At 48.7% G+C, this 141,157-nt stretch overlaps 7 protein-coding genes, 1 non-coding gene and 8 pseudogenes across 10 annotated transcripts; 6 read left to right on the top strand and 10 right to left on the bottom strand.

Moving 5' to 3' along the window:
- The first annotated feature begins 7,642 nt into the window (after positions 1 to 7,642).
- Positions 7,643 to 8,527, top strand: LOC115640427 (chemokine-like receptor 1). Its single transcript, XM_030543165.1, has one exon. The coding sequence runs from the start codon at positions 7,643 to 7,645 to the stop codon at positions 8,525 to 8,527; it is 885 nt and encodes a 294-aa protein (XP_030399025.1).
- A 6,900-nt stretch (positions 8,528 to 15,427) lies between these two features.
- On the top strand, positions 15,428 to 16,281 carry LOC115640426 (annotated as a pseudogene).
- Positions 16,282 to 21,480: 5,199 nt separating this feature from the next.
- Positions 21,481 to 22,344, top strand: LOC115640425 (chemokine-like receptor 1). Its single transcript, XM_030543164.1, has one exon. The coding sequence runs from the start codon at positions 21,481 to 21,483 to the stop codon at positions 22,342 to 22,344; it is 864 nt and encodes a 287-aa protein (XP_030399024.1).
- Positions 22,345 to 31,790: 9,446 nt separating this feature from the next.
- On the bottom strand, positions 31,791 to 34,550 carry LOC115640498 (C3a anaphylatoxin chemotactic receptor-like). 2 transcript variants are annotated; one of them, XM_030543316.1, is made up of 3 exons: positions 34,482 to 34,550; positions 34,087 to 34,243; positions 31,791 to 33,322 (listed from the first exon to the last, which is right to left on the bottom strand). In XM_030543316.1, exon 3 carries the CDS (start codon positions 33,298 to 33,300, stop codon positions 32,332 to 32,334), a length of 969 nt encoding a protein of 322 aa, XP_030399176.1. In that variant the 5' UTR covers positions 33,301 to 33,322; positions 34,087 to 34,243; positions 34,482 to 34,550; the 3' UTR covers positions 31,791 to 32,331. The 2 variants fall into 2 exon arrangements, with proteins under 2 accessions (XP_030399176.1, XP_030399178.1); XM_030543318.1 differs by lacking the exon at positions 34,482 to 34,550 and having other exon boundaries at positions 31,791 to 33,319; positions 34,087 to 34,369.
- A 1,280-nt stretch (positions 34,551 to 35,830) lies between these two features.
- On the bottom strand, positions 35,831 to 37,717 carry LOC115640493 (annotated as a pseudogene).
- Positions 37,718 to 44,033: 6,316 nt separating this feature from the next.
- On the bottom strand, positions 44,034 to 44,217 carry LOC115640643. The gene has a single exon (XR_003997915.1). It is a non-coding gene; the product is annotated as a U2 spliceosomal RNA (small nuclear RNA).
- Positions 44,218 to 50,156: 5,939 nt separating this feature from the next.
- On the bottom strand, positions 50,157 to 52,667 carry LOC115640487 (probable G-protein coupled receptor 33). Its single transcript, XM_030543282.1, has 2 exons — positions 52,597 to 52,667; positions 50,157 to 51,331 (listed from the first exon to the last, which is right to left on the bottom strand). The coding sequence occupies exon 2, from the start codon at positions 51,323 to 51,325 to the stop codon at positions 50,276 to 50,278; it is 1,050 nt and encodes a 349-aa protein (XP_030399142.1). The 5' UTR covers positions 51,326 to 51,331; positions 52,597 to 52,667; the 3' UTR covers positions 50,157 to 50,275.
- Positions 52,668 to 53,980: 1,313 nt separating this feature from the next.
- Positions 53,981 to 54,862, top strand: LOC115640424 (annotated as a pseudogene).
- A 9,940-nt stretch (positions 54,863 to 64,802) lies between these two features.
- On the bottom strand, positions 64,803 to 67,047 carry LOC115640490 (probable G-protein coupled receptor 33). The gene is made up of 2 exons (XM_030543307.1): positions 66,997 to 67,047; positions 64,803 to 65,857 (listed from the first exon to the last, which is right to left on the bottom strand). The coding sequence occupies exon 2, from the start codon at positions 65,849 to 65,851 to the stop codon at positions 64,811 to 64,813; it is 1,041 nt and encodes a 346-aa protein (XP_030399167.1). The 5' UTR covers positions 65,852 to 65,857; positions 66,997 to 67,047; the 3' UTR covers positions 64,803 to 64,810.
- A 9,311-nt stretch (positions 67,048 to 76,358) lies between these two features.
- LOC115640486 (probable G-protein coupled receptor 33) lies at positions 76,359 to 105,154 on the bottom strand. Of its 2 annotated transcripts, XM_030543278.1 has the most exons (3): positions 105,070 to 105,154; positions 84,936 to 85,092; positions 76,359 to 79,402 (listed from the first exon to the last, which is right to left on the bottom strand). In XM_030543278.1, exon 3 carries the CDS (start codon positions 79,394 to 79,396, stop codon positions 78,347 to 78,349), a length of 1,050 nt encoding a protein of 349 aa, XP_030399138.1. In that variant the 5' UTR covers positions 79,397 to 79,402; positions 84,936 to 85,092; positions 105,070 to 105,154; the 3' UTR covers positions 76,359 to 78,346. The 2 variants fall into 2 exon arrangements, with proteins under 2 accessions (XP_030399138.1, XP_030399141.1); XM_030543281.1 differs by lacking the exons at positions 84,936 to 85,092; positions 105,070 to 105,154 and adding an exon at positions 90,606 to 90,670.
- LOC115640423 lies at positions 88,276 to 91,430 on the bottom strand (annotated as a pseudogene).
- On the top strand, positions 91,593 to 94,461 carry LOC115640422 (annotated as a pseudogene).
- On the bottom strand, positions 102,740 to 106,490 carry LOC115640484 (annotated as a pseudogene).
- Positions 106,491 to 109,930: 3,440 nt separating this feature from the next.
- LOC115640421 lies at positions 109,931 to 112,334 on the top strand (annotated as a pseudogene).
- A 4,501-nt stretch (positions 112,335 to 116,835) lies between these two features.
- LOC115640481 lies at positions 116,836 to 119,442 on the bottom strand (annotated as a pseudogene).
- A 3,284-nt stretch (positions 119,443 to 122,726) lies between these two features.
- LOC115640496 (probable G-protein coupled receptor 33) lies at positions 122,727 to 128,410 on the bottom strand. Its single transcript, XM_030543314.1, has 2 exons — positions 128,337 to 128,410; positions 122,727 to 126,742 (listed from the first exon to the last, which is right to left on the bottom strand). Exon 2 carries the CDS (start codon positions 126,719 to 126,721, stop codon positions 125,711 to 125,713), a length of 1,011 nt encoding a protein of 336 aa, XP_030399174.1. The 5' UTR covers positions 126,722 to 126,742; positions 128,337 to 128,410; the 3' UTR covers positions 122,727 to 125,710.
- Between the last annotated feature and the right edge of the window lie 12,747 nt (positions 128,411 to 141,157).

Below are 141,157 nucleotides of genomic sequence, written 5' to 3'. Positions count from 1 at the left end.
ATAATCATTTTTGTAGCCCTTTTCTGCACCTTTTCCAGTTCCAATAGATCTTTTTTGAGATGGGGCACCACAGCTGCACACAGTATTAAAGATGTGGGCATACCATGGATTTATACAGAGGCAATATGATATTTTCAGTCTAATTATCTATCCATTTCTTAATGTTGCCCAGCATGCTGTTCATTTTTTCACTGCTTCTGCACATTGAGTGGATGTTTTCAGAGAGCTATCCACAATGACTCCAAGATCTCTCTCTTGAGTGGTAACAAATTTGGACCCCATCCTTTTACGTGTGTACTTGGGATTATGGTTTCCATTGTGCATTACTTTGCATTTAATAACACTGAATTTCATCGGCCATTTTGTTGCCCAGTCACCCAGTTTTGTGAGACCCCTTTGTAGCTCCTCACAGTCTGCTTTGCACTGAACTATCTTGAATAGTTTTGTAACAGCTGCACATTTTGCCACTGCACTCTTCATCCCTTTTTCCAGATCGTTTATGAATACGTTGAACAGTACTGGTCCTAGTACAGTCTCCGCTATGTCTCTGTCTCCTTTCTGAAAACTGACCATTTATTCCTACCCTTTGTTAGTTAGTATTCCTGCAGTTTCACATTTGAGTTCCTTCAGAACACTTGGGTGAATGCCATCAGGTCCCGGTGACTTATTACTGTTCAGTTTATCAATTTGTTCCAAAATCTCCTCTAATGACACCTCAATCTGGGACAGTTCCTCAGATTTTTCACCTAAAAAGAATGGCTCAGGTTTGGGAATCTCCCTCACAGCCTCAGCGGTGAAGATCGATGCAAAGAATTCATTTTGTTTCTCTGCAATGGCCTTATCGTCCTTGAGTGCCCCCTTAACATCTCAGTCGTGCAGTGGCCGCTCTGGTTGTTTAGCAGCTTCTTGCTTCTGATGTTCCTCAAAATACTTTTGCTATTACTTTTTGAGTCTTTGGCCTTCCTAATTACATTTTTACACTTTATTTGCTGGAGTTTATGCTAATTTCTGTTTTCCTCAACAGGATTTAACTTCCACTTTTTAAAGGTGCCTTTCTGCCTCTCAGTCTTCTTTACTCAGTTGTTTACCCACATTTAAATAGAGCCTCTATTATGGTGTCTTTAAAAAAGTTTCCATGCAGCTTGCAGGGATTTCACATTTGGCGCTGTACTTTTTAATTTCTTTTTTACTAACTTCCTCATTTTTGTGTAGTTCGCTTTTCTGAAATTAAATGCTACAGTGTTGCACTGCTGTGTTGTTTCCCTCTCCAAAGGGATGTTAAATTTAACTATATTATGATCACCATTACCAAGCGGTTCCATTATATTCACCCCTTGGACCAGATCCTGTGCTGTACTTAGGACTAAATGAAGAATTGCCTCTTCCCTTGTAGGGTTCCAGGCCTAGCTGCTTCAAGAAGCTATTGGAATATAGATATCCAGGCCTGCCTGTGCAGGTCTATACTTTAAGAACATAGGTGTATTTTTATCAGTTAGCTAGTTACGGGGGTATAAAAACAAAGAATAAAATCACAGTCTGCCTGTATCTGGGCCTTCTTTCACTACGATAGTCTGAGGCCTTGTTCTTAGGCTAAGCAGCAGGGGCAGCCATAAGTGGGAAGCGAACAGTCACATCCTCACATCCCAAACCAGCCACACTGAAATAAGGTGCTATTGGGCTGTTAGGAAGATGATCCAGTCCAGATAGTGCCCATGACCACCAGATACAGATGGTTAAAGAAAACTTAAGTTTGACAGCATCCTATCTGGCAAGAAATCACTTCTCAATGGTTGTGGTTGTGAAACCCTCATTTCTGTATTGTTTTATCATAATGGCCCCCACTTTTGTATTGTTAATCTGTCTGGTTCTGTAATTGTTTCTGTCCTGCTGTATAATTAATTTTGCTTGCTGTAAATTAATTAGGTTAGTGGGATATAATTGGTTAGAAAATTATGTTGCAATATATTAGGATTGGTTAGTTAAATTTTAGTTCAGTGAACGGTTAAGGTATAGTTGAGAATATTGCTCTATAAACTGGGGTCAAACAGGAAGTGGGGGGAAGGGAAATTGGAATCATGTTTGCTAAGGGAGGAAACGAAAATAGGGAACAGAGAACAGGGACACAGGCTAGGCTCTGCGGCGTCAGAGCTGGGAAAGAGGACACTGGGGAACAGACTCTATCGGTGTATAGAGATAAGCCCGACTGGTGTGAAGGGCTTTGGAATATGCTGGCTTGGAAATTAACCCCAATAAACATCACATTGTCTGCGCTTCAGACCTCTGGTCTTTTGCTGCTTACTGTCTGCGTGCCAAGAACCGGGGGAGAGGGTGAAGGGAAAACCCTCTAACAGAGACAGTCATTTAAATGCGTCAAGGAACTTTATCTTTGAGTCCCGTCCTGAGGTAATATGTATGCAGTCAATACGGCGGACCGTTGAAATCCCCCATTATTATTGAGTTTTTTATTTTAATAGCCTCTCTAATCTCCCTGAGCATTTCTACTTGAGCATTTCACTATCACCCCATGCTGGTGCAGGTGGTGGGTAATATATCCCTATCGCTACAGACTCATAGACTCATAGACTTTAAGGTCAGAAGGGACCATAATGATAATCTAGTCTGACCTCCTGCACAATGCAGATCACAGAATCTCACCCACCCACTCTTGTAACAAACCCCTAACCTATGTCTGAGTTATTGAAGTCTTCAAATCGTGGTTTGAAGACCTCAAGCTGCAGAGAATATATTCTTATTATTCAGGCATGGAATTACTATCCATCGAGATTCTATGGTACAGTTTGGTTCGTTTAAGATTTTTGACTCTACACTCTCTTTCACATATAGCGCCACTCCCCCACCAGCACGACCTGCTCTGTGGTATATTTTGTAATCTTGTATTACTGTCTCCCGTTGATTATCCTCAATCCCCAAGTTTCTGTGATGCCTGTTGTAACGATATCCTCCTTTCATATGAGGCACTGGAGTTCACCCATCTTATCATTTTGACTTCTAGCATTTCTATATCAGAACTTAAATGTCACTTCTGAGCTGTCTGCCATTACGTGATGTAATTGAATTGACTGAGGCTTCTACGGGTGAGATTTTAAAAAGCACCTATGTGAGTTAGGTGCTTAATCATAACATCAGTGGGAATTTGGCATCTAACTCCCTTAGGCACTTTTAAAAATCTAGTCCTGTCTTTTCATTGCCAATTCTGAGCTTTCAAACCTCAACATCAGGGATGAATCCCCACCCTGGATTGAAGTGGTTCCCATCATATAAAGGAAATTTATTTTATTTTGATTCAATGGATCTATACAAAGTGTTCCAGGAACCCTGACCCGACCCCAATCCCAACAGCACCCCCCCCCCGCACAAATTCCTCCCTGTCTCGTGCATAAACAGCCCCCATGCCCCACCCCAGAGGTGGCCACACTTCAGAGGGAAAAGACTCTATAGACCAGTGGCTCTCAATCTTTCCAGACAACTGTACTCCTTTCAGGGGTCTCATTTCTCTTGTGTACCCCCAAGTTTCACCTCACTTAAAACCTACTTGTTTAGAAAATCAGACATAAGAATACTACTGTCACAACACACTAGTACTGACAGATGGTTAATTTCTCATTTGACCATATAATTATACAACGTATCAATTGGAATATAAATATTGCACTTGCCTTTCAGTGGACAGTAGATAGAGCAGTAGAAAGAAGTCGTATGAAATTTTAGTTTGTACTGACTATGTCAGTGCTTTTTATGTACCTTTGTAAAACTAGACAAATATCTAGATGAGCTGATGTGCCCCTTGGATTGGAAGATTTCTGCGTTCCCCCAGTGGTACATGTACCCCTGGTTGAGAACAACCTCTATAAACCCTTATCCAAGGCTCAGGGCTGACAATTGCAATTAAACCAACTGGCCAGTAGACAGCAGCAGTACGTGAAATTCAATTGCTTGTCAGAAATTGTTATCAAGTCACCCTATCACCTTCCCTTCCGCTTGGTCTACACTCGCAAGGGATGTTGGTAGAACTACGTCGCTCGCAGGTGTGGAAAAACCAACCCTGTTGGGTGATGCTGTTATACTGACCTAACACCCAGTGTAGACATCCGCTTTTTCTGTCAACTCAGCTACCATCTCTTGGAGGGGTGGGGGTGGATTAACTACGTCGATGGGAGAAGCTCTCACATCAGCATAGACAGCATTGTCAGGGAAAATCTACTGTCAGGGAGAGTTTTGGGGCTTAGGTCAAGTATATAGGCCCAAAACTGTTAGCTGAGTATTGTTCTTTGTATAAAGGGAATAGACAGACAGAGTGATATGGAAAAATCCCAAGATAGAGGAACAATGATTATGTGTGCAAAAGGGGCATAAGCAGGTGAAGTGGAAAGTCCCCAGAGATGCTGCTTTGCAATAACTAAGCTTGTGAAACAAAACCACAGTGAAGGCATTAGAAAAGTGAAACAAAAAACGAGACTAGGAATAATCACAACAGGAAAGGTCGAATATGGAAAACTGATTGTTCAGCTTGATTTTGATCTGCATCATATTTTCCAGTATATTCCAAATAAAGTAATTAATGTACAATGTGTGTGTAATTTGTCTGGGGTTTTAATCTTTGTAAGCTGGCTAGAAATTTGCAGAAGGCAGAGCAGCTGGCCACCTTGCATGAGGCCATGCTGACTCTCCTTGCCTATATGTTTGTGTGAAATAAAGAAGCCTCAGGCTGTCTGATCCAAAACCAACCGTGTGGTCAATTTTTGACAACAATTTGGGGGCTCGCCCGGGATCCACAAATGACTTCCCCAGACCGGAGGACCGCGGGCGGTCTCCCACCAAACCCTGGGCCCATCTGAAAGGTAAGAGACCTTTTGAAATCTCTGTCATGGGTTGTTGACGGAGGATTTGCTCATAGGCTTGAGGTTGGGTGAGTTATAAGCTGGATCTGAACCTTTTACTACCAGACAGCCTGATGCCCTTCTCTTCAATCTGTTCCCCGGAAAGAGCCACTGGATATCAATATCCGTATTTCTTCCCACGATACACAGATAACCTGTGGAACTCTTTGCCAAAGGATGTTGTGAAGGCCAAGACTATAACAGCGATATGTTATGTTATATTTGTTTGATTTGTGTGCCAGTATGAAAGTGAAGGTCAGCTGACAGGTGTGAGTGAGGTTCGTAGGAAGCCAACCCTACAACCACGCCTTAGAAAAGTCAGTAAAAGACCTTGACTAGGACTAGGTTTCCTCTGCATGGCTAGGGACCTGCCTGGGTCTAGGTTTGTGTGATCCTGTCCTTTTCCCCTCGTCCTTGGACGGTCCCTGAGCTCTGTTCAATCCTCTGGACTGGAGTAAGGCGCATTATCCACTCCAGAACCAAGATTAATGGAGACTCCCTTCACTCTAACCTCTTCTCTTTTCCCTCCCCCACCTTAGGGAGGTCTGATGAATCCTAACGCCCTACAGAGTAAGCAGCGTTGTGCTCCCTGAGACTAGCCGATGCTCTTTGCTGGACGGGGGTGTAGACAGTCGTGGATTCCCTGTACGAAAGACCTGAGTGAAAGTGATCTGATCTGTCAAACTGAAAACTTGGGGGCCGGTGAGTTGAAAGGAATTCCCATCCAACCAAAAGGCACATCCGCAGCTTATATGTATTTGAACTACGGTTCTCTCACTTGTAAATTTTTGAAAAAATAGAATTGGCATACGAGGGATGACCCTAAACTACAGTTCCCGTTAGACGGTAGTTTCGACCTTGACAAGCTTGTGCACCTCAGTGGCGCACTTATTGCCAACGTCGTATCGCAAGATCAGTTTGATGCATATTTTGACTGGTATGAGGAAACAGAGAAACGGCACCATGAATCTCATATGAGGAGTTTTAGGGACTCCCAGGAGAAACTTAAAATTAAATTTAAAGAAACACAGGAAAAATTAACCCTTGCCCAGAATTCTGCTGGCCAGCACACCTCCCTCTACCCTTCAAGGCCTCAACAAGAGGTTCAGCCTCTTAGATCTACCCCTTCAGCTCCGCCTGACGAACTTATTGATTTATTTGTGGAATGCAGACAGTGGCCTGCCCCCTTCTGGCCCGGTCAGGCAGTGGTGCATCCCCACAAGGTGGGGATGGAGGAGGTTGGAAGTGGGGCCATTGCTCAAAGATCTCCCACTCTGCCTCTATATAAATATGAGTCCACCTCCCAGGGATCTCATACACTGTTAACGTCCCCCACGTCAGGGCCCTCGACTTCTTCACCATCATCTTCGGCTTCTCAGGAGGTTCAAGATACCGACCTATCTAGACAAGCCAATCACATAATAGCTGATTTAAGAGGGCACCCCGCCCCGGAAGAAGAAGAAGAAGATGAGCCTATCAGAAGCTTTGTCTTCTCAATTTGAAATTTTGAAAGAACTTGTAAAATCTCCCAAAGTTGCAAATTCACCCCCTGCACACCGTACTAGACATAAAACAATCCTTAGGAATATACAGAAGACCCATGGCTTATCCCCTGAGGAGGTCCCGATATTTCCCCTGCGACAACTCCTGGGAGGGGGTTGAATAAACAGGGACAAGGAGTCATGGTAACTGTGCATGCTCCATGTCTCCCGGAGATTTATATAATCTAATCAATACATTTCCAAAAATAAGAGAAGATCCAATTAAATTTCAAGAACAATTGAGGATGGTCATTGGTTGCTATGACCCTTGCTGGGCAGACGTGGATCAGATTTTAAGAGCAATGCTACCCAGGGAAATGCTGGATTGCCTTTATAAAAAGGCCAGCTGGCCTTAGGCTGACCAAGATCTTAGTCATGACAATTTAGTTACGTATAAAACAATTTGGTAACTACAGTCCTTACCGTATGCCCAAAAAGAAGATACTGGACTAAAATTAATGCTTGCAAACAAAGCCAAGGAGAGAACCCTGCTGATTATATGGAACATCTTAAACAAGTGTTTGAGAGACATTCCAGCATAAATAATGCAGAAAACACTACCAGACAAGCTGTGGTGGCCGCTTTTGTACAAGGTCTTATCCCAAAATTGCATGTCAAAAATTCCATTATTTCAAAAGAAAGGGGGTAAGCAATCATTCCTTAACTTTTTTTTTTAACCAAGACAGGAATAACCAGCTCCTTTGGGAAACTAACAGCAAGAAGATTATTTTGGAATTTTAGGGAGGCTGCGGAGCAGGGTGGGTCTCTCCAGGCTCCGTCTCTGCATCCTAGAAATCCAAGCTTTTCAGCGAGAAGCATATATATAGTTGAAAAAAGATATTATGTGAAAATAAACACTTTCAGGCAGAGAATAGACACAACAAGTTGTGTATCTTGGCAGGGGGGTAAACTAGATGACCCTTGCGGTCCCCTTCTAATCCTCTGGCTCTATGCTTCTAAGGTCTTTGAACCATTGGTGCCATGGGCCTACGAGGATTTGATCCTATCTGAGTTCAGCTCAGGATTTGGGAAGTCTGTAAACTCTGAGGGGATTATAAACTCGGTGGCTGTCTCCCTCTGTCTGTGTCCTCTCCTGGAGTCCTTTTCATTGTTCTTCCTTCCTTCGCTAGGTACAACGTCTCCGCTATCTCCAACGAGCCCTGAGGAGAAGAAGGGGATATTGTGACTGCAACTCTTCCAAGAATGCTCTTCATAATTGTCTGTCTGGTACTTGCTGGCGTGGCCTTCCTTGCCGGGGTGCTGTTGAACTGCTACATCATCTTTGTCGCCGGCTGCCGTATGGGGAGGACGGCCAGCACCATGTGGTTCCTGAACCGGGCTGTGGGTGATTTCATTTTTCTCATCTTCCTGCCCCTCAGATTCATCTTCATCCTGGACTTACACTGGGCCACGATGCTGAGCAACACCATCACCTTCTTCCACATGTTCTCCAGCTCCTTCCTCCTCATGGCCCTCACTGTTGATCGCTGCATCCTCATGGCACGCCCTGAGTGGGCCTGGAACCACCACACGCCCCACCTGTTTTTCATGATTGTTTTGGTCATATGGGCCCTGTCTGCTGGGTTCAGCTTGCGGTACGGTGATCTCTGGGTATCCTTCCACCCACATGTCGGCATGCGCACTTATTTCCGACTGCATAAAGGCAGCTTGAGTGCTGGTGTTCCGATCCAGTTCCTGGTCGGGTTTCTGATCCCATTAGCCTTGATCTTAATCCCAACCTTCTACATCGTTCTATCTGCCAAGCTGAGAAGGAACAGGCTGATCCAGTCCACCAAGCCACTCAAAATCCTTCTTGGCTTGATCCCAACGTTTTTCCTCTCCTGGCTGCCATATCATGTTTTCTCCTTCCTGCTGATTTCAGCTATGTACCATCCAGCTTTTCTGGACATGGCAAATTTTTTTATTTCAGTCCTAACTTATTTCAGCACTTTCCTCAACACCATCTTCTACCTCACCATGGAGGAAGAGTATCTAAGGTATCGGAAACGTGCACGCACCTCCCAAACCACTGACAACTTGGGTCCAGGTCAGCTGAATATGAGAACGGATCAAATTGTCAATATTTGAGTCAAGGATTGAACTCATAACACCGGGTCTAGCAGGCCAATGCTCAAACCACTGAGCTATCCCTCCATTAAGATAGGTGAAAAATTCTTTTTCCTGGGACCCATAGCTTCCTCTTGACCTCAAAATTTTCTTTTTTAGAAAGTTAATTTTTTGGCCTTATTCAAAGAAGAGCCACAAGTAGTCCTTCAATTTCACATTTGAATTCCTTCCGAACACTTGGGTGAATGCCATCTGGTCGCGGTAACTTATTACTGTTTACTTTATCAATTTATTCCAAAATGTTCTCTAATGACATCTCAATCTGGGACACTTCCTCTGATCTGTCACCTAAATAGAATGGCTCAGGTCTGGGAATCTCCCTCACAGCCTCAGCCATGAAGACCGATACAAAGAATTAATTTTGTTTCTCTGCAACGGCCTTTTCGTCCTTGATTGCTCCTTTACTATCTTGATAATTCAGTGGCCCCACTGGTTGTTCAGGAGGCTTCCTCCTTCTGATGTACTTAAAAATATTTTTTCTATTACTTTTTGAGTCTTTGGCCTTCTGAATTACATTTTTACACTTCATTTGCAGAGTTTGTGCTCCTTTCTATTTTCCTCAATAGGATTTATCTTCCACTTTTTAAAGGTGTCTTTTTGCTTCTCAGAGCTTCTCTACTCAGTTGTTTACCCACAGTGGTTCTCTTACTATGTCTTTTAATTTTGTGTATACATTGAAGCTGAGCCTCAATTATGGTGTCTTTAAGAAGTTTCCGTGCAGCTTGCAGGGATTTCACTTTTGATGCTGTGCCTTTTAAGTTCTGTTTAAGTAACCGCCTCATTTTTGTGTAGAATATAGATTCAAGGCCTATCTGTAAAGCCTATACTTTAAGAACTTAGATGTATTTTCATAATTTAGCTAGTTACAGTCCCATCCTGAGGTAATATCTACCCAGTCAATATGGGGACCATTGAAATCCTCCATTATTACTGAGTTTTTTATTTTAATAGCATCTCTAATCTCCCTGAGCATTTCACAGTCGCTATCAGCATCCTGCTCAGGTGGTCGGTTATATATCCCTACCGCTATATTCTTATTATTCAGGCATGGAATTACTATCCATGGAGATCCTGTGGGACTGTCTGGTTCATTTAAGACTTTTACTTCATTTGACTCTATACTTTCTTTCACATATAGCGCCACTCCCCCTCCAGCACGACCTGTTCTGTGGTATATTTTGTAACCTTGTATTACTGTCTCCTGTTGATTATCCTCAATCTCCAAGTTTCCGTGATGCCTGTTGTAACGATATCCTCATTTCATATGAGGCACTGAAGTTCACCCATCTTATCATTTTGACTTCTAGCATTTCTATATCAGAACTTAAATGTCACTTTTGAGCTGTCTGCCATTACGTGATGTAATTGAATTGACTGAGGCTTCTACGGGTGAGATTTTTCAAAAGCATCAATGGGAATTTGGCACCAAGCTCCCTTAGCCACTTTTAACAGTCTAGTCCTGTCTCTTCATTGCCAATTCTGAGCCTTCAAACCTCATGAGCTGCCCTCTAAAACATCATAAGGTTGGTTTGAAATTACAGACATTTGGGTTCTTTTTTTTTTGCCTCCTTGGCAGGGGGCTGGGGGGAGACCATTTCAAGCTTTTCTTGCAATAATAAAGGGTGGAAATTTACCTAAAATGAAAAACAATGCAAAAAAAAAAAAGGCTGAAAGTTCCACCTAATCATCTGATTCCAAGATCTGGGGTTTGGAGGAAAAGAACAAGCATGGCGAATGACACAACCAAATTGTTAGAATCGATGACGCTACAAAACTCCACTGAAAATTTCAGAAAACCAGAAATATCCAGCTCTGTTTTGGAAGGCAATGAAGTGAGGAGGTGTTTAAAATATTGGAGACTTTAAATAAAATGTGGGTGGCTGTGGTACGCTGTACCTCAAAACAGCACCCTGGAACCCCCATATTCACCACTGTCATAGCAATATGAACAAAGTCTGCCTTGTGAGGTATCATTAAAAAAGTCTTGATCTATTGATTATCAATATCCTGTTGAATTGTATGTATGACAATGCAGGAGCTAGACAGTGTTACTGGCTCATCAGCACCCATCCAAGAATCTACTATGTCAGGAACTGTACAAAATGGAGATTTCTCAGAGAGAGCACGTAGACAATGGAGACTGTTTGACCCACATCATAGCAAAATATATTTCCATCAAGATGGAAGAAACTACAAAAGGAGGGAAGTAATATCACCACTTGGCCTCACTCCCCCCACAACTCAACACATGGAAAAACATCTGGAGGACAAAGACACTGAACTGCAGAAGTTCAGTATTGGGTTGAAAGAAAAGTCCAGCCTGTATATTGAAGGATTGTCACTTGCTTGTACCATCTGCCAGGTTGAGACATGGCTTGATTCAAATCCTGTCTTGTTTATTTAACTCGGATTGGGAATTTACTTTACTTTCTTTTGTAACCAACTGTGATCTCTACTCTGGCTGCTGCTAATCTCAGCTCAGTTTACAAAAACTGGCATTTGGGCTCTCCACATCAGGGGGAGGCTCAAACTGCGTAAAGAACTTACACTTGCCAGGCTTCTGACGAAGGCAGGACGGTACATTTCTGGGCTGTAAGGCCAGTAAGCTGGGGGGGAATTGACTGGATCCTCCCTACTGATGATCCATGAGTGGCCGGTAGAAGCATTCATGGTGTGTCACTGCCTGGGGATGGCTTTGGAAGTACAGGACCTGCCGGAGGTTTGCAGCTTGACACAGTATCACAGTGTGAGAGGGGCACCCAGGTTGGTGGGACAGAGGGCTCAGCAGTCCCACAGTCCAGGTTGCAGGCCGGGAACCCCATCACAGTGGCTTTTTAAACCAGTTTCTCAATAAATCCTGATGTTCCCAGCCAAATTCATGAAGCTTTCACCTTTTGGTACGTCGCTGGCCGTTCTCCAGCATCCAACCAATCCACCAGCCAGTCATGGAACAGACACAACATCGTGTGGCTCACAGCCAATGACGAGATTCACCATCCACTTGCCACCTGTCAGGATGTTTGAGCGGTGGCCGGGAGTGAAGGGCGGCAGGGCCCACCCATGAATCACTCCTGACCCAGGGGCACTTCAGGGGCCCAAGCTGTGTCTGGTTTTTCTCCAGGCGTTAACAGGCTGAATTTTTGCAGTGACGCGTCCGCAGCTTAGCTCCTGCTCTCGGGCTGTGGCTGCTGCAGATGTGGGCAACCGTCTCTACAGACAGGATCCGACAGCCTTCATCATGTGGGGTCCCAGAGGTGAGCTGAGCTGTTTGAGCCGTGCTTGGAGCTGGCTGTCTCGGAGGCTTTGCAGACCCAGCTTTGTGAGCATCTCCCACCCCTGCTGAGCCACCCCACCATGTTCACCCCTGAGACGACAGCTTCCTGCCCCCAGACAGCATCCGTGGGGTGGGGGGGTGAGCTGCAGGTGGTGTATGTGTATTGGGAGAATCAATTCTCAGATCCCGTGTCTGATTCCACCAGGACATAGGTAAGAATGTGAGATTAAACCTTCCACCTTCAATGCTAGCCTGAAATCCACAGTGCCTCCCCTCACCCAGATCTGTCTTTCTTCCCCCACCCATTACCGCAGGTTCTTCTCTGCCCCCCCAGCAGCCCCCCCCCAGATCTTTAACTGCTCCCCATATCAGCCTCCTCTAATCCCTCCTGCCCCTCACATAGGTGCCGGACCCCCTGGATTGAAATGCTTTCCATCATACACAGGGTTTACAGTTCGATTCAGTGGCTCTCAGCACCCCGCACTGTATACATTTTTCCAAAAACACTGACCCCATCCCACTCCCCACAGCAGCTCCCTGCCTATTCTTCCCTGTTACCTGTATAAACAGCCCCCATGCCCCACCCCAGAGGTGGCCACATCTCAGTGGGAAAAGGCCCTATAGACCATTAGCTCTCAACCTTCCCAGACTGCTGTAACTCTTCCAGGAATCTCATTTGTCATGTACCCCCAAGTTCCACCTCACTTAAAACCTACTTGTTTACAAAATCAGACATAAAAAGAAAAGTATCACAGTACACTAGTACTGACAAATTGCTATCTAATTTTACCATATAATGATAAAATAAATTGTTTGGACTATATATATATTATCCTTACATTTCAGTGGACAGGATATAGAGCAGTATTAGCAAGCCATTGTATGAAATTTTAGTTTGTACTGACTTGGGCAGAGTCCCAGCTGGGGTCTCTGATCCTGGGACCTCACCCAGTGGAGTTGGCTGGATGTGGCTCCCTCAGCCCCTGCTCTCCACTGGGGACCCCGCCCGCCTGTCCCCAGATGTGGGCAGCTGAATGCAGACACCTGGCTAGACACCTGCAAGGTGGTGGGGGCAGCTTGTGGTTTGTGTCACATCTGCAGGTAGCAGTGGGAGCCGGAGTCATTCCAGTCTTTGCAGATGTGATTGGACCCAGCCACATCCTGTGATCACCCTGCATTGTTTTCCCCCCTCCCCCGCCTGAGATATACCCCCACATGAACAGCTTCCTGCTCCGGGGCTGAGCCAGTCTGGGTGAGCTGCAAGCGTCGCATTGGGGACCTGGGCCAGGGTCGACTCTGAGACCCTGCATCCCCAAGACTGAGGTAAGGAAATGATCCAAACCCTCTAGCTGCCCCCTGGATCTCCCCCATCAGCTCCCCTCACCTGCTCTGAATAGAGCTGGTTGAAATTATATGTGGGTTCTGTTGTCAGAGATCAGGGCCCTGTCACACTGGGTGCTGAACAGACCGTGACCGAGCTCCGGGGTACCATCACACCAGGCAGTGCACAGCCCCACAGGGAGAAACAGGCCTGGCCACAGCGAGCTCACACTCTAAAGTTAAACAGAGAAATGTTTGGAGGGGAAACTGAGTCACGGGGCCATGACGTGACTTGTCTAATCTACCCAAGCAGATCAGTGGCAGAGTCTGGAATGCAACTCAGGAGTCCTGACTCCATGTCTGTCCACTACAATAGACTCTTGCAATATCCTTCTGTCATGGTATAAACCCCCACTCTGAAAAGATGGGGTACCAGCATGAATTCCTCGAAGCTTAATTACCAGCTTAGAACCTGTAGCGCTGCCACCAACCAGGAATTCCAGTGCCTGGTACACTCTGGTCCCCTCAAAACCTTGCCCGGGGACCCCGCAAGACCCAGACCCTCTGGATCTTAACACAAGGAAAGCAAACCCTTTCCCCCACCGTTACCTCTCCCAGACTTCCCCTCCCTGGGTTACCCTGGAAGATCACTGTGATTCAAACTCCTTGAATCACAAAACAGAAAGGAAAATGTACCTTTCCCCCTCCTTCTCTCTTCCCCTCCCAGATTCTCCCTGAGAGAGACAGTAATCCTAACACAGAGAGAATTTAGCCTCTCTCTCCCCCTTCCCTCCTTTCTCCCCACCAGTTCCCTGGTGGATCCAGACCCAGTCCCCTGGGGTCTCACCAGAATAAAAAACAGTCAGGTTTTTAAACAAGAAAAGCTTTTAATTAAAGAAAGAAAAAACAGTAAAAATTATCTTTGTAAATTTAAGATGGAATAGGTACAGTGTCTTTCAGCTATAGACACTGGGAATACCCTCCCAGCCTAAGTATACAAGTACAAATTAAAATCCTTTCAGCAAAATACACATTTGAACTCCTTCCAGCCAAATATACATTTGCAAATAAAGAAAACAAAACATAAGCCTAACTCACCTTATCTACCTAGTACTCACTATTTTGAATCTATAAGAACCTGTATCAGGGAGATTGGAGAGAAACCTGGTTGCACGTCTGGTCCCTCTGAGCCCCCAGAGAGAACAACCACCAAACACTAACAGCACAGCACAAACTTACAGCACACACATAAACTTCCCTCCCTCAAGATTTGAAAGTATCTTGTCCTCTGATTGGCCCTCTGGTCAGGTGACAGCCAGGCTCACTGATCTTGTTAACCCTTTACAGGCAAAAGAGACATGAAGTACTCCTGTTCTATTAACTCTTACTTATCTGTTTATGACACCTTCCTTTAAAGAAAAAATCTTTTGACTTGTTACAGGTCTCTTCTTCCTCTGTTTTTTTTACGGGGTGGCTTTTTTGTTGTTATCCATGTTTCTACAGGGGGGGTCTTTCGGTGGGGATTTTCTCTGCTCCACTAACTCATCTCCCCAAAATGGCCTAAACTGCACAAAAACTGCACTTCAAAATGAAGCGTGCGAGTGGGGAAGAATCACTTTTAAAAATTCTATTATTGGAAAAAAAAGGTGGGGAACGATCATTTATTAACTTCTAATTTTAACGAAGACGGGAATAACCTGCTCCTTCAGGAAACTAACAGCAAGATGATTAGTTGGGAATTTTAGTGATTCTTCAGGGGGCAGGGGTGTGTGTCATATCTCTGTCTCTACATCTGGGACACCTCACTCCCCGCTGTCCACCTCCCCCTTGTTTAGAAATCTAACTTTTCAGCAAGAAGCAAATGTGAGTTTCTTTAAATATTTGGTTAAGTAAAACAAACAATATTATGTAAAAACAAAAAATGTTCAGGCAGGGAATAGACACAACAAGTCCTGCATATTGGCAGGGGGCTAGACTAGATGACCCTTGTGGTCCCTTTTAACCCGCTGGCTCTATGCTTCTAAGGTTTTTTAACCATTGGTACCATGGGCCTACAAAGATTTGATCCTATTTGTGTTTAGTTCAGGATCTGGGGAGTTTATAAACTCTGAGGAGACTATAAACTCTGTGGCTGTCTCTCTCTGTCCTTGTCCTCCCCTGGAGCCCTTTTAATTGTTCTTCCTTCCCCTTCTCAGCACAACATCTGCACCGTCCACACTGAGACCTGAGGAGGAGGAGGGGAAATTGTGACTGTACCTCTTCCAAGAATGGAGTTCCTCCCAGTTCTCTTCCTGGTGCTGAGTGGCTTGGTCTTCCTCACCAGGATGTTGTTGAATGACTACATAACCTTGGTCACCTGCTGCCATAAAGAGGACGGCCAGCATCATGTGGTTCCTAAACAATGCCATGGCTGATACCATCTTCATCATCTTCCTGCCCCTCAAATTCACCTCCATCTTCATAGTGGACTTAGATTGGGCCAAGAGGCTGAGCAACACCGCCACCTCTTTCCATATGTTCTCCAGCGCCTTCCTTCTCATGGCCATCAATGTTGATCCCTGCATCCTCGTTGCATGCCCTGAGTGGGCCCGAAACCATTGCACGCCCCCACTGGCTTTCAGGATGGATTTGGGCATGTGGACCCTGTCTGCTGGGTTCAGGTTGCAGTACAGTGGTTTCTGGGAATCCCTGCTCTCACCTGCCAGCATCAGGATGAATTTACAACTGGATGAAGAGAGGGTGAAAGTCGCCGTTGCCTTCCAGTTCCTGGTAGGTTCTGATACCATTAACCTTGATCTTGATCCCAACCTTCTACATCGTTCTAGCTGACAAGCTGAGAAGGAATAGGCTGGTCCAGCCACTCCAGATCCTTCTTGGCTTGATCCCGACCTTTTTCCTATGCTGGCTGACATACCACCTCTTCTTCTTCCTGCTGATCTCAGCTAAGTACCCTCTGCCTATTCTGGACCAGGGAAGTGCTTATGTTTGGGTCCTGACATATTTCAGCAGCTGCCTCAACCCCATCTTCTACCTCACCAGGGAGGAAGAGTTTTTGAGGTACCAGCAACATGCACGAAACATCCAAACCACCGACAACTCGGGACCAGAGCTGGCTGTATAGCGGAATGGAAGGATTTGTTGATATTTACATGGAGAAAGAATTTTGTTAGCTGGGATCCAAAGCGTCCTCTTGACTTGAATTGTCTTTTTTAGAAAGCTAATTTTTTTGCCTTACTCAAAGAAGAGCCTTGAGAATGATTGTGGGACAGAAGGAGCTAAGTCTATTTAGCTTAACAAAGAGAAGGTGAAGGGGTGACTTGATCACAGTCTGTAAGTACCTATGTGGGAAACAAATATTTAATAACGGGCTCAGCAGTCTAGCAAAGGAAGGTTTAACATTATGCAGTGAACAGAAGTTGAACCTAGACAAATGCAGATTGGAAATGAGGTGTAAATTTGTAACAGTCTGAGTAACTGACCATTGGAGTAATTTCCCAAGGGTCATGGTGGATCCTCCATCACTGGAATTTTAAATCAAGCTGGGATGTTTTTCTAAAAGCTCTGCTCTAGGAATTTCTTGGAGGAAGTTTTCTGGCCTGTGTGATCGAGACGAGATGATCACAATGGTCCCTTGTGAATCTATCATTTTAATGAAATATCTAACATTTTGATTTTGTTCATTCTTAGATCATTTTGGAGTGGTTGGTTCTTTATGGTCTGTCCTTTGCTGGATCTTCATGTCATTATTCTTCTCATCATGTCATCTTCGCTCCCAGTGGAGATTTCTTTCCTGTGTTTGTTGAAGATCAATGGGTCTATGAAACAAAGGCTAACATTTTCAAAATTATAAATCCTATTATTAAAATTGCTTAGGCCCGTAGGAACCTCTCTGAGAGTCAATCATAACATAACATATCATAACCCTGTTTTAGTCTTGGGCTTTACAATATGCTTTGGCAAAAAGTTCCACATGTTGACTGTGTTGTGTGAAGAAACACTTCCTCTTGTTTGTTTTAAACCTGCTAACTATGAACTTCATTTGGTGACCCCTAGTTCTTGTGTTACGGGAAGGAGTAAATAACACTTCCATATTCACTTTCTCCACAACAGTCACGATGTTATAGACTTCTATCGTATCCCTCTTAGTCGTGTCTTTTCCAAGCTGAAAAGTCCCAGTCTTATTAATCTCTCCAGAGTTTATGCTGCTTTCTATTTTCCTCAACAGGATTTAACTTCCAATTTTTAAAGGATTCCATTTTGCATCTCAAAGCTTCTTTACTTAGTTGTTTACCTACAGTTGCACTTTTTTATGGTTCTCTTACTATCTTTTTTTATTTGGGGTATAAATTTAAGTTAAGCCTCTGTTATGGTGTCTTTAAAAAGCTTTTATGCAGCTTGCAGGGATTTCACTGTTGGCGCTGTACATTTTAATTTCTGTTTCACTACCTTCCTCATTTTTGTGTAATTCTCTTTTCTGAAGTTAAAGGCTACCTACCGTGTTGGGATAGAGTGCTGTTTCCCCCACCGCAGGGATGTTAAATTTAATCATATTATGGTCAGTATTACCAAGCTGTTCAGTAATATTCACCCTTTGGACCAGATCCTGTGCAATACTTTGGACTAATTTCCTCTTCCCTTGTAGGTTCCAGGACTAGCTGTTCCAAGAAGTAGTCACCTAAGGTGTCAAGAAACTTTATCTCTGCATCCCGTCCTGAGGTGACATGTTGCCAGACAATATGGGGATAGTTGATATCCCCCATTATTACTGAGTTGTTTTTATTTTAACAGCCTCTCTAATTTCTCTCGGCATTTCACAGTCACTATCACGATTTCTGCTCAGGTGGTCAGGTAGTATATCACCACTGCTATATTCTTATTATTCAAGCCTGGAATTCCTATCCATAGAGATTCTATGGTAAAGTTTAGTTTATTTAAGAGTTTTACTTCATTTTGACTCTATGCTTTCTTTCACGTATAGCACCACTTCCCCTCCAGCACGTTGTGTTCTGTTCTTCCGATATATTTTGTACTCCAGTATTACTGTGTCCCACTGATTATTCTCATTCCACCAAGTTTCTGTGATGCCTGTTATATCGATATCCTCATTTAATACGAGGCACTCGAGTTCACAAATCTTATTATTTAGACTACTAGCATTTGTATATAAGGACTTAAAAAAATTCACTTTTTTGCTTTCTGCCATTATATGATGTAATTGAAGGCTTCTGTGAGTGAGTTTTCCAAAAGCACCTATGTGAATTAGGTGCTTAACTGCTATCGACTTTCAATAGGAATTTGGCACCTATCTCCCTTAGCCACTTTAAAAATCTAGTCCTGTCTCTTCATTGCCAATTCCGAGCCTTCAGACCTCCATGAGCCACCTCCTAAAACATCATGAGATTACTTTGAAAAGAAAGACATCTGGGTTCCTCTTTTTTTGTCATATGATTGTTTTGGGGGGGGGGGGGATTTCAAACTTTTTTCTGAAACAAGGAAAGCTGGAAACTTACCTAAAAAATAAAATAAATCTGAAATTCCCATCTAAACATATGATTCCACAATTTGGGCCACGGCAAATGCTGCAAGTAAATTGTAAGAGTCTACGATGCTACAAAATTCCACCGAAAGTTTCAGAAAACCAGAAATATCCAGCTCTATTTTGGAAGCCAATGAAGTGAGCAGGTATTTAAAATATTGGAGACTTTTAATAAAATGTGTGGCTGTGGCACGCTGTACCTCAAAACAGCACCCCGGAACCCCCATATTCTCCACTGTCATATAAATATGAACAAAGTCTGCCTTGTGAGGTATAAATGAAAAAGTCTTGATCTGTTGATTATTAATATCCGGTTGAATTGTACGTGCTGTCATTGTATGGGGAGTTACGAAGTTTTGCTATATGTGTGTTACTGAAATAAGTTGTGATGTTGGGAACACCCACAACCAGCCTTTCAGGCATGATAATGGAGGAGCCAGACAGCGTTACTGGCTCATCAGCACCCATCCAATAACCCACTGTCTCAGGAACTGTATAAAATGGAGATTTCTCAGAGAGAGCACGTAGACAATGGAGACTGCAAGCTAGAAAAACCTGTAAAAGAGGGGAAGTGACATCACCACTTGGTCTCACTCCCCCTACAACTCAATACCCGGCAACATGTCTGGAGGACAAAGACTTTGACCTGGAGAAGTTTGGTATCAGGCTGGAAGACAAGCCCAGCCTGTGTCACCTGCTTGTACTATCTGCCAGGGTGAGACTCGGCTTGATTCAAATCCTGTTTAATTTGTAGAACTCAGATTGCAAATTTCCTTTTATTTCTTGGGTGACCAACTGTGATCTCTACGCTCGCTGCTTATAATCACTTTAAATCTGTCTGTAGTTACTGAACCTGTTTTATATTCTACCTATTTTGATTGAAGTGCTTGTGAAATCTCAGCTCAGTTTCCAAAGCTGGTTTTTGTGCTCTCCACATCAGGGGAGGCACCGACTGGGTAATGAACTTACACTTGCTGGGCTTCTGAGCAGTGCAGGATGGTACATTTCTGGGCTGCAAGGCCAGGCACCCAGGGGAAATTGACTGCAGCCTCCATATTGTTGGTTCATGAGTGGGTGGGAGACTATTCATAGAACTCAGCTGGGTGTGTCCGTACCAGGGGATGGCTGTGTAAGTGCAGGACCTGCCAGAGGTTTGTAGCTTGACACAGCATCACAGTGTGAGCGGGATTCTCCAGGTTGGTGGGTCAGAGGGCTCAGCGGCCCTACAGCCCATCCTGCACTCCAGGAACCCTGACACTGTGGCTTTTTAAACCAGTGTCTCAATAAATCCTGATATTCCCGGCCAAAATTCACTCAGCTTTTGTTGTAGTATGTCACTGGCCATTCTCCAGCATCCAACCAATCCACCAGCCCGTCGTGGAGCAGACACAATGTTGTGTGGCTCATAGCCAACAAAGAGAGGGATTCACCATCCACCTGCCACCTGGCAAGGTCTCTCCAGGATGTTCGAGGGATGACCACGGCCCAGCCACAAATCACTCCGGACCCAGGAGCACTTCTGGGGCTCAAGCTGGGTCTGGTGCATTTCAGGTGTGAATGGGTTGAATTTTTGCAATGATGCAGCTGCAGCTCAGCTCCTGCTCTGGGGCTTTGGCTGCCCTGGATGTGGCTGATCGTCTCTGCAGACAGGATCTCAGACCCTTCATCACGAGAGGCCCCAGAGCTGAGCTGAGCTATTTGAGGCTTGCACGGAACTGGCCGCCTCAGAGGCTTTGCAGACTCAGCTTTGTGAGCATCTCCCACCCCTGCTGAGCCACCCTCCCATGTTCACCTGCACGAGGACAGCTTCCTGCCCACAGACAGCATCCATAGGGTGGAGTGTGGGGGGAGATCCAGGTGGTGTTTGTGTGTTGGGGGAATCAGTTCTGAGATCCCGTGTCTGACTCACCCAGAACATAGGTAATAAAGTGAGATTAAACCTTCCAGTTTCAATGCTAGGGTGAAATCCACAATGCCCCCCCCCCCATCTGTCTCTGCCTCCACACCCCCTAGCCCAGGTTCCTCATTGTCCCCACCCCATCTCTCCCAGCAGTTCCTCCCCTGATTCGGTCTGCATGTAGCTGTGGGTGCCGGAGGCCTTCCTGACTTTGCAGAAGTATTCGGACCCAGCCATATCCTGTGATCTCCAGTCATTGTTCTCCCCGCCCCACATAAACAGCTTTCTCCTTCGGGTTGAGGGAAAGCTGCAGATGTCGCACTGGGGACCTTGGATGGGGGTCGACTCTGAGACGCTGCATTCCCCAAGACACGGGTAAGGAAATGAGGCAATGCCCCAAACTTCCTCACTGGACCTCCTTCTGTTCTGCCCCCACACCACTGCCCCCAGATATCCCCCCTTCCAGCAGTCCCCATCCCCTCCTCTCATCCGTTCTGGTTAGAACTGGTTGAAATTATTTGTGGGGCCTGTTGTCAGAGGTCAGGGGCAAAACAAAAACCATTAGGGCAGAGAATAGACACAACAAATCCTGCAACTTGGCAGGAGGTTAGACGATATGACCATTGTGGTTCCTTCTAACCCTCTGACTCTATGCTCCAAAGATCTTCAAACCATTGGTACCATTGGCCTACAAGGATTTGATCCTATCTGAGTTCAGCTCAGGATCTGAGGAGTTTATAAACCCTGAGAAGAGTCTCTCTCTGTCAGGGACCTCTCCTAGAGTCCTTTTCATTGCTCATCCTTCCTTTGCTCAGTACAACGTCTGTGCTGCCCCAGCCGAGACCTGAGGAGGAGGAGGGGATATTGTGACTGTACCTCTTTCAAGAATGGAGTACCTCCAAGTTCCCTTCCTGGTGGTGTGTGCCGTGGTCTTCCTCGCCGGGGTGGCATTGAATGGCTACATCCTCTTTGTCGCTGGCTGCCGTGTGCAGAGGACGGCCAGCGCTGTGTGGTTCTGGAGCCGGGCCATGACCGATTTAATCTTCATCATCTTCCTACCCCTCAGATTCACCTCCTTCTTCATCCTGGACTTAAATTGGGCCAATATGCTGAGCAGCACTGTCACCTCCTTCCACATGTTCTCCAGTGCTTTCCTTCTCAGCACCCTCAGTGTCGAGCGCTGCATCCTCGTGGCGCGCCCTGAATGGACCCGGAACCACCGCACACCCCGCTTGGCTTTCATTATGGTTTTGGGCTTGGGGGCCATGTCTATTGGGTTCAGCTTGCGGTACGGTGATCTCTGGGAATCCCTCCTCCGACCTGCCAGCACCAGCATGAATTTCCAAGTGTATGAAGGGAAGGTGAAGGCCGCCGTTGTGATCCAGTTCCTGGTCTGGTTTCTGATCCCATTAGCCTTGATCTTGACCCCAACCTTCAACATCGTTCTAGCTTCCAGGCTGAGAAGGAACAGACTGATCCAATCCACCAAGACACTCAAGATCCTTCTTGGCTTGACCCCAACCTTTTTCCTCTGCTGGCTGCCGTATCACGTCTTCTTCTTCTTCTTGATGTCAAAGTACCCTCTGTTTCTTTTGAACACAGGAAGGGCTTCTGCTTATGTCCTGACATATTTAAGCACCTGCCTCAACCCCATATTCTATCTCACCATGCAGGAAGAGTTTCTGATGTACCGGCAACGAATACGCAACTCCCAAACCACCGACAACTCAGGGCCAGAGCCGGCTGAATAGGGAAATGGATGGAATTGTCGATATTTGCATGGAGAAAGAATTCTGTTCTTTGAGACCTGTAACTTCGTCTTGATCCCAAATTTGTCCTTTTTAGCAAGTGAATTTTTTGGCCTTATTCATAGAAGAGCCACAAGAATGATTACTGGATTAGAAAACTGCCTTACAGGGAAAGAATCATGAAGCCCCATCTATTTAGCTTAACAAAAAGAAGGTGTACAGGTGACTTGATCATAGTCTGTAAGTATCTATGTGGGGAACAAGTATTTAATAAATGGCTCTTCACTCTAGCAGAGGAAGGTCTAACATTATCTAGTGAACAGAAGTTGAACCTAGATAAATTCAGACTGGGAATGAGGTGTAAATTTGTAACAATCAGAGTAACTGACCATTGGCGCAATTTCCCAATGGTCCTGGTGGATCCTCCATTACAGGCAATTTTAAATCAAGCTGGGATTTTTTTAAAAAAACTGTTCTAGGAATGGTTTGGGGCCAGTTCGCTGGATGGTGTGACCCAGAATGTCAGAGGAGATGATACACTGGTCCCTTCCAGCCTTGGAATGTATGAATCTGTCATTTTAATGAAATATTTAGATTTTTGTTTTTGATCATTTTTAGATTATTTTGAGGCATTTGTTCTTTATGGTCTGTACTTTTCTACATCTTTGTTTCATTGTTTTTGTCATCCTGTCATCCTTGCACCTGGTGGAGCTCCAGCTCTTCTTCTGTCCAGTGGTTCCTGAAGATCAATGAATCTATGAAACAAAAGACAACATTTTCAAAAGGGTCAAAGTCTTATTTTTAAAAGTGTTTTGGCCCGTAGGATCCTTGCTGAGAATCAATGAGAACTTAAGGTAAGAACATAAGAACATCCATACGAGTCAGAGCAAAGGTCCATCTATCCCCGTGTCCTATCTTCCGACAGTGGCCAATGTCAGGTTCTCCAGAGGGAATTATCAAGTGATCCACCCCCTGTCATCCGTTCTCAGCTTTTGGAGAACAGAGACCAGGACACCATCTCTGCTCCTAGTTCTTATGTTATGAGAAGGAATAAATAACACTTCCCTATTTACTTGCTCCACACCAGTCAGGATTTTATAGACTTCTATCATATCCCCCCTTAGTCATCTCTTTTCCAAGCTGAACAGTCCCAGTTCTCCTGATACAGAACCTGTCCCATACCCCTAATCATTTTTGTAGCCCTTTTCCAATTCCAATATATCTTTTTTGAGATAGGATAACCACATGTGCACGCAGTATTCAAGGTGTGGGCATACCATGGATATATATATAGAGGCAATATGGCATTTTCAGTCTTATTGTCTGTCCCTTTCTTAAAGATTCCCAGCATTCTGTTCCCTTTTTTGACGGCTGCTGCACATTGAGTGGATGTTTTCAGTGACTGCAAGATCTCTTTCTTGAGTGGAAACTGCTAATTTATATATGTGTAGTTGGGATTATGTTTTCCAATGTGCATTACTTTGCATTTAATAACACTGAATTTCATCTGCCATTTTGTTGCCCAGTCACCCAGTTTTGTGAAATACCTTTATAGCTCCTCACAATCTGCTTTGAACTTAATTATAGTGAGTAGTTTGGGATCATCTGAAAATTTTGCCACCTCACTGTTCATCCCTTTTTCCAGATGATTTATGAATATATTAAATACCACTGGTCCCATTACAGACCCCTGGGGGACACCTCTATGTACGTGCCTCCATTCTGAAAACTGAGTATTTATTCCTACCCTTTGTTTCCTATCTTTTAACCAGTTATTGAAGCATGTGAGGACCTTCCCTCATCTCATGACAGCTTACTTTGCTTAAGAGTCTTTGGTAAGGGATCTTGCCACAGGCTTTCTGAAACTCCAAGTACACTATATCCACTGGGTCACCCTTGTCCATATACTTTTTGACCCCCCAAAAGAATTCTGTTAGATTGCTGAGACATGATTTCCCTTTACAAGCATGTTGACTCTTCCCTAACAAATGATGTTCATATATGTGTGTGATAATTCAGTTCTTTACTATAGTTTCAACCAGATTAGCCTCTTTGTTGCTTTTCCCAAAATTATTGCGTGTTTTATTTTTATAGCCTCTCTAATCTTCCAGAACATTTCACAGTCCTATCACCATCCTGGCGAGGTGGTTGGTAGTATATCTCTACTGCTGTATTCTTATTATTCAAACATGGAATTACTATCCAATGAGATTCTCTGGTACAGTTTAGTTCATTTAAGATTTTTACTTCATTTGCCTCTACACTTTCTTTCACACATTGTGCCACTCTCCCACCAGCACGACCTGTTCTGTTCTTCCGATATATTTTGTAACCGGGTGTTACTGTGATTATCTTCATTCCACCAAGTTTCTGTGATGCCTGTTGTATCGATATCCTCATTTCACAGAAGGCACTCGAGTTCACCCATCTTATTATTCAGATTTCTAGTATTTGTGTATAAGAACTTAAATGTCACTTTTTAGCTGTCTGCATTATGTGTCGGGAGGACAAAGACTTTGAATTGGGGATGGGGTCCCAGGCTGGAGGAGAGTCCCAGGTTGTTCACTGAGGCTGTGTCACCTGCATGTACTATCTATCAGGGTGAAACATGGCTTGATTCAAACTCTGTTTAGTTTGTAGAACTCAGATTGTGAATTTACTTTTATTTGTTGGGTAACCAACTCTGATCTCTACTCTCGCTGCTTATAATCATTTTACGTCAGTCTGTAGTTAATAAACCTGTTTTATATTCCAGCTAAAACTGTGTGTTTGGTTGAAGTGCTGGGAAATCTCAGCTCAATTTACAAAAGCCAGTAAGTGTCATCTCCACATCATGGAAGAGGTGGACTGGGCAATGAACTGGCCAGGCTTCTAACCAAGGTAGGATTAGTTAGATTCTGGTGTGCAAAGCTGAGGAGCTGGAAGAAATTGGCTGGAGCCTCCCTATTGATGTTCATGAGTGGCTGGGAGAAGCATTCATGGAACTCAGCTGGGTGTGTCCCTGCCTGGGGATGGCTGTGTCAGTGCAGAGCCTGCCAGAGGTTTGTCACTTGATACACCTTTGCAGTGTGAGAGGGACATCCCAGGTTGGTGGGACAGAAGGCTCAGAGGTCCCACAGCCCAGCTTGCGCGCTGGGTACCCCCTCACAGTGGCTTTTTAAACTAATGACTTAATGAATCCTGATATTCCTGGCCAAAATTCACACAGTTTTCGCCCTTTGCAACGTCGCTGGCCGTTCTCCAGTGTCCAACAAATCCACCAGCCAGTCGTGGAGCAGACACTATGTTGTGTGGCTTACATCCAATGAAGTGAGAGATTCACAATCCACTCGCCACCTGGCAGGGTCTCTCCTGGATGTAGGAGGGTTGACCAGGGCCAAAGGCACACCCACGAATCATTCCTGACCCAGTGGCACTTCAGGGGCCCAAACTGGGTCTGGTGTGTCTCCAGGTGTTATCAGGCTGAATTTTTGCAATGATGCGGTCGCTCCTGCTCTGGGGCTGTGGCTACCCCGGATGTGGGCGATCGTCTATCTGCACAGCGTGTCTCAGACCCTTCGTCAAGAGAGGCCCCAGCGCTGAGCCGAGCTGTTTGAGGCTTGCCCCAAGCTGGCCACCTAGGAGGTTTTGCAGACTCAGCTTTGTGAGCATCTCTCACCCCCGCTGAGCCACCCCCCTGGACACTCTCACCCAAGGAGACAGTTTCCTGTCACCAGACAGAGTTCATGAGCAGGACAAGGGGAGCTGCACATGGTGTGTGTGTGTTGGAGCAATCAATTCTGAGATTCCGTGTCTGATTCCCCCAGGACATGGGTAAGAAAGTGAGATTAAACCTTCCAGCTTCAATGCTAGGCTCAAATCCACAATGGCCTCCCCAGATCTGTCTCTGCCCCGAACCCCACCTCTCAAAGCAGCCTCCTCAGATCTCTCCCTGTCCCCCCCACAGGTGCTGTACCCCCTGGCTTGAAGTGATTTCCATCATATACAGGGTTTATAGTTTGGTTCAGTGGCTCTCAGGCCCCACACTGTACAAATTGTTCCAGCAATCCTGACCCCACCCTACTTCCCACAGCAGCCCTCCCCTGTTCCTCCCTGTCACCTATATAAAGAGCCCCATGGCTCACCCCAGAGGTGGCCACATCTCAGTGGGAAAAGACTCTTTAGACCAGTGTCTCTTAACCTTTCCAGACATCTGTACCCCTTTCTGGATTCTCATTGGTCTTGTGTACCTCCAAGTTTCTCCTCACTTAAAAATGACTTGTTTACAAAAGCAGATATAAAAAGACAAGTGTCACAGCACACTATCACTGACAGATGGTTACTTCCTCATTTTGCCATGTAATTATAAAATAAATTGATTGGAATGTAAATGTACTTTCATTTCAGTGTATAGTAAATAGCCGTGCTTTTCAAACTTTTTTTCTGGGGACCTAGTTGAAGAAAACTGTTGATGCCCGCAACCCAATGGAGCTGGGAATGAGGGGGTTGGGGTGCGGGAGGGGCTCAGGGCTGGGGCAGAGGGTTGGGGTGCAGGGGGGTGTAGGCTGCTGGGTAAGGCCAGGAATGAGGGGTTTTGGAGGGGCTCAGGGCTGGGGCAGAGGGTTGGGGTGCAGGGGTGAGGGTTGCAGGGTGGGGCTGGGAATGAGGGGTTCAGGGGGTTGGGGTGTGAGGGGGGAGTCAGGGTTCTGGGCTGGGGTGCAGGGTCTGGGGTGGGCCTAGGGATGAGGGGTTTGGGGTGCAGGATGGGGATCCAGGTTGGGGAGGGGGATCAGGGCTGGAACAGGGAATTGGATTGTGGGGTTGGGTCGTGAGCTTACCTCGGGCAGCTCCCGGTCAGCAATGCAGCAGGGGTGCTAAGGCAGGCTTCCTGCCTCTCCTGGCACTGTGGACCACGCTCCGCCCTGGAAGCAGCCAGGAGCAGGCCTGGCTCCCAGGCAGAGGTGAGCAAGTGACTCTGCGTGGCTCTTACCTGCAAGCACCGCCTCACAGATCCCATTGGTCCTTTTCCAGCCAATGGGAGCGCGGAGCTGGTACTTGGGGCGAGGACAGAATGCAGAGCCTGTGGGTCCCTCACCTAGAAGCCGGACCTGCTGCTGGCCGCTTCGGGGGAGCAGCGCGGTGTCAGAACAGCTAGGGACCAGCCTGCCTTAGCCGGGACTTTTACCGGCCTGGTCGGTGCTGCTTTCCAGAGCAGCCACGACCCAGCGCCTGACATTCTGCGACCCAGAAATGGGTCGCAACCCACAGTTTGAAACCCACAGGCATATAGAGCAGATTAAAGAAGTCACGGCCTGTGTGAAATTAGAGTTTCTACTGACTTTGCTCGTGCTTTTTATGTAGCCTGTTGTAATTCTAGGCAAATATCTAGATGGCTTGAGGTACCCCCAGGAAGACCTCTGGGTACCCCCAGTTGTACACGGACTTCTGGTTGAGAATCACTTCTATAGACTGCTGCCCAAAGGCCCAGGGCTGACGACGGCAGTAAAACCATCTGGCCCGTAGATGGCAGCGTACGTGCAATTCAGGTGCTCGTGTAACAGCTGGGAGGGCTGGTCCCAGACTATAGATTATTACACTGACATTTACAGTGTAAGGGGCTATGGACGCAGGGCTGGGCTAGCAGGGGGCTGTGGGTCAGGAGTGAAAGGCACCGACAGAGCTAGGGGTGGAGGGAGCCCAGGGCTGGTTTAGCACCTGGACGGTGGAAATCAGGTTGAACAAAGGGGGCAGCTGAAGGTCATGCGGCGAGGAAGTGTCTGGAGCGTTTTCTGGTCGTGTGCACTGAAAGCCGGCCACGGAGCTGCTAAGACAACGACCTTTACCTGTTCAGCACCTGTAACCCAACACCCGGCCAGCACAGACGGTGCGGAGAGACTGAAACCCAGCCGGCCTCTGGCACCTGCAGATAGCAACAACCTGTTAATTTCTCACCGTCTGGCCTCAGCGCCCCAGGCTGGCTCAGGGGGGCAGGGAATGGGGCATGGTGGCCTTTCCCCTCTAGGGAGCTTTAGCTCTCATCCAGCCCCAGGGCAGGGACTGGCTGGCTCGGGGGGGACGGGAAGGGGGCAGGGAATGGGGCATGTGGCCTTTCCCCTCTAGGGAGCTTTAGCTGTCATCCAGCCCCAGGGCAGGGACTGGCTGGCTCGGGGGGGACGGGAAGGGGGCAGGGAATGGGGCATGTGGCCTTTCCCCTCTAGGGAGCTTTAGCTGTCATCCAGCCCCAGGGCAGGGACTGGCTGGCTCGGGGGGGACGGGAAGGGGGCAGGGAATGGGGCATGGGTCTGTTCCCCTCTAGGGGGTGCCGGCTCCCACCAGGCTCCAGGCCAGGGACCGGCTGGCTCACAGGGGGGTCATGGGACATGGGGCCTGTCCCCTCTAGCGGGCACTGGCTCTGATCCAGCCCCAGGGCAGGGACTGGCTGGCTTGGGGGGTGGTCAATGGGGCACAGGCCCTTTCCCCTCTAGGGGGCGCAAGCTCTGATCTAACCCCGGGGCAAGGGACTGGCTGATATCAACATTGGTCCATTGAACATAATGGGGCCAAATCCCCACCTGGGGTCAATTGGCTGTATCTCCACTGGTGTCAATGGGCCAGATTCAAGTCAATGGAACTGTCCTGATTTGGTCTACCTGGGTCATGTAGCTTTGCATGCCCCATGCCACCAGCCATACCCCTTCAGATGTTTACCCCCTGCCCTGTAGCCCAATAAAACATTGGCAAAAGTTGAGTCTGAGATTTCACGTGCAGACAAAACCAAGTCTGTCACAAGTGGCTACTTATAATTCTTTACCTGGGAGACTGTGTAAACTCAGTGACTCTTTACAACATCCAGCTACGTGAACAAACCAGATCGCACATTTCATCTGAAATCCCCAGCTGCTGGAGGCATGTGACTGGGGAAAATCTCAGCCCTCACTACCACAAACAAACAGTTTCGAGCCCTCATAGTTTGAGGTGAGGAGCTGGAAAACATGAATCCAAAAGAACCAGAAATTCAATAAAAGGACCTCAAACTGATCATTATTATTCAAATCTCATGATTTTTAAGGCAATTTTGTGATTTTTTTCAGGGGCGCTGAGCTCATGATTTTTTATCCTTTTGGGTTGGCAACAGGAGCCGGTTGGAATTTGTGTCCCATGGGAAATTCTGACAGGTCCAAATTTTCTTTCACCCAAAGCTGAAATTTCAAAATTCCCCAGAAACCAAGCATTGGTTCAGAAATAGCAGAACGCCTTTACAAAACATTTTGCTTTGATCACATAGAAGTGCTTCATTGCAGTGTTTTTTTTAAATCTATTATATTAGAATCATAGGAAGGGGCTCCCATAGTCCATCCCCAGTGCTCAAGCAGGACCACGTCAACTTAGACCGGCCCTGACCGGTGACTGTCCAACCTAGTCTTAAAATCCTCCAGTGACAGGGATTCCACAACCTCCCTTGGGAGCTGATTCCCAAGCTGAACTGCCCTGAGAGACAGTTTTTCCTAATATCTAACCTCCACCAACCTTGCTGCAGATTAAGCCCATTTGCTTCGTGTTCTACCTTCAGTGGACATGGAGAACAATTGATCCCAGTCCTCTTTACAACAGCCCTTCCCACCACTGAGAACTATTATCAGATCCCTCCTTGGTCTGGGAAACTGAGGCACAGACTGGTGACTACTTTCCCCAAGGACACCCAGCCAGCCAGAGGCTGACGTTGGAATAAAACCCAGGTCTCCTGAATCCCTATCCAATATATAATGGTGTATATTTTTCACAGCGAGGGCAATTCACCATTGGAACAGTTTACAAAGGGTCATGGTGGAGCCTCCATCACTGGCCATTTTTAAATCAAGATGGGATTTTTTTTTCCCTAAAAGCTCCGCTCTAGATTAACTACAGATCAATTCAGGACAGTTCTCTGGCCTACGTTACAAAGGAGGTGAGACGAAATGACCACAACAGGCCCTTCTGGCCTTGAAATCTGGGAGTCTATAAAGATGTATTTTATTTAGGCTGGGAAGGATTCGGTTGTTATCGGCCATTGTCGGTAAATGTCAGTTTCACTGTACACACACCAAAAAATATTTTCAGCCGTAATCATTGAAATGTACAGATGGGCAAAGTCAGAAAAACACTGCTTGTGATCTTCTTTGAGGTTGGTTGAAGGCGATTTACTTTGCATAGTCTGTCATGTGATGTTGATTTGTATTTGAACGGCTGTAAAGCTTTGAACTTCGTGAATCCCATTATCTACTGCCATTAAATAGTCATTGTCTCCCCGCCCTCCCCATACTTCCCTGCCACGGTGAGATGCAAAGTCGATCAGAAAAAGTCTCACATGGGTATTTAAAAACAAACCGTGTCATAAAACAATAAAACTGGAATCCTGCCAACTCTCCTTGGATATTAATTATATAAAAATCAACACAATAAAGACACAGTGAAACGCCTCAGCTTTAACTGTTTGATAATTTTGCTTCAAAAATTCCAACAAAAATTGATTCCTGCCCCAAAATGTCTCCATATTGTCAAATCAGTGATTTCTGATGGGAAACTGCTCCGCTGGAAAATTTTGAACCATCTCCCTTGGCAACACTTCAGCTGTCACCTGCCTTCTACCAGTCGGGGTCCATCTATACTGCAGCTGGAGGTGAGATTCTCAACTCGGGGAGACACCTCCCCTGCTAGCCATGTAGCCCAGTGATGTGATCCTGTCCCAGACCCTAGGTACATCCTCAGGGCAACCAGCCCCACTAGCTGTGGCTAAATCGTCTATTTTAAGCATGCTACCTCCATCGAAGCTAGCGCAGGTATGTCTACTCACATTGGGTATTACACTAAGGGGTACAGGGCAGCCCAGCACCCTGATTTTTCTGGGAACTCTTTGTTCTTTTGAACCCAGCGGTTTGCTAATATTCTGGGCCTGGTGGGGTTGCAAGTTCCATTAGGAGGAGAAATTGATGCTCTGAATCAGGTCCATTCTTTGGTACAATCTTGTTTATTTACTGAGAACACACACACACTCTCCTTATTCCCCAACTGTTGTAGAAACAAGGGGCAGCAGGCAGCTTCCTTGCACCACAATGCCCATGCCTGCCTCTCCAGCAGGCTTTGTGCCCAAGAAACTGCCCCTCTGTTCCCTTTCTGGGTCTCACACAGATCTCCTGTTCAAGACTCCCTGCCTCCCATGCAATTTGTGACTGTCTCTCACACACAGTTCCAACTCCACAGGAAGCCGTTCTGAAATAATCTGTAGATCTGAGCAGCTATTTCCTGGCCTGCAACATTTTAAGGGGAGATTTTGAAAAATTTGCCAGTGCAAAATGGGGAGGAAACATAATAAATCTCAAAAATATTCACAAACATGAAAATCAGGGGGTGGGGGATTTCAATTTGGGTCGATCAAAATATTTTGGTTTGATCATTTCAACATTTTTCATTTTAAAGTTTGACCATCTGAAAACTTTTTAAAAACACAAGTGAGCCTAAATTTAAAAAGAAAAAAAAATTTGGGGCCAGAAATGTGGAATTTTCATTTTGGACATTTCAAAACGTGAGCTGGCGACAACTTTGAAAGTTTTCTTCCAAAACTTTTTTGAGTCAAGAAACTCCACAAAACTGAGCCATTCACACAAAGGCCAACAGTTTTGATGAAGCTGTCTCATAATCTCTAACATAGATAGACCCCGAACGAGATCAAAGCCCTCCATTGTCCTGAGCACTGCACAGACACCCAGTGAGTGACTGTCCATGCCCCAGTGTGTTTACAGTCTAAATAGACAACAGAAGGATTATTACCCTTATTTTATAGATGAAGAAATTGAAGCAGAAGGTGAGAGACTGATTCGGAGATTGGTCTTAGCTCACACACATAACGAAATAACGAGAGACCTGAAAAATAGAATCCAGGAGTTCTGACTCCACACTCACCCTGCCCTAACCCATTAGACTCTGTTCCCTTCCCAGATCTGGGGATAGAACCCAGGAGTCCCAAGTCCTCCACTCTCAGCTAGTCCGTCTAGTGCTCTGTGATGCCTCCATCTCACTTGATCCCTCCTCTTCCTCAGCCAGGGCCCTGCGGAAGATGCCCAGGAAGGAGCCCCTCCGGCGCCCCTTGCTCCGGGTGAACCCCACCAGCCCATACAGCACAGGATTGAGACAGCTATGGAGGTAGGCCAAGGCGTTGGCCAGCTTGAGCGCCACGCCCCAGATCTCTTTCTTGTTCTGGTACGTACTGAGCAGCACCAGGACGTGATGGGGCAACCAGCAAACAAAGAAGAGAGCCACCACAGCCAGCACCAAGGCGAAGGTCCGCTGGGAACCCACCCAGCTTCTTCTCCTCAGCTTCCAGATCAAGACCACATAGGACGTGGCAATGATGGCAAAAGGGACCAGAAACCCCCCCAGGAACCGGCTCAACCTCAGGGGCATCTCGACGAAATGCCGCAGGTCTGTCCGGTAGACGCAGAAGGACTCCCCCCGTTTGGTCTCCACGTCCCTGACCACCAGGTAGGGGATGCTGAAGCAGATGGCCAGGATCCAGGCCCCAGTGATCAGCCAACACCCAAGCCTGGGCCTGTGGTGGTTCCGGACCCAGACGGGCTGAGCCACCAGCAGGCAACGATGGAGGCTGATGAGGGTGAGCACGAAGACGCCGGCGAAGACGACCAAGTAGCGAGTGAAGGAGTGAAGCTTGCAGAGGGCTTGGCCGAAGGGCCAGCGGGACCTCAAGACCTCCTGGACGATGGCGGGGATGCGCCCAGCGGAGAAGAGCAGGTCGGCCACAGCCAGGTGGAGGTAGCAGGCTGAAGGGAAGGTGGGTGGCCCGGCCCGGCCGGCCGTGGTGATCCAGATCACCAGTCCATTGCCGGCCAGGCCCAGGCCCAAAACCAGGGCATTGGTGCTGATGGCGATGAGCCGCATGGCGTCCTCCACAGCCCCTGTGGCGTTGTGGGGGGCACGGGAGCCGTTCATGGCTAGGAGGTGAGGGAGGCTGCTGGGGGTGTGTGAAAGAGTCCCAGTGAGACACTGGCCACAGGACCCCCTCGTTCCCTCAAACTGCCACATCTCCTATGGCCCCAGCCTCCTCACACTTCCACGCGTCCCCCACCTTCCCAAAATCCCCCCTCTCCCTGGACTCCCAGTCCCTCCTCCCAACCCCCCCACTGCTCCATGCCCCCAACCCCTCATTCCCCAGCTTCCCAAACTCCTGGCCCCCTCATTCCCCCATCATGCTGCTCCTCCCCCACAAACTCTATCCCCATCCCCCACCCACACTCCCAGCCTCCCCGTCCCGGAAAAAGTGTTGGGAAACCACACGGCTCTGTGGTCTCAAAGTCACCACCACAACGTCCCTTCTTTTGGGCCTAGATTACCAGATTCCGACCCCAAGGGCACTGAGCCAACCCCTGCCCCCACCCCTCACAAGCAGGGGAAGGGACCACCACCCAGGTGTGCAAAGTGCACCAGCGCTCTTACGAAACCTGGGAACTGCCAGTTATGCAGGTGCTCTAACCACTAGGATCTCCTCCCTCCTCTTCCCTCCCAGAGCTTGGGAAAGAACCCAGGGGTCCTAGCTCCAGTCAGCCCCCGCTCTAACCATTAGACCCCACTCCCCTTCCAGAGCCAGGGATAGAACCCAGGAGTTCAGACTCCCAGCTGCCTCCTCATGCTCTAACCACTAGATACCACTTCCCTCCCTTCCCAGAGCCAGGGGTCCTGACTCGTAGCCCTCTTTGCGCAAAGGGAATCCAAGCTTACCTCGCTATGTATTGAGTGGGCAGCAGGGGAAAGGCGCAACCTCTTCCCCTACCACCGCCGGAGCTGTTGAGGGCCTAGGGCAGCTCAGCTCCCTCGTGGGGTTGGGTCCCACATCTGAAGGGTTCCTCTGAGCAAGGGGCACTTCCCCTTCCAGAGCCTGGCGGAAGGACCCAGGTCACACATCTTGGTTCCCAACACAGCAGTTTCCCAACCTGCGCTGCACCGGGCAGACAGCCTCTGCAGATCCCTGACCTGGCCTTGCCCTGTGCAGATCCCAGCTCCCCCTCGGCAGATCCCTCAACTAGTTTTACCCTTCACAGCTCCCAGCTTGTCCCCGAGCTGGATCCCAGCTCCTCTTCCCCTCGCCCCATGCAGATCCCAGCGCCCCCCCCCACCTCGGCAGACCCCAGTGGCAGATGTGGAACCAGCCCATTCCTGGAGCCCAGTGAGCAGATGGCCAGCAGCTCCCCTTGCACATGGCTCTGCCTGCAGCGGGGAGGGGGTGGGGGGAAAGTGTTCAGACACCTGCTTGCAAAAGAGACTTCCGGGCTCATCGCACTGCTGCAGGGTGTTGCACAAAGACAGTGTTACAGGGAAGTGGGGTGGGGGTATTGTAGCAGAGGCTGGCCCTCAGTGTGTTGCTGGGATCAATAAGCTGGAGAGGTTAAAGCATGGAATACATCACTCTCCTCTTAGAGCCAAAGACAGAACCCAGGAGTCCTGGCTCCCAGCCCCCCTTGCTCTAATCACTAGACCCTACAACCCTGCCAAAGCTGGGCAGGAACCCAGGAGTCCTGGCTCCCAGGCCTCCCTGCTCTGACCCACTAGACTCTATGACCCTCCCAAAGCTGGGGATGAAACCCAGGAGTCCTGCACCCCATCTCTGCCCCCAACCACTAAACCCCTCTCCCCTCACAGAGCTCGGAAAAGAATCCATGAGTTCTGAACTGAGGATAATTGAGCTATACTGATTTATATCAACACAAGATCTGGCTTGTTCACTCCAATCTTCCACTGGATTTTGGGATCAATTTCCCAAACTAGTGATTTTCAGTGTCTCCATGGTTGGGGGTGTGATGTCCATCCTGACACCACTTACAGGGGACAGGTTTTCAGAGAATCACGACTCAGCTCTTTCTGAAAAGCAGGGTTCTTTAAAGGAGTTGCATGTCAGGAACCTCCAGAATTTACAGGCAACCAATATGATGGACCACTTTAGAAAGCGGAGGTCTGTAGCCCTTGGTGTTTTTGTAAGAATCTCCTGCAATGAAGCCACAGAACTTGGACTTCTGAAAAAACACAGCTATAGAGAGATCATTGGTCCATGCACTTCGTCAGCAGAATGGAGAGTCTTCTCTATTTTAGATACAGCAGCAGGAGGGGTTTTCTTTTAATTAGATCATTGTTCTGGATATTTAAAAACATTGATAGACCTAGAACCATGAGGTTATACAACCAGACAGGAGCCTAGAACCCCACCATTAAATCATTGACTGGCTTTAGAACTGATGACATTCTAGAACAAACGGTATCTGATCAGGTTTTAATATTTTGAGAGCACAGAAGTTTCTAGAAACAGACAGGATTCTGGAACCCACAAGACACCACAAAGGTTTAAATCATTCAGAAATCATGATTTTAGTACTAGTCAGAAACCTAGAGCCCACAGGACCGTACCTGGCTTTGGCACATTGAGAAATCTGGAACTCATAGGATATTATGCTATGCAAAACTATTTGGATATATAAAAACTACAAAGATTGTAGCCCCAGCCTGGAATCTAGAACCCATGGGAGCCTATTGAGTTTAAAACCATTTATAGACATGGCACCTCCTGGGTTCTAGAACCAAACAGGGACCTGGAACCTTCTGGACCCTACTGGGTTTTTTAAACAAACACACATGATTATGATGCCAGCTAGGAATCTAGAACCCAAGGGACTCTATTCAGTTTTAAAACATCGAGACACATGGAACTCATGTTCAGAATAGCCAAGTCTCTAGAACCCACAAGATTCCAAGTTTTTCTCCATTTCCATGGTGTCAATTTCTGGCCCATGTCTCCTACTAGATTCTGGTCCAGATCCTCATCAAAAGCTGCTTTGACCAGAACAAACAGAGACCTCCTTGCTACCTGCTGGAATGTCCCCTCTACAAAAAGGTAGAGGACTGGAGTGAAATACGTTGAAGCAGAACATGATGATGATGATGACCTGTCATTGACTATGGCACATTTCTGTAGAACATCAAGCCATAGTAGAGATGGTAGGGCACCCAGCAGAGGAAGAAGGACACCCCCCCAGCCACCATTACTTTGAAGGGCTTCCCACTCTGTGCCAGGTCTTTCACCTTCAGCTCCAGCCCCATGCAGACGTAGCAGCCCACGATGGTGCAGAAGGGCAGCAGGAAGCCCAGCAGGAACCGGACTGTGGAGACGGCCAGGTGGCCCTGTCTGCCCAGGTCCTGCCTCTTGGCTCCATTCCAGTCTCTGGAGAGGGTGTAATTATTGATGCAGGTGATCCTGCCCGCAACCACATGGGTGTCCCGGAAAGCTAGATAGGGAGTGCTGAGAGTGAAGGAGACCAGCCACACACCTGCGGCCAGTTTCCGTGCCTGGGCCAGATGGGGTGGCAGGTGAGTGTGTCACAATGAGACTGATAAGAGCGAGAAGGAAGACAGAGGAGAACATGTCCATAGAGATGCAGGAGCTTGCACATAGCCATGCCGAACACCTAGTGGAAATCCAGGAGGAAGTAGACAGCGAAGAAAGGGATCAGCAGGGTGAAGAGGAGGTAGCAGGAAACCAGGTGAAGGAAGAAGAGCTTCGTCACCATCCTCCTCATCTTCAGCCCGAGCACCCACAGGTACAGCCCGTTCCCCACCACACCCACTGGCAAAGTGGTGAAAAGCAGCATGGCCGCAGCCAGGTGAGTGGCCCCTCATGGCTGCTGGGGTCTGTCTGGAATTCACCCCCGTGATTGGTTGGAGAGTTGTGTTGCCCTGGTCCATGGTGCCCTGGGGAGAGATAGAAGAGGGATTGGAAGAGATGACAGAAGAGGGAAAAAGGGGGAGGGGAAGAGGAGGAAGGGAGAAATAAGAGGGGGTTAGGAAGGCACCATTGGAGTGGGCCTCTCTGGGTACCCTCTGGTCCTCCAGAATATCCAGACTTGGTATTCTCAGCAACTGGGCCATGGCTGGTGGAACTCACTGCCACAAGATAGAGCTATGGGAGGGAGCTGGGGGAACAGAGTGATAGTGAAAACGGGAGGAGAAGAAGGAGTGGGGGAAGGGAAATTGTCTATGGGCTGAAACCCACAGCTACACAGAGAATGCTTCGTGTCTTTAATCTGGGGGGACTGGCTGGCTCAAGAGCGTGGGGCACATGTTCTCACTTACCATGTAGTCCGGAGGTTATTTTCCCCAGAAAGTTGGGTTCCCCTCAGGGGGTTCACAGTTCCAGGGCTGAGTTATGAAACTCTGAGGAGGGCTGCGCATTGCACCGAGAACAGGAAGTGGAAGCATTTCACCTAGGGATGCACCCACAACATGTTGATAACACACAGGAGCCCTCGATTCTCTTTTTCTGGCTCCCAGTCGCCCACTGCTCTCATCCCGTAGACCCCACTTTCCCTCTCAGAGCTAGGGAGAGCACCCAGGAGTCCTGGCTCTCAGCCTCCCCCCTCTTCCCCCCCCAACCACTAGACTCCCCTCTCTTCCTTGGGCAGGAGTTTTGTCCTGGTGATTCAGCCTTTGGTGAGAGTTTCTCTCAGTGCTCTTCTTCTGTTCCCTTGGGAAAGGATTTTCTGGAATCATGGGCCCTTTCTCTTCATACAGGCATGTCCCAGTAGATGAGCTCCTGGCCAAGAATCTAGTGGTTAGAGCAGGGAGGGCTGGGAGGCAGGACTCCTGGGTCCTATCCTCAGCTCTGGGAAGGCAGTGGGATTTAGTGGTTAGAGCAGGAGGGGCCGGGGGTCTGGAATCCTGGATTCTATTCCCAGCTGCACAATCTCCCCCATAATCCCGGTGGCACTCTCCCATCGTACAAGAGGTTGCCAGCCTCCCTGTGGTTTTCGGAGCAGTCTGAAAAAATTCAGAGAAGCACTTTGGGGTGGGGGCAAGGGAAGCTGTATTAAAGGGCTTCTTGACCAAATGGTCCCAGAAGGTCCTAGCGCACTGTCCCCCCAGTGCTGATGAGGCAACACATGTTTCAAGACAATCCGACTGCACCTGTGGATTCGAGAGGCCTTTGAAACATCAGATCTTCAAGCAAACCTTTGTCCTCAGGAGAGGAGTTTGCAGAGCAAAACCTGCCCAGGGCAGGACTCAAAAACTCACAGGTCTGTGGCATTTCCAGGGTTTGAAGATGGTTGCACTTGCTGAGGGGATACAGCACCCCTCCCCTCCAGTTCAAGGGCCCAAGGCTCTGCTAAGCTGCAACCTCAGCCTGGTTTTTAAGCAGCTAAACTTTCTGCTGTGGGTTTTGCTGCTAAGTCAGAGTCTGAGCTGTGGCTTCCATTTGTGGTTGGCCTTGTCCAGATCCAATATAGCAACTGGGGGCAGGTGTGTGTGTGTGTGTGTGTGTGTGTGCAAACAAGATCCAACCATAACAAAGTGTGACCTCACCACACAGACGTGGGCTGGAGGGGACGGCGGCTTCTCTTATGACAGCTGGTTGGCAGCACTTGTTGCTGTGGTGTCAGAACGAAACGAAAAGTAAGAAAAGAGGAGAACGAGCAAGAACCGGCCAACGAACGTCTCCTGCAACGTCAGCGTTCGAGAAAACGGTGTTCCCGACTCTAATGGGTCAGTCGTGGGTCACATGATCTGTATTGTTTTCCTTAAAGCCCCAGCTCCTGGCATCAGTGGATCTGTGACGATTTCAGCCTTCCCTCTTTAAAAAAAAAACCAGAGGAAGTTCCTAACCCTCATGGTGGTGGAGAAAGCTTCCAAGTGTGTCCCCAGTGTCCCCTAAAGGCTCAAAGAGCAGAAGGCAAATAAATAACCCCCCCAATCTAGTATGGTTACGTGATCTCGTGATTTTTTGGGGCGCCCGACTCAGGATTTTTGGACATTTGGGGATGGCACTACGGAGAGAACCGGAGAAGAAGAAGCCGTGATTTGAGCGGGGCAGTGTGCAGACAAAGAGACGAATGGCTACAAACAGCTTGGTTTCCCCAGGTGGCAGGCGGGAGAGGAAATTGAACAGGTTTCAATTTGATAATGCGACAGAGAAAAATACACAACTCTTAAGGAGTGAGTGGTGGTGCTGTGCAGGGTGGAGAAGCATTCACAGCTGAAAGGCAGGAATTTTGCACTGGAAGTCAGCCAGATGGGGAAAGTATCAATCAGTCCGACATCTGTCTAGAACTGGCAGCGTGATCTTGTGAATGTGGAGGCGTGTGGGACTCCTGCATTAAGGACTGGGTGTGGCATGGCGTGAGACTCGGCGTGAGCTAGGGCAGTGACAGAGACTAACCGAACCCCTTGAACGTGCTGGGGGCTGCTGAAACCACGGCAAGGCACTCGAAAAGGCCCGGTGAGCCAGAAAACCACGTGCGTAGGTTGCAGTGTAAATCTGCCTTTTGTAAGCACCCACTCCTGCGGTCACGGGCTGCGGGGCATCCTGCTGCTCATAAAAGCCTGCCATTAAGAGCTGTGAAAACAAGAGAAGCCAGAGGCAAGGAAGGGTTGTTATAAATAACGTTGTAGCCAAATGGAACCATCCTACGTGTGGGCCTGAATGCCCAGGGTGTGGCAAACACAATCATTTTGCCAGTGGGCAACTCCAGAAAGGAAAAGTCCCAGGACAAATAGATGTTTTTCCTCATGAAAGCAGATGCCCAATCGCAAGATCTGTTCCTCAGTGTGGCTAATCCATGGGATCCCCCTGCTTCTGGACACAAACGGCATTAACCTAGGGGACCCCCCACCACCACTGGACACGATCAGGGTTAACCCACGGGATCACCCACCACTGGACACGAGTGGCATTTACCCGTGGGTCTCTGGTGCCTGCTACACGAGTGCCCCCTTGTGGCCAGAGGTCGCTCTGCAGCACCCTTCCTCACTGCTACAAGACGGGATGGCAGGTGGAGAGGGGAAAGGAGGATCGTGCGAGTGGGAGGAGCGGAGAAGGGGGAAATACTCTACAGGGTCAAACACAGAACCACAAAGAGAACACGATGTGGCTCTGATCTGGCTGCTTGGCTGACTCAGGGAGGTGGGGAAAGGGACAAGGGGTCTTTCCCCTCTAGGGGGTGCTGGATCCAGCGGAACCGCAGCAAACACCAATATACAATAGGAGGAGAACAGGGGGCTGAGAACCAGGTAGAGGAACCACTGGCTGGTCACTGCTCCTCATCTTCAGCCCCAACACCTGCAGGTCCAGCCCCCCACGGCAGGATGATGGCAAAGAAGAAAACTCGCAGCTGTGAACTGATTTCCCCTCCCACTCACATGGGGGTGGCCAGAGATGACTCCTCTGCTGGCGTGAGGGTCGATAGCAGTGTCAGGGCAGGGGAGATCCTTGGCGTAGGAGGGAGGGACCAAAAGAGGTTGAGGAAAGGAGGGCAGACAGAGATACAGGGACCCTCCTGCCTCAGCAGTGGAAGAACAGTATCTTCTTCACCATCCAGCCAAAGACATCCACCTTATCAACAGAATAGAACCCAGGAGATCGGGCTACTGGCCCCTCCCCCATGTTCTAACCACTAGATCCCACTCCCCTCCCAGAGTTAGGGAAAGAACCCAGGAGTCCTGACCCCCCCTGCTAGGATGTAGACCACTAGTCCCCTGCTAGCATCCTGTGTCCCGTTCCGGTGCCCACAGTCCCAGGGGGATGGTGACCAATCAGGGAGGAGTCAGAGAAGAGCCAAGAGAAGGATTAAAAGCTTGGAAAACCTCCCTGATGCATTTACAGGAGCACATAGAGAGCGGACAGAAGAGGGGTTGGAGGGACAACGGAGGTGGGGAAGAGGGAGACTGGAGGAGGAGGACGGGGAAATTAACAGAGGGGGTTAGGAAGGCACTATGGGATCAGACCTCTCTGGGCACCTTCTGGTCCTCCACAATGTCCAGGCTGGGTATTCTCAGCAACGGGCCATGGCCAGAGGAACTCACTGCTACACAGAGCTATGGGCAGCAGGGCAGGGAAAGCAGGATAGCAGATGTGTGGCAAGTGGGGAAGGGGACAGGGGGGATGTTTGGCTCAACGGGGCAGGGAATGGGACATGGGGCCTTTCCTCACTAGGAGACACTGACTCTGAAGTGGCTTCAGGGCCTAGGACTGGCTGGCTGAGGGAGGTGGGATTGGTGCTGTTGGCTCCTAGCATGCTGCAGCTGATGCCTGTGGAACTCACTGCTACAAGGTAGAAAAAGCCACTCCACCCCCACCCATCTTGTGCTCATCTGCCTGTCACAGGAATTGCCGCTACACCCTGATTCGAGAGAGTTTGCAGGGTCCTTATCACCTCATTGTAACACAGGGAGCCACAATCCACCGAGCTGCTTCTCTACCCCACAGCCTTGCTGCAGCCTTGCACGAGGGACTTCTGGGCTATTGCCTCTGTCACAGAATGTGCCCCTCCCAGATTTGTTAGACTGGCAACCTCTGTACTCTGCTGAATGGCCTAATGGCTAGAGAAGGGGCTGTGGGAGCCACGACCCCTGGGTTTGTGGAGGGGTTGAACAGGGGTGGGAGGTCAGAACTCTTGGGCTGTGGGAGGGACATGGGGTCCTGTGGCTTAGAGATTCGTAAATAGAGAACACCTCATCTGATGAACATGGAACAAGGGAGAAAAATTCACCCAGGCACAGATCCAACCAATTATCTCTGTCTATTGAGTCCCCATGTTAACCCCATTAATACCCACTGGCAGGGAGTCCCACAGGCTAATCCCACCAATATCCAGTGGCAGGGAGTCCCACAGGCTATCCCACTAATACCCAGTGGCAAGGAGTCCCACTGGTTTGCCTTGGTAATAGCAAATGTCTGTGGCTTCTAGGTAGGTTTAGCAAACAAATTCCCCATCAGACCCAAGGAGGGGCCTCTGCTCATTGTCTCGACTCACCTGGGCAGCGCAGGACTCAGCGCAGAGAGAGACTCGGATGGTGTGTGTTTGCCTAGCAGAGTGTCTGTGAGTCTGTGCTGCCCTGTGTGCTGAGGACTCTCCCCTTAACTCTGTGTCTTCTGCACGCTCCACCTCCACCTGCTCTGTGAGCTGGAGAAGCTGCAAACCATAAATGGAAATGATCATTTGGACACTATCTTAGCAAAGAAACCACCTAAGAAACAGCCATTGCTTTAAAACTAGCCCCCTCTCCCCTGCCAGAGTCAGGGATAGAGCCCAGGAGCCCTGGTTCCCAGTCCCCCACTTTCTCTAACCCTCTTGACCCCACTCTCCTTCCACATCTGGGTCTAGAACCCAGATGTCCTGAGTCACCCCTCCCCTACTCTAACCACTAACCCTGAGGTCTTGGTAGAAAGCAAGAGCCCTTCAGTCCCAGGGCTGCAGCAGGGGTCTGGGCACTGGGGCTTTCCCCACCCTGCCAGGCACTTCTGCCAGGGAGTGGTGTTGGGGCACAGGGGTTTCCCCCACCTTGCCCACCCAGTGCTTCTGCCAGGGCTATGGAATTTCTGCTGGGGTGGGACGTCCATTCTTCTGGGGGCCTCCAATTGTCCAGAGCCCCTGGGCACAGACCCCGTCAGTCCAACGGATTATCCACTACTGCCCAGCTGGGCTCCTTAGACCAGTCAAGCATGGAGGGCCAGGGATGCAGAGAAATGTGGGGTCCAGCGGTATCCCCTGTCCAAATATCAACTCCACCCATCGCCCCTCGGAGGCAGTCATGTGTAAAGGGGCTGGAGCTTCGACGGGGCTCTCAAAGAGGCACGAGCCCCAGAGACTCAGTCACAGTGGCTGGCATGAGTGCAGCCGGGCTGATGTCCCGAGGTTGGACGTGAGTGTGCAGAGAGAGGAAAGGGCTCTTGGATTCAAGGGGCCACTTGCAACCAGGTGCTGCAGACGCTGAGCTCAGAACTGGGAGCCTGAGTTTTCAGGTATCTAAAAGGGTGTCATCAGGAGGAGGGAGAAAACTTGTTCACCTTAGCCTCCAATGATAGAACAAGAAGCAATGGGCTTAAACTGCAGCAAGGGAGATTTAGGTTGGACATTAGGAAAAAGTTCCTAACTGTCAGGGTAGTTAAACACTGGAATAGATTGCCTAGGAAAGTTGTGGAATCTCCATCTCTGGAGATATTTAAGAGTAGGTTAGATAAATGTCTTTTAGGGATGGTCTAGACAGTATTTGGTCCTGCCATGAGGGCAGGGGACTGGACTCGATGACCTCTCGAGGTCCCTTCCAGTCCTAGAGTCTATGAGTCTATGAGTCCTGCCCACAGCAGAAGTGCTAACGGCACCCCTGCAGCCAGGCCTGCGGAGAAACCTCTTCCTGTCAGGACCAACGAGCTAAAGTTCTCTGAAATCCACTCACCCACTCGGCTTGGCTTGAAATTGGCCGTCTCAGAGCAAGGCCGAGGGCAGAGTGAGTGGGGCAGGTTCAGAGGCTTGTGATCCAGGGCTCTCAGTTAAAGCCTCATGAAAAAAGAGCTGCTCTTAATTTTTTCACACCGCTCTGAAAAACACTTGCAGACTCTCATGGACTTGGAAAGTGGCACCAGGCTGCAGGGGCTCTGCTGGAGTCTGCGAGAGCAAAGGGTGGTCATTTGATGGGGGATGTGAGGAGATGCAGCCCCCCGAAGATGATCTGCTGTTTATATTCACACATTGCACTGACGCCCCTGTGCAGGGGGCAACTGCCTTGAAAACTAGCACTCAGCAATGGAGGCGGGGGTGGGGTTTGTGATGCAAATTTGGGGTCATTTGGTCCAGGGGTTCCCACGATACTGGCCCCGCCCCACACGTGCTGTTTGAACATTTTTGGATGGTTATCTTTTTATTTTGTTTGGAGACACTGCAGTACCAGTTCAATGCATGGGGTGGACAGAGCAAGCTCCTACTCCATCTCCCTGTTTCAAAAATCAGTTTAATATACAGTCCTTAAATTAAGAACATATCAGATATTAGATTGATAAGAACAGATATAGCTTAGATAATGTTCCAAGAGAGCCAGACAAGGTTTTCATCTTGAGGCCAAAAGACCAAAAACATCAAGACATTTGATCATGGCCTTTGTCAGGCCACGAGACTACTTCCACTTTACCTGAGCAGAGTAAGGGGGAAAAGGAAAGAGGTCGAACTTTGGGAAACGTAGAGTCTGGTTGGCCCCTGAGTTCAGCTACGCCACGGGACAGAGGACCGGTGTAGCCGTATTGCAGAACTGAGTCCGCTCCACGAGCTGTTCACACCTGTGCTAAATAGCAGTTCACACTTCTGCAAGGTACGGCTTCCGCCGGAAATTGAGGGTGAGTAACACCCACGTTGAGCTGACACTTGGGGGCTTAGGGACACAGCCACTGCTCTTTTGATCTAAACATGGAGATGTTTGAGTTCTCGGCCCTATTATCATCTTTGACATGGTGTCTTCAGCCACAAGGGGGCTGAATTGGGACCACAGATGGCATGTAAGTCTTGTGCCAATAACCAATTCTTTGCGTCTCTGGTTGCTCTGAACAATTGGGGGTAGTGGGGGTTGGACTCCTGGACTAACTTGGAACCCAGGAGTTTCTAGAACTAGCCACAAATCTAGAATTCAGAGGACACTATTGTTTTTTCACACATATAGATGCTTGTGTGTGTATTCTAGACATACAGCTGATTCTTGAACAGCTTGGGTGCTAGGTCTGTCAAAGTATAAAAATCCAAACAGATCCTATGCGGTCTAGAACATTCTTGTTTCCAACCTCATATATGATATCGTAGATGACATAGGACTAGTTTGGGTTTACAAAATCTTTGACAGACCTAGAACCGAAGAGGTTCAAGAACCACTCAAATGTCTAGACCTCATGGTGTTCTAATGGGTGCTAGACCATGTCAGAAGTGCTAGACCATGTCAGATCTGATTGGGTTTCAAACATTGTCACACCTAGAACTCAAGAGGTTCAAGAACTAGCCAAATATCTAGAACCAAGGTGTAAGGCTACGATGTTGTCATAGATATTTTTAGTAAAAGTCATGGAGAGGCCACAGGCAATAAACAAAATATCATGGAAGCTGTGACCTGTGCCTGACTTTTACTAAAAACATCCCTGACAAAATGGGGAGGGAGGGTCCAGCACCGTGCCCCACCCTCTGCAGTGGCTGGAACCTGCAGGAGCCCCACTGCCCAGTAGCTGGGAGAGATCCCCCTGCCACCCTGCGGGGCTGGAGCCGTAGGGATCCCTCACACTCACAACCACTGAGCAGTTCCGGGGTCCCTCTGCCACCGATGGTGGCAGCTGGGAGCAGCGAGGGGCTCTGGTTGCTCACGGCAGCTGAGCCACTGCTGGGGGGAACTTTGCAAGCAGTGGTGGCTCAGCAGCTCAGGGGTCACCACTGTCAGTTGCTGGAGGGTCCCCTGCCACCACGGGGAGCTGGGCTGCTGCAAAGTCCCCCGCTTCTGGCAGTGGCAGGTCAGCTGCAAGGCTGCCAATGTCATGAAGGTCGCTGAGTTACGGTTTCTGTGATTTCTGTCACCTCTGTGACATAATCTTAGCACTACACCTGCAGTACTATTGTGTGTGTCTGTGTGCATGTATTTTATGCACACACACACACACACACACACACACACACACACACACACACACACACACATTTAAAAACCCATTAGAACACCATGAGGTCTAGACATTTGAGTGGTTCTTGAACCTCTTGGGTTCTAGGTCTGTCAAAGTTTTTGTAAACCCAAACTAGTCCTATGTCATCTACGATATCATATATGAGGTTGGAAACTAGAATGTCCTAGACTGCATAGGATCTGTTTGGATTTTTATACTTTGACAGACCTAGCACCCAAGCTGTTCAAGAATCAGCCGTATGTCTAGAATACATAGGACTCTATTGGCTTTTCAAACATACAGGGGCTTGGAAAACATGATGCTCTAAATCTAGCCCACATCAGAGCAGTTCAGATTCAAAACACTGATAGACCTGAGACCCCAGGTGTTAAGAACTGGCCCAGGATTCCTAGAATCCATGAGATCCTATTGAATTTTGAATCAGCAAGAAGTATTATCTGTCATGCTTGGCAGTCTTGTTTCATCTGAGCATCTGGAATGGAAAAAAGATTGTTGAACTAGAGGAGTTAAGCACATGTTTAACTTATCTACAGCCTCCAGCCGGGGTTGGTGGCCCACATAGGCCTGGCTTCCTCAGATATCCCAGTGGGTTCAGGTGACAACTGGTTCAGCTCCCCGACAACATCTGCCTGACCTCTGGATAGAATCAGAGATTCCAAGGACTGAAGGAGCATGGTGGTCCCCTAGTCTGACCTGCTGCAGATCGTCACCGAATTAGTCCCTGGTTGAACTAGAGCAGACCTCTTGGAAATCTCTCTTCACCACCCTGAATGTTCATGACAGGTGGTTTCTCTGGAGCTGCTCCTTGCCCTGCTGGCTTGTTTTACTTACCAGTTGCTCTTAAAAGAAGCCAGAGCCTCCCCACACGACATATCCCAGTGAGTGGGTCTTTTGGTATTTGTAAATTATATCAGAGCCACCCCACAAAACATACAGAATCGATGTAGTTCAAGGAATGTCCAAGAAGGTTTATTTATTGCTATTTTTTATTTCGGTAGCACTGGGAGCCCGAGTCCTGACCGAAAAGACAGTCCCTGTCCCAGAAAGCTCACAATCTAAGGGGATCCATGGACAGAGACCTGGACTGGGACACAGCTGACATGGGTTTGTTCCAGGTTCTGTCACTGGATGGACCAAAGGTTCTACTGGGTGACCTTGGCCTAGTCACTTCCCTAGTCTGTGTCCCAGTTTCCCCATTTGTAAAAACTGGAAGACTGCTACTAACCTCCTTGTAAAATTCTTTAAGATCTACTGATGACAAACACTAGAGAACAGCTAGATATTGCTATTATAATGCAGACTCTTCTACATCTAATAGATTTAAAAACATATGGAAATCTAGAATCACAATGAAACTTTCAGCAAACAATCTGGAACCTGTTAGATTCTATGTGGTTTGAAAACACTCTAGAATCCAGTGATGTCCTAGATCCAGATGGGAATCTAGAACCCATAGACTTTGAGTCTGAACACATTGAGAGACTTACAATAAATGAGATTCCGGAGCCACCTAGTGATGCAGAAGCCAAGAGAGTCAATTGAGTTAGAACACACTGAGTGATCTAAAACAAACAAGATTCTGGAGCTTGTTACTAATCTGGTGCCATTGATGACCACTGAGTTTGAAAAAATTGAGTGACCTAGAATGCATTGAATTCTGGAGAGAGCATGGAATCTAGAATCCAGGGATACTATAGGCATTATGAACAGTAAGATCAGGGCCGTCCTTAGCCATAGGCAGAATAGGCAGTAGCCTAGGGCACCACTAGGTCTGGGGGCACCGCTCTGCAGGGAGCCCAGACAGACGGGAAGCAGTGGAGCATGTAAGAGAAGGGCTGGTGGGTCCTAGAGAGAGCAGAATGCAGCACAGTCTGAGGGAGGGGATTGGCTGCTGGGGTCTCTGGGAAGGGAGGGGAGTAGGGTTGGAGAAGGAGCTCACCTGTGAGTGTGACTCTTTCCCCCGGCTGAGGTCAGGTGAGGCAGGCTCTGTGGCTCTGGAACCAGTGTCCTTTGTTGTCTCCCATAACATCCATTCTTCTCCCCCCTGCCCCACGGAGCACCCCCTCCTTTCTCCCTCCTCCCCAGGAGCACCCCTCTCTCCTCCCTCCCCTCCGTCAGGGCTGGGTTGGGTGAGGTGCTGGGGGATAGGTGGGGGGAGGGCTGGCTGGCTGCCTGCTGAGGAATGACAGTGAAAGTAACTCACTTCCTCGGCAGGCAGCCAGAATTGGAATGATCACACAGGGCTGGGCTGGGGTTAGCCAGATGTGTGAAAAATCAGGATAAGAAATTGGAGTAGGGTGAGCAGATATCCCTATTTTATAGGGACAGTCCCAATTTTGGGGTCTTTTTCTTTTATAGGCTCCTTTTACCCCCCCACCCCACCCATCCCTGTCCTGATTTTACACACTTTCTGTCTGGTCACTCTAGGTGGGGGTAATTGGTGCCTATATAAGACAAAACCCCAAATATCGGGACTGGCCCTATAAAATCAGGACATCTGGATCTGGTCACCCTAGCTGGGGAGCGCCTCTCCCCCGGGCTGGCAGCTGCCAGTGATCAATCTCATCCAGGGGGAGCTGCACAGGGCAGGATGAGCTGCTGTGGCTCCATGGGTGCCCTGTCCCTGAGATCAGATGCTGTGCTAACTTCACCATGGTCCGTAAGGCTGGTGGTGGTGCCCATTGGCGTGTGATTGGACCTGAGGGTTTGCTGCAGCTGTTGCCACTCTGCACCCCAAGAGCTGGATTTTGGGGTCTACAGCAGCTGTTGGACCAGCAGGCTGGGGGGTGAGCCAAGCATGAAAGCAGTACTGTGTTGCCATTTAGACTGTCATTTAACAATTTTGTTTGCCAAAAATTCTTGGTAACAATCCTGAATCCAATTTCAATATTTTTTTTTAAAAAAAATCAATATCTTAGCCAAAACCAGAAAATTCAGCTGTTGACAATTATTAGTGACAGGTTTGGTTTGAGGCAGGGAGTGGGCCAGTTTTCATCAGAGAAACAAAAAACGTTGACTGACTTTCCTATAGCCTGTTACTCCTGATAAGAGCCCTCCAACAACTGTAATATGCTCATCTCCTTACTAGTGTATAAAGCAGGGGTCAGCAACCTACGGCACATGTGTCAAAGGTGACAGGTGAGCTGATTTTTGATGGTATGCAGCGGGCAGGCTGAGCGGCTCAGCCCATCACTGCTCTGGGGTTCCGGCTGCTGCCCTATTGCCAGCTGGGATACTGGCTGCTGGCCTGGGGACCCCCAGGGAACCTCAGGCTGGCAGCGGGCTGAGCAGGCCGACTGAACCACTCAACCTGCTGTCAGTCTGGGGTTCCATTCACTCAGCCGGCAGCGGGCTGAGTGGGCTGGTGGCGGGCTGAGCAGGGCCGGTGGGAGGTTGAGTGGCTCAGTCTGCTGCCAGTCTGGGGTGCCAGCAGCACTCAGCCTACTGCTACTCCGGGGTTCTGGCTGCCAGCCCCTTGCCAGTCAGGAGCTCAGCCGCCAGCCCCACTCTGCCTCCTGCCAGCCTGGGTGAGCAGAATCCCAGGCTGGTAGCGGGCTGAGGGCGGTTGGCAGCCGGGATCCTGGCTGGCAGGAGTTGGTGGTCAGAACCCCAGACCAGCAGCAGGCTGAGCAGGGCCTGGGATCCTTGTCTAGGGTTCCAGCCACCAGCCCCACTCAGCCCGCTGCCAGTCTGGGGTTTCATTTACTCAGCTGGCAGTGGCCTGAGCAGGACCAGTGGCCAGGACTTTGCCACTCGTATTCTACTGAGTGTACGTACTAATTCTACTTCTACATTCTACTGAGTGTACATTCTAATGAGTGTACATTGCCACTCGTATTCTACTGACAATTCCTGTAACAGGGGCATCAGGAGAACGGAGTTTCTCAAAACTAAAGCTCATTAAAAACTATCTCTGCTCTACAATGAGTCAGGAATGCTTAACTGGTCTTGCTATTCTTGCAATCGAACAAGACACGACTTTGTCTTTGTCATACGATGACATTATTACTGATTTTGCAGCCAAAAAAGCCAGAAAGATTGCTTTTAATTAAAAACAAATCTTTGTTTCAATACCTCTTCATATAAATTTCCAAAAAATTTTTGACAAATTAAAAAAATTATATTATTTGCATCATTCTGTCAAATCAGAATTTTTTCTATAGTGCTTTTTCTTTAGTGCTGGTGCATCAGCATTACAGTGTGCTTAATTAAGTTAAACTGGTTTTAATAACATGAGTGTGGCAAGTTTTCCAGTACTGTATGCTTATATTTGTGTTGCTAAGAGCAGATCAGGCACAGGGGCACCAGTTTAATAATCTCGCCTAGGGCACCATAAATCCTAAGGACGGCCCTGAGTAAGATACCTGAAAACCATTTGGATTTAGAAGCATCAGGAATCTAGAACAAATGGGATGGTAAATTTTCAACTCTCCCTAAGTCTGGGAACCTTCAGGCCATCAACTGTATTGTGTTATCGACTTCTGACCCGTGTCTTCCACTAGACTCAGAGGCACTGCTTCCGAGATCGTTGATAAAAGCCGCTTTGACCAGAGTGAGAAGAGATGTCCTGAAGACCTGCCAGAACTTCTCCCCCACGAAAAGGTAGAGGATGGGGGTGAAGCAGGCATTGAAGCAGGATGTGAAGGTGTGAATGACCAAGAAAGCATCCATCACTGACTCTGGTACCTCTTTCTTGGAGAGCTTCAAGCCGTGGTAGAGGTGGTAGGGCAGCCAGCTCAGGAAGAAGGAAACCATCGCGGCCAACATGACTTTGAAAGGCTTTCCAGCCCACACCAGCTTCTTCTCCTTCATCTTCAGCCCCACGCGAACATAGCATATCACGATGGTGCAGAAGGGCAGCAGGAAGCCCAGCAGGAACCGGACAATGAAGATAGCCAGGTGGACCCGTCTGCCCAGGTCCTGTGTCTTGGCTCCATTCCAGTCTCCAGAGAGGGCGTAATTATTGATGCAGATGATTCTGCCCCCATCTACCACCCGGGTCTCCCGGAAAGCCAGATAGGGAGCGCTGAGACCGAAGGAGGCCAGCCACATGCCCACGACCAGCTTCCCAGCCCGGGGGAGGGTGCGGTGATGCCGGGACCAGATGGGATGGTGAGTGAGGATGTAGCGGTCCAGGCTGATGAGGGTGAGAAGGAAGACAGAGGTGAACATGGCCACAGAGATGCAGGTGTTGAGGAACTTGCACATGGCTGTGCCGAAGACCCAGTGGAAATCCATGAGGAGGGAGATGGTGAAGAAGGGGATCAGCAAGGTGAAGAGGAGGGAACAGGAGACCAGGTGAAGGAACCAGAGGGTGGTCACTGTCCTCCTCATCTTCAGTCCCAGCACCCACAGGTACAGCCCGTTCCCCAGCACACCCACCAGGAAGGTGGGGCAGAGCAACACTGCAGAGGCCAGGTGAGCGGTGTTCACAGCTAGAGAAGTCTGGCTGGAATTCACGCCAGTGGTTGGTGGGAGGGGCGTGTTGCCTCGCTCCATGGTGCCCTGGGGAGAGACAGAAGAGGGGTTGGAAGGGACAACAGAGGAGGCGAAAAGAGAAAGCGGAAGAGAAGGAATGAAGAAATAACAGAGGGTGTTAGGAACGTACTATTGGACAAGACCTAACTAGGCATCCTCTGGTCCTCCACAATATCCGGGCTGGGTATGCTCAGGAACTGGGCTGAAGGGGTGGATCTCACTGCTACAAGGTAGAACTATGGAGGATATGAGGGACAGAAGACATGGGAGCAGTGGGGAAGGGGACAGTCTGGTAGGTCAAATACAGAGCTATACTGAAAATATCATGTCGCAGTGATCTGGACAATGGGCTGGCTCAGAAAGAGGGGGAATGGGACACAGGGTGTTTTCCCCTAGCAGACGCCAGGTCCAATCTGTCTGCAGGGCAGGGACAGGCCAGTTCAGGGATGTGGGGAATCAGCCTCTTGACTCCCAGTATTCAGGTGCTGATGATGGTGGAGCTCAGTGACAGAAGCTGGAAAAAGCCACCCCAAGCCCTGAGCTCATCTGCCTGCCACAGGAATTGCTGCTACACCCTGACTCTTGAGAAAGGGCGGCGTCCTTCTCACTCTCATTGTAACACAGGAGGTCTCAATCCACTGACCTACTTCTCTGCCCCACAGCCGTGCTGCCAGCCCTGCACAATGTGTTCTGTCCGAATTGACTCTCTTGGGTTCTGCATCACTAGCTGGCTCTGGAATCTCATTTCTTGTAAGCCTCTCAATGTGTTCAGACTCAAAGTCTATGGGTTCTAGATTCCTGTCTGGATCAAGGACCTCTGGGTTCTTACCTCTGCCTGGGACAGTGTCCCCCCCACGGCCTTGTTAGATTGGAGTTCTTTCTGCTCTTTGGAATTGCCTAATGGGACTCCTGGGTTCTATTACTGGCTCTGGGAATGGGGTGCAGGGAGGGGGTCAGAACTCCTGGGTTGTGGGAGAGACATGGGGTCCTGTTTCTTAGAGATTTGTAAAATGTGAAAAAGAGAGAAAAATTCACCCATGTCACAGATCTCACCTCCTACTTCTGTCTGTTGAGTGCTCCAGCTTAACCCAGTGCTACCCAGTTTCACAGGCTAACCCCACTCATAGCCAGTGGCAGGGAGTCTCACAGCCTAACACTACTACTACCCAGTGGCAGGGAGTCCCACTGGTTTGCCTTGAAAATGGCAAATTTCTGTGGCTTCTAGGGGGCCTTAGAAAGGAAATTCCCCTTCAGACCCAATGTGGGGCCCTCTGTCCATCGTCTCAACTCACCTGGGCAGGTCAGAACCCAGCACAGAGAGAGATTTGGATGGCGTGAGTTTTCCCAGTAACGTGTCCATGAGTCTGTACCCAGCACACAAGAGCCCTCCCCTGTCCGTTGAGTTCACTCCCCTTAACTCTGTGTCTTCTACATGCTCCACCCCCACCGGCTCTCTGAGATCCACACGCTGCAAACGGTGAACGGAAATGATCATTGGACACTGTCTTAGCAGAGAAACCACCTAAACAACAACCAATGCTTTGAAACTAGCCCCACTCCCTCCCTGAGCCTGGCACAAAACCCAGGAGTCCTGGCTCCCAGCCCCCCACTCTAATGCACTAGATGCTTGGCCAGCAGCTCATCTATTGAGCTGTGCCCCCGTGAAGAGGAAGGGCCTGTATTTTGCATAAGCTCTTTCCTGATAGGGGCTGCACCCAGAGATAACCCAGCCCCGTTAGCTCACAGCAAAGGCTGAATCACAAATAATGCTACTCCCAGCTGAGGAGTGGGGGGTCTTGTGAGTTGGAGCGGGGGGAGGGGGCACTGAGAGCCAGGGCTCCTGGGTTCTGTCCTCAGCTCTGGGAGGGGGGTGGGATCTAGGCATTAGAGCAGGTCAATAGCCGTGAGGGGTCCTGTGTTATCTACATGTTGTGGGTACATCCCTGCATGAGACAACTCATGTGACATCCTGACCCTTCCTGTTCTAGATAAAATGTCAGTCACACCCAGCCCTCCCCAGAGTGTTCGTTACACAGGCCCCATCCTCAGAACCAGGACCCTGAAACCCCTGATGGGAACCCAGTGCTACTGGGAAAACAGCCCCCAGTGGAATAGTACACTAGACCAAGGTTGAATCTGAGAGGCGTGGGGTCTAGTGGTTAGAGCGGTGTACTGGGAGCCAGGACTCCTGGGTTCTAACCCCAGTTCTGTTTGGAGTGTGGGGTCTACTGAGTTGAAATGGGGAGAGTGGGGAGGAAGCCAGGACTCCGCGGTTATATCCCTGGCTTCAGGAGGGGATAGGGTCCAGTCAGATAGATCAGGGGGCATGAGTGTTGGGAGCCAGGACTCCTGGTTTTCCCTGTATCAGGCTGGGGGACTTGCAGGGTTGTGTAGGGAGGAGAATGAAATGCAGGGATTGTCAGTGCAAGGGCTCCACACTTCTGTCTCTCTCTCCCTCTTCTCCAATCCCTTTTGTGTTCTTCCCACACCTCCTCAGGGTTTCATGGCCCCTTCACCTTCCCAGCCACCTCTGCCCCTCCGCCTTGCCCACCAGCCCAGCAGCCAATGGGAGCAACCCCCAGCTGGACGGGAAGGGAAGTCAAGTGGCAGCCGTGCGTGGCACCTCCTGCTGGGGGTGGCTGGCTGTGGGTCTGCCTGTGGGTTCTGGGGCTGAGGATGAGGATGATGGTGACCTTCCTCTTGTCCTTCTATCTGGTGCTCACCTACCTACTCACATCCTGCTTTATAACTCTGTTCACCTATATCTACATCTGCCTGGGCTTCTGCTGGTTCTTCGGCACGGCCATGTGTGAGCTCCTCAATGCCTGCCTCTCCCTGAGCATGTTCTCTGCCATCTTCTTCCTCACCCTCACCAGCCTGGACCAGTGCACTCTACCCTGCTGCCCCGTCTGATTCTGGCATCACCGCACCGTGGCTCCGGTCAGGAAGCTGGTTGCGGTCGTATAGCTGGTCTCCTTCACCTTCAGCATTCCTAACTGGGATTCCGGGATCTCCTGGAGATGGAGGAGGCAGGGTCACCTGCACCAATAGTTGCACCTCTGAATAGTGGGACAGAGATGAGACCCAGGCCTGGAAGACACATCTCCATCCGGTCCTGTTCAGGGTGAAGTTCCTGCTGGGCTTCCTGCTGCCTGTCTGCACCAGTATGGGATGCCAAGGCTGGACGGGGCTGGCGATGAAGAAGAGGGGATTGGTGAGGAGTGGGAAGCCTTTCAAAGTCATGGTGACTGCGGTGGTGTCATTCTTCATCTGTTGGGTGCCTGATTGCCTCTATCATGTCCTGCTGCTCTACAAGAACGCAGTGCCGGTGTCAGTCACAAGCGCTTTCCTGCTTCTTTACACCCTCTTGACTTGTTTAAACATTTGCTGCACACCCATCCTCTACATCTTTGTGGGGACAGGTTCCAGCAGGTGCTCAGGATGTCCCTCATCACTCTGGTCAAGGCAGCTGTTGTTGATGATCTCGGCAGCGAAGCACCTGAGATCAGTGGAAAACAAGGGGCAGAAGTTGAGGGATCAGAACTGGATATGGTCTGAGATTGCCTAGAGTAAGAGCATTGGAAACTTGTCATCCCACCTGTTCCTTCATCCCTGATAGAACTAAAAACGTGCTTGGCTCCCGATATCTCAATGTTAATAAACCGAGCAGTGTCCTTAGGATTCCAGATTCCTTGTCACCTGCAGAATCCCATGTGTTCTAGGTCTCTCAATCTTTTCAAAGTCAATATGTCTTTAAAGTTTCTAGAGCATTATCCAGCTCTAGAACCTGATTTGTTCTTGGTTTTTCAATGTTATGAAACTCAATGGGTGATCAAGGGTTCAGGATCAACAGTTGACTCCAGAATCTCATTTGTTTTAGGTCTCTCAGTGTGTTCTAACATCACTGATTCTCATGGGTTCTGCATCATTGGCTGGCTCTGGAATCTTCATTTTAAGTTTCTCAATATGTTCAAACTCAATAGGGTCGAGTTCCAGATTCATGACTATTGCCAGTGCTCCCATTGGATCCTAGAGTGTTTTCAAACCATATAGAATAACAGGTTCCAGATTCTGTGCTTGATGCAAAAATCTCATAGGGAATCTAGATTTCCAAATGATTTAAAATCCATTTGTCGTAGAGTATTATAGAAGAATCTATTATAATAGCATTATCTAGCTCTTCTCTGGTGCTTCTCCTCAGAAGATCTCGAAGTATTTTACCAAGGAGGTCAGTAGCAGTTATTACAAATGGGGAAACTGAGGCACTGTGTGGAAGTGACTTGGCCAGGGTCACCCAGAGAGCCAGTGGCAGAGTCAGGAATAGCACCAAGGCCTCCTGGGACTCAGTCCTGGTCTCTATCTATCCTGCCTCCCTAGACAGGGAGCTCTCTTGGGCAGGGACTCATTTTTTTGCTCTTGCAGGCATTGCAGACACTGAGAAGATTCTCCACCCTAACGGTGAAGGGAATGGAAACAGAACAGTGTGTGACATTGCACTCTGTATTCCTTATGGAAATATTCTGATGATATGGGTATGAAATAACTGAGATGTACTTTATGCAAGATGGGTCTTGTAAGATATGATTGGAAAGGTTATAATTTACTGAATGTGATTATCCAATTCGTATGCATGTATCATTTCTGTACCTAAAGTAAGGAATATGGACTATGTAACCATTACAACTAGGTGTGTATTGGGAAGACATCCACCAGATGACAGGCCATCAGTTTTGATGAGCCAGAGGAAGGAACCACAAAACCATGAAGATACTAATCTCTCTCCCTTCTGGGAGGTGTCCAGGGAAGTAACTGTGACACCACTAGCCTGGTGGTCTTGTCATCTGATAGTAAACATTACCTGGGACTTCTTGTAACTTTCCACCAGAAGGGAAGGGGGGGTCAAGTTTGGGAAAGAAAAGACTCCTGCCTTGTGTAAATCTTATTTAAGGGTGGGGAGGAAGCGAAATGCGACTCCTCCTCTCCATGGCCTGTCTGCCCAAGAAGAAAGACTGCTAAAGTCACCTGAAGAGAAGGTGTGCGGGAGGGTGGGGGGAGGCGTCCAGCCTGAGACAGGGGTCCAGCCTGAAAAGAAATATACCTGGAACTGTGACCCACAGAAACTTTGCAACCAGCCTAAAACAACATGTAGGATAAGCAATTACATGTTGTAATGTGTTTCTTAAGTATATTGAGCTTAGCTTGCGTACTCTGCTTTATTTGCTCAGTAATCTGCTTTCTTCTGTCCATTGTCTCTTATGCTCACTTAAAATTCACCTTTTGTAGTTAATAAACTTATATCTTATTTTTAATGTAACCCTGTGTGCAAGTTTCATAACAAAAGGGAAGGGAGACAGGGGGAAGAGGCTGTGCATACCTTGCACCGCATTGAGGGAAAAGGTGGATTTCATAATATACGTTTGGGTTTGCGCTCCAAGGGAGGTGGACACCTGAGTGCTGGGGCAAGTCCCTTAAGTTGAGCCTTCCCTGAACTGATCTCAGTGTCTGTTTTGTTCTGCAGTTTGGTGTGGCCCTGCCTCTGTGTGTGCTGGAGGAAGCTTAATATCTTGGCTCAGCAAGACAGGTATAAAGGGTGTTCAAGTTGGCATAACAGGCAGGCTCAGTGGTATCTCAGCACTTCTGGTGGCATCCTAATGGGGATAGCCCTTCATACTGTGCATCTAGGGCAGGTCCCAGCTCTGGAAGGAGTGTTCCTTGGAGGTTTATGGCACAAGACACTTGTGCAAAGGGCCAAGGGCTGAGGATCTGAGTTTCCCAAAGTGGCTGGTCATGCTTGGAGCTTCAAGGTTTTGGGTGCCTCCAACCTGAGTGGTCTGATGTTCAGAAAGTGTCGAGCACCCTTGTTATGGAAAAATCAGGTCTCTTTAAGAGTGTTCATCTGGGAAATATCCCAAAACCTAGAAGCACAAAAAATTGCCAAAATTTTTGGGAGACTAAGCCTGAAAATCAATAGGCAATGGAGTGAACAGGCGACATTATCAGCTGGTGTAAATCAGTATATCTGTAGACTTCACTTCAGAACTCTTGAGTAATCTACTGCCTCTGGCTGGGATCTGGTGTGTTAGAGCGGTGCGGTCTGGGAGCCTTTACGCCTGGGTTCTATCCCCAGCTCTGGAAGGGGAGTGGGGTCTAGTGGTTGGAGCAGGGGATGCTGGGAATCAGGACTCCTGGGGGTCTATCCCTGGCTCTGGCAGGGAAGTGGGGTCCAGTGGTTAGGGTAGTTGAAGAACAAAAACCAGGGATTCCTACATTCTCTACATTTTGCCGGTGCATTGAATTGTGAACAGATTCCTGAGAAAGGCTCATCCTCCTGTTCTATCTAAAAGGCCCCGGTAATGTCCAGCCAGCTGGGACATCTCACAAACTGCAGGTTGGATGTGCTAAGGTGGAGGCGGAAAACATCAGATTCCTCATCTTTAGGTGCAAAGACTAAGAACGGTCCCCTGGGTCCACCCCGCGCTAGCACAAAGCTCAGCGCCTGTGTTTCTCACTGCAGACTTCCTGCACAAGCTACAGCCTACAGAGCTGTGAAGTGCCCATGAGCCAAAGTAAAAACACTTTAGTGGTGGAACAACTTTTGAAATATTTCTGTACCAGTTCCTCCCCACCTTCAGTAGCTGAGTTCAGGGGCTGTCCATGCTCCGCATTTCATGAAGGTCCAAGCCTTCGATTTTTCCCTGGCTCTGCACCAACAACATCCTCACACTCTGAAAATGAGAAATCAGCTCATATTTTCGGGAGAGGGGCTGAATCCTGGCAGCTCGTTGACCCAACAATCCCAAATTTCCCACACAAACCCCACCCAGCCTCCATTGCAGAGTGCTGGTTTTCAAGGCAGTTGCCTTACACACAGGGGTTTCCGTTCAATTTGGATATTATCAGCACCTTACATTCAGGGGGCTGCATCTCATGAACTTCCCAACCTAACGGCCACCCATTTCCCCAGCAGACTCCAGAACAGCCCCAGTGGCAGCGTGCCAGTTTGCAAGCCAGTTTGAGTCTGCAGCTGGTTTTGAAAGCAGTTTGAAAATAGGATGTGAGGGAGATTCCCACATGGGCCATTCTTTTTAGGTGCTAAATGTGAGGAATTGTACCAGACTGAAGGTGTCATTAGGAATGTGCCATTGAGATGACCTCTCTGGGCCACTCTGGTCCTCCACAATGTCCAAGCTGGGTATTCTCAGCAGGTGGGCAATGGTCAGTGGAACTCACTGCTACAAGCTAGAGCTATGGGCACTTGGGAAGGACAAGAGGGATAGGAGATTGGGAGAAGTCAGGAAGTGGAAAGTTTAGTAAATCAAATACTAATCTATGCAGAGACCACCACATGGCTGTGACCTGGAGGGCCTGTTCACTCAGGGGGTCAGGGAATGGCCCATGAGACTTCCCCACTAGGAGGCTCTGGCCCTGATCTGGCTTCAGGGCCTGGGACTAGCTGGTTCAGGGAGGTGAGGATCGGGGGTGTTGACTCCTAGTATGCAGAAGCTGGGGGCCAGGGGAACTCTGCTACAAGTTGGAAAAAAAACATCCCTCCCCCACCTCATCTCTTGTACTCATCTGCCTGTCATAGGAACTGCTGCTACACCCTGACTTGAGAACGTGCAGGGTCCTTCTCACCTCACTGTAACACAGGAAGCGTCAATCCACCGAGCTGCTTCTCTGACCCTCAGCCATGCTGCAGCTCTGCACCAGGGATCTATGGGCTGTTGTCTCTGTCAGGGACTGCACACCCCCCTGCCCCTGGCTTTGCTAGCATGTTGTCCTCTGTGCTCTGCAGACTGGCCTAATGGTTACAGCGGGGAGACTGGAATCCAGGACTCCTGGGTTCTATTCCTGACTGTGACAGGTGAGACAGGTCTAGTGGGTTAGAGCCGCAGGGGCTGGGAGGCAGGACTCCTGGGCTGTGGGAGGGACATGAGGTCCTGTGGCTTAGAGAGTCGTAAATGGGGAACACCTCATCTGATTAACCTGAAACAAGGGAGGAAAAAAAAATTCTCCCAGATCTAGCCTACTAACTGTCTATTGAGTCCTCCCATTAATACCCAGTGGCAGGTAGTCCCTCTGTTTGGCATGGTAATAGCAAATGTCTGTGGCTCCTAGGTAGGATTAGCAAAGAAATTACCCTTCAGACCAGACGAGGGATCCCTGTCCATCATCTCCACTCACCTGCGGAGTGTGGGACCCAGCACAGAGAGAGACTTGGATGGTGGGTGTTTGCCCAGCAAAGCGTCCGTGAGTCTGTGCTGCCCTGTGTGTTGAGGTGTCTCCCCTTAACTCTGTGTCTTCTACACGCTCCACCTCCACCTGCTCTGTGAGCTGGAGAAGCTGCAAACCATAAATGGAAATGATCATTTGGACACTATCTTAGCAGGGAAACCACCTAAGAAACTACGGTGACCAGATGTCCCAATAAAATCAGGACTGTCCCGATATCAAGCAGTTTGTCCCGCGTCCTGACCGAAGTACAGTCATGATGCCATTTGTCCCAATATTTTGTTTTGGGAGCCTTCCCTCCTCCTCCGCCACACATACACCTTGTTGCTTAGGCGGTGGTGACTGGCAAGGGGGAGCGCCTTTTCAATGGTTACACTCACTCGGCACATTCGGGTCTTCAGTGGCACTTCAGCGGCGGGTACTTCCTTCTTTCATGGCATGGTATATTACCCGCCACTGAAATGCCACCAAAGACCGTCAGTGACTAAAGGACCCTCCGCCGAGGTGCCACCGAAGACTCAGATGGGTGACTGTAACAATTGAAAAGGTGCTCACCCTGGGGTGGTCCAGAAATTTTAGAATTCTCATCTGGTCACCCTATAAGAAACAATCATTGCTTTAAAATTAGCCCCCATTCCCCTGCCAGAGCCAGCGCTAGAACCCAGATGTCCTGAATCACCCCTCCCCTGTTCTATCCACTAACCCTGAGGCCTGGGCAGGGAGCAAGAACCCTCCAGTCCCAGGGCTGCAGTTGGGGGTCCAGGCATTGGGGCTTCCCAGAGCTGGGGACCCATATCCAGCTTCTCATTCACTGTAATCCCCAGGTTCTTTTCTGCAGAACTGCTGCTTAGCCTGTCGGTCCCCAGTTTGTAGCAGTGCTGGGATTCTTCCGTCCTAAGTGCAGGTCTATGCACTTGTCCTTGTTGAACCTCATCAGAGAACCGGAGAAGAAGTAGCTGTGATTTGAGCGGGGCAGTGTGCAGACAAAGAGACGAACGGCTGCAAATAGCTTGGTTTCCCCAGGTGGTAGGCAGGAGAGGAAATTGAACAGGTTTCAATTTGATAATGCGACAGAGAAAAATACACAAGTCTTAAGGAGTGAGTGGTGGTGCTGTGCAGGGGGGAGAAGCGTTCACAGCTGAAAGGCAGGAATTTTGCACTGGAAGTCAGCCAGATGGGGAAAGTATAAATCAGTCCAACATCTGTCTACGACTGACAGCATGATCTTGTGACTGTGGAGACGTGTGGGATTCCTGCATTAAGGACCGTGTGTGGCATGGCGTGAGACTCAGCAGTGACAGAGACTAATTGAACCCTTCAAATATCATGGAGACCATTTGGCAGGCAGCTGAAACCACAGCAAGACAATCGAAAAAGCCAGGTGAGCCAGAAAACCATGTGCGTACGTTGCAGAGTAAATTCACCTTTCATAAGCGCTCAGACCTGCAGTCACGGGCTGGAGGGCATCCTGCTGCTCATAAAAGCCTGCCATCAAGAGCCGTGAAAACAAGAGAAGCCAGAGGCAAGGAAGGGTTGTTATAAATGCCGTCATAGCCAAATGGAACCATCCTGCATGTGGGCACGAATGCCCAGGGTGTGGCAAACACAATCATTTTGCTAGTGTGTAACTCCGGAAAGGAAAAGTCCCAGGACAAATATCTGTTTCAACGAGGAAAAACATCTGAGAAATTGCAAGATCTGTTCCTCAGTGTGGCTAACCCACGGGACCCCCCTGCCACTGGACAAAAGTGGCATTAACTCACATGATCAGGGTTAAGCCACAGGACCTCCCCCTCACTGGAAATGAGTAGCATTTACCTGTGGGTCTCTGTGACACGATGCCTGTTACACAAGTGCCCCCCTGTGGCCAGAGGTCACTCTGCAGCACCCTTCCTCACTGCTGGAACTCACTGCTACAAGAAAGGATGGCAGGTGGAGAGGGGAAAGGAGGACAGTGCGAGTGGGAGAAACGGAGAAGGGGGAAATACTCTACAGGGTCAAACACAGAACCAAGCAGAGAACACGATGTGGCTCTGATCTGGCTGCTTGGCTGACTCAGGGAGGTGGGGAAAGGGACAAGGGGTCTTTCCCCTCTAGGGGGTGCTGGATGCAATAGGAGGAGAACAGGGAGCTGAGAACCAGGTAGAGGAACCACTGGGTGGTCACTGTGCTCCTCATCTTCAGGCCCAGCACCTGCAAGTCCAGCCCCTCATGGCAGGATAATGGCAAAGAAGAAAACTCACAGCTGTGAAGTGAGTCCGGAGGGTTCAGTTGCTGAGGACAAGTCACACACAGTCCGTATGTGAAATACAAACCAAACTTTAGCCAGGGTACAAGTCCAACCAGAGCCTGTCTCGGTGCCCTGTGGCATGTCGATCTGCAGCTCTGTCCCTGGATTCCCGCCTCAATCCATCACAGCCCCCTGGTTCAAACTGGCTCCCAGCCCCTTCCGGGCTCTCTCAAATTGTCCCTGCTCTGGTATGGAGCAGTGCCCCAGGGCTCCCTCCCTGGAGGTGATGTCTTCACCCTTTCTGGGCCTCTCTCGCCCCAGCTCTCCTGCTGCACCACTAAAAGTTCAGTTCCACCTTCTGGGGTGCATCAAAAGTCCAGGCCAGTTGCCCAGTGGGATCCAGGCCCACTCACTACTCAAGATCTCAGCCTAGGGACCTCACAGATATCAGCCACCAGCCTTGTCTCTTTAAATAAACTGTGTCACTGCTACAATTCACTAGGTCACTTCCCCAGAGCCACAGCACATTCTTCACCCACACCTCAGGGTCATGTCCTGGTTGAGTCTCAGCAACCACCCCAGAGCCCTTTCTTGCTCCCCCGGGTCTCTGCGAGCACTGCTCTGTCCCAGAGCCTTTAGCTCAGCCAGAACATCCACACTCCTCCAACTCCAGCAAAGAGCTGCACCCAGTACCTTTTATATGGGCCTGCTGCACCTGGATTGGCTGCTCCCTGCAGCCTCTCTGATTGGCTGTGTCCCAAACAGCCACTCTAGGCAGCTTGGAGGACCTTCTCCACTGCCCTTTTCTGGGTCAGGATGTGGCAGGGTCACGAGGCCTCGAGCAGGGGGCCTCAGGGCCTCCTCCACCCTGCCACAGGCCTAATAAATTGGCTCCCAGAAGGGGAGTGTTTTTAATTCCCTTTGGACTGAGATGTGGAGTTCTATACCCTGCCCCCAGTGTGGACAGTCTTAGATAGACTCTAGGAGTCCACCTCTGTAGCTTAACAAAGAGAAAGTTAAGCAGGGACCTGATACCCATCTGTCAGTACTTCCATGTGGAGCAAATATTTGACCGTGGGCTCATCAACCTAGCTGAGGAAGGTCTAACATGGCCCAGTAACTTGAGGCTGACGTTAGACAAATTCAGGCAGGAAATAAGGTGCTTATCTTTAACAGTGAGGGGAATTTACCACTGGGACCATTGACTGAGGTTTGCGGTGGATTCGCCATCACTGGCTATTTATAATCAAGGTTGGGAGTTTTTCTGAAAGATCTGCCGTAGGAATTAGTTTGGGGACGTTCTCTGGCCTGTGTTATACGGAAGTCAGTCTTCTTATATGGTCACAATGGTCAATTCTGAGCTTAGAATCTCTGAATATAGGAAGCCACCGAAATCTGATATCATTAGGGTTAACCTGTGGAGCTCCCTGCCACTGGATATGAGTGGGGTTAACCTGTGGGACTCCCTGCCACCAAACACAAGCGGCATCAACCTAGGCGACTCTGTGGCACTGAACCCGATTCTATCAGATGAGCCATTCCTAATTTAGGATGCTTTAACCCACCAGACCCCACTCACCTCCCAGAGCTGGGGATAGAACTCAGGAGCCCTGAAATAAGCTTAACTGAGCGATGCTGGTTTACATCAGATCACAGTTTGACCCATTTTCTCCATGCCCCAAAGTAACTAGTGATTTTTGCTTATTCCATTTGGGAAGGGGTGATTACTCCACCATGAAACTGGTTTTAACACCAGGGGCTTCAGGTGAACAAGGTTCTAGAAAAGACTGGTTTGTAAAGTTTGAGAGTGGTCAAACCCAGGAGGTTCTGGAATGCTCAGATTCTAGAACCTGTGAAATACCACTGGGAATAAAATCCATATCCCAAGTGCAAGATTCTGGAACTACCCAGGAATCTAGAGCCCAAGGGACCCTACTAGGCTTTAAGAAACTTGGAATCCATGAGGATCTACCAACAGCAATAGATTTAGAATGCATGGACTTTTATTCAATTGAAAAGCATTTTGACATCTAAAACTACACAGTTCCAGAGTCAGCCTAGTATGAAACTCATGGGATCATATGGAGTTTTACACTATTTATACCCATGACAGGTATAGAGTTCTAAAACCAAACAGGAATTTAGAACCCTCTGGACCCTAGGGGGTTGTAATTAAGACTACATTTTAGTCATGGGTATTTTTAGTAAAAGTCATGGACAGGTCACAGACAGTAAACAAATATTCATGGCCTATGACCTGTCCATGACTTTTACTATATACCCCTAACTAAAGCTTGGGCAGGGGGCCACAGGTGCTTTTCAGGGGGCATTCTGGTGGTGCTGCTGCAGGTGCTGGGTGAGGTGGCCCGCATCCTGCTGGTGGTGGGGTGGGCTGCAGCGCATGGCCCGGGACCCCTGATGGTGCTGAGGGAGAGTCAGGGCTAGCAGGGGCTCCCTATCTGGCTCCACATGTCTCTGCAGCTCCTGGGTGGAGGAGGGATTAGGGGACTCCGCACGCTGCTCCCACCACAATCACAGCTGCACAGCTCCCATTGGCCAGGAACCACAGCCAGTGGGAGCTGCAGGGGTGGAGTCTGCAGGTGCAGGCAGTGCCCAGAGCCCCCTGGCCTCTCCTCTGACTAGGAGCAGCAGGGCCATGCCAGTGGGAGCCAGGAAGGCCCCATCCCAAAGGAAGTACCTGCCCCCACACACCCTACTTCTTCCCCTAGTCCTGAGCCCCCTCCCACACACCCAAACTGCTACTGCCGGCCCTGGGGATGCCCGGCTCAGGCAGCCCCAGAACCAGCCCCAGTAGCTGCAGAAGTCATGGAGGTCACAAAAAGACACAGAATCCATGACCTCTGCGACAGACTTGGAGCCTTAATTATAATATGCCAAGAGACATAGAACACACGAGAATCTAGAGCCAGCTGTGAATCTAGACCCAAAGATACTCTATTCAGTAAGGACACATTGAGATACCTAGAACCAATCTGTTTTAAAGTAACAGGTTTCTAGATTTTGCAGGAGTTCAAGTTTTAACTCTACTTCCATGCAGTTAGTTTCTCGCCTGTTCTCCCTCTAGAATCTGGTCCAGACACATCACTAATGAGATCCTCATGAAAAGCCGCTTTGACCTGAGCAAAGAGAGACGTCCTGAGCACCTGATGGAACGTCTGCCCCACAAAGAGGTAGAGGACTGGAGTGAAGCAGACGTTGAAGCAGAACGTGATGATGCTCACGAGCAGGAAGGCATCAGTCAATGACTGTGGCACATCTCTGATGAGCGTCAAGCTCTGGTAGAGGTGGTAGGGCAGCCAGCCAAAGAAGAATGACACCACCACAGCCACCATGACTTTGAAGGGCTTGCTGCTTCGTGCCAGCCCCTTCTCCTTCATCTCCAGCCCCATCCGGCTGTAGCATACCGCGATGATGCAGAAGGGTAGCAAGAAGCCCAGCAGGAACCGGACCACGAACAGCACAACATATGCGTGTATCCTCCAGGCCTGCACCTCAGCTCTGTCCTGGTCACTGGAGAGGATGTAATATATTGTGCAAATGACCCTGTCTCCCTCCACCTCCCAGGTCTCCTGGAAAAACAGGTAGGGAGCACTAAGGGTGAAGGAGGCCAGCCACACACCCACGACCAGCTTCCTGACCCAGGACATGGTGCGGTGATGCCGGGACCAGATGGGGCAGCAGGTCAGAGTGTAGCGGTCCAGGCTGATGAGGGCAAGGAGGAAGACAGAGGAGAACAATCCCAGGTGGGTGCAGGAACTGAGGACCTTGCACATGGCTGTTCCGAAGACCCAGTGGAAACCAAGGAGAACATGGACAGTGAAGAAAGGGAGTATCAGGGTAAAGAGGAGAGAACAGGACACCAAATGGATGAACCAGAGGGTGGTCACCGTCCTCCTCATCTTCAGCCCCAGCACCCACAGGTACAGCCCATTCCCCACCACACCCACTAGGAAGGTGGCAAAGAGCAACACAGCAATGGCCAGGTTAGTGCTCTTCATAGATGCTGGGGGCTGGGTGGAGTTTGTCCAGGTTACGGGCAAGAAGGTCGTGTTGCCTCGATCCATGGTTCCCTGGGGAGAGACAGAAGAGGGGTTGAAAGTACAATGGAGGAAAGGAAAAGGGAGAGTGGAAGAAGAGGAAGGAAAAACAACAGAGGGGACCTCTCTGGACACTCTCTGGTCCTCCACAATGTCCAGGCTGGGTATTCTCAGCAAAGGGCCATGACCAGAGGAATTCACTGCTACAAGATAATGCTATAGGCAGCAGAGGAGGGAAAGCAGGATAGCAGAGGTGTGGCAAGTGGGGAAGAGGACAATTGTCTAATAGATCAAATTACAGCTATGCAGAGAACATCACATTGGCTGTGACCTGGAGGGCCGGTTGAGTCAACGGGGCAGGGAATGGGACACAGGGCCTTTCCCCACTAGGAGGCACTGACTCTGATCTGGCTTCAGTGCCTAGGATTACCTGGCTAAAAGAGGTGGGGAATCAGTGCTGTGGGCTCCTAGCATGCTGGAGCTGATGCCTGTGGAACTCACTGCTACAAGATAGAAAAAGCCACCCCACCTCCACCCACCTTGTGCTCATCTACAGGAATTACTGCTCGTGCAAGCGTGCAGGGTTCTTCTCATCTCATTTTAACACAGGAAGCCACAATCCATCGAGCTGTTTCTCTACCCCAGTCTTGCTGCAGCTCTGCACAAGGGACCTCTGGGCTATTGCCTGTCACAGAATGCGCCCCTCCCAGACTTGTTAACTGGTGACCTCTATACTCTGCAGAATGGTCTAATGGTTAGAGAAGGGGGTGGGGGAGCCAGGACCCCTGGGTTTTATCCCCAGTTCTGGGATTGAGGAGGGCTTGAGCAGGGGTGGGAGGTCAGAACTCATGAGCTGTGGGAGGGACATGGGGTCTTGTGGCTTAGAGATTCGTAAATGGGGAACACCATGCTCTGATGAGCATGAAACAAAGGAGAAAAATTCACACAGGTCACAGATCCAACCAATTAACTCTGTCTATTGAGTCCTTGTGTTAACCCTATTAATATCCAGTGGCAGGGAGTCCCACAGGCTAATCCCACTAATACCCAGTGGCAGGGAGTCCCACTAGTTTGTCTTGCTAATAGACAATGTTTGTGGCTTCTAGGTAGGATTAGCAAAGAAATTCCCCTTCAGACCCAACGAGGGGCCCCTGCCCATCGTCTCCACTCACCTGCGTAGTGCGGGACCCAGCACAGAGAGAGACTCGGATGGTGGGTGTTTGTCCAGGAAAAGGTCTGAGTCTGTACTGCCCTGTGTGATGAGGTCATTCCCCTTAACTCTGTGTCTTCTACACGCTCCGCCTCCACCTGCTGTGTGAGCTGGAGAAGCTGCAAACCATAAATGGAAATGATCATTCGGACGCTGTCTTACCAAAGAAACCACGTAAGACACAGCCATTGCTTTAAAATTAGTCCCCTCTCCCCTGCCAGAGCCAAGGAGCCCTGGTTCCCAGCCCCGCAGCTTCTCTAACCCACTAGACCCCATTCCCCTCCCACATATGGGGCTAGAACCCAGCTATCCTGAGTCACCCCTCGCCTGCTCTAACCACTAACCCTGAGGCCTTGGCAGGGAGCAAGAGCCCTCAGTCCCAAGCCTGCAGTGAGGGTCTGGGTGTTGGGGCTTTTGCCACCCCATCCAGTGCTTCTGCCAGGTCTCTGGGATTTCCACTGGGGTGGGACATCCATTTGTCTAGGGGCCCCCAGTTGGCCTGTGCCCCTGGGCACGGGCCCCCTTGGTCCATTGGATAATGCACTAATGGCCAGATGGGCTCCTTGGACCAGTTGGGTACACAGGGAAAGGGATGAACTGAAATGTGGAGTCCAGCAGTACCCGCCGGGCTAATATCAACGCCACGCACTGCCCATTGGAGGGGGTCGTGTGGCCAAAGGGACTAGAGCTTCGATGGGGCTCTCAAAGAGGCACGTGCCCCAGAGACACAGTCACAGTGGTTGGCATGAGTGTGGCCGGGCTGATGTCCTGAGGTTGGACGTGAGCGTGCAGAGAGGAAAGGGCTGTTGGATTCAGGGGTCGCTTGCAACCAGGTGCTGCAGACCCTGAGCTCAGAACTGCCCAAGAACGGTTAGAAATACCATGCAGCCCTGTGTTAAAAGTTGCCAGTGATGGAGAAACTGGGTTGGTCTTTTTAGTCGTTATCTTTTGTATCTGCTGGCCCTCCAACCTTGGCCAAGGTGAGGTCTTCACAGTTACTGGACCTGGGACCGGAGCTTAACCCCTGGGAACACCCCCCCACCACCACTGGACACAAGTGGCATTTACCTGTGGGTCTCTAACACGGTGCCTGCTACACGAGTGCTCCCTTGTGGCCAGAGGTCACTCTGCAGCACCCTTCCTCACTGCTGGAACTCACTGCCACAAGACAGTATGGCAGCTGGAGAGGGGAAAGGAGGGCAGTGCGAGTGGGAGAAGCAGAGAAGGGGGAAATGGTTGTGTTTGACCCTGTAGACCAAGCAGAAGACACGATGTGGCTCTGATCTGGATGTTTGGCTGACTCAGGGGGGTGGGGAAAGGGACATGGGGCTGTCGAAGAAAAACAGAGTTCTCACTCTCCGGTTGGGTGCAGCAAGTCAGATACTAGAGAAAATAAAGTGTAACTGCATGCGGGGGGAGAGAGCAAAACAGGTCTCCCCCAGGTAAACAATTACAGCAAGCATTTACACCTTTGTTACATACAATAATAAGCAAGAGTTGTGTTTTGTTTACACATAGGTCATCCTGATATCTTATTTTTCTCACTTCTATTTAGATTCTAGTCTACATTCCATATCTAACACAAGGTCGTGACAACTTTTCACACAGTTCTTTCCCACTCACCTCACACAATCCTCACTTCTACAAATCTTGCGTTATTAGGGTTACAGCTAGCCTGACTCTTGCTCACATAAGGAAACTGGGTGGATTTGAAATCCCCTTCAAATTCCTGTCAGTTCTTTCTCTACTTCCACAGGGCCCTTCCCCTCTAAGGGGTGCTGGATCCAGCAGAACCGCAGCAAACACTGATATACAATAGGAGGAGAACAGGGGGCTGAGAACCAGGTAGAGGAACCACTGGCTGGTCACTGCTCCTCATCTTCAGCCCCAGCACCTGCAGGTCCAGCCCCCCACGGCAGGATGATGGCAAAGAAGAAAACACGCAGCTGTGAACTGATTTCCCCTCCTACCCACATGAGGGTGGCCAGAGATGGCTCCTCTGCTGGCATGAGGGTCGATAGCAGTGTCAGGGCAGGGGAGATCCTTTGCATAGGAGGGAGGGACCGAAAGAGGTTGGAGAAAGGGGGGCAGAGATACAGGGACTCACGTGCCTCAGCAGTGGAAGAACTGTATCTCCTTCACCATCCAGCCAAAGACAGTCCACCTTATGAACAGAATAGAACTCAGGAGATCAGGCTACTGCTCCGTCCCCCTTGCTCTAACCACTAGGCACCACTCCCCTCCCAGAGCCAGGTAAAGAACCCAGGCCTCCTGACTTGCAGATCCCCTGGGGTTGCCAACTAGACCCCACCCCCTCACAGTTCACCCTTGTTGTCTCATACCATCTGTTTTCCCAGTAGTGTTGGGTTCCCATCAGGGGTCTCTGGGTTCCAGCTCCATGGCCAGGTTCTGTGTAACAGACACACTGGGGAGAGCTTCGAGTTTGAGGGTTTTAAGCTAGAAAAGGAAGTGGCTGCATTTCCATGAATTCCTTCACCAAGGGACTTACCAAGAATATGTCGGTGAAACAGGAATCCTCACTTCTCTTTTCTCAATGCCCAGCCACCCCGCCGCTCAAACCGCCCAGAGCTGGGGATACAACCCAGGAGTCCTGACCCACAGACTCCATTCTAAGAGCACTTAGGGTAGGGACACTGCCTGGACAGCTAGTCCAGCTGTAAGCAGCCATGTGGACTGAGAGGCCCAGCATAGGTTAATAAAGACACCCCAGATTTTTCAAGTACATACCCAATGCAGCTCTACACCTGCATGCGATATTCTCCAAACCTCACTTTAGCTGCATAGTGTCCCGCTGCCGGAGTCATTCATTGCTTCCTGGAGGACCAATGCATCAAATGCATCAGGCCTTCTTATGGGGTGGCACTGGCCTATCATCAGCACCTTCCCATGGCAGAGCCTTGTGGTGAGTCCTCAGCAACTGAGCTCTCTGGACGAGTCACACACAGTCTGTATGTGAAATACAAACCAAACTTTGTCCAGGGTACAAGCCCAACAGGAGCCTGTCTCGGTGCCCTCTGGCATGTCTGTATCTGCAGCTCTGTCCTTCACAGCCCCCTGGTTCAAACTGGCTCCCAGCCCCTTCCGGGCTCTCTCAAATTATCCCTGCTCTGGTATGGAGCAGTGCCCCAGGGCTCCCTCCCTGGAGGTGATGTCTTCACCCTTTCTGGGCCTTTCTCACCCCAGCTCTCCTGCTGCACCACTAAAAGTTCAGTTCCACCTTCTGGGGTGCATCAAAAGTCCAGGCCAGTTGCCCAGTGGGATCCAGGCCCACTCACTACTCCAGATCCCAGCCTAGGGACCTCACAGATATCAGCCACCAGCCTTGTCTCTTTAAATAAACTGTGTCACTGCTACAATTCACTGGGCCACTTCCGCAGAGCCGCAGCACATTCTTCACCCACACCTCAGGGTCATGTCCTGGTTGAGTCTCAGCAACCACCCCAGAGCCCTTTCTTGCTCCCCCGGGTCTCTGCGAGCACTGCTCTGTCCCAGAGCCTTTAGCTCAGCCAGAACATCCACACTCCTCCAACTCCAGCAAAGAGCTGCACCCAGTACCTTTTATATGGGCCTGCTGCACCTGGATTGGCTGCTCCCTGCAGCCTCTCTGATTGGCTGTGTCCCAAACAGCCACTCTAGGCAGCTTGGAGGACCTTCTCCACTGCCCTTTTCTGGGTCAGGATGTGGCAGGCCCTCAGGGCCTCCTCCACCCTGCCACAGACCTAATAAATTGGCTCCCAGAAGGGGAGTGTTTTAATTCCCTTTGGACTGAGATGTGGAGTTCTATACCCTGCCCGGAGTGTGGACAATCTTAGACAGACTCTAGGAGTCCACCTCTGTAGCTTAACAAAGAGAAAGTTAAGCAGGGACCTGATACCCATCTGTCAGTACTTCCATGTAGAGCAAATATTTGACCATGGGCTCATCAATCTAGCTGAGGAAGGTCTAACGTGACCCAGTAACTTCAGGCTGATGTTAGAGAAATTCAGGCAGGAAATAAGGTGCTTATCTTTAACAGCGAGGAGAATTTACCATTGGGGCCATTGACTGAGGTTTGCGGTGGATTCGCCATCACTGGCTATTTATAATCAAGGTTGGGTGTTTTTCTGAAAAATCTGCTATAGGAATTGTTTGGGGAAGTTCTCTGACCTGTGCTATATGGAAGTCAGTCTTCCTATATGGTCACAATGGTCCCTTCTTATCTTAGAATCTCTGAATATAAGAAGCCACAGAAATTTGATAGCATTGTGGTTAACCTGTGGGACTTCCTGCCACTGGATATGAGTGGGGTTAACCTGTGGGACTCCCTGCCAGCAAACACAAGTGTAATCAACCCAAGGTTCTCCCTGCTACTGAACAAGAACGGTGTCAATCCAGAGGATGCTCTAACAGGCTGCCTGCTTCCTGAGCACCTCCTTGAGGTCAGATGTTGTGCTGCAGTACCTGGCCTTAGTTCCCCTTGTATTAATATCAAAAGGGGAAAAAAAAACACATTCCCCTTCTGGGGTCCAGTTTATTTCCTTCAGACACACATTGGCCTTCTGGGCCCTGAGCCTCATTCAGTGTTTTTATCTCCATAGGTGGGAAGCCCCCAGCCCTCCCTCCTGGAGATGGCTCACAGTTCAAGGTATCTCTCTCCCCTCGGGTGGACTAAAGTCCATTTCCCCATAAGGAACAGCCACCTGGTTATAGATGGCACTCAGTGCCATTGGGATTAACTTGTGGGACTCCCTGCCACTTGATATTATTAGGCTTAACCCATGGGACTCCACGCCACTGGGGATTAGCCCATGGGACTCTCTGACACTGGGGATTAGTGGAATAACCCAAGTGTCACCGTTTTTGTGGTACCAAGGACTGTGAGTCATCTTCTTATCCTCTATCCCCCCCCAACAGTGCCCACACCTGTTGGTATGGTTCAACTCAACATCACAGCGCTGAGATGTGTTTATAGTGAAAACATACATACGTTTGTTATCCAAGGGGCGTGATGGAAGAGCCAGTAATGGGAAAAAATGGGTCATAGAGAAAGCAAAATCACAACTTTCTTCCTAGAGATTTCCCCGACAAGGCTGCGATCCCGCCTAAGAAAGTTTCTCTCACGCGTCACGTTCGCAGCCTTTCAACTAACCTCGGTTGAGATCCCTGGCTGACATCTTGATGCAGAATAAAATGGTGTCTCCTTGCCTTCTGCCTCTATCCCCTCTGTCTTTGAATACGGCCAGTATTATTTTTTTATGGGGTGCTCCTTTCCATGTAGATGGCCCTCCCGTTGCGTTGGCTCACGATGCCTAGTCTACATGGCCAGCTGAAAGCCCAGCAAATAAATCTCTTTTGTGTGGCAGGAAGCCCATCTCTCTACCTCTGCTGCACTACAGAAGAACCATATGTAACTCCTGCCACTAATACCTACTGCCAGAGAGTCCCACTGGTTTGCCTTGGTAATAGCAAATGTCTGTGGCATCTTGGTAGGATTAGCAAAGAAATCCTACCAAGATGCCACAACGAAGACCCCTGCCCCTCGTCTCCACTCACCTGGGCAACGCAGCACCCAGCATAGAGAGAGACTCGGATGGTGGGTGTTTGCCCAGCAAAGCGTCCGTGAGTCTGTGCTGTCCTGTGCGTTGAGTTGACTCCCCTTAACTCTGTGTCTTCTATACGCTCCACCTCCACCTGCTCTGTGAGCTGGAGAAGCTGCAAACCATAAATGGAAATGATCATTCAGATGCTGTCTTAGCAAAGACAATCTAAGAACAGCCATTGCTTTAAAACTAGCCCCTACACACCTGCCAGAGCTGGGGATAGAATCCAGAACCCCGGCTCCTAAACCTCCAGCTTTTCTAATCCACTAGCCCCCACTTCCCTCCCACATCTGGGACTAGAACCCAATGTCTTCAGTCCCCCTTCCCTGCTCTAACCACTAATGCTGAGGCCTCGGCAGGAAGCAAGAGCCCTCCAGTCCCAGGGCTGCAGTGGGTCCAGGCATTGGGGCTCCTCCAAACCACTTGGTGCTTCTGCCTGGGAGTGGTGTCAGGGCGTGGGGTTTCCCCAACCTAGCCCACCCAGTGCTTCTGCCAAGGCTCCAAGATTTCTGCTGAGGTTGGGTGTCCATTTTTACGGGGCCCCCAAATTGGTCAGAGTCCTTGGGCACAGACCCCATCAGTCCAATGGATAATCCACTACTGCCCAGCCAGACTCCTTACGCCGGTCGGGTGTGTAGAGCAAGGGAGCACAGAACTATGGGGTCCAGTGGTACAACCTGGACAAATATCAACACCCACCTGCCACCCATTGGATGGAGTCATGTGTCCAAGGCATTAGAGCTTCGACGGGGCTCTCAAAGAGGCACATGCCCCAGAGACACAGCCATGGTGGCTGGCATGAATGTGGCTGGGCTTATGCCCAAAGTTGGACGTGATGTGTGCAGAGAATAAGGGCCTTTGGATTCGGGGGCTGCTTGCACCAGTGCTGCAGAAACTGATCTCAGAACTGCCCAAGAACTGGGAGCCCGAATCCTGCCCACAGCAGATCTGCTAAGGGTGCCCAGGCAGCCGGGCCTGCGGAGAAACCTCTTACTGTTGGAACTGATGAGTCAAAGTGCTCTGAAATCCACACACCCGCTCGGCTTGGCTTTAAACTGGTCACCTCTGAGCAAGCCGGAGCAGAGCGAGTGGGGCAGGTTCAGAGACTTGTGATCCAGGGCCCTCAGTTAAAGCTGCATGAAAAGGAGTTGCTCTTAATTTTTTCACAACGCTCTCAGGAACCAGTTGCAGACTTGTATCGACTTGGAAAGTGGCACCAAGCTGCAGGGACTCTCCTGGAGTCGGCGAGAGCAAAGTGCGGTCGTTTGATCAGGGACATTGGGAGATGCAGCCCCCTGAAGATGAGCAGCTGTTAATATTCACACCTTGCACTGATGCCCCATGTGGTGGACAACTACCTTGAAAATGGGCACTCAGAACAGAGGTGGAGGTGGGGTTTGTGATGCAAATTTGGGGTCATTTGGTCCAGGGTGCCCACAGTACTGGCCCTCCCACACATGCTGTTTGAACATGTTCAGATGGTTTAACGTTCGTGGTGCAGAGCGAGGGAAAAAGGAAGAGGTTGAACTTTGGGAAACGTTGAGCCTAGTTGGACCCTCAGTTCGGCTACACCACTGGACAGAGGACAGGTGTGGCCGTATTGCAGAAGTGAGTCCGCTCCTCGAGCTGTTCACACCTGTATTTAAAAGGAGTTCACACCTCTGCGAGGTACGGCTTCTACCGGAAATTGAGGGTGAGCAACACCCATGCTGGAAACCAAGAGTTTCTAGAACCTAGCCACAAATCTAGAATTCACAGGACACTATTTTTTTTTCAAACACATAGATGCTTGGATCCTTTGAAGTGCTAGTGTCAGATCTGATTGGGTTTCAAGACATTGTCACATCTAGAACTCAAGAGGTTCTAGAGCTAGCCAGATATCTAGAACCAAGGCGTAAGGCTTCAATGTTGTCATAGATATTTTTAGTAAAAGTCATGGACAGGCCACAGGCAATAAACAAAATATCATGGAAGCCGTGACCTGTCCCTGACTTTTGATAAAAACATCCCTGACATAATAGGGAGGCAGGAGGATCCAGCACCATGCATCCACCCCTCACAGTGGCTAAGAGCTGCAGGAACCCCATTTCCCAGGAGTTGGGAGGGATCCCCCTGCCACCCTGCAGGGCTGGAGCTGTGGGGGTTGCCCATGCCCACAGCCACTGAGCAGCTCTGGGATTCCTCTGATGCAAGTGGTGGCAGCTGGGAGCTGGGGGGGGGGGCTGGTTGCCCACAGGAGACAAGCCACTGCAGGGTGGAACTTTGCCAGGGGTGGTGGCTGGGCAGCTCAGGGGTCACTGCTGATTGTGGCAGCTGGTCATTGTTGGATGTGCTGCTTCTGGCTGTGGCAGGTCAACTGTGAGGCCCACAATGTCATGGAGGTCACTGAGTTATGGTTTCCGTGACTTCTGCTACCTCTGTGACATAACCTTAGCATTACTCATGAGGTACTATGGTGTGTGTGTGTGTGTGTGTGTGTCTGTGTGTCTATGTGTCTATGTGTCTATTTTATACACAGACACAGACACACACAGACACACAATTAAAATCCCAGTAGTATGTAATGAAGTCTAGACATCTGAGTGGTTCTTAAATCTCAAGGTTTTTTTAAAACCCAGACTGGTCCTATGTGGTCTCGTACATCATATATGAGGTTGGAAAATGGGATGTTCTAGACCACATATGAGTTGTTTGGATTTTAAAGCTTTGGTAGACCTAGAACCCAAGCAGTTCAAGAACCAGCCACATATCTCTAATGAATAGGACCCTATTAGTTTTGAAACATACAATGGCTTGGAAAACATGATATTCTAAATCTGGCACACATCAGATCAGTTCACATTCCTAACACTGACAGACCTGAGATCCAAGATGTGAAGAACTGGCCCAGGATTCCTAGAATCCATGAGATCCTATTGAATTTTGAATCAGGGATAGGTGTTATCTGTCACAGTTGGCAGTCTTGTTTCATCTGAGCAGTATGAATGGAAAAAGATTTTTGAAATAGATGATTTAAGCACATGTCTAATTTACCTACAACCTCTGCCCATAGCTAATGGCCCACACAGGTCTAGCTTCCTTAGATACCCTAGTGGGTCCAGGTGACAACTGGTTCAGCTCCCTGACAACATCTGCCTGACCTCTGGATAGAATCAGAGATTCCAAGGACTGAAGGAGCATGGTGGTCCCCTAGTCTGACCTGCTGCAGAACATCTCTGAATTAGTCCCTGGTTGAACTGGAGCAGACATGTTAAAAATACCATCCATACTGGGTTAAAAATTGTTGGTGATGGAGAAATCATCAGGATGAGTCCTTTTTACTCTTTATAATCTTTTGGATCTGCTGACCCCCAGACTTGGCCCAGATTTTGTAATTTAGCTAGAGCTGGCAAGTGACATCTTCACAGTTACTGGGACCTGGGACCAGAGGTGAAGAGGGCGGCCCACACTGAAAATGCCAAGGTCAGGGCAGGCTGCAAAAAGGAGAGCACTTTATCCCAAAACTGGTGGTTAATATAGTAGTTAGATTCACTAACCAGTCACAAGCTGTGCTCCTGACCCCTCACGTGGGTTATCAAGAAGCCAAGAAAAAAAGAAAGAAATCACACAGCCCCCTTTACTGCATTCCAATCTAGGCTCCCAATCAGCAAATTGGTCCAGTAAAGTGAGAAGTTACTTAAAACTCTATTCACTGTACAAAGTGTTCTTCTAGATCCCCAAAGAGCCAGCCACATTTCCAGATCAATACTGGTTTGGGTTTTACCCCCAAAATTCCATGTTGCCAGCAAATCCTTTAACATCTAAAACCAAAGGTTTTACTGTAAACAGAAAAAAAAGAAGAAGCAGAGAGTTAAATGGTCGAAGCAATCAGATACACACAGAGACTTCAAAGCCTATTTATCAGTGGTCAATTTGCTGGCTTGTAAAGTCCCCCTGGAACACACCCAAAGCTTGGATTGGTCATTCAGTCCTTTGTTCAGAGGTGCAGTTTGTAGAGAAGTTACTCCAGAGTTGAAAGCATGATTGAAGACAAAATGGAGAAGGTGCATCTGCCATCTTCTATCCTGGGTACATCCTCTGTCCCAAACACAAGGTCCCAGCATGCAGGTACGGAAAAGCTCTAGGAGTCTCCTGTCCACAGGCATGTCCCAACAAGTCCTGCTGACTCAAATGCATAGTGCCTGGCTTCTGTCAGTGGGTTTATTGTACAATTGATTTCCCTTGATGAGTCATCCAACAGTCTAGGCAGTGCTAATGCCAATCTATCTGGGGGTTTCACCCAGATACACAGCACACTATCAATATACCACACATATTTATAACTCACACTACATATATCACACATACATATAAACAAACTTACTATATTTAGAAAATCATATATTACCACTAATATCTTACGTGGCATATCTGGTATAATTCATGCAATTTCATAATATTGGTATCCATAATATTATGAATGGTCATCCACATTCCATACAGCAATACAGTTACTAGCTTGGATGTTACCTCTTCACCACCCTGAATGTTCATGGGCAGGTGGTTTCTTTGCTCTTCGCTCTTCATTCTCCTGGCTTCTTTTCCTGACTGGTCACTCTTAAACTAAGGCAGAGACTCTCCACACTAAATATCCCAGTGAGTGGGTCACACAGTGTTTGTAAATTATGTCAGAGCCACCACAGAAAACTTACAGAATGTATGTAGTTCAAGGAATGCCTGGGAATTATTATTTATTATTATCTTTTATTTTGGTAGCACTGGGAACCCCAAATCCTGGCTCAGGACCTCACAAAACACAGCGCAAAAACACAGTGTCTGTCCCAGACAGCTCACAATCTAAGGGGATCCATGGACAGAGACCTGGGCTGGGACACAGTTGACATGGGTTTGTTCCGAGTTGTGCCACTGGATGGACCAAAGGTTCTATTGGATGACCTTGGCAAAGTCACTTCCCCACTCCGTGCCTCAGTTTCCCCATTTGTGAAAACTGGAAGACTGCCACTGACCTCCTTGCTAAAGTTCTTTGAGATCTACTCATGACAAGCACTAAAGAAGATCTAGATATCACTATAGCAATATACAGACCCTTTGACGAAGCGGGTATTCACCCACAAAAGCTCATGCTCCAAAACGTCTGTTAGTCTATAAGGTGCCACAGGACTCTTTGCTGCTTTTACAGATCTAGACTAACACAGCTACCCCCTGATACTAGACCCTTATATAATATACCACACCTAATGGATTGTAAACCATTTGGAAATCTAGAACCCCATTGAGACTTTTAGCAAACAATCTGGAACCTGTTGGATTCTATGGGGTTTGAAAGCAGTTTAGAATCCAATGATGTCCTAGATCCAGTTGGGAATCTAGAACTCTTAGACTTTGAGTTTGAACACATTAAGAGGCTTCCAATAAAGGAGATTCCAGAACCAGCTAGTGATGCAGAATCCAAGAGAATCAATTAGGTGAGAACACATTGAGAGATCTAAAACAAACAAGATTCTGAGGCTGGCTACTGATCTGGTGCCATTGAGGACAAATTGAGTTTGAAAAAATTGAGTGACCTAGAATGCATGGGATTCTAGAGAGAGGAGGGAATCTAGAATCCAGGAACATTACAGGGTTCATGAACAGTTAGATGCTTGGAACCCATTAGGATTTAGAACCATCAGGAATCTAGGGACAAAGAGAATGTCAAGTTTTCAACTCTCCCTAAGTCTGACCACCTTGTTTTGTGTTCTCAGCTTCTGACCCATGTCTTCCACTAGACTCGGGGCCACTGCAGCCAAGATCGTCAGCAAAACCCGCCTTGACTAGAGTGACAAGAGACGTCCTGAAGACCTGCCAAAACTTCTCCCCCATAAAGAGATAGAGGATGGGGGTGAAGCAGGTGTTGAAGCTGCATGACAAGATGTAAATGATCAAGAGGGGGCCTCTCACTAACTCTGTCTCCTCCTTGTAGAGCTTCAATCCATAGTAGAGGTGGTAGGGCAGCCAGCCGAGGAAAAAGGAAACCACCGCGATCACTATGACTTTGAAGGGTTTCCCTGCCCACACCAGCTTCTTCTCTTTCATCTTCAGCCCAACGCGGACATAGCATCCCATGATGGTGCAGAAGGGCAGCAGGAAGCCCAGCAGGAACTCAACCATGAAGAAAGCCTGGTGGACCTGTCTGCCCAGTTCCCGCATCTCGGATCCATTCCAGTCTCTGGAGAGGGTGTAATTACTGATGCAGATGATCCTGCCCCCATCCACCTCACGGGTCTCCCGGAAAGCCAGGTAGGGAGTGCTGAGACCGAAGGAGGCCAGCCACACACCCACAATCAGCTTCCCAGCGCGGGGGAGGGTGCGGTGATTCCGGGACCAGATGGGATGGTGAGTGAGGATGTAGCGGTCCAGGCTGAGGAGGGTGAGAAGGAAGGCAGAAGTGAACATATCCACAGAGATGAAGGTATAGAGGAGCTTGCACATGGCTGTGCCGAAGACCCAGTGTAAATCCATGAGGAGGTAGACGATGAAGAAGGGGGTCATCAGGGTGAAGAGGAGGTTGCAGGAGATCAGGGAGAGGAACCAGAGGGTGGTCACCGTCCTCCTCATCCTCAGCCCCAGCACCCATAGGTACAGCCCGTTCCCCACCACACCCACCAGGAAGGTGGGGAAGAGCAACACTGCAGAGGCCAGGTGAGCGGTGTTCACTGCTGCTGGGGGCTGACTGGAACTCTCCTGAGTGGTTGATGGGAGAGTCGTGTTCCCTTGGTCCATGGTGCCCTGGAGAGAGACAGAAGAGGAGTTGGAAGGGATGACCGTGAAGGGGAAAGGGGAGAGTGGAGGAGGAGGAATGAAGCAATAACAGAGGAGGTTAGGAACTCATTATTGGATAGGACCTAGCTGGGCACCCTCTGGTCCTCCACAATATCCAGGCTGGATATTCTCACTAACTGGGCTATAGCTGGTGGAACTCCCTGCTACAAGATAGGACTATGGGCAGCAGAGGAGGAAAAGGGTGGTAACAAATGTGGGAGCAGTGGGGAAGGGGACAGTCTAGTAGGTCAAATACACAGCTGTAATCTGGGTGATGGACTGGCTCAGGGTGGGGTGGGGAATGGGACACAAGGCTTTTTCCCCTCCTAGCAGATGACAGCTCCAATCTATCTCCAGGGCAGGGACTGGCTGGTTCAGGGAGGTGGGGATAGGTGTTGTTGACTCCAATCATGCAGGAGCTGGTGATGGTGGAAGTCACTGCTACAAGCTGGACAAAGCCACCCACCCAAAACTGTCTTCTGAGCTCATCTGCCTGCCACAGGAATTGTTGCTACACCCTGACTTGTGAGAATGGGCAGGGTTCTTCTCACCTCAATGTGACACAGGAAGCCTCAATCCACTGACCTACTTCCCTGCCCCACAGCCATGATACCAGCCCTGCACACTCTGTTCTAACCTCATTGACTCCCTTGGGTTCTGCATCATTAGCTGGATCTGGAATCTCATTTCTTGTAAGCCTCTCAATGTGTTCAAACTCAGTCTATGGGTTCTAGATTCCCGGCTGGATCTAGGACCTCTGGGTTCTTACCTCTGCCTGGGAATCCCTCTGCCCATTGTCACGACTCACCTGGGTAGCGCAGGACCCAGCAGAAAGAGAGAGTTAGATGGTGTTTATTTGCTCAGGAAAGCATCCGTGAGTCTGTCCCCAGAACCCCTGAGTCCTCCCCTGTGTGTTGTATTCACGCCCCTTTACTCTGTTTCTTCTACATGCTGCACCCCACCAGCTCTCTGAGATCCACAAGCTGCAAACCATGAACAGAAATGATCATTGGACACTGTCTTAGCAGAGAAACTGCCTAAGCAACAGCCATTGATTTAAAACTGGGCCCCACTTCCTCCCTGAGCCTGGCACAGAACCCAGGAACCCTGGCTCCCAGCCCCCCGGCTCTAATGCACTAGATTTTTAGCCAGCAGCTCATCTATTGAGCTGTGCCCCCGTGAAGAGGAAGGGCCTGTATTTTGCACAAGTCCTTTCCTGACAGGGGATGCACCCAGAGATAACCCAGCCCTGTTAGCTCACTACAAAAGCTGAGTCACAAATGATGCAAGTCTCAGCTCAAGGGGGTGGGGAGTCCAGTGGTTTGGAGCTTGGGGAAAGAGGTCACTGGGAGCCAGGACTCCTGGGTTCTGTCCTCAGCCCTGGAAGGGGGGTGGAGTCTAGTGGTTAGAGCAGGTCAATAGCCATGAGGGCTCCTATGTCATCTACATGTTGTGGGTACATCCCTGCATGAGACAGCTCCTGTGACATCCTGCCCCTTTCCTTTCTAGATAAAATCTCAGTCCTCCCTCCCAGCCCCTCCCCAGAGTGTTCGTTACACAGGCCCCATCCTCAGAGCTCCCCGACAGGAACCCAGCACTACTGGGAAAAGAACCCCCAACAGCATGGTATGCGAGACCAAGGTTGAATTCTGAGGAGAGTGGGGCCTAGTGGTTAGAATGGGGGAAAGGGGCTGGGAGCCAGGACACCTTGGTTCTGTCTCTGCTTGGGGAGAGGAGTGGGCTCACATGATCAAGGCGGGGCTGCAAGCCAGGACTCCTGGGTTCTATCCCCAGTTCCGTGTGGAGAGTGGGGTCTAGTGAGCTGGAGCAGGGAGAATGGGGTAGGAGTCAGGACCCTGCAGTTCTATCCATGGCACCAGGAGAGGATGGGGTCCAGTGAGATAGATCAGGAGGCATGGGTGTTGGGAGTGAGAACTCCTGGTTTTCCCTGTATCAGGCTGGGGGACTTGCCGGGTTGTGCAGGGAGGAGAATGAAATGCAGGGATTGTCAGTGCAAGGGCTCCACACTTCTGTCTCTCTCTCCCTCTTCTCCAGTCCCCTTTGTGTTCTTCCCACACCCCCTTAGGGGCTCATGGCCCCTCTGCATTCCCAACCGGCCTGATCCCTCACAGCCCCTCTGCCTTCCCTGCTGACTCGGCCCCTCCGCCTTCCCAGACAGCCAGACCCCTCATGGCACCCCCACCTGCCTCTCATGGCACCTCCACCTTCCCAGCCAGCCCAGCCCCTCATGGTCCCTCTGCCTTTCCAGCCAGCCCAGCAACTCATCCAACGGTTGAGAATAGGCCACTTCCACTTTGAGTGAACTGGTCTCATTAGCATTGACCCCCCACTTTGTAATGCAACTCCTATCTTTTCATATGCAGTAATATATATATATATACAGCTTATTGTATTTTTCACTCCATGCATCTGATGAAGTGGGTTTTAGTCCAAAAAAAGCTTATGCCCAAATAAACTGGATCATCCCTACGGTGCCACAAGGACTCCTTATTGTTTTTCCTGATAGACTAAAATGGCTACCCCCTGAAACCTGTCTCACTACCAGGTCAGGTGGTCCTGGCACCTGATACTAAATATTACCTGGGACTTCTTGTAACTTTCCACTGGAAGGGAAAGGTGGGTCAAGTTAGGGAAACAAAGGATTCCTGCCTTATGTAAATCTTATTTAAGAGTAGGGAGGAAGGGAAACAGGACTCCTCTCCACAGCCTGTCTGCCCAAGAAGAAAGACTGCTAAAGTCACCTGAAGAGAAGGCGGCGGGGCAGGGAGTCCACACTGAGACAGGGATCCAGTCTGAAGAGAAATATAACTGGAACGGTGAACCACAGAAACTTTGCAACCTGCCTAAAAGAACATTTAGGATAAGAAATTACATGGTGTAACGTGTTTCTTAAGTATATTGAGCGTAGCTTGCGTACTTTCTTTTACTTGCTCAGTAATCTGCTTTCTTCTGTTGTCTCTTATACTCACTTAAAATTCATCTTTTCCAGTTAATAAACTTATTTCTTCTTTATAACATAACCCTGTGTGTACAATTCATAATTGAAATGTGTCTGTTGGGGTGGCGGGGGGAAGAGGCTGTGCATACCTTCCTCCACATTGAGGGAGGAAGCAGATTTCATAATATACCTTTGGGTCTGCACTCCAAGAGAGGTGGACACCTGAGTGCTGGGTAAGTCCCTTATGTTCTTATAAGCTGAACCTTCCCAGAACTGATCTCAGTGTCCGTTTCGTTCTGCAGTTTGCTGTGGCCCTGCCTGTGTGTGCTGGAGGAAGCTTAATAGCTTGTCTCAGCAAGACAGGTAAAAAGGGTCCCCAGATTGGCATAACAGGCAGGCTCAGTGGTATCTGAGCACATTTGGTGGCATCGTAAGGAGGGCAGCTCGTTACACTGTGGATCTCAGGAAGGTCCCAGCTCTGGAAGGAGGGTTACTTGGAGATTTATGAAACAAGTCTCTTATGCAAAGGGCCAAGGGCTGGAGATTTAACTTCGCCAAAGTGGCTGGTCATGCTTGGAGCTTCAAAATTTTGAATATCTCTGACGTGAGTGGTGTGATGTTCAGAAATTATTCAGCGCCCTCCCTGTGGAATATCAGGTCTCTTTAAGGGTGCTCAGCTGGGAAATATCTGAAAAACTAGAAGCACAAAAAAATTGCCAACATTTTTGGGAAACTAAACTTGAAAGTCAATAGGGCAATGGAGTGAACAGGCTAGATTCTCAGCTGGTGTAAATCAGTATGTCTGTTGTCTTCACTTCAGAACTCTTGAGTAATCTACTGCCTCAGAGTTGGGGTGAGGAGTGAAGTCTGGTGGGTTAGAGCAGCGGGGGCTGGGAGCCAGGACTTCTGGGGTCTATCCCCAGCTCTGGGTAGGGAGTGGGATCTAGTGGTTAGAACAGGGGATACTGGGAATCTGGACTCCTGAGGTCTATCCCTGGCTCTGGCAGGGAAGTGGGGTCCAGTAGTTAGGGTAAGGGAAGACCAAAACAAGGATTCCTGCATTCTCTACATTTTGCCGATGCATTAAATCGTGAACTGAATCCTGAGAACGGCTGCCTCCTCCTGGTCTAGCTAAACCCCCTCGGTAATGCCCAGCCCTGCTGGGACACCTCACAAACTGCAGGTTGGGTTGCAAAGATGGATCAGGACAACATCAGACTCCTCATCTCGAGGTTCAAAGACAAAGAATGGTGCCCGTGGTCCGCCCCCGGCCAACACACAGTTCAGGGTGTGTATTTCTCCCTGCAGAGTTCCTGCACAAGCTACATTCTGCAGAGGTGTGAACGGGCCGTGAGCCAAAGTACAAACACTTTAGTTGAACAACTTTTGAAATATTTCTATACTAGTCCCTGCCCTCATTTAACAGCCAAGTTCCGGGGCTGTCCATGCTCTGCATTTCATGATGGTCTGAGCCTTTGGTTTTCCCCTGGCTCTGCAATAAGAATGTCCTGACAATCTGAAAACGAGATATTGGCTCAATTTTTTGGAGAGCGGCTGAATCCTGGGAGCTCCTTGACCCAACGCTCCCAAATTTGCCATACAAACCCCACCCCAGCCTCTGTTGCAGAGTGCAGGTTTTCAGCGTAGTTGCCCTACACGCGGGGGTGTCCATGCAATGTGGATATTATGAGCGGCTCACATTTCATGAACTCCCCAACCAAACGGTCACCCTTTTTCCCCAGCAGACTCCAGCACAGCAGATGAGACCTTTCCCCACTAGGAGGCTCTGGCTCTGATCTGGCTTCAGGGCCTTGGACTAGGTGGTTCAGGGAGGTGGGGATCGGGGGTGTTGACTCCTAGCATGCAGGAGCTGGAGCCAGTGGAACTCTCTGCTACAAGGTGGAAATAAACCATCCCTCCCTGACCCTATCTCTTGTACTCATCTGCCTGTCACAGGAACTGCTGCAACACTCTGACTCATGAGAGCCTGCAGGGTCCTTCTCACTCTCACTGTAACACAAGAAGGCCCCAATCCACCAAGCTGCTCCTCTGCCCTTCAGCAGTGCTGCAGCTCTGAACCAGGGACCTCTGGGCTATTGTCTCTGGCGGGGACTGCTTCCCCCACGGCCTTGTTAGCTTGGTGTCCTCTCTGCCTTGCAGACTGGCCTAATGGTTACAGCAGGGGAGACTGTGAGGCAGGACTCCGGGGTTTTAATCCTGGCTGTGGCAGGCGAGACAGGTATAGTGGGTCAGAGCTGCAGGAGCTGGGGGGAGAGACGGGGGTCCTGTGTCTTAGAGCTTGGTAATGGGGAACACCTCATCTGATTAACCTGAAACAAAAGAGGAAAATTCACCATGTCACAGACCCCACCTACTACCTCTGTCTATTGAGTCCCCATGTTAACCCCATTAATACCCAGTGGCAGGGAGTCCCACAGGTTTGCCTTCATAATAGCAAATGTCTGTGGCATCTAGGTAGGACTAACAAAGAAATTCCCCTTCAGACCCAACGAGGGGCAGCTGCCCATTGTCTCGACTCACCTGGGCAGCGCAGGACCCAGCGCAGAGAGACTTGGATGGTGGGTGTTTGCCCAGCAAAGCGTCCGTGAGTCTGTGCTGCCCTGTGTGATGAGGTCACTCCCCTTAACTTTGTGTCTTCTACACGCTCCGCCTCCACCTGCTGTGTGAGCTGGAGAAGCTGCAAACCATAAATGGAAATGATCATTTGGACACTGTCTTAGCAAAGAAACCACCTAAGAAACAGCCATTGCTTTAAAACTAGCCCCCACTCCCCTCCCAGAGCCAGGGATAGAGCCCAGCAGCTCTGACTCCCAGCCCCCCACTTTCTCTAACCCACTAGACCCCACTCCCCTTCTACATCTGGGGCTAGAACCCAGCTGTCCTGAGTCACCCCTCGCCTGCTCTAACCATTAACCCTGAGGCCTTGGTAGAAAGCAAGAGCCCTTCAGTCCCAGGGCTGCAGTGGGGGTCTGGGTGCTGGGGCTTCCCCCATCCAACCAGGCACTTCTGTCAGGAAGTGGTGTCGGGAGCAGTGTTCGGAGGCAAGGATTTTCCCTCCCTTGCTAACCCAGTGCTTCTGCCAGGGCTCTGGGATTTCCGCTGGGGTGGGGTGTGCATTTTTCTGGGGGCCTCCAATTGGCCAGAGCCGCTAGGCATAGGCCTCTTTGGTCCATTTTGATAATCCACTACTGCCCAGACAAACTCCTTAGACCAGTCAGGCGCGGAGGGCCAGGGATGCACAGAAATGTGGGGTCCAGCGGCACCTCTCAGAAAATATCAGCACCACCTGCCACCCATTGGAGGGAGTTGTGTATCCAAAGGGACTAGAGGTTCAACGGGGCTTTCAAAGAGGCACATGCCTCAGAGATGCAGCCACGGTGCCTGGCATGAGTGTGGCTGGGCTGTTGCTCCGGAGCTGGACATGAATGTGCAGAGAGGAAAGGGCTGTTGGATTCAGGGGGTCTCTGGCAACCAGGTGCTGCAGACTCTGAGCTCAGAACTGCCCTAGAACCGTTAGAAATACCATGAAGCCCTGTGTTAAAAATTGTAGGTGATGGAGAAACAGGGTTGGTCTTTTTTAGTCATTATCATCTTTTGGATCTGCTGGCCCCCAGCCTTGGCCAAGGTTTTGTAACTTGGCTGGAGTTTGCAGGTGAGATCTTCACAGTTGATGGGACCTGGGACCAGAGGCCCAGAGGGCTGCTCACACTGAAAATGCCAAGGTCAGGGCAGGCTGCATTAAGGAGAGCAGTTTATCCCAAAACTGGAGGCTAATACAGTAGTTAGATTCACTAACCAGTCACAAGCTGCGCTTCTGATCCCCCACATGGGTTATCAAGAAGCCAAGAAAAAAAGAAAAAAATCACACAGCCCCCTTTACTGCATTCCATTTTAGGCTTCCAATCAGCAAATTGGTCCAGTAAAGTGAGATGTTACTTAAAACTCTATTCACTGTGCAAAATGTTCTTCAGATCCCCCAAAGGACCAGACACATTCGCAGATGAATACTAGTTTGGATTTTACGCAAAATACCATGCTGTCCTCCAATCTTTTAATATCTAAAACCAAAGGTTTTACTGTAAACAACAAGAAAAGAAGAAGCAGAGAGTTGTTAAATGGTCGAAGCAATCAGATACACACAGAGACTTCAAAGGCCATATGCCAGTTCTCAGCAGAATTGGTGAGTGTCCTTGCTTGTAAAGTCCCTCTGGAACACACCCAAAGCTTGGATGGGTCATTCAGTCCTTTTTCCAGAGCTGCAGTTTGTAGCGAAGTTACTCCAGAGGTCGGAAGCAGAATCAAAGACAAAATGGAGAAGATGTAGCTGCCGTCTTATATCCTTCGTACATCCTCTGTCCCAAACACAGGTTCCCAGCATGCGGGTATGGAAAAGTTCTTGGAGTCTCCTGTCCACAAGCATGTCCCAACAGGTCCTGCTGACTCAGAGGCATAGCCCCTGGTTTCTCTCAATGGGTTTACTGTACTGATTACCCTTGATGGGCCATAGATCAGACTATGCAATGCTAATGCCAATCTCCCTGGGGGTGTCAGCCATATACACAGCACAAATTGGAGACATCAATACACCACTCATATTTATAACTCACAATGCAAAGCTGGCACATACATATAAACAAGCTTACCATATGTAGGAAATCATACCTTTCCCACTGATACCTTACCTAACTGGTATGATGCATGCAATTTCTTAATATTGGTATCCATAATGGTATGAATGATCACCCACATTCCATTCAGTGCCACAATTACTAGCTTGGACTTTACTAGCTTTACCACTCTGAATGTTCACGGGCACATGGGTTTCTCTGGAGCCACTCTTGTTTCTGCTGGCTTGCTTTCCTTACCGCCTGCTCTTAAACTAAACCAGAGCTTGCTCACAGGAAATATCCCAGTGAGAGTGTCAAGCGGAGTTTTTAAATTATGTCTGAGTCGCCCCACAACATTTACAGAATCTATGTAGTTCAAGGAATGCATGGGAATGACTATTTATTATTATTTTTTATTTTGGTAGTGCTGTGAACCCCAGTCCTGGCCCAGGACCCCACTGTGCTAGGTGCTGTACAAAGAGAACTCACAATATAAGGAGATGCATGGATGGAGATCTGGGCTGGGACACAGCAGACATGGGTTTCTTCCCAGTTGTGCCAGTGGATGCACCGAAGGTTCTACTGGGTGACCTTGGCCAAGACACTTCCCCGCTCTGTGTCTCAGTGTCCCCATTTGTAAAAATTGGAAGACAGCTAAAGATCTCCTTGATAAAGTTGATTGAGATTTACTGACTAGAAGTATGGAGAAGAACTAGATATCACCATTGTAATATACAGACTCTTCTATAATATACTACATTTCATTGATTTTAAACCATTTGGAAATCTAGAACCCAAATGAGACTTTTAGCAAACAATCTGGAACCTCCTGGGTTCTATATGTTTTGAAAACTCTCTAGAATCCAGTGATATCCTAGATACAAACAGGAATCTAGAAACAATAAACTCTGAGTTTGAACACATTGAGAGGCTTACAAGAAATGAGATTCAAGAGCCAGTGAGTGATGCATAATCCAAGAGGATCAATTAGGTGTGAATACATTGAGAGATATAAAAAAAACAAGATCCTGGAGCTGGTTACTGAACTAGTGCCATTGATGACCCATTGAGTTTGAAAAAATTGAGTGACCTAGAACACATGGGATTCTGGAGAGAGCAGGGAATCTAGAATCCCGGGACACTGCAGGGTGTTTGAACAGTTAGATACCTGGAACCTATTAGGATTTAGAACTATCAGGATCTAGAAACAAATGGGATGCCAAGTTTTCAACTCTCCCAAAGTCTGGGCATCTTCAGGCCATCACCTGTTTTCTGTTCTCTTGTCTTCCACTAGACTCGTGGGCACTGCTGTCAAGATCATCAACAAAAGCCACTTTGCCCAGAGTGAGAAGAGACGCCCTGAAGACCTGCCGGAATTTCTCTCCCACAAAGAGGTAGAGGATGGGGGTGAAGTAGGCATTGAAGCAGGATAACAAGATGTAAATGACAAAGAGGGCACTCATGCTGGACTCTGGCATCTCCTTCTTGTAGAGCTTCAAGCCATGGTAGAGGTCGTAGGGCAGCCAGCCGAGGAAAAAGGAAACCATCATGGTCACCATGACTTTGAAGGGCTTCCCAGCCCACGCCAGTTTCTTTCTCTTCCTCTTCAGCCCAATGCAGACATCGCATCCTGCAATGGTGCAGAAAGGCAGCAGGAAGCCCAGCAGGAACCGGACAATAAAGATGGCCAAGTGGACTCATCTCCCCAGGTCCTTTGTCTCGAGTCCATTCCAGACTCAGGAGAGGGTGTAACTGTTGATGCAGATGATCCTGTCCCCGTCCACCACCTGGGTCTCCCGGAAAGCCAGGTAGGGAGTGCTGAGAATGAAGGAGGCCAGCCACACGCACACAATCAGCTTCCCAGCCCATGGCACTGTGCGGTGATTCCGGGACCAAATGGGATGATGAGTGAGGATGTAGTGGTCCAGGCTGATGAGGGTGAGATGGAAGATGGCGGAGAACATGCCCACGGAGATGCAGGTGTTGAGGATCTTGGACATGGCTTTGTCAAATACCCAGTGTAAACCCATGAGAAGATAGACGATGAAGAAGGGTGTCAGCAGGATGATGAGGAAGTAGCAGGAGACCAGAGAGAGGAACCAGAGGGTGGTCACCGTCCTCCTCATCTTCAGTCCCAGCACCCACAGTTACAACCCGTTCCCCAGAACACCCACAAGGAAGGTGCGGAAGAGCAACACGACTGCGATGAGGTGAGCGGCGCTCACAACTGCTGGGGGCTAACTGGAATTCACCCAAGTGGTTGATGGGAGAGTCGTGTTCCCTTGGTCCATGGTGCCCTGGGGAGAGACAGAAGAAGGTTTGGGAGGGATGACAGTGGAGGGGTACGGGGAGAGTGGAAGAGGAAGAATGAAGCAATAACAGAGGGGGTTAGGAACACACAAGTGGACAGGATGTAGCTCGGCACTCTCTGGTCCTCCAGAATATCCAGGCTGGATATTCTCAGCAACTGGGCTATAGCCAGTGGAACTCACAGCTACAAGGTAGAACTATGGGCAGCAGAGAAGGAAAAGAGTGATAGCAGACTTGGGAGGAGTGGGGAAAGGGGACAATCCAATAGAAGAAACACACAGCTATGCTGAGAGTACCATGTCACCGTGGTCTTGATGATGGGCTGGCTCAGAGGAGCGGGGAATGGGAGATGAGGCCTTTCCTCCCTAGTAGACGCCAGATCCAATCAGCCTCCAGGGCAGGAATTGGCTGGCTCAGGGAAGTGGGAATCGGTGCTGTTTACTCAAAACATGCAGGAGGTGGTGATGGTGATGGTGGAAGTCACTGCTAAAAGTTGGAAAAAAACTGCCCCACCCCAGCCTGTCTTCTCTGCTCATCTGCCTGTCGCAGGAATTCCTGCCACATCCTGACTCATGAGAATGGGCAGTGTCCTTCGCACCCTCATTGTAACACAGGAAGTCTCAATCCACTGACCTACTTCTCTGCCCTGCAGCCATGCTGCCAGCCCTGCACAATGTGTTCTGTCCTAATTGATTCTCTTGGATTCTGCATCACTAGCTGGATCTGGAATCTCATTTCTTGTAAGCCTCTCAATGTATTCAAACTCAAAGTCTATGGGTTCTAGATTCCTGGCTGGATCTAGGACCTCTGGGTTCTTACCTCTGCCTGGGACTGCGTCCCCCTCACGGCCTTGTTAGATTGGAGTTCTTTCTGTTTTGCAGAATTGCCTAATGGTTAGAGCAGCGGGGGGAGCTGGGATTTCTGGGTTCTATCCTTGGCTCTGGGAGTGAGGTGCAGGGCTGGGGGTCAGAAGTTCTGGGCTGTGGGAGGGAAACGGGGTCTTCTGTCTTAGAGCTTTGCAAGTGGGAAACACCTTGTCTGATTAAATGTCAGAGATCTCACCTCCTACTTCTGTCTACTGAGTACTCCAGGTTAACCCCAGTATTACCCAGTGGCAAGGAGTTTCTTGGGCTAACCCCGCGGATACCCAGTGGCAGGGAGTACCACTGGTTTGCCTTGACAATGGCAAATTTCTGTGGCGTCTAGGTGGCCTTAAAATGGAAATTCCCCTTCAGAGAGAAAAGGGGGGTCTCTGCCTATTGTCTCGACTCACCTGGGCAGTGCAGGATCCAGCACAGATAGAGACTTGGATAGCATTTGTTTGCCCAGCAAAGCGTCTGTGAGTCTGTCCCCAGCATGCCTGAGCCCTCCCCGTGTGTTGTGTTCACTCCCCTTAACTCTGTGTCTTCTACATGCTTCAACCCCACCGGCTCTCTGAGATCCACATGATGCAAACCATGAACGGAAATGATCACTGGACACTCTCTTAGCAGTGAAATCACCTAAGGAACAACCATTGCTTTGAAACTAGCCTCACTCCCTCCCAGAGCCTGGCACAGAACCCAGGAGTCCTGGCTCCCAGCCGCCCTGCTATAATACACTAGAAGCTTAGCCAGCAGCTCATCTTTGGAGGCGTGCCCCCGTGAAGAGGAAGGGCCTGCATTTTGCACAAGTCCCTTTACTGACACAGGCTGCACTATTACCCAGAGATAAAGCGGCTCTGTTAGCTGACAAAAAAGGCTGAGTCACAAATGATGCAACTCCCAGCTGAGGAGTGGGGGGTCTTGTGGGTTAGAGCAGGGGAAGGGGGCACTGGTAGCCAGGGCTCCTGGGTTCTGTCCCCAGCTCTGGGAGGGGGGTGGGTTCTAGTGGTTAGAGCAAGCCAATAGCCGTGAGGAGGGCCTGTGTTATCTACATGTTGTGGGTACATCCGTGGGTGAGAGACAACTCATGTGACATCCTGTCCCTTCCTGTCCTAGATAAAATCTCAGTCACACCCAGCCCTCCCCAGAGTGTTCGTTACACAGGCCCCATCCTCAGAGCTCCCTGACAGGAACCCAGTGCTACTGGGAAGACATCCCCCAACAGCATGGTACATGAGACCAAGGTTGAATTCTGGAGAGAGTGGGGTCTAGTGGTTACAGCTGGGGACTGGGAGCCAGGACTCCTGGATTCTGTCCCCAGTTCTGTATGGAGAGTGGGGTCTAGCGAGTTGGAGCAGGGAGAGTGGGGTGGGAGTCAGGACTCCGGGGTTCTGTCCATGGCTCAAGGAGAGGATGGGGTCCAGTGAGATAGAACAGGGGGCATGAGTGTTGGGAGCCAGAACTCCTGGTTTTCCCTGTATCAGGCTGGGGGACTTGCCGGGTTGTGCAGGGAGGAGAATGAAATGCAGGGATTGTCAGTGCAAGGGCTCCACACTTCTGTCTCTCTCTTCTCCAATCCCCTTTATGTTCTTCCCACACCCCCTTAGGGGCTCACAGCCCATCTGCTTTTCCAACCATCCCTGCCCTGTCGGCGCCTCCACCTTCCCAGTCAGTGCAGCTCCCCATAGCCCCTCCAATTCCCAGCTGGACCAGCCCCTGACTACCCCTTTGACTTCCCAACCAGCCCAGCCCATCACAGCCCCTCTGCCTTCCCAGTGAACCCGACACATCATGGCCTCTCTGCCTTCCCAGCCAGCCTGGCTTCTCCACCTTCCCGGCCGGCCCAGCACCTCAAGGCCCCTTCACCTTCTCAGCCAGCCCTGCCCCTCACAGCACCTCCACCTTCCTGGCCAGCCCAGCCCCTCACGGCCCCTCTGCCTTTCCAGCCGGCCCACTTGTGACATTGTGCAGTCTATATGGTTTTATAAAAATTTAATAATAAGTGAATATAATGTAACTGGAATATGCTTCATGCAAAAGGTCTATTGTAAGGTATCACTGCAAAGCTTATAATCTACTGAGTGTGGTCGTCCTATTTGTGTAAATGTGTCACTCTTGTATCTGAAACTAGAAATACGAAATATAACTCTGAGGGCCTATTGTAATTATGCAAAGTGTGAGCCATTAATGGTGGTTTGGAATCTTGATGACTCCCATTAACCAGGACAACTGACTGCAGACGGGTGTTTTACCTGTGAGTCTCTCTGTATACCTATGTGCTGGCAAGTGGTCAATGAAGTCTTGCAGTGACATGTGATCATGTCACCTGAACTGGAATCCATCTTTAACCTGGTGCTTTTCCATTGAGAAGGAGGGGGTGGGGACCCAGAGAGGGACAAAGGATTCCCGCCTTACGCAAAAGATATATAAGGGGGTGGAACAGAACAAAGGGGTGAGCCAATATGAGGAATCCCCTAGCTAGCACCTGAGCTGGAACAAGAGCTGTACCAGGGGGAAGGATTGTGCCCAGGTCTGGAAGGTGTCCAGTCTGAGGAAAAAACTTACTGAAGCATCTTTAAGGGTGAGATTATCTGTGTTCACTTTGATTAAACATAGATTTGCGTGTTTTATTTTATTTTGCTTGGTGACTTATTTTGTTCCATCTGTTACTACTGGAACCAGTTAAATTCTACTTTCTGTATTTAATAAAATCACTTTTTACGTATTAATTAACCCAGAATACGTATTAATACCCGGGGGAGCAAACAACTGTGCATGTCTCTGTATCAGTGCTATAGAGGGTGAACAATTTATGAGTTTACCCTGTATACGCTTTATACAGGGTAAAACTGATTTATTTGGGGTTTAGACCCCATTGGGAGTTGGGCATCTGAGTGTTAGAGACAAGCACACTTCTGTTAGCTGCTTTCAGGTAAACCTGCAGCTTTTGGGCAAGTAATTCACACCCTGGGTCTGTGTTGGAGCAGACGGATGTGTCTGGCTCAGCAAGACAGGGTGCTAGGGTCCCGAGCTGGCAGGGAAAACAGGAGCAGAGGTAGTCTAGGCACACCAGCTGGCAGCTCCCAAGGGGGTTTCTATGATCCAACTCGTCACAGTACCCTTCATGGCTTCTCAACCTTCCCAGCCAGCCTGACCCCTCACAGCCCCTACATCTTCCCAGCCAGCCCAGCAGCGAAAGGGGCGAACCCTCAGCTGGGTTTGAAGGGAAGTCAAGCGGCAGCTTCATGTGGCGTCCCCTGCTGGGGTTGCTGGCTGTTGGCTCAGCCTGTGGGTTCTGGGGCTGAAAATGAGGGAGATGATGACCTCCCTTTTGTCCTTCCATCTGGTCCTCACCTACCTTCTCACCTCCTGCTTTATAACTCTGTTTGTGTCTACATCTGCCTCGGTTTCTGCTGGGTCTTCCGGATGGGCATGTATGAACTCCTCAAATGAGTGCCTCTCCCTGGGCATGTTCTCTGCCGTCTTCCTCCTCACCCTCACCAGCCTGGACTGCTGCACTCTCCCCTGATGCCCCATCTGGTCCCAGCATCACCCTACTGTGACTCAGGAGAGGAAGCTGTTGAAAGTAGTATATCTTGTCGTCTTCACTCTCAGCACTCTCTAACTGGGTTTCTGGGAGCTCCTGGAGATGGAGGGGGCAGACTTGCATGAACCAATAGTTACACCTTCTACAAAGAGGGGGATGGAGCCAAGTGCAGGCCTGGAGGACACTTCTCCGTCCATTCTGTTCAGAATGCAGTTCCTGCTGGGCTCCCTGCTACCCCTCGGCACCAGCTTGGGATGCCAAGGCTGGATGGGCTGGACATGAAGAGGGGACTAGTGCGGTGTGGGAAGCCTTTCAAAGTCATGATGACTGCAGTGGTGTCATTCTTCATCTGCTGGATGCCCTATTGCCTCTATCATGTCCTGCTGCTCTACAAGAACGCAGTGCCGGTGTTGGTCACAAGCGCCTTCCTGCTTATTTACACCCTCTTGACTTGTTTAAACACTTGCTGCAGCCCTGTTCTCTACATTTTTGTGGGGGAGAGGTTCTGGCAGGTGCTCAGGGTGTCCGTCATCACTCTGGTCAAGGCAGCTTTTGTTGATGATCTCGGCAGCGAAGCACTTAAGTCCAGCAGAACAAAAAGGGACAGAAGTTGAAGGACCAGAACTGGATATGTCCTGAAAGTGCCTAGAGTAAGAGAGCATTTGAAACTTGTCATTCCACCTGTCCCATCATCCCTGATTGAACTAAAACGTGATGGGTTCCTGGTATCTCAATGTTTATAAACAGATAAGTGTCCTTGGGATTCCCAATTCCTTGTCATCTGCAGAATCCCATTTGTTCTAGATCTCATAGTCTTTTCAAAATCAACTGGTCTTTAATTATTCTAGATCATTGGCTCTAGAACCTAATTTCTTCTTGGTCTTTCAATGTTATGAAACTCAATGGGTGTTTAAGGGTTCCAGATCACTAGCTGACTCCAGAATTTCAATGTGTTCTAACCTAACTGATTCTCATGGGTTCTGTGTCACTGGCTGGCTCTGGAATCTTCATTTTAAGTCTTTCAATGTGTTCACACTCAGTAGGGTCCATGAGTTCCAGATTCCTGATTGGTGCTAGGACCCCAGTGGATGCTAGAGTGTTTTTAAGCCATATAGAATCCAAACAGGTTCCAGATTCTTTGCTGGATCTAAAAATCTTATGGGGGTTCTAAATTTCCAAATGGTTTGAAATCCATTTGGCATAGTGTATTATAGAAGAATCTGTGTATTATAACAGCAATATCTAACTCTTCTCTAGTGCTTGTCCTCAGAAGATCTCAAGGAGGTAAATAGCAATCTCCTGGTTAATACAAATGGGCAAACTGAGGCACTGAGTGCAGAAGTGACTTGGCCAAGGTCACCCAGATGGTCAGTGGCAGAGCCAGGAATAGTACCAAGGCCTCCTGAGACCCAGTCCAGCTCTCTATCTATCCTACCTCCCTAGAAAGTGAGCTCTCTTGTACAGGAACTCTTTTTTGCTCTGTATTTGTACAGTGCCTTGCATAGCGGGGCCCTGGGCCAGGACTCGGGCTCCCAGCACTACCTGAAATAAACTGAGTAAACTGAGGCACACAGTGGGGAAATGACTTGGCCAAGATCACTCAGTAGAACCTTTGGTCCCTCCAGTAGAAGAACCAGGAACAAACCCAGGTCTCCTGCATCCCAGCCCAGGTCTCTATCCACTGCATCCCCTTAGACTGTGAGCTGTCTGGGACCTGGACTGTTTTTTTACTCTGTTTGTATAGCACCTAGCATAGCGGGGTGTTGGGTCAGGACTGCGGCTCCCAGAACTACCTGAAATAATTTATAATTAGTAATAATCATTCCCGTGTGTTCCTTGAATGACATAGATTCTGTAAAGTTTGTGAGATGGCTCTGAAATACTTTGCAACTACTGTGTGACTCGATCACTGGGATATTTAGCATGTGGAGGATCTGATTTAGTTTAAGAGTGGCCAATAAGGAAAACAAGCCGGCAGAACAAAGAGCAGCTCCAGAGAAACCACCTTCCTGTGAACACTTCAGGATGGTGAAGAGGAAGCATCAAAATAACTATGAAGATCCCACCTGTCAGCTCCAGACAAGTTACAAAAATTTGGCCAAGGCTGGGGGCTAGCAGATCCAATGGACAATAAAGACTTGAAAAGATTCTCCCTGTTGGAATCTCTATCACTGACGATTTTTAAGGCAGGACTGAGTGGTTTTCTAAGAGATCTACTCTAGTTCAACCAGGGACAAATTCAGGGACGTTCTGCATGAGGTCAGAACAGAGGACCATCCTGTTACTTCTAGCCTTGAAATTTCAATCTATCCAGAGGTCAGGCAGACATTGTTGGGGTGCTCCACTAGTTGTCACCTAGGGCCCACTCAGGTGTCTGACGAAGCCAGGCCTGCATAGGCTACCAGGGAGGGTGGAAGGCTGTAGCAGAGTTAGACATGAGTGTAGCCCCTTTGTTCTTTTAAAACCTTGTTTCTCTAAATGTTTCATTGCTCATGTTCAGATGGAAGCAAGACTTTGGTTAAAGCTGGCTTCCCATTGTTCAGACTCTGGAAGTCAGACCTGTAGTGTAAGCCACTTAATCCACAGGGTGCTATGAGCCAGGGCTCAGATTAAGTGTGGGAGAACTGCCAGAGTCCCCCTGGGAAAGGTTAAAAGCACAAGGCCTGACACCTGGCAGGTTGCACTCTCAGGACAGAGGTGCAGTTAATCTTACAAGCATGATATACATTACCTCTCAATGTTTCAATATTCAATAGGGTCTCATGGGTTCTAGGAATTCTGGATGGTTTGTGAATCTCTTAAATTCTAGGTCTGTCAATGTTTTGGAATATTATCAAACATTATGTAGTCTAGAACCTCATGGTTTCTAACCCCTATATGTTAAAAACCAAAGAGTTTCCCATGAGTACTAGTTATACCAATGGTTTTAGTACCTCTTGGGTTCTAGGCCCATCAATGTTTTGAAACAGCATCAGATATGATGTGGGCTGGAACAGCATTGTTTCCACCCTCTATATGTTTAAAAACCCAATAGGTTCCCATGAATTATCGCTGTACCATTGGTTCTGGAACCTATTGGGTTCTAGATCTGCCAATGTCTAAAAACTCATTCAGATCCTGAGTGGTTTAGGATCTCATTTTTTTCTAACCCTCTGTACATCTGAAAACCCAATAGGATCCCAGAAGTTCTAGTATATGCCTGTTTTTTCAGTGTTTTTAAATGTGAAGACCAATGTGGTCTACAAATGTGAAGACTATTGTGGTCTACAAACTCATGGTTTCCAAGCTCCTGCATGTTTGAAAACCCAGTAGCATCCCATGGGTTCTAGGTATCCAACTGGTTCCAGAATCTCCAGAGTTCTTGGTCAATCATGTTTTTTAGAAATACAGCCCAGAGCCTAAACCCCCTCTTGCAGGCATTGCAGAAAGAGAGAAGATTCTCCATCCTGACGGTAAAGGTAATGGAAACAGGACCTTCTAGAACGGTGTGTGACATTGCACACCGTATTCCTTATGGAAATATTCTTATGATATGGTATGAAATAACTGAGATGTATTTTATGCAAGATGGGTCTTGTAAGATATAATTGGAAAGGTTATAATTTACTGAATGTGATTATCCAATTTGTATGCATGTATCATTTCTGCATCTAAAGTAAGGAATATGGACTATGTAACCATTGCAACTGGGTGTGTATTGGAAAGATGATGGGCTGTCAAATGTGATAAGCCATAAGGAAAGAACAACAAGAAAATGAAGATACTAATCTCTCTCCCTCCAGGGAGGAATCCGGGGACATAACTGTGACACCAGTAAGTCAGGTGGCCTTGTCACCTTTTATTAAACATTGCATGGGACTTCTTGTAACTTTCCACTGGAAGAGAAGTAGGGATCAAGTTTGGGAAAGAAAGGATTTCTGTCTTATGCAAATCCTATTTAAGGGTTTGGAGGATGACAAATGTGACACCTCCTCTAAACTGCCTGTCTGCCCAAGCAGAGATACTGCTAAAGCCACCTAAAGGGAAGGATAGGAGATAGGAGTCCAGTCTGAAAAGAAATATAACTGAAACTCTGAACCACAGAAACTTTGCAACTGGCCAAAAATAACGTTTAGGATAAGAAATTTTATTTTGTAACCTGTTTCTTAAGTATATTAAACGTAGCTTGCGTACTTTGTTTTATTCGCTCAGTAATCTGCTTTGTTCTGTCTGTTGTCTCTTATATTCACTTGAAATTCACCTTTTGTAGTTAATAAACTTATTTCTTGTTTATAATATAACCCTGTGTGTACAATTCATAACTGAAATGTGTGTGTTGGGGGGGAGGGGGGGAGAAAGAGCCTGTGCATACCTTCCTCCACATTGAGGGAGGAGGCTGATATCATAATATACCTTTGGGTCTGCACTCCAAGGAAGGTGGACACCTGAGTACTGGAGCAAGTCCCTTAAGATGAACCTTCCCAGAACTGATCTCAGTGTCTGTTTTGTTTTACAGTTTGGTGTGGCCCTGCCTGTGTGTGTGCTGCAGGAAGCTTAATATCTTGGCTCAGCAAGACAGGTAAAAAAGGTGCCCAGGCTGGCATAACAGGCAGGCTCAGTGGTATCTGAGCACATCTGGTGGCATCCTAATGGGAGCCACTCATCACATTGTGCATCTCAGGAAGGACCCAGCTCTGGAAGGAGTGTTCCTTGGAGATTAATGGCACAAGACTCTTGTAAAAAGGGCCAAGGGCTGGAGATCTAAGCAGTTTTTAATTTTTTTTACACCACTCTGAAAACCACTTGCAGACTCACATTGAATTGGAACATGGCATGAAGCCACACGGGCTGTGCTGGAGTCTGCAGGAGCCAAGGGGAGTTGTCTGATCAAGGACTTCATGAGATGCAGCCCCCTGGTGATGAGCTGCTGTTAATATTCACACATTGCACCGATGCCCCCGTGCGGGGGGCAACTCTCTTGAAAACCGGCACTGAGCAATAGAGGTGGGGGGGGGTTGTGTCATAAACAGATAGCTAAGGGTTAATGTCTCTTTCACCGGGAAAGGAGTAACCTGAAACACCTGACCAGAGGACCAATCAGGAAACAAGACTTTTTCAAATCTGGGTGGAGGGAAGTTTGTGTGTGAGTTCTTTGTTCTTGTCTTCTGCCTGTACTCTCTTGGCTATGAGAGGATTTTTCTGCCTCCTGCTTTTCTAATCTTCTGTTTCCAAGTTTTAAGTACAAAGATAGGAAGACCATAGGTTTGTTTTTTTGTATTTACACGTGTGTAGTTGCTGGAATGTGTTAAATTGTATTCTTTGTGGATAAGGCTGTTTATTCATATTTCTTTTAAGCAATTGACCCTGTATTTGTCACCTTAATACAGAGAGACCATTTTAATGTATTTTTTCTTTCTTTTTACATAAAGCTTTCTTTTTAAGACCTGTTGGAGTTTTTCTTTAGTGGGGAACTCCAGGGAATTGAGTCTGTAACTCACCAGGGAATTGGTGGGAGGAAGAAGTCAGGGGGATATCTGTGTGTTAGATTTACTAGCCTGACTTTGCATTCCCTCTGGATGAAGGAGTGGGGTGGGGGGGTGGAGCTTGGCTTTCTCTCTCGGTACCTATTTCCAGGACTGGAAATAGGGAGGGTGGAATCCCTCTGTTTAGATTCATGGAGCTTGCTTCTGTGTATCTCTCCAGGAACCCAGAGAGGGAACACCTGGAGGGGGGAAGGGAAATGGTTTATTCCCCTTTGTTGTGAGACTCAAGGAATTTGGGTCTTGGGGTCCCCAGGGAAGGTTGTTGGGAGGACCAGAGTGCCCCAAAACACTCTAATTTTTTGGGTGGTGGCAGCTTTACCAGGTCCAAGCTGGTAACTAAGCTTGCAGGTTTTCATGCTAACACCTATATTTTGGACGCTAAGGTCCAAATCTGGGAATATGTTATGACAGGTTGTGATGCAAATTTGGAATCATTTGGTCCAGAGGTTTCCGCAATACAGACCCCCCCCGCACATACACACATGTGCTGATTGAACATTTTCAGATGGTTATAATGTTCTCACTGCAGAGTTAGGGGAAATAGCAAAGAGGCTGAACTTTGGGAAATGTTGAGCCCGGATGGCCCCTGAGCTCAGCTACGTAACGGGACCAAGGGCCAGTGTGGCCATACTGTAAAAGTGAGTCCACTCCTCCAGCTGTTCACACCTGTGTTAATAGCAGTTCACACCTCTGTGGATACGGCTTCCACTGGAAATTGAGGGTAACACGTTGAACTGACGTGGGGACTTAGAGACACAGCCAGTGCTCTTTTGATCTAAACATGGAGATATTTGAGTTCTCATCCCTATTATTACCTTTGACCTGGTGTCTTCAGCCACAATGGGACTCAGTTGGGACCACAGATGGCATGTAAGTCCTGTGCCAATCACTAATTCTTTGGGACTCTGGTTCTTCTGAAAAAACGAGGTTGGGCGGGGAATCATTTGGAATGACTCCAAAGTATTATCATGTGCCAATAATCGATTCTTTTGGTCTCTGGTTGTTCTGAACAACCAAGGTGGCACAGGGGACTCATTTGGAACGAGTCCAAATTATTATTAGCTAACGAAAAGGTGTGTTTGTGTATGGGGGTGTGGAGGGGGAGATTGTTTCAGTCCAAACAAAATGTTTTTTTTTTCTGAGCTTTTTTTTTATGCATTTTAAATGACTAAAAAAAATTAAAGAATTTTAAGAAAATCTGTTTCAAATAAGAAAATGGAAATTTTTTCTATTGAAATTTTCAGCTTTTTGGTGGTTGAGCGAAACAATTTGGAAAATTTGGCACTAGTTTATTAAATGTTTTGGTGTCACTAAGTCTACTGTAACTGCTAAACACCATTTCCTCACAGAGGTGGGGTTTGAACCCAGAAGCCCTGGCTCCTAACCCCATCCCCCACCACTAACCTGTTATACCTCACTAATCTCCCAGCAGCAAGAGAAGAGCCCAAGAACTCTGAAGTGGAGTTAACAGCTCTACACTGATTTACACTGGCTGACGATCTGGCCTGTTCGTTCCATGCCCTACTGCCTTACAGGCTTAATATTCCAAAATAATAGGTTATTATTTGTTATGCTTCTATTTTGGGGGGTTTCCCAGCTGACCACCATTAAAGAGGCCTGATTTTCCAGAAGAAGGAGCTGAATCTTTTGTGAACATTAGGCATCTTGGAAAGTGTCTCAAGTCAGTACATGATTCCATGTGCTTGGAACCCTTCACATACTAGACCATGTCAGATCTGATTGGGTTTCAAGACATTGTCATACCTAGAACACAAGAGGTTTAAGAACTAGCCAAATATATAGAACTAATGTGGTACTATTGTGTGTGTGTGTATATATTTTACACACACATTTAAAAACACAATAGTACCCCACGAGTTCTAGACATTTGAATGATTCTTGGACTTATTGGGTTCTTGCTCTGACAAAAAATTTTAAAACCCAAACTGGTCATATGTGGTCTAGGACGTCATATATGAGGTTGGAAACCAGGATGCACCAGACCACATAGGATCGATTTGGATTTTAAAATCTTGGCAGACCTAGAACCCAAGAGGTTCAAGAACCAGCCTGTAGTGAGGAGGTTGCTCTGCTCCTGGCCTGAAGGGCTTAAAACAGCCCTAGGAGAGGGCTGTGGTAGGGAAAGCAGCTAATAGGCTGATTGGGGAAGCAGCCACAGCTGGGCCATGGCCCAATCAGGCCTCAGCCGGCCCTATTCAAGATGCTGGGAGCCAGGAGTTCAGTAGTTTCTCTCTAGCTGTAGAGGGAGATGGACCTGGCTGCAGGGACCTGAGTGGAGCAGGACTGCGGAAAGGCAGAGGAGTTGGGGAGCTCCAGCTTGGAAAGCCCCAGGCTGCGGCCTAGCAGAGGGTAGCCCATGGGTAGGCAGAGGCAGCAGGTCCAAACCCAACCTTGCCGATGATGAGTGGCTTATACTGCAGTCGCCCCATGATCAGTTGGTGACTGGCAGTAGCCCACGACTGAGGCAAGGTAGGGATTAGAGGGTTGGGCGCTTCCCAGAGAGTGGAGGCCCTGAGAAAAAGGGTCCTGCCAGGGGGCAGCACCCCAAATAACGGGGCACCGGGTCTGGGAGGGACACGGGGGCCAAGCAGTAGTGGGACACTGGCCTGCAGAGGGCACTCCAGAAGCTGTAGAATTAATTCCCTGAGACGACCATCAGGAGGTGCCACGGGGTGAGTCTGCATCGCTACACAGCCCAATATCTCGAATGCATAGGATCCGATTAGCTTTTGAAAGGTAAAGTGGCTTGGAAAACATGATGTCTAAATCTAGCCTATGTCAGATCAGATCACATTCAAAACACTGACAGGCCTGGGACCCAAGAGATTAAAAAATGGCCAGGATTCCTAGAATCCATGAGATCCTACTGAATCCTGAATCAGCGAGAGGTGGTATCTGTCAGGTTTGGCAGTCTTGTTTCGTCTGAACAGTAGCAGTGGAAAAAGCCCCTTTTATAAAATCTAGGTGCATGTCTAACTTACCTACAACCCTCCTCCTGGGGTGGTGGCCCACACAGGCCTGGCTTTCTCAAATACTCCAGTGGGTTCAGGTGACAACAACAACATCTGCCTAACCTCTGGATGGAATCAGAGATTCCAAGGCCAGAAACAGCATGGTGGTACCCTAGTCTGACCTGCTGCAGAACATCTCTGAATTAGTCGCTAGTTGAACTAGAGCAGACTTGGTAGAAATACCATCCAGCCCTGCTTTAAAAATTGCAGTGATGGAGAATAGACCAAGAAGGCTCTTTCTAACAGTTTATCATCTTTTGGATGTGCTGGACCCCAGCCGTGGCCAAGGTTTTGTAACTTAGCTGGAGCTGGCAGGTGAGATCTTCAGAGTTACTGTGACCTGTGACCAGAGGTACAAAGGTCAGGGTGGGTTGCAAAAAGGAGAGCAACCAGTCAGAAGCTGTGCTCCAGATCCACCAAACTGGTCATGAAGAAGCCAAGAATGAAAAAGAAACCCCATAGCCTCCTTTATTGAAATCCCAATCAGTAAATAGGTCCAGTAAATTGAGAAGTCACTTTAAATTCTAATCATTACACAAAATGTTCTTCTTATCAAGAAGGGGCCAGTCACATTCCCAGATCAATACTGGGTTGGATCTTACCCAAAATACAACACTACCAGTCAGTTCTTGATAGGCCATCCAACAGGCTGGATAGTGCTGACGCAATCTATCTGGAGGTGTCACCCAGATACACAGCACAGGTTTGATATATCAATGTACCACACATTTACAACTCATGATACAAAGAGGATTCATACACATATATTTATCAAATGATAACTTTTCCACTCATAGCTTACATGGCATATCTGGTATGTTTCATTGCAATTTCGTATCCATAATATTATAAACGATCACCCATATTTCCTATAGCATCACTCTTATTAGCTTGGACTTTCCCTTTTCACCACCCTGAAGAGTTCATGGGCAGGTGGTTTCTCTGGAGCAGCTCTTTATTCCACTAGCTTGTTTTCCTTACCGGACACTCTTAAACTAAGCCATAGCCTCCCTGCATGAAATATCCCAGTGATTGGATCACACGGTGTTTGTAAATTATGTCAGAACTGTCACACAAACCTTACAGAAACTACATAGTTCAAGGAAAACCTGGAAATTATTATTACCTCAGCTGGGATATAGGAGGCCTACATTTGTTCCAGTTCTACCACTAGTCTGCTGGGTGACCTTGGCCAAATCACTTCCCCACTCTGTGCCTCAATTTCCCCATTTGTATAAAAATGGAAGACTGCTACTGACCTCCTTGGTAAAGCTCTTTGAGATGCACTGATGACAATCACTAGAGAAGAGCTAGATATCTCTATTATAATACACAGATTCCTCTATAATATACTATAACTTTTTAAAACCATTTGGAAATCTAGACTCAAGATGAAAGTTTTAGCAAACAATCTGGAACCTGCTGGATTCTATGTGTTTTGAAAACACTCTAGAACCCGGTGATGTTCTAGATCCAGTTAGGAGCCTAGACTCAATAGACTTAGAATTTGACCACACAGAGGGTTACAGTAAATGAGCTTCCAGAGCCAGCTAGAGATGCAGAATCCAAGAGAGTCAATTAGGTTAAAACATATAGATAGACCTAAAAGAAAACAGATTTTGGAGCTGGCTATCAGTGTGACATTGATGCCCATTCACATTCAAAAAATTGAGAGATCTAGAATGTATGGGATTCTGGAGACAGCAGGGAACTTAGAACCCAGGGACACTGTGGGGTTTACAAACATTGAGATACCTGGAACCCATTAGGTTTCAGAACCAGCAGGAATCTAGGAAGAAAGGAGATGCCAAATGTTCAACTTTCCCTAAGTCTGGGTACTTTCAGATGATCTCTTCTTTTGTGTTCTCGACTTCTGACCCATGTCTTCCATTAGACTTGGGGGCACTGATGCCAAGATCATCAGCCAAAGCTGCTTTGACCAGAGTGAGAAGAGACGTCCTGAAGACCTGCCAGAACTTCTCCCCCACAAAAAGGTAAAGGATGGGAGAGAAGGAGGCATTGAAGCAGGAAGTGAAGGTGTAAATGACCAAAAGGGCACCCGTCACTGACTCTGGCATCTCCTTCTTGTAGAGCTTCAAGCCGTGGTAGAGATGGTAGGGCAGCCAGCCCAGGAAGAAGGAAACCATCGCGGCCACCATGACTTTGAAGGGCTTCCCAGCCCACACCAGCTTCTTCTCCTTCATCTTCATCCCCACACTGACATAGCATCCTGTGATGATGCAGAACGGCAGCAGGAAGCCCAGCAGGAACCGGACCACAAACATGGCCAGGTGGACCCATCTGCCCAGGTCTTGCGTCTTGGCTCCATTCCAGTCTCCAGAGATATTGTAATTATTGATGCAGGCAATCTTGCCCCCGTCCACATCATGGGTCTCCTGGAAAGCCAAGTAGGGAGTGCTGAGACCGAAGTAGCCAGCCACACACCCACAACCAGCTTCCCAGCCTGTGGCACAGTGCGGTGATTCCGGGACCAAATGGGATGGTGAGTGAGGATGTAGCGGTCCAGACTGATGAGTGTGAGAAGGAAGATAGAGGAGAACATGTCCATGGAACCGAAGGCATTGAGAAGCTTGCACATGGCCATGCCGAAGACCCAGTGGAAATCCAGGAGGACATAGACAGCGAAGAAGGGGATCAGCAGGGTGAAGGGCAGGTAGAAGAAGACCAGGTGGAGGAACCAGAGTGTGGTCACTGTCCTCTTCATCTTCAGTCCCAACACCCACAGATACAGCCCATTCCCCATCACACCCACCAGGAAGGTGATAAAAAGCAACACAGCAGAGGTCAGGTGAGGGATCTTCATGGTCTCTGTGGTCTTGCTGGAATTTGCCACTGTGGTTGGTGTGAGTGTCATGATATCTTGTTCCATGGTACCCTGAGAAGAGACATTAAAGGGATGGCAGTAGCGGCGAAAAGGGACAGTGGAAGAGAAGAAGGGAGAAATACCAGAGTGGGTTAGGGAGGTAACGTTAGAAAGGACATTGCTGGGCACCCTCTCATCCTCCAGAATATCCAGGCTGGATATTGTCAGAAACTAGGCTATAGCTGGGAACTCACTGCTACAGGATAAAGCTGTGAGCAGTAGGGGAGGACAAGAGGGATAGCAGACGTGGGAGGAGTGGGGAAGGAGACACTTTAGTAGATCAAATATACAGCTGTGCAGAGAATACCACGTAGCTGTGATCTCGACGTCTGGCTGGCTCAGGGGAACAGGGAATGAGCCATGGGGCCTTTCCCCTCTAGGGTGGCCAGCTCTAATCTGGCCCCAGAGCAGGGGATCAGACCTACTCAGTTAGGTGAGGATCTGTGCTGTTGACTCCTAGCATGCAGGAGCTGGTGCTGGTGGAACTCACTGCTACAAGGAAGACAAAACCACCCCTCCCCCACCCCATCTCTTGTGCTTATCTGCCAGTCACAGGAATTGGTGCTACACCCTGACATGTGAGAGTCTGCAGGGTCCTTCTCATCCTCATTGTAACATAGGAAGCCACAATCCTCCGAGCTGCTTCTCTGCCCTCCTTTCTCCCCCGTGCTGCCAGCTCTGCACCAGGGACCTTTAGTATTTTGCCTCTCTCCAGGATTTCCCTCCTCACGGCCTTATTAGCTCTGTAGAAAGGCCTAATGGTTAAAGAATGGTGGAGGGGTGGGAGGCAAGGTTCCTGGGCACTGGGAGGGACATGGGATCCTGTTTCTTAGACTCTTCAAATGGGGAACACCTCATCTGATTAACATGAAACAAGAGCGAAAATTCACCCACATTACAGATCTCACCAGCTACCTCTGTCTACTGAGTCCCCCATGTTAACCCTAGTGCTACCCAGTGGCAGAGAGTCTCACAGGCCAACCCCACTGATACCCAGTGGCAGGGAGTTTCACAGGCCAACCCCACTGATACCCAGTGGCAGAGAGTCTCACAGGCCAACCCCACTGATACCCAGTGGCAGGGAGTCTCACAGGCCAACCCTACAGATACCCAGTGGCAGGGAGTCCAACTAGTTTGCCTTTTCAATAGCAAATTGCTGTGGTTTCTAGATGGCCTTAACAGGGAAGTTCCCCTTCAAATCCAACAAGGTCAGGCTCACCTGGGCAGCAAGTGGTGGAAACATACCCAGTGCAGAGACTCGGATGATGTGTGTTTGTCTGTCCCTGCCTCGGTACTGTCCTGTGTGTTGAGTTCACTCCCTTAACTCTGTGTCTGCTACATTCTCCACCCCCGCTTGCTCTCTAAATAGAATAGCTGCAAACCATATATGGAAATGAACATTTGGGCACTGTCTTAACAGAGCCACCACCTAAGAAACAGATATTCCTTTAAAACTAGCCCCCACTCTGCTGCCAGATCCAGGGCTTGAATCTAGTGGGAGGTGGAGTCATGGCCACTAGCCCCACCTTGCTAGCACTGTATAAAGAGAGAGGAAAAAGACAGTACATGCACATGAGACCTTAATGTCTAAGGAGTCTGGGTAGATAGAGACCTTCACCAGGTCTCAGGAGGCCTTGGTACTGGCAGACTGAGTGCTCTGGGCCAAGTCATTTCTGCAGTCTGTGCCTCAGTTTCCCCATTTGTAAAATCCAGGAGACGGCTACTGACCTCCTTGGCAAAGTTCTTTGAGATCTACTGAGATAACTGGCTCTGCGGGTATGGAGAAAGTGGTGGACATGATATATCTTGACTTTAGGAAAGCTTTTGGTACTGTCTCCCGCAGTATTCTTGCCAGCAAGTTAAAGAAGTATGGGCTGGATGAATGAACTATAAGGTGGATAGAAAACTCGCTAGGACGGAAGAATCCAATCCACCGCTGCAGGCTGGAGACCAACTGGATAAGCGGCAGTTCTGCAGAAAAGGACCTGAGATTACAGCGATATGAGTCAGCAGCGTGCCCTTGTTGGGAAGAAGACTAACGGCATATTAGGCTGTATTAGTAGGAGCATTGCCGGCAGATCGAGAGAAGTGCTTATTCCCTTCTATTTGCCACTGGTGAGTATTGCGTACAGTTTCCTACAGAAAGAATGTGAGAGAGGGCAGTGGAGGGCAACAAAAATGATTAGGGTGCTTGGGCACACGACTTACGAGGAGAGGCTGAGGGAACTGGGACTGTTTAGTCTGCAGAAGAGAAGAGTGAGGGGGGATTTGATAGCAGCTGTCAACTATGTGAAGTGGGGGGTTCCAAGGAGGATGGAGCTCGGCTGTTCTCAGTGGTGGCAGATGACAGAACAAGGAGCAATGGTCTCAAGTTGCAGTGGGGGAGGTCTAGGTTGGCTATTAGGAAACACTATTTCCCTAGGAGGGTGGTGAAGCACTGGAATGGATTCCCTAGGGAGGTGGTGGAATCTCCTTTCTTAGAGGTTTTTAAGGTCAGGCTTGACAAAGCCCTGGCTGGGATAGTTTAGTTGGTGTTTGTCCTGCTTTGAGAAGGGGACTGAACTAGATAAATTCCTGAGGTCTTTTCTAACCCTATTATTCTATGATTCTATGAAACCAAGAATCCGTATATTTTGTTAAAATGACAGATTCATACATTCCAAGGCTCAACCATCAGATATGGACTGGACAGAGGAATCCCTGGTTCTCTGGCCTGGGCTATGCAGGAGGTCAAATGGGATGATTGGAACAAGAATAGAACCCAGGAGTCTGGACTCCCAGCTTCACTCCCATCTCCCATCAAATCCATGACCCAAGCAGGAAGGGCTTGAAATGTGGCAAATCTAGAACAAATCATGTCAACCAGAACAAATCATGTCAAACAAATCTGATAACTTTCTTTGATAGGATAAAGAGTCTTGTGGATAAGGAAGAAGCGGTGGATGTTACAGTGGTCAACAAGCTAAATATGAGTCAATAGTGTGATGCTGGTGCAAAAAAAGCAAACGTGATTCTGGGCTGCATTAACAGGTGTGTTGTGAGCAAGACACGAGAAGTCATTCTTCCGCTCTACTCTGCGCTGGTTAGGCCTCAACTGGAGTATTGTGTCCAATTCTGGGCACCGCATTTCAAGAAAGATGTGGAGAAATTGGAGAGGGTCCAGAGAAGAGCAACAAGAATGATTAAAGGTCTAGCGAACATGACCTATGAAGGAAGGCTGAAGGAATTGGGTTTGTTTAGTTTGGAAAAGAGAAGACTGAGAGGGGACATGATAGCAGTTTTCAGGTATCTAAAAGGGTGTCATCAGGAGGAGGGAGAAAACTTGTTCACCTTAGCCTCTAATGATAGAACAAGAAGCAATGGGCTTAAACTGCAGCAAAGGAGGTTTAGGTTGGACATTAGGAAAAAGTTCCTAACTGTCAGGGTGGTTAAACACTGGAATAAATTGCCTAGGGAGGTTGTGGAATCTCCATCTCTGGAGATATTTAAGAGTAGGTTAGATAAATGTCTTTTAGGGATGGTCTAGACAGTATCTGGTCCTGGCATGAGGGCTTGAGGTCCCTTCCAGTCCTAGAAACTATGAATCTATGAAATCTGACACCAGTCAAATCCAATATCGAGACTGTCAACTTCTGGAACACCTTGCCACTGGATGCTGCCATGGCCAATTGCTCAGCCAAAGGAAAGGATGTTGGGTCAGACGACAGAGAAGGCCTGGAATTAAATCGGTGGCCTGGGGGACTCAGGGCCACAGGAAACTCACTGCCAATCACAGCACAGAAGAAATCAAGAGATGGTCCTATGAGTAAGGCTGCGTGGCTGTCACAGAGGTCAGGGAAGTCACAGATTCCATGACTTTCCATGATCTCCATCATTTCTGCAGCTGCCAGTGCTGGCTCAGGGGCCAGCAGCAGCAGTCTGGGTGGGGGCTCAGGGCTGGGGCAGGCGGTTGGGGTGCAGGGCGGTGCTTACCTAGGGGGTGGGCTCCCCACCTCCCCCAGCATGTCCCTGTAACTCCTAGGAAGAGGGGTCAGGGGGTCAGTATGGCACCTGCAGGAGCCGGTCCTGCAGCTCTCATTGGCTGCAGTTCACAAGACAGGCAAGACCACCCCCAAGGCAGGAATAGAAACCAGACATCCTGAGACCCAGCCCTTAAAAAGGCCCGAGGCTGCCAGGTGGAAAGCCCCATCCAGGCACAGAAGCTCGGCACTTTCTCCTGCTGGGTTCGGCGTGTGCATTGTGAAACCACTTCAGCTGTTGAGGTTTTCTGCATCAGCCAGACAGCAGTTCCCCTTCCCGTTGCCTGCCCCCAGCCTGCCGAGCCTCACGTGTGCCAGTGACGCTCAGGTCTGTGCCAGGGATCTGGCTGGCCAGATGTCAAACACATTTATCCCCAGCAAGAAGGGAACGCAGTGGAGAGGGCTCTGACGTGAGGGCAAAGTTGCTCTGAATTCTCAGCCTCCTGATTCTGCTAATTCATAAATCCGTCCGTCTGGAACCCAGACGGGCCCCTGGATCATTCTAGTCTCATCTCCGGCACAGTCCAGGCAAGGGGCACTCAATTAGTCCCCCCGTACTGAGCCCAATCCCTTGTGTTTGCCAAGAGCATCTCCTGGAAATGCCACCAGGTGTCTGGCTGGCTGTTCTGAAAACCCTCCAGTGGTGGGGATCCCAAAACCACCCCTGGAAGCCAATTCCAGAGCTTTTCCCCCTTGAGAGTTAGAAAGTTTTTCCTAACATCTGACCTAAAATGTACAAACTTTTAAATTTTGGCGGTAAAAGTGTTGAGTTTGCAGTTTAAAAAGAATCTGGATTTTTTAAAATGGAAAAATCAGTGTTTTTTCCCTGAAAACCAGTTGGGAAAAATCAAAGATTGTGCTAAAAGTTGTTTTTTGAAAACTCAAGATTTTTAAGAAGCCTCTGAATGGTTTTCATCAAAACTGAAAGTTTTGAATCAAATCTCAAATGCAATTATTGAAATCTGATTGAGTTTTTTTCCCTCACTGAAAATCCGTTTTCAAAACTCAAGCATTTGGGCTTAAAACAGTTTATAAAAACTGAACATTTAACTCAAGCCTCACTTTTTTTCTTACCAAACCTGCCATTTTTTATCCATCCCCCAAAATATTTATTCAAACTGCCAATTTTTTTTACTCCAGTCAGTTTCCAAAACCTGAAACAAATCCAGTTTCCACTTCTTTCATTAACAACAAAAAATTGCATTAAATTTTTGAAAAGGAACCAGACCTGGTTTGAAATTCCTGGCGATAAATCGCTGACATATCCATCTGGTTCCATCCATTTCCCTATTACTCCAGAGTCCTTGCTCTCACTTAGGAAGGAAAGGGTCATACAAGGGTGCTGATGAAGATATTGCAAAAATCCTGGGCACAGAATGCTCAGATCAAGAGGTGATCCGTAGCTCTGCCTTGTAGCAGTGAGTTGCACTGGCCATATCCCAGCTGATCTGAGAATACCCAGCCTGGATAGTCTGGAGGACGAGAGGGTGCCCAGAGAGGTCCTCTCCAATGATGCATTCCTGACCCTCTGGTATTTCTCCCTTCCTTGTCTTCCATTCTCTGTTTTCCCCTCCTCTGGGGTCATTTATAACCCCTCTTTTGTCTCTTCCCAGGGCACCATGGACCAAGACAACACGACCATCCAAACACCACTGGGGAAAATTCCAGCCAGACCCTAGCTGCTGTGAGCGTCACTCACCTGGCCACAGCCGTGTTGCTCTTCCCCACTTTCCTGGTGTGCGTGGTGGGGAACGGGCTGTATCTCTGTGTGTTGGGGCTGAAGATGAAGCAGACGGTGACCATGCTACAGTTCCTCTACCTGGTCTCCTGCTACCTCATCTTCACCCTGCTGATCCCCTTCTTCATCGTCTACATTCTCCTGGGTTTCCACTGGGTCTTCAGCATGGCCATGTGCAATTTCCTCTGTGCATGCCTCTCTCTGAACATGTTCATCTCCATCTTACTTCTCGCACTCATCAGCCTGGACTTTGACACCCTTATTCATATTCCCATCTGATTTCGGAATCACCACTCCCTGCCCTGGAGTGGAAAGCTGGCCGTGGGTGCTTGGCTGGCCTCCTTGGCTCTCAGTGATCCCTACCTGGCTTTCCAGGAGATCCACATGGTGGAAGGGGGCAGGATCACCTGCATCAATAATTACAACATCTCTGGAGGCTGGAACGGAGCCGAGACACAGGACCTGGGCAGGCAGTCCACCTGGCTGTCTTCATGGTCTGGTTACTGCTGTCTTCCTGCTGCCTTTCTGCACCATCAAGGGATGCCATGGCCGTGTGGGGCTGAAGATGAAGGAGATGAAGATGCGCTGGTTAGGCCTCAACTGGAGTATTGTGTCCAGTTCTGGGCACCGCATTTCAAGAAAGATGTGGAGAAACTGGAGAGGGTCCAGAGAAGAGCAACGAGAATGATTAAAGGTCTTGAGAACATGACCTATGAAGGAAGGCTGAAAGAATTGGGTTTATTTAGTTTGGAAAAGAGAAGACTGAGAGGGGACATGACAGCAGTTTTCAGGTATCTAAAAGGGTGTCATCAGGAGGAGGGAGAAAACTTGTTCACCTTAGCCTCCAATGATAGAACAAGACGCAATGGGCTTAAACTGCAGCAAGGGAGATTTAAGTTGGACATTAGGAAAAAGTTCCTAACTGTCAGGGTAGTTAAACACTGGAATAAATTGTTTAGGGAGGTTGTGGAATCTCCATCGCTGGAGATATTTAAGAGTAGGTTAGATAAATGTCTATCAGGGATGGTCTAGACAGTATTTGGTCCTGACATGAGGGCAGGGGACTGGACTCGATGATCTCTCGAGGTCCCTTCCAGTCCTAGAGTCTATGAGTCTATGAGAAGAAGCGGGCATGCGCTGGGAAGCCTCTGAAAGTAATGGTGACCCTGGTGGTTTCCTTCTTCCTTGGCTGGCTCCCCTACCACCACTACCATGGCTTGAAGCTCAACAAGAAGGAGATGCCAGAGTCAGTGACAGGCTCTCTTTTGGTCATTTATGCCTTCATGTCATGCATCAGTTCCTCCTTCTCTCCCATCCTCTAGCTCTTCATGAGGGAGAAGTTCTGGCAAGTCTTCAGGATATTTCTTCTCACTCTGGTCAAAGAGGCTTTTTGTTGATCTTGGCAGCAGTGCCCTGAGTCTAACGCAGTGGTCCCCAACCTTTTTGGCTGGCAGGTGCCAGCCGAAGGACCACTGCGGCGATGGTGCACCCGCCAAAATGCTGCCGAATTTTGGTGGCATTTCTGAGGCATCTCGATGACGCCACTTGCCGTCGACAAGCAACATCATTGGGGACGTCCCTGCCAAAATTTGGGAGCGATGCCTCTCGTTGATGTCACTTGTCGATGGCAAGCAGAGTCACTGAGAGGTGTCCCCGCCAAAATGCCACTGAAATTCAGCGGCATTTCAGCGGCTGCTCTCCCAGGGGCCAGGACGCAGGCACGTTGGGGACACTGGTCTAATGGAAAGCAGGGATCAGAAGTTGAGAACACAAAACAGGAGATGGCGTGAAGGTGCCCAAACTTAGGGAGAGTTGAAAACTTGGCATCCCCTTTGTTCCTAGATCCCATATGATTCTAAATCCTGATGGGTTCCAGGTATGTCAATGTTTATATACCGTGCAGTGTCTCTGGATTCTAGATTCCCTGCTCTCTCTAGAATCCCATGTGTTCTAGATCTCTCTTTTTTCCCCCAATCTCAGTGGGTCATCAATAGAACCAGATCAGTAGTCAGCTCCAGAATCTTGTTTGTTTTAGATCACACAATGTGTTCTCACCTCATTGAATCACTAGATGGCTCTGGAATCTCATTTCTTGTAAGTCTCTCAATGTGTTCACATTCAGTCAATGGGTTCTAGATTCCCGACTAGATCTAGGACATCACAGGATTCTAGAGTCTTTTCAAACCACATAGAATCCAACAGGTTCCAGATACTTTGCTACACCTTTCATTGTGGTTCTAGATTTCCAGGTGGTTTTTAATCCCTTAGGTGTAGTATATCATAGAAGACTCTGAGTATTATTGGAGAGATATCTAGCTCTTCTCTAGTGCTAGTCATCAGTAGATCTCAAAGAACTTTAGGAAGGAAGTCAGTAGTAGTCTTCCAGTTTTTACAAATGGGGAAACTGAGGCACAGAGGAGGGAAGTGATTTGGTCAAGGTCACCCAGTAGAAACTTCAGTTCTTCCCGCGGCAGAACCGGGAACAAACTCGGGTCTCCTGCACCTCTGTCCAGGTCTCGATCCATTGCATCCCCTTAGATTGTGAGATCTCTAGGACACAGACTCTCTCTTTCCTCTGTTTGTACAGCATCTAGCACAGCAAGGTCCTGGGCCAGGACTGGGGCTCCCAGAACTACTTCAAATAATAAATAATAATCATTCCTGAGTGTTACTTGAACTACTTAGATTCCATAAAGTTTGTGTGACGACTCTGAAATAGTTTACAATGACCGCATGACCCGGTCACTGAGATATTTAGTTTTCAAACCCCTTGTATGTTTCAAAAGCCAATAATATCCTATAAGTTCTAGATATTTAGCTGGTTCTTGAACCTTTGGGTTCTAGGTCTGTCATGATTTTAAAACCCAATAGGTGCTATGTGGTCCAGAACATCCTAGTTTCCAACCTCATATATGATGTCCTAGCTGACATAAGACGAGTTTGGGTTTTAAAAAACTTGTCAGATCTAGATCTCAAGAGGTTCAAGAGTACTCAAATATCTAGAACTGATGGGGTATTATTGGGTTTATATGTGTATATATCTATATCAATCAATATCTATCTATACAATGAAAGAGGGAGAGAGAGTAGTATGACGAGTTCCTGATATTTGGCTAGTTCTGAAACCTCTTGAGTTCTAGGTGTGACGGGGGGGGGGACGACACATAGACTGTGGCACAGCCAGGGCGCAGTGTCACTGAAGGAGGACGCCGTCGTCCTGGGAGTGACGTAGGCCCAAGAACAGAGGTGACAGCAGGCAAGACACCACCAGAAGAGGGCACAGCGTTAATTCCCTGGACAGCCAGCAGGAGGCACCACAGTGGGGAGTCATGCCCCTTCACAGTGTTCATCTGGGAAACGCCCCCAAAATAGAAGCATAACAAATAATCACCAACTATTTTGGAATATTAAGCCCATAAGGCAGTAGGGCATGGAGCAAACAGGCAAGACCCTCAGCCAGTGTAAATCAGTGTAGCTCTGTTGACTTCGCTTTGACTTCGCTTCAGAGTTCTCAGGTTCTTCTGCCTCTGAGAGGGGAGTTTTACAGCGTGGGGGTCTAGGAGCAAGGAATCTTTGGTTCAATCCCCAGCTCTGGGAGAGCAGTGGTCTCTAGCAGTTAAAGCAAAGTTAGTAACACCAAAACATTTGGTGAATTAGTATCAAATTTGCCAAATTGTTTCTCTCATTCACTAAAAATCTGACATTTTCAAATGAAATATTTTGATTTTCTTTTTCGAAATGGCTTTGTCTTGAAGTGTACTTCAATTTTTTTTAAATGTGTATAATCTAAGCTCACAACAAAACAAACAATTTGTGCAGACTGAAACAACCCCCCCTCCTTTTCATTTACTAAAAAAATTACTAACAAAAAATTCATTTGGGGTCATCTCCAAATAAGATCCCTTGCCACCGCCCCCCCATTTTTTGGAAGAACTAGAGACATGAAGAATCAGTTATTGGCACAGGACTTACATGCCATCTGTGGTCCCAATTCAACCCCATTGTAGCTGAAGACACCCGGTCAAAAGTGATAATAGGGACCTGAACACAAACATCTCCCTTTCTAGATTAAAAGAGCAATGGCTGTGTCTCTAGGCCCCCTTGTGTCAGCGCAGCGTGGCTGTTACTCACCCTCAGTTTCTGGTGGAAGCCGTACCTCGCAGAGGTGTGAATTGCTATTAAACGCAGGTGTGAACAGCTCGAGGAGCAGACTCACTTTTCCAGTACAGCCACACCGGCCCTCGTTCCCATTGCGTAGCTGAGCTCAGGGGCCGTCTGGGCTCCATGTTTCCTGAAATTCGGCCTCTTTGCTTTTCCGCCTCACTCTGAATCGAGAATATTATAACCATCTGAACATTTTCAATCAGCACGTGCAAGTGGTGGGAGGGGGAGTCTGTATCACGGGAACCAAATGACCCCAAATTTGCTTTACAACTCCCTCCTCCCCCACCTCCATTTTTCAAGGCAGTTGCCCCCTGCATGGGGGCGTCAGTGCAGTTTGTGAATATTAACAGCAGCTCATCATCAGGGGGCTGCATCTTGTGGAGTCCCCAATCAAACCCCACCCTTTGCTCCAGCAGAGCCCCTGCAGCTTGGTGCCACGTTCCGAGTGGAAGCAGAGTCTGGATGACCTCTCCCTTGACATCTAGTGGTGAGCTGTGGAAAAAGACGCAGAAGCTGATCTCGTTTGCATGGACACACTGACCCTGCCTAGGCGCTCACGATGATGGGATTGCTTGCCCCAATGATCACTTGTGGCTGGTGATGGATCCCTAGTCTCCTTGTTTGGGGGGCAGGATTAATAAAGGGTTATTATCCTTGTTGTGTGAACCAAGGGCAGCAGAACTGTACCTGGCATAATCCCAATACCCAGGAATGATGATTCATTATTATTTTTTTATTTCAGTAGTGCTGGGAGCTTGAATCCTCACCCATAGCCCCACTGTGCTAGGAACTGTACACATACAGAGCAAAAAGATAGTCGCTGTCCCAGAGAGCCCACACTCTAAGGATATTAAATGAATAGAGATCTGGGCTGGGACAGAGGAGACATGAGTTTGTTCCCAGTTGTGCCAGTGGATGGACTGAAGTTTCTACTGAGTGACCTTGGCCAAGTCACGTCCCCACTCTGTGCCTCAGTTTCCCCATTTGTAAAAACTGGAAAACTGCTAGTGACCTCTTTGGTAAAGTTCTTTGAGGTCTACTGATGAAAAACCACTAGAGAAGGGCTAGATATCACTATTATAATACACAGACTCCTCTATAATATACTACACCTAATGGATTTTAAACCATTTGGAAATCTAGGACCACGATGAAACTTTTAGCAAACAATCTGGAGTCTATGTGGCTGGAAAACACTCTAGAATCCAATGATGACCTAGATCCAGATGGGAATCTAGAACCCATAGACTTTGAGTTTGAACACATTGACAGGGTTACAATGCATGAGATTCTAGACCCAGATAGCGATGCAGAATTCAAGAGAGTCAATTCCTTCTTGGGTGCTGGCTGGTGAGTCTTGCCCACATGCTCAGGGTTTAGCTGATCGCCATATTTGGGGTCGGGAAGGAATTTTCCTCCAGGGCGGATTGGCAGGGGCCCTGGAGGTTTTTTGCCTTCCCCTGCAGCGTGGGGCATGGGTCGCTTGCTGGTGGATTCTTTGCAGCTTGAGGTCTTCAAACCAATTTTGAGGATTTCAATAACTCAGTCCCGGGTTAGGGGTTGTTATAAAAGTGGATGGGTAGGGTTCTGTGGCCTGCATTGTGCAGGAGGTCAGACTAGATGATCATGTTGGTCCCTTCTGACCTATGAGTCTATGAGTCTATAATTAAGTTAGAACACACTGAGACACCTAAAACAAACAAGATTCTGGAGCTGGCGACTGATCTGGTTCCATTGATGACTCATTGAGTTTGAAAAATATTGAGTGATGCATGGAATTCTGGAGCCAGCAGGGAATCTAGTATCCAGGGACAATCCAGATCTTATGAACAGTGAGATACCTGGAATCCATGAGGATTTAGAACCATCAGGAATCTAGAAATGAATGGGATGCCAAGTTTTCAACTCTCTCTAAGTCTGGGCATCTTCACACCATCACCTGTTTTGTATTCTCGACTTCTGCCCCGTGTCTTCCACTTGACTCGGAGGCACTGCTGCTGAGATTGTTGACAAAAGCTGCTTTGACAAGAGTGAGAAGAGACATCCTGAAGACCTGCCAGAACTTCTTCCCCACAAAGAGGTAAAGAATGGGGGTGAGGCAGGCATTGAAGCAGGATGTGAAGGTGTAAATGACCAAGGGGGCACCCATCACCAACTCTGGCACCTCCTTCTTTTACAACTTCAAGCCGTGATAGAGGTGGTAGGGCAGCCAGCCCAGGAAGAAGGAAACCACCGTGGTCACTATGACTTTGAAGGGCTTCCCAGCCCACGGCAGCTTCGTCTCCTTCATTTTCAGGCCCACGTGGACATAGTATCCCACCATGATGCAGAAAGGAAGCAGGAAGCCTAGCAGGAACCAGACAATGAAGACAGCCAGGTGGATTCATCTTCCCGGGTCTTGTGTCTCGGCTCCATTCCAGTCTGTGGAGAGAGTATAATTATTGATGCAGATGATTCTGCCCTTGTCCAGCACGCGGGTCTTCCGGAAAGCCAGGTAGGGAGCTCTGAGACCAAAGGAGGCCAGCCACACACCCACAGCCAGCTTCTATGCTCGGGGAATAGTGTGGTGATGCCAGGACTAGATGGGATGGTGACGGAGGATGTAGCGTTCTAGGCTGATGAGGGTGAGATGGAAGATGGTGGAGAACATGCCCATGGAGATGCAGGCGTTGAGAAGCCATGCCAAAGATCCAGTGTAAACCCATGAGGAGGGAGACGATGATAAAGGGGATCAGCAAGGTGAAGAGCAGGTAGCAGGAGACCAGGTGGAGGAACCAGAGCGTGGTCACTGTCCTCCTCATCTTCATCCCCAGCACCCACAGGTACAACCCGATCCCCACTACACCCACCAGGAAGGTGGTGAAGAGCAACACAGCAGAGGCCAGGTGAGTGGTGCTCACAGCTGCTGGGTTCTGGCTTGAATTCACCCCAGTGGTTGGTGGGAGGGTTGTGTTGCCTTGGTCCATGATGCCCTGGGGAGAGACAGAAGAGGGTTTGGAAAGGATAACAGAGGAGGGGAAAAGGGAAAGTGGAAGAAGAGGAAGGAAGAGATAGTAGAGGGGTTTAGGAAAATACTATTGGACAGGACCTAGCTGGGCACCTTCTGATCTTTCAGAATCTCCAGGCTGGGTATTCTCAGCAACTGGGCCACAACTCACTGCTACAGGATAGAGATATGGGCAGCAGAGGACGAAGAGAGGAGTAGCGGACGTGAGAGCAGTGGGGAAAGGGGACAGTCTGGTAGGTCAAATACACAGCTCTGCTGAGAATACCACATTGCTGGGATCTGGATGATGGGCTGGCTGAGAAGGGTGGGAAATGGGACATGAGGCCTTTCCCCCCAGCAGACACCAGCTCCAGTCTGTCTCCAGGGCAGAGATTGACTAGCTCAGGGACGTGGGGATTGGTGCTATTGACTTCTAGCATGCGGGAGCTGCGGCCAGGGGAAGTCATTGCTAGAAGGTGGGAAAAGCCACCCCACACCCACCTCATCTCTTGTACTTATCTGCCTGTCACAGGAACTGCTGCTATACCCTGACATGAGAGAGCCTGCAGGGTCCTTATCACCCTCATTGTAACACAGGAAGCCTCAATGCACGGAGCTGCTTCTCTCCCCCACGGCAATGCTGCCAGCTCTGCATGAGGGACCTCTCAGCTACTGTCTCTCTCAGGGAGTGTGCCCTCCACCCCCAGTAGCCTTATCAGCGTGATGTCCTCTGTGTTGTGCCAACTGGCCTATTGGTCACAGCAGGGGAGACTGGAAGCCAGGACTCCTGGGTTCTATTCCTTCCTCTGGCAGGTGAATCACATCTAGTGGGTTAGAGCTGTAGGGGTTGGGCTGTGGGAGGGACTTGGGGTCTTGTGGCTTAGAGCTTCGTAAATGGGGAACACCTTATCTGATTAACCTGAAACAAGAGAGGAAAAATTCACCCATATCGCAGACCCCACCTACTACCTCTGTCTATTGAGTCCTCATATTAACCCCACTAATACCCAGTGGCAGGGAGTCCCACAGGCTAATCTCACTAATACCCAGTGGCAGGGAATCCCAGTGGTTTGCTTTGTTAATAGCAAATGTCTGTGCCTCCTATGTAGAATTAGTAAGGAAATTCCCTGTCAGACTCAACGAGGGGCATCGGCCCATCATCTCAACTCACCTGGGCAGCGCAGGACCCAGCGCAGAGAGACTCGGATGGTGGGTGTTTGCCCAGCAAAGCGTCTGTGAGTCTGTGCTGTCCTGTGTGTTGAGTTGACTCCCCTTAACTCTGTGTCTTCTACACGCTCCGCCTCCACCTGCTCTGTGAGCTGGAGAAGCTGCAAACCATAAATGGAAATGATCATTCGGACACTGTCTTAGCAAAGAAACCACCTAAGAAACAGCCATTGCTTTAAAACTAGCCCCCAGTCCCCTGCCAGAGCCAGGGATAGAGCCCAGAGACCTGGCTCCCAGCTTCTCTAACCCACTAGACCCCACTCTTCTCCCACTCTAGAACCCAGATGTCCTGAGTCACCCCTCCCCTGCTCTAACCACTAATGCTGAGGCCGTGGCAGGGGGAAAAATCCCTCCAATCCCAGGGCTGCAGTGGGGGTCCAGGACCTGGGGCTTCCCCTAACCTGTCCAGCGCTTCTGCCGGGGAGTGGTGTTGGGGAGCAGGGATTTCCCACACCTTGCCCACCCAGTGCTTCTGCCAAGGTTCTGAGAATTCCTCCTGGATGGGGAATCCATTTTTCCAGGGAACCCCCAATTGACCAGAGCCCCTAGGCACAGGCCCCGACAGACCATTGGATAATCTGCTATTGCCCAGCCGGGCTCTTTAAACTGGTCAGTCATGGTGGGCCAGTGATGCACAGAAATGGAGGTCCAGCTGGAACCCCCTGGGCAAATATCAGGGCCACCTGCTGCCCCTCGGAGGTGTCCAAAGGGATTAGGGCTTTGATGGGGCTTTCAAAGAGGTACACACCCCAGAGATGCAGCTGTGGTGCCTGGCATGAGTGTGGCCGGGCTTATGTCCTGGGTTTGGACGTGAGTGTGCAGCGAGGAAAGGCATGTTGGATTCAGGGGGCCACTTGCAACCAGATGCTGCAGATGCTGAGCTCAGAACTGCCCAAGGCCTTGGAGACCGAGTCCTCTCACAGCAGGTCTGCTAAGGGCGCCCCTGCAGCCAGGCCTGCAGAGAAACCTCTTCCTGTTGGAACCAATGATTCAAAGTGCTCTGACATTCACACGCCCACTCGGCTTGGCTTGAAATTGTCCGTCTCTGAGCAAGGGGGGCAGGTTCAGAGGCTTGTGATCCAGGGCCCTCGGTTAAATAAAGCCACATGAAAAGGAGCCACTCTTAATATTTTCACACTGCTCTGAACACCCATTGCAGACTCGTATCGACTTGGAAAGTGGCACCAAGCCGCAGGGGCTCTGCTGGAGTCTGCGAGAGCAAAGGGCGGTCGTTTGATCAGGGATGTGAGGAGATGCAGCCCCCTGAAGATGAGCTATTCTTAATAGTCACACATTGCACTGATGCCCCCGTGCGGGGGGCAATTGCCTTGAAAACCAGCCCTGAGCCATAGAGGCAGGGGTGGGGTTTGTGATGGAAAGTTGGGGACATTTGGTCCAGAGGTTCCCGCGATACAGGCCCCTCCTCCCACATGCACTGATTGGACATTTTCAAAGGGTTATAATGTTCTCCGGGCAGAGTGAGGGGAAATAGCAAAGAGGCCGTGAGACGGGTTGAATCACAGAACCCCCCTTGGGAGCTGCCACCTGATGTGCCAAGACCACTTCTGCCCCTGCTTTCCTACCCTGTCAGCTTAGGACTTCAGTGCCCTGCCTGGTTTGAGCCAGCCTCGCTAGCCTGCTGCAAACCCAGACCCAGGTCTGACTCACAACCCCTAACAGCCGTAGGCCTAACTGACAGCAGCTAACAGAAGTGTTCTTGTCTCAGATGCCCAACACCCACTGGGGTCTAAACCCAAATAAATCTGTGTTATCCTGTATAAAGCTTATGCAGGGTAAACTCATTAATTGTTCGCCCTCTGTAACACTGGTAGAGAGATATGCACAGCTGTTTGCCCACCCAGGTATTAACACATATTCTGAGTTAATTAATAAGTAAAAGTGATTTTATTAAATACAGAAAGTAGGATTTAACTGGTTCCAAGTAGTGACAGACAGAACAAAGTAAGTCACCAAGCAAAGTAAAATAAAATGCGCAAATCTATGTCTAATCAAACTGAACACAGATGATCTCACCCTTAAAGATGCTTCAGTAAGTTTATTCCTCAGACTGGACACCTTTCAGGCCTGGCCACAATCCTTCCCCCTGGTACAGCTCTTGTTCTAGCTCAGGTGCTAGCTAGGGGATTCCTCAAATTGGCTCACCCCTTTGTTCTGTTCCATCCACTTATATATCTTTTGCATAAAGCGGGAATCCTTTGTCCCTCTCTGGGTCCTCACCCCCTCCTTCGAAATGGAAAAGCACCAGGTTAAAGATGGATTCCAGTTCAGGTGACATGATCACATGTCACTGCAAGACTTCATTGCCCACTTGCCAGCACACAGGTATACAGAGAGACTCACAGGTAAAACACACCCATCTGCAGTCAGTTGTCCTGGTTAATGGGAGTCATCGAGATTCCAAACCACCATTAATGGCCCACACTTTGCATAATTACAATAGGCTCTCAGAGTTATATTTCGTATTTCTAGTTTCAGATACAAGAGTGAGACATTTATACAAATAGGACGACCACACTCAGTAGATTATAAGCTTTGTCATGATACCTTACAACAGACCTTTTGCATGAAGCATATTCCAGTTACATTATATTCAGTTATTAGCATATTTTTATAAAACCATATAGACTGCAACGTCACAGGCCCGAACTTTGGGAAACGTCGAAACTGGATGGCCCCTGAGCTCAGCTATGCAATGGGACGGAGGGCCAGTGCAGCTGTACTGCAAAAGTGAGTCCGCTCCTCCAGCTGTTCGCATCTGTGCTAAACAGCAGTTCACACCTCTGCAAGGTACGGCTTCCACCGGAAATTGAGGGTGAGTAACACTCACGTTGAACTGACATGTGGGGGCTTAGAGACACAGCCACTGCCAGCATGGAGATGTTTGTGTTCTCGTCCCTGCTATCACCTTTGACATGGTGTCTTCAGCCACAAGGGGGCTGAATTGGGACCACAGATGGCATGTACGTCTTGTGCCAATAACCGATTCTCTTGGTCTCTGGTTCTTCTGAACAACCGAGGTGGCGGGGGGAGGGGGAGAGACAACTCATTTGATATGATCCCAAATTATTATTATTAGCTAACGAGAAGGGGCGGGGGATTGTTCTGGTCCGAACAACATTTTTTTCCCCTGAGCTTGGTTTTTACACATTTGAAATGAATAATCAAAAAAAATTATAGAATTTCAAGCAAAGCTGTTTTGAATAAGAAAATCAAAATGTTTTGTATTGAAAATGTCAGCTTTTTGGTGGTTCAGGGAAACAATTTGGTAAATTTGACACTAATTCATTAAATGTTTTAGTGCCATTAAATCTACTGTAACTGCTAAACACCATTTACTCACAGAGCTGGGGTTTGAACCCAGGAGTCCTGGCTCCTTGCCCCACCACACTAACCTGCTAGACCCCACTCATCTCCCAGTGGCAGGAGAAGAGACCAGGAACTCTGAAGTGAAGTCAACAGAGCTACAATGATTTACACTGGCTGAGGATCTGGCCTGTTCGCTCCATGCCCTACTGCCTTACAGACTTAATATTCCAAAATAATAGGTTATTATTTGTTATGCTTCTATTTTGGGGGGTTTCCCAGATGAACACCATTAAAGAGGCCCAATTTTCCAGAAGAAGGAGCTAAACCCTTTGTGAACATCAGGCCTGCTGAAAAGTGTCTCAAGTCAGTACGTGATTCCATGTGCTTGGAACCTTTCAGGTACTAGACCATGTCAGATCTCATTGGGTTTCAAGACATTGTCATACCTAGAACACAAGAGGTTTAAGAACTAGACTAATATCTAGAATTAATGTGGTACTACTGAGTGATTCTTGCAACACTTGGGTTCTTGCTCTGACAAAAAAAATTAAAACCCAAACTGGTCCTATGTGTTCTAGGATGTCATATATGAGATTGGACACTAGGACACTCAAGACCACATAGGATCTCTTTGTGTTTCAAAATCTTGGCAGACCCAGAACTCAAGAGGTTCAAAAACCAGCCAAATATCTAGAATGCATAGGATCCTATTGGCTTTTGAAACTTAAAGTGGCTTGGAAAACATGATGTCTAAATCTAGCCCACATCAGGTCAGAGCACATTCACAACACTCACAGACCTCGGACCCAAGAGGTTAAGAATGGGCCAGGGTTCCTGGAATCCATGAGATCCTATTCAATTCTAAATAAGTGAGAGGTAGTATCTGTCATGTTTGGCAGCCTTGTTTCTTCTGAACAGTAGCAATGGAAAAAGATTTTTAAAACAGACGGGCTACGTGCATGTCTAACTTACCTACAGCCCTCCACCCATGGATGGTGGCCCACTCAGGCCTGGCTTCCTCAGATACCCCAGTGGGTCCAGGTGACAACTGGTACAGCACCCCCAACAACATCTGCCTAACCTCTGGATGGAATCAGAGATTCCAAGGCCAGAAGCAGCATGGTGGTACCCTAGTCTGACCTGCTGCAGAACATCTCTGAATTAATCCCTAGTTGAACTAGACCAAACCAGGTAGAAATACCATCCAGTCCTGCTTTAAAAATTGCAGTGATGGAGAATCGACCAGGGAGGATCTTTTTAACTCTTTATCATCTTTTGGATGTGTTGGACCCCAGCCTTGGCCAAGGTTTTGTAACTTAGCTCGAGCTGGCAAATGAGATCTTTACAGTTACTGTGACCTGTGACCAGAGGTGCACAGGCAGCCCACATTGAAAAAGCCTAGATCAGGGTGGGCTGCAAAAAGGAGAGCAGTTTGTCCCAAAGCTGGAGATTAACATTGTAGCTAGATTCACCCACCAGTAACAAGCTGTGCTCCAGATCTCCCACACTGGTAATCAAGAAGCCAAAAAGAAAGAAAGAAATCCCACAGCCCTCTTTATTGCATTCCAATCCTAGGCTCCCAATCAGCAAATAGGTCCAGTACAGTGAGAAGTTACTTAAAATTCCATTCACTGTACAAAATGTTCTTCGGATCCCTAAAGGGGGTTCAAATCTTACCCAAAATACAGCGCTGCCAGCCAGTTCTTGATGGGCCATCCAACGGGCTGGATAGTGCTGATGTAATCTGTCTGGGGGTGTCACAGCACAAGTCTGAGATATCAATATAACACATATATTTACAACTCATGATACAAAGAGGATGCATACACATAAACAAGATTATCATATTTATCAGATGATAACTTTTCCACTGATACCTTACATGGCATATCTGGTATGTTTCATTGCAATTTCGTTTCCATAATATTATGAGTGATCACCCATATTCCATATGTCATTATTATTAGCTTGGACGTTACCTCTTCACCGCCCTGAAGTGTTCATGGGCAGGTGGTTTCTCTGGAGCAGCTCTTTATTCTGCTGGCTTGTTTTCCTTATCAGCCACTCTGAAATTAAGCCAGAGCCTCCCCACACTAAATATCCCAGTGATTGGGTCACACTGTGTTTGTAAATTATGTCAAAGCTGCCACATTATCTTTACAGAAACTATGCAGTTCAAGGAAAACCTGGGAATCATTATTCTTAATTTTTGTTTCGTTAGTGCTGGGAGCCCCAGTCCTGGCCCAGGACCCCGCTGTGCTAGGCACTATACAAACACATAGCGAAAAAAACAGGTCGAGCCCCAGAGAGCTATGTGTGTGAAGATATGAAATGGAAAAAAACCTCAACTGGGATGTAGGAGACCTGCGTTTGTTCTAGTTCTGCGACTGGCCTGCTGGGTGACCCTGGCCAAGTCACTTCCCCACTCTGTGCCTCAGTTTCCCCATTTGTAAAAACTGGAAGACTGCTACTGTCCTCCTTGGTAAAGTTCTTTGAGATCTACTGATGACAAGCACTGGGGAAGAGCTAGATAGTGCTATAGTAATACACAGACTCTTCTATAATATATCACACCTAATGGATTAAAAATCATTTGGAAATCTAGAACCAACATGAATGTTTTAGCAGACAATCTGGAACCTGCTGGATTCTATGTGGTCTGAAAACACTCTAGAATCCAGTGATGTCCTAGATCCAGTCAGGGACCTAAACTCAACAGACTTTGAGTTTGAACCTATTGAACGGCTGACAATGAAAGAAATTCTGGAGCCAGCTAGAGATGCACAATCCAAGAGTCAGTTAGGTTAAAACGCATTGAGAGACCTAAAACAAACAGGATTCTGGAGCTGGCTAGCAATCTGGTGCCATTGATGACCGACTGAGTTTGAAAAAATTGGGAGAGAGACAACGGGGAATATAGAATCCAGGGACACTGAGGGGTTTATAAACATTGAGACACCTGGAACCCATCAGGTTTAAGAAACAGCAGAAATTTAGGAATAATGGGGATGTGAAGTTTTCAACTCTCCCTAAGTCTGGGCACCTTCAGACCATCTCTTTCCTTGTGTTCTAAACGTCTGACCCGTGTCTTCCACCAGACTCGGAGCCACTGCTGCCGAGTTCTTCAACAAAAGCTGCTTTGACCAGAGTAAGGAGAGACGTCCTGAAGACCTGCCAGAACTTCTCCCCTATGAAGAGGTAGAGGATGGGGGAGAAGGAGGCATTGAAGCAGGATGTTAAGGTGTGAATGACCAAGAGGACACCTGTCACCGACTCTGGCACCTCCTTCTTGTAGAGCTTCAAGCCATGGTAGAGGTGGTAGGGGAGCCAGCCGAGGAAGAAGGAAACCACTGTGGCTACCATGACCTTGAAGGGCTTCCCAGCCCACGCCAGCTTCTTATCCTTCATCTTCAGGCCCACGCGGATATAGCATCCCATGATGGTGCAGAAAGGCAGCAGGAAGCCCAGCAGGAACCGGGCCATGAAGACAGCCAGGTGGACCTGTCTGCCCAGGTCTTGCAGCTCGGCTCCATTCCAGTCTCTGGAGAGGGTGTAATTGTTGATGCAGATGATTCTGCCCCCGTCAACCACATGGGTCTCCCGGAAAGCCAGGTAGGGAGCGCTGAGACCAAAGGAGACCAGCCACACACCCACAATCAGCTTCCAAGCCTGGGGCACGGTGCGATGATTCCGGGACCAAATAGGATGGTGAGTGAGGGTGTAGCGGTCCAGACTGATGAGTGTGAGAAGGAAAACAGAGGAGAACATGCCCATAGAAATGAAGGTATTGAGAAGCTTGCACGTGGCCATGCCAAAGACCCAGTGGAAATCCAGGAGGACATAGATGGCGAAGAAGGGGATCAGCAGGGTGAAGAGCAGGTAACAGGACACCAGGTGAAGGAACCAGAGCGTGGTCACCGTCCTCCTCATCTTCATCCCCAGCACCCACACGTACAGCCCATTCCCTGCCACACCCACCAGGAAGGTGATGAAGAGCAACAGAGCAGAGGCCAGGTGAGGGGTCTTCAAGATCTCTGTGGTCTTGCTGAAATTTGCCACTGTGGCTGGTGGGAGTGCCATGATATCTTGTTCCACTGTGCGCTGGGAAGAGACAGAGGAGGGGTTGGAAGGGACGACAGTGAAGGCAAAAAGGGAGAGTGGAAGAGGAGAAGGGAGAAATACCAGAGTGGGTTAGGAAGGTAACATTGGAGAGGACCTCGCTGGGCACCCTCTGGTCCTTCAAAAGATCCAGGCTGGATATTCTCAGAAAGTGGGCTATAGCTGGTGGAACTCCCTGCTACGGAATAGAGCTGTGAGCTTTAGGAAAGGACAAGGGGGTAGCAGACGTGGGAGGAGTGGGGAAGGGGACACCCTAGTAGATCAAATATGCAGCTATGTAGAGAATAGCACGTAGCTGTGATCTGGATCTCTGGCTGGCTCAGGGGAGCAGGGAGTGGGCCCTGGGGCCTTTCCCCTCTTGGATGGCCAGCTCTAATCTGGCCCAGGGCAGGGGATCAGGCCTACTCAGTTAGGTGAGGATTGATGCTGTTGACTCTTAGCTGGTGCGAGTGCAACTTACTGTTACAAGGAAGAAAAAGCCATCCCTCCCCCACCTCATCTCTTGTGCTCATCTGCCAGTCACAGGAACTGCTGCTACACCCTGTCTCGTGAGAGCCTGCAGGGTCCTTCTCACCCTCACTGTAACACAGGAAGCCTCAATCCACCGAGCTGCTTCTCTGTCCCACAGCCCTGCAGCAGGGTCCTCTGGGCTATTGCCTTTCTCAGGGACTGCGCCCCTCACGGCTTTGTTAGCATGGAGTCCTCTGTGCTCTGCAGACTGGCCTAATGGGTAGAGAAGGAAGGCTGGGAGCCAGGATTCCTGGTTTCTATCCCCAGCTCTGTGAGTGGGGTGGAGGTCAGAACTTCTGGGCTGTGGGAGGAGAAAGTGAGGTCTTGTGGCTTAGAGTAGAGGTTCTCAGTCAGGGGTAGGTGTATCGTGGGGGTACGCAGAGGTTTGTCAGGGGGTACATCAACCCATCTAGATATTTGCCTAGTTTTACAGGCTGCATAAAAAGCACGAGTGTAGTCAGTACAAACTACAATTTCATGTAATTACTTATTTATCCTGCTCTATATGCTATACACTGAAATGTAAGTACATTTATATTCCAATTCATTTATAATTATATGGGAAAAATGAGAAAGTAGCAATTGCTCAGTAATAGCGTAGCTGTGACATTTTAGTATTTTCACATCTGATTTTGTAAGCAAGTAGTTTTTAAGTGAGGGAAAACTTAGGGGTAAGAGGAGAAGGGGTAAAGGAGTCTGGTTTAAAGCTTCATAAATGGAAGCAGCTTGTCAGACTAATATGAAATAAGGAGGGAAAATTTCATGTCACAGACCTCACCTAATACCTCTGTCTATTGAGTGCCCCATGGGAACCCCACTGTACCCAGTGGCAGGGAATCCCAGAGGCTAACGTCACTGATATCCAGTGGCAGGGAGTCTCCCAGGCTAACCCCACTGATACCCAGTGGCAGGAAGTCTCCCAGGCTAACCCCACTGATTCCCAGGGGCAAGGAGTCCCACTGATTTGCCTTTACAATAGCAAATTTCTGTGCCTTCTAGGGGGCCTTAGCAAGGAAATTTCCCTTTAGACCCAACACAGGTCCCTCTGCTCATTGTCTCGACTCACCTGGGCAGCGGGTGGTGGAAACACAGATCCAGCACAGAGAGAGCCTCAGATGGCGTGTGTTTGGCCAGCAAAGCGTCCGTGTGTCTGTGCCCTGCACCCCGGAGCCCTCCCCTGTGTGTTGAGTTCACTCTCCTTAACTCTGTGTCTTCTACATGCTCCACCCCCACCTGCTCTCTGAGATCCACAAGCTGCAAACTATGAACGGAAATGATCATTGGACACTGTCTTAGCAAAGAAACCACCTAAACAACAACTATTGCTTTGAAACTAGCCCCACTCCCTCCCAGAGCCTGGCATAGAACCCAGGAGTCCTGGTTCCCAGCCCCCCACTCTAATGCACTAGATGCTTAGCCAGTAGCTCAACTATTGAGGCGTGCCCCCATGAAGAGGAAGGGAGGGCCTGTATTTTGCACAACTCCTTGGGTGATGGGCTGCCATGACCCAAAAATAACCCAGTCCTGTTAGCTCACAACAAAGTCTGAGTCACAAATTCAATCCTTGCAATTCCCAGGCAAGGATTGAGAGAGTCTATTGGTTTGGAGTGTGTGTGTGTTGCGGGGAAGGGAACACTGACAGTAAGGACCCTGGGCTCTGTCCCCAGCTCTGGGAGGGGGGTGGGGTCTAGGGGTTAGAGCAGGTCAATAGCTGTGAGGGGTCCTGTGTTATCTACATGTTGTGGGTACATCCCTGGGTGAGACAACTCATGTGACATCCTGCCCCTTTCTGTTCTAGATAAAATCTCAGTCACACCCAGCCCTTCCCAGAGTGTTCGTTACACAGGCCTCATCCTCAGAACTGGGACCCTGAGAACCCCATAGGGAACCCAACGCTCCTGGGAAAACAGCCCTCAATGTCATGGTACACGAGACCAAGGTTGAATTCTGAAGGGAGTGAGGTCTAGTGGTTAGGGTGGGGGGAAGGGGCTGGGAGCCAGGATTCCTGGGTACTATCCCTGGCTGGGGGAGGGGAATGGGATCTAGTAGTTAGAGCAGGTCTGGGTGGAACATCATAAACCAGTGGTTGTATTCCCAGCTCTGGAAGGGGAATGTGGTCCAAAGGGTTAGATTGGTGGAGTTAGGAGTCAGGACTCCTGGGTTCTGGCCGTGGCTCTGGAAGGGCAGTGGTGTGTACTGAGTTAGATTGGGGGGGTACAGGTGCTAGCACCCAGGATTCTGGTTCTACCCTGTGTGTGGCTGCAGCCTAATGAGTTTGTGCAGAGAGGAGAATGAAATGCCGTGTTTCTCACTGCTAGGGCATGGGCTGCACACGTCTGTCTCTCTCTCACCTGTCTCCTCCAATCCCCTTTGTGTTCTTCCTGCTGCTCTTTAGGGTCTCAGGGCCCCTCCGCCTTCCTGACTGGCCTGACCCCTCGTGGCACCTCGGCCTTCCCATCCAATCTGGCTCCTCACTGTACCTCTGCCTTCCCGGCAGCCAATGGGAGCAACCCCCAGCTGGTCGGGAAGGGAAATCAAGTGACAGCTGCATGTGGGAACCCCTTTTGGGGGTGGGTGGCAGTGGGATCTGCCTGTGGGTTTTGGGGCTGAATATGAGGATGAGGGTGACCTCCCTCTTGTCCTTCCATCTGGTCCTCACCTACCTGCTCATGTTCTGCTTTATAACTCTGTTCCCATCTACACCTGCCTGAGCTTCCTCTGGTGTGGTCATGTGGGAGCTCCTCCAATGCCTGCTTCTCCCTGGGCCTGTTTTCTGCCATCTTCCTCCTCACCCTCATCTGCCTGGATCAGCGGACTCTCCCCTGACACCCTGTCTGGTGCTGGCATCACTGCACTGTGACCCAGGCCAAGAAGCTGGTTGTGGGCGCGCAGCTGGTCTCCTTCACCCTCAGCGCTCCCTAACTGGGTTTCCAGGAACTCCTGGAGTTGGAGGGGGCAGGGTATGAACAGTTACACCTTCTCTGGAGAGGTGGACAAAGCCAAGATGCAGGCCTGGAGGAGACATCTCCATCTTCTGCTGTTCAGGGTGCAGTTCCTGCTGGGCTTCCTGCTTTCCCTCAGCACCAGCGTGGGATGCCAGAGTCGGACAGGGCTGGAGATGAAGAAGAGGGGGTTGGTGAGGAGTGGGAAGCCTTTCAAAGTCACAGTGACTGCAATGGTGCCGTTCTTCATCTGCTGGCTGCCATACCCCCTCTGCCATGGCCTGCTGCTCTCCAAGAATGTGGTGCCAGTGTCATCATGAGCTCCTGAAAGTGCCTGGAGTTAGAGAGCATTTGATAGAATGGCTGTGTATTTCACCTACTAGACTGTCCCTGTCCCCACTCCTCCCACATCTACTATCCCTCTTTCCCTCTGCCCATAGTTGTACTTTGTAGCAGTGAGTTCCATCCAAAATATGGGTACTAGCATGAATTCCCCTAAGCTTAATTACCAGCTTAGATCTGATAGGCTGCCACCAATCAGGATTTAAGTAGAGCGCCTGATAGACTCTAGTGTCCCCAAACCCTTCCCTGGGGACCCCCAAGACCCAGATTCCTTGAGTCTCACAACAAAGGGAAATAAACCATTCCCTTCCCCCTCTTTACCTCCTCCTAGATCTTTCCCGCCCTAGGTACCCTAGGAGATCACCATAATTCAAATCCTTGAATCACCACTTCCCCTCCCCTCTTCCCCGGAGAGAGAGACACAGATAAACGCCGAGAGCAGGCTTTTCTTCTCTCCTCCCTTTCCTTTCTCCCACCAATTCCCTGGTGAGTACACAGACTCAAGTCCTTCGAGCCTTAACTAGGAGAAAAAAATCAGACAGGTCTTAAAAGCAAAACTTTTAATAAAAAAAGAAAGAAAAAAGTAAAAGGTTTATCTCTGCAATTTAGATAGTAAACAGTTACAGGGTCTTTCAACTTATAAACAATAGAAAGAAACTTTCTCCAGCAGAAACAAAACTTAAGCTACTTCCAGCAAGTACACATCTGCAAATGGAAAAAAACAAATTAAAAGACTATGACTGCCTTTTCTTACTTACAATTCTGAATAGATAAGAGACTGTAGCAGGGAGATTGGCAGAAACCTGGTTGCACCTCTAGACCCATCCAGGACCCAGAGAGAACAAAGCCAAACCCAAAACCCACAAACAAAGGCTTCCCTCCACCGAGATTTGAAAGTATCTTGTCTCCTGATTGGTCCTCTGGTCAGGTGTTTGCAGGTCACTGTTTGTTAACCCTTTATAGGTGAAAAAGACATTAACCCTTAGCTATCTGTTTACGATAAGGTCCACCTGGCCGTTTTCATGGTCCGGTTCCTGCTGGGCTTCCTGCTGCCCTTCTACACCATTGCGGGATGCTGTGTCCGTGTGGGGCTGAAGATGAAGGAGAAGAAGCTGGTGTGGGCTGGGAAGCCCTTCAAAGTCATGGAGGCCACGGTAGTTTCCTTCTTTCTCAGCTGGCTGCCCTACCACTTCTACCAAAGCCTGAACCTCTGTAAAAAGGAGGTGCCAGAGTAGGTGGTGGGCACTTTCTTGGTCATTTACACCTTCTCATCCTGCTTCAATGCCTGCTTCACCCCCATTCTCTACCTCTTCATGGGGGAGAAATTCTGGCAGGTCTTCAGGATGACTCTTCTCACTCTTGTCAAAGCAGCTTTTGTTGAAGAACTCGGAAGCAGTGCCTCCGAGTCTAGTGGAAGACACGGGTCTGAAGTTGAGAACACAGAACGGTGGATGGTCTGATTTTGCTCAGCCTTAGGAAAAGTTGAAAACTTTCCAACCCAGGTGTTCCTAGACCCCTGATGGCTCTAAAACCCGAAGTGTCCCACATACCTCACTGTTTATAAACCCTGTAGTGTTCCTGAATTCTAGATCCCTGCTCTCTCCAGAATCCGATGTGTTCTAGGTCTCTCAATTTTTTCCATACTCAATGGCCATCAATGGCACCAATCAGTAGCCAGCTCCAGAAACTTGTTTGTTTTAGGACTCTTAATGTTTCCTAACCTAATTGACTCTTTTCGATTCTGCATCTCTAGCTGGGTCTGGAATTTCCTTTATTCTCAGCCTCTCAGTGTGTCCATACTCAAAGTCCATGGGTTCTAGATTCCTGACTTGACCAAAGACATCACTGGATTCAAGAGTCATTTCAAATAGAATCCAACAGATTTCAGATTATTTTCTGAAATTTTCATTGTGGTTCTACATTTCCAAATGGTTTTTAATCCATTAGGTGTAGTATAATCTAGAAGAATCTGTGTATTAGTATAGTGGTATCTAGCTCTTATCTAGTGCTTGTCATTAGTAGATCTCATAGAACTTTAGCAAGGAGGTCAGTAGCAGTTTTCCTGTTTTTACAAATGGGGAAACTGAGGCACAGAGTATCAGAGAGGTAGCCGTGTTAGTCTGGATCTGTAAAAGCAGCAAAGAATCCTGTGGCACCTTATAGACTAAACAGACATTTTGGAGCATGAGCTTTCGTGGGTGAATACCCACTTCCTCAGATGCATGTAGTGGAAATTTCCAGGGGCAGGTATATATATGCTAGCAAGCAAGCTAGAGATAACGAGGTCAGTTCAATCAGGGAGGATGAGGCCCTGTTCTAGCAGTTGAGGTGTGAAAACCAAGAGAGGAGAAACTGGTTCTGTAGTTGGCAAGCCATTCACAGTCTTTGTTCAATCCTGAGCTGATGGTATCAAATTTGCAGATGAACTGAAGCTCAGCAGTTTCTCTTTGAAGTCTGGTCCTGAAGTTTTTTTGCTGCAGGATGGCCACCTTAAGGTCTGCTATAGTGTGGCCAGGGAGGTTGAAGTGCTCTCCTACAGGTTTTTGTATATTGCCATTCCTAATGTCTGATTTGTATCCATTTATCCTTTTCCGTAGAGACTGTCCAGTTTGGCCGATGTACATAGCAGAGGGGCATTGCTGGCATATGATGGCGTATATTACATTGGTGGACGTGCAGGTGAATGAACCGGTGATGGTGTGGCTGATCTGGTTAGGTCCTGTGATGGTGTCGGTGGTGTAGATATGTGGGCAGAGTTGGCATCAAGGTTTGTTGCATGGATTGGTTCCTGAGCTAGAGTTATTATGGTGCGGTGTGCAGTTACTGGTGAGAATATGTTTCAGGTTGTCAGGTTCTCTGTGGGCAAGGACTGGCCTGCCACCCAAGGCCTGTGAAAGTGTGGGATCATTGTCCAGGATGGGTTGTAGATCCTTGATGATGCATTGGAGGGGTTTTAGCTGGGGGCTGTATGTGATGGCCAGTGGAGTCCTGTTGGTTTCTTTCTTGGGTTTGTCTTGCAGTAGGAGGCTTCTGGGTACACGTCTGGCTCTGTTGATCTGTTTCCTTATTTCCTCGTGCGGGTATTGTAGTTTTGAGAATGCTTGGTGGAGATTTTGTAGGTGTTGGTCTCTGTCTGAGGGGTTAGAGCAGATGCGGTTGTACCTCAGTGCTTGGCTGTAGACAATGGATCGTGTGATGTGTCCGGGATGGAAGCTGGAGGCATGAAGGTAGGCATAGCGGTCGGTAGGTTTTCGATATACCGTGGTGTTAATGTGACCATCACTTATTTGAACCATGGTGTCAAGAAAGTGGACCTCCCATGTAGATTGGTCCAGGCTGAGGTTGATGGTGGGGTGGAAGCTGTTGAAATTGTGGTGGAATTTTTCCAGAGTCTCCTTCCCATGGGTCCAGATGATGAAGATGTCATCAATGTAGCGTAGGTAGAGAAGGGGCATGAGTGGACGAGAGCTGAGGAAGCGTTGTTCCAGGTCAGCCATAAAGATATTGGCATATTGTGGGGCCATGCGGGTGCCCATAGCAGTGCCACTGAGCTGGAGATATATATTGTCATCAAATTTGAAATAGTTGTGTGTAAGTATAAAGGCACAGAGCTCAGCAGCCAGTTGTGCTGTGGCATCATCAGGGATAGTGTTCCTGACAGCTTGTATTCCATCTGTGTGTGGGATGTTTGTGTAGAGAGCCTCTACATCCATGGTGGCTAGGATGGTGTTTTCTGGGAGGTGACCAATGCATTGTAGTATTCTCAGGAAATCAGTGGTGTCACGGAGATAGCTGGGAGTGCTGGTGGCATAGGGTCTGAGTAGAGAGTCCATATATCCAGACAGTCCTTCAGTGAGAGTGCCAATGCCCGAGATGATGGGGCGTCCACGATTTCCGGGTTTGTGGATCTTGGGTAGTAGATAGAATAACCCTGGTCGGGGCTCTAGGGGTATGTTGATTTCTTCTGGTGTTAGTGTAGGGAGTGTCCTGAGTAGATGGTGCAGTTTCTTAGTGTATTCCTCAGTGGCATCTGAGGGAAGTGGCCTGTAGAATTTGGTGTTGGAGACTTGTCTGGCGGCCTCCTTTTGGTAGTCAGACCTGTTCATTATGACAACGGCACCTCCTTTATCAGCCTCTTTGATGATAATGTCAAGGTGGTTTCTGAGGCTGTGGATGGCATTGCGTTCTGCACGACTTAGGTTGTGAGGCAAGCGATGTTGTTGTTCCACGATTTCTGCCTGTGCACGCCGGCGGAAGCATTCAATGTAAAGGTCCAGACTGAGGCACAGACTGGGGACAAGACTTGGCCAGTATCACCCAGTAGAACCTTCAGTCTGGCCAGTGGCAGAACTGAAAACAAACCCAGGTCTCCTGCGTCCCAGCCCAGGTCTCTATCCATGGCATCCGCTTAGATTGTGGGCTGTCTGGGACCTGGACTGTTTTTTTACTCTGTTTGTACAGCACCTAGCACAGTGGGGGGCTGGGTCAGGTCTGGGGCTCCCAGAAATACCTGAAATAAATTATAATTAGTAATAATCATTCCCAGGCATTCCTTGAATGACATAGATTCTGTGAAATTTGTGTGATGGCTCTGAAATACTTTACTGCCACCACGTGACCTGGTCACTAGGATATTTAGTGTGTGGAGGCACTGGCTTAGCTTAAGAGTGGCCAATAAGGAAAAGAAGCTGGCAGGACAAAGAACAGCTCCAGATAAACCACCCTCCCTTCAGGGTGGTGAAGAAGTAACATCCAAGTAACCAAGAAGACTCCACCACTCGGCTCCAGCCAAGTTATAAACCTTTGGCCAAGACTGCAGGCCAGCAGATCCAATGGACAGTAAAGACTTGAAAAGACCTGCCTGCTGGATTCTCCATCACTGGCAATTTTTAAGGCAGGACTGGGTGTTTTTCTAAGAGGTCTGCTCTAGTTCCAACCAGAGGACTAATTCAAAGAAATTCTGAATGAGGTCAGAGTAGGGGAGCACCATGCTCCTTCTGGCCTTGGAATCTCTGAATCTATCCAGAGAACAGGCAGATGTTGTCAGGGTGGTGCACCAGTTGTTACCTAGGGCCCATTGGAGTGTCTGAGCAAGCCAGGCCTGCATAGGCCACCAGCTCAGGGTGGAGGCTGTAGGTTAGTTAGACATGTGTGGTTTACTGTCCAAACAAAACAAGCCTGACAACTGTGACAGTTGCCACCTCTTGCTGATTCAAAATGAAATAGGATCTCATAGATTCTAGGAATCCTGGCCAGCTGTTAACCTCTTGGGTCCCAGTTCTGTCTGTGTTTTGAATGGGATCTGATGTGGTCTAGATTTAGACATAATGTTTTCAATCCCCGTGTATGTTTCAAAAGCCAATAGGATCCTATGAGTTCTTGATGTTTGACTGGTTCTTGAACCTTTGGGTTCTAGATCTGCCAAGATTTTAAAACCCAATAGGTCCGAAGTGGTCCAGAACATCTTAGTTTCCAATCTAATGTATGATGTCCTAGCTGACATAGGACCAGTTTGGGTTTTAAAAAAAATGGTCAGACATAGATCTCAAGAGGTTCAAGAACTGCTCAAATATCCAGAACTCATGGGGTACTATTGGGTTTATATCTGTCTAATATATCTATCTATCTATATCTATTTCAGGGTTCCCTCCCCACTCTGAGCTCTGGGGTATAGATGTGGGAACCGGTATGAAAGACCCCCTAAGCTTATTTCTACCAGCTTAGGTTAAAACTTCCCCAAGGCACAAGTTCCTTTCCTTGTCCTTGGATGGTATTGCTGCCACTACCAAGTGATTTAGACAAAAATCCAGGAAAAAGGGTGACTTCGAGTCCTCGTTTCCTCAAAATATTCCCCCAAGCCTCTTCACCCCCTTTCCTGGGGAGGTTTGAGAATAATATACTAACCAGTTGGTTACAGAGTGATCACAGGCCAAACCCCTGGGGTTTTAGGACCCTGAAAAGCAATCAGGTTCTTAAAAAAATAATTTTATTTAAAAAAAAAGTAAAAGAATCACACCTGCAAAATCAGGATGGAAGGTAACTTTACAGGGTAAATAAAAAGATTTAAAACACAGAGGATTCCTCCTCTAGGCTCAGCTCTATTCCCCCTCTGTCTACATTGAGAACATTATAACCATCAGCACGTGCAGGGGGGAGGGGAAGCCTGTATTATGGAAACCAAATGACCAGAAATTTGCATTACAAACACCACCCCTGCTCCCGTTGCAGAGCGCTGTTTTTCAAGACAGTTGCCCCCTGCACGCTGGTTTCACTGCAATTTGTGACTATTAACAGCAGCTCATCTTCAGGGGGCTGCATCTCATGCAGTCCCAAACTAAACGACCACCCTTTGCTCTAGCAGACTCCAGCAGAGCATCTGCAGCTTGGTGCCACCTTCCGAGTGGAAGCAGAGTCTGGATGAGCTGTCCCCTGACATCTAGTGGTGAGCTGTGGAAGCTGATCTCGTTTGCATGGACACCTCCGCCCTGCCTCACTCAGCATGATGGGATTCATTGTCCAAATGATCACTTGTGGCTGGTGTTGGATCCCCAGTCTCCTTGTTATTGGGAAAGGAGTAATAAACATTGATATCCTTGCTGTGTGAACTGAAGCAGGAGTTTTTATCACATGACTAACTGCTGGTGCTCTAATTGGCTTCAGGTGCTCTAGTTAATCTATAGCAAACCTTCCTCCCCTTGCAGGGAATAAGGCTCCCTGCTAACACTCTCCTGCTGCCCTCTGGCCATGCTGTATCATATAGAGAAGAGTCTGTGTATTACTATAGCAATATCTAGCTCTTCTCTAGTGCTTGTCCTCAGTAGATCTCAAAGAACTTCACCAAGGAGGTCAGTAGCAGTCTTCCAGTTTTTACAGATGGGGAAACTGAGGCACAGAGTGGGGAAGTGACTTGGCCAAGGACACCCAGTAGAACCTTTGGTCCATCCAGTCACAGGACCGGGAACAAACCCAGGTCTCCCGCATCTCTGCCCAGGTCTCCATCCATTGCCTCTCCTTAGATTGTGGGCTCTCTGGGACACCACCTGTCTTTTTGTTCTTTGTTTGTGCAGCATCTAGCACAGCAGAGCCTTGGTCCAGGACTGAGGCTCTGAGAACTACCTGAAATATAATAAGTAATAATCACTCCCAGGTGTTACTTGAACTACATAGATTCTGTAAGGTTTGTGAGGCACCTCTGAAATACTTTAAACCACCATGTGACCCGGTCACTGGGATATTTAGTTTGTCCAGGCTCTGGCTTAGTTTAAGGGCGGCCAATAAGGAAAACAAGCTGGAAGGACAAAGAGCGGCTTCAGAGAAACCACCTGCCCATGAACACTTCAGGGTAGTGAAGGGGTAATGTCCAAGTAACCAAGGAGATCCCACCTGCCAGCTCTACCCATCTCCGGCAATTTTTAAGGCAGGTTTGGGTGTTTTTCAAAGAGGTCTGTTCTAGTTCAGTCAGGGACTAATTCATGGATGTTCTGCAGGAGGTCAGAGTAGGGGACCACCATGCTCCATCTGGCCATGGAATCTCTGATTCTATCCAGAGGCGAGGCTGATGTTGTTGGGGTGCTCCACTAGTTGTCACCTAGGGCCCACTGGGTTGTCTGAGCAAGTCAGGCCTGCATAGGCCATCAGCCAAGGGTGGAGGCTGTAGGTAAGTTAGACGTGCATTTTACTGTTCAGATGAAACAAGGCTGACAACCATGACAGATACCACCTCTTGCTGATTCAACATTCAATAGGATCTCATGGATTCTAGGAGTCCTGGCCAATTGTTAACCTCTTGGGTCCCAGCTATGTCAGTATTTTTAATCTGATCTCATCGGATGTGGGCTAGATTTAGACATCATGTTTTCCAAGCCCCTGTATGTTTCAAAATCAATAGGATCCTATGTTTTCTAGATATTTGGCTGGTTCATGAACCTTTGGGTTGTAGGTCTGTCAAGATTTTAAAACCCAAATAGCTCCTATGTAATCTACAATATCCTAGGTTCCAAGCTCATATATGACATCCTAGACCACGTAGGAGCAGTCTGGGTTTTAAACAACTTGTCAGATCTAGATCTCAAGAGGTTCAAGAACCACTCAAATGTCTAGAACTCCTGAGATACTATTGTATTTTATATATATATAATATGTGCGTGCGTGTGTGTGTAAAAATAAATACACACTCTGTAGTATCCCATGAGTTCTAGATATTTGGTGAGTTCTTAAACTTCTTCAGTTCTAGGTGTGACAATGTCTTGAAACCCAATCAGATCTGACATGATCTAGCACTTCAAGGGATCGAAGCACCTTTATGTTTGAAAAAACAATAGAACCCTGTGAATTCTAGATAGGTGGCTAGTTCTAGAAACTCTTGGGTTCCAAGTCACTGCATTTTTAAAGAAAAAACTACAGAACCTAGAGCCTTTTATAAACAAGACCCCTCAGGGCAGCAGCTCTGGAATTGAGAACATTCTCCACATTGTGGGAAAAGCACATGGAAGCATGTACTGACTTGAGACACTTTCCAAGAGGCCTGATGTTCACAAAGCGTTCAGCTCCTTCTTCTGGAAAATCTGGCCTCTTTAAGGGTGTTCCTCTGGGACACCCTCCAAAAATAGAAGCTTAACAAATAATCACCAAATTATTTTTGAAAATTAAGCCTGAAAGCCTGTAGAGCATGGAGCAAGCAGGCCAGACCCTCAGCCAGTGTAAATCAGGGTAGCTCTGTTCACTTCACTTCAGAGTTCTTGGGTTCTTCACCTGCCTCTGGCAGGGGAGTGGGGTCTAGGAGGGTAGAGTGGGGGGAGCTGGGTGCTAGGACTCCTGGGTTCAATCCTCAGCTCTGGGAGGGGAGTGGTGTCTAGCAGTTAGAGCAAACTTAGTCACTAAAACATTTAATGAATTAATATCAAATTTGCCAAACTGTTTCGCTCAACCACGAAAAATCTGACATTTTCAATATGAACCATCTTGATTTTCTTTCTCGAAATGGCTTTGTCTTCAAATGTGCTTCAATTTTATTTCATTTTTTATTTAAAATGTGTAAAATCCAAGCTCACAAAAAAAACCCACCATTTTGTTCCGACTGAAACAAACTCCCCCTTCCCTGCCCCCTGCCTTTTCATTTGCCAAAAAAAAAAAAAAATTAGGATTGTCTCCAAATACATGATTCCAGATTCCAAGGACCCAAACCTGCTCCCATTCGCTCTGCCCCCGGCCTTGCTCAGAGACGGCCGATTTCAAGCCAAGCCGAGTGGGCGCATGTTTTTCAGAGCACTTTGACTCATTGGTTCCAACAGGAAGAGGTTTCTCCGCAGGCCCGGCTGTAGGGGCGCCCTTAGCAGATCTGCTGTGGGCAGGACTCGGGATCCCCGTTCTGAGCTCAGCGTCTGCAGCATCTGGTTGCAAGCGGCTCCCTGAATCCAACAGCCCTTTCCTCTCTGCACACTCACGTCCAACCCTGGGACATCAGCCCGGCCGCACTCATGCCGGCCACTGTGACTATGTCTCTGGGGCACATGCCTCTTTGGGAGCCCCGTCGAAGCTCCAGCCCCTTTGGACATGCAGGTCCCTCTGAGGGGCGGTGGGTGGAGTTGATATTTGCCCGCGGGGTACCGCTGGACCCCCATTTCTGTGCGTCCCTGGCCCTCGGTCTGGCCATGCTGCCGCCTCAGCCTGGTGTATGGCCAGCCAGTCTCACAGGGCTCTTCCTGCCAAGGCAGATGCTGAGTTATTGTTTCCATTCGTGGTTTGTGTTGTCTGGGTCAGACAGAGCAGCCTGGGGTCAGGGTGTGAAGATTCAGAGATAAAAGAAGTGACGTGAACACACGGACAGGGGAGGGGAACAGACACACAGACCATTTGCTGAGCAAATACTCACATTTCTCTCCACCGAGTCTCTCATCGCACTAGCTCCGCGTTCTCATCGGCCCCGCTACCCGGGGGAGGCGAGACAATGGGCAGAGACCCCCTCGGCAGGGCTGAAAAGCCACTTCCATTCTAAGCCCTGCTGGAAATCACAGACATTTTTATCATCAGGGAAAACCTGTGGGACTCCCTGCTGCTGGGTACTGGTGGGTTAACCTGTAGGACTCCCTGCCACTGGCATTATTGAGTTCAAACTGCTGGACTCCCAACTATGGAGTATTAGTGGAGTTAACCTATGGGACTCAGTGCAAAGAGATATAATTATGCGAGGTCTGTGATAGATAATGAATTTCTCTGTCTTGTTTCAAGTCAATTGGATGTTAAATTCCCACCTTATGATGCTTGAAATCCCTCCCTCCCAGAGCAAGAGCTAGAACCCCAGAGTCCCGATTTCCTATTTTCCTGCTCTAATCCACCAGACCCCTCCCAGAGCTGGAGACAGAACCCAGGAGTCCTAGCTCCCAGCTACCGCCTGCTCTAACCATTAGGCCATTCTGCAGAGCACAGAGGACTCCATGCTAAGAAGTCACAGGAGATGCAGTCCCAGACAGAGCCAACACCCTGAGGACCCTGGTGCAGGGCTGGCAGCTCAGCCTGGGGCAGAGAAGCGGCTCTGTGGATTTAAGCTTCCTGTGTTACAGTGAGGTGAGAGGGACCCTGCACATACTCAGGGCCGTCCTTAGCC

Source organism: Gopherus evgoodei, unplaced genomic scaffold (genome assembly GCF_007399415.2).
Source record: "Gopherus evgoodei ecotype Sinaloan lineage unplaced genomic scaffold, rGopEvg1_v1.p scaffold_31_arrow_ctg1, whole genome shotgun sequence".
In the NCBI taxonomy this organism is placed as follows: domain Eukaryota; kingdom Metazoa; phylum Chordata; order Testudines; family Testudinidae; genus Gopherus; species Gopherus evgoodei.
Note: the sequence above shows the minus strand (reverse complement) of the source record. Positions and strands in the feature narration are given on the sequence as shown.

What these genes read in the sequence shown, in the direction of transcription:
- LOC115640427 (XM_030543165.1), top strand. Translation starts at nt 7,643, where the DNA reads ATGCTCTTCATAATTGTCTGTCTGGTACTTGCTGGCGTGGCCTTCCTT.
- LOC115640425 (XM_030543164.1), top strand. Translation starts at nt 21,481, where the DNA reads ATGGAGTACCTCCAAGTTCCCTTCCTGGTGGTGTGTGCCGTGGTCTTC.
- LOC115640498 (XM_030543316.1), bottom strand. Translation starts at nt 33,300, where the DNA reads ATGAACGGCTCCCGTGCCCCCCACAACGCCACAGGGGCTGTGGAGGAC.
- LOC115640487 (XM_030543282.1), bottom strand. Translation starts at nt 51,325, where the DNA reads ATGGAGCGAGGCAACACGCCCCTCCCACCAACCACTGGCGTGAATTCC.
- LOC115640490 (XM_030543307.1), bottom strand. Translation starts at nt 65,851, where the DNA reads ATGGATCGAGGCAACACGACCTTCTTGCCCGTAACCTGGACAAACTCC.
- LOC115640486 (XM_030543278.1), bottom strand. Translation starts at nt 79,396, where the DNA reads ATGGACCAAGGGAACACGACTCTCCCATCAACCACTCAGGAGAGTTCC.
- LOC115640496 (XM_030543314.1), bottom strand. Translation starts at nt 126,721, where the DNA reads ATGGCACTCCCACCAGCCACAGTGGCAAATTTCAGCAAGACCACAGAG.